The following is a 144,179-nucleotide window of genomic DNA, read 5'->3' on the forward strand; positions in this document are numbered from 1 at the left end:
CCGGGTTTAAAAGGCATGTCATGTGCAGACAGGCTAAAAGAGTTTAATCTATTCAGTCTTCAACAAAGAAGACTACGCGGCGACCTGATTCAAGCATTCAAAATTCTACAAGGTATTGATAATGTCGACCCAAGGGACTTTTTTAGTCTGAAAAAAGAAAAAAAGACCAGGGGGTCACAAATGGAGAATAGACAAAGGGACATTCAGAACAGAAAATAAGAGGCACTTTTTTGCACAGAGAATTGTAAGGGTCTGAAGCCAATTCCTCGGTAATGTTGAAGCTGACACCCTGGGATCCTTCAAGAAGCTGCTTGATGAGATTCTGGGATCAATAAGCTACTAACAACCAAATGAGCAAGATGGGCCGAATGGCCTCCTCTCCTTTGTAAACTTTCTGTTTTCTTATGATCTCATTTTACGCATGTGCAATGTTTCAAAGTCAAGCAGGCACGTGCACGAGCAAAAGAAGAATCATCAATGCCTTTGGGACGATCTCATTTTACGCATGTGCAATGCACCAGGGGATACAGGTTTCTGAGAGGGTACTGAATTGGTTACACCTGGTTTGCAGCCGCCCTCCACCTGTGTGTGGATTGACTCGCCCTGTGTGATGCTCCTGCCTGCATGAACTGAGGTTTGTTACAATATGAATGCGTGTGGTGCATTTATAATAATGATTCAAATGTAAACGTATGGAATTCAGGGAAAAAAGTGATATTTTGCACAGTAAATACCCCATATACAGTGCCTTGCAAAAGTATTCAGACCCCCGTCCAATCCTCTCATATTACTGAATTACAAATGGTACATTAAAATTTCGTTCTGTTTGATATTTGATTTTTAAACACTGAAACTCAGAATCAATTATTGTAAGGTGACATTGGTTTTATGTTGGGAAATATTTTTAAGAAAAATAAAAAACTGAATATTTCTTGCTTGCATAAGTATTCAACCCCTGTGCTGTGGAAGCTCCCAGTTTGCACCGATGAAAGAAATTGCCCAACGAGGACACAATGACCTTACCATTGGCCTCCACCTGTGAACCATTAAAGTTGCTGTTACATTTTCTGTATAAAAACTCCACTGTTGAAGGATCATTGGTAAGGCCGTGAATCTGAAGGAAAATGAAGACCAAAGAGCATCCTACAGAAGTTAGAGATAAAGTAATACAAATGCATAGATTAGGGAAAGGGTACAAAATAATATCCAAGTGTTTGGATAGTCCAGTGAGCACAGTTGGATCAATAATCAGGAAGTGGAAGCTGCATCACACCACCCAGGCACTGCCAAGAAAAGGTCGTCCCTCAAAACTCAGCGCTCAAACAAGGAGGCTTGTGAGAGAAGCCACACAGAGGCCAACAATCACTTTGAAGGAGCTACAGAGTTCAATGGCTGGGAATGGAGTAATGGTGCACCAGTCAACCATATCAAGAGCTCTGCATAACACTGGCCTCTATGGGAGGGTGGCAAGAAAGAAGCCATTACTCAAGAAGTACCATCTGAAAGCACATCTGGAGTTTGCCAGAAAGCATGAGAGTGACCCAGCTGTGATGTGGGAAAAGGTTTTGTGGTCAGATGAGACCATGATAGAGCTCAAAGCTCAAAAACTCAAAGCGCTATGTGTGACGCAAACCTAACACTGCCCATGCCTCAAGACACACCATCCCTACAGTGAAGCATGGTGGTGGCAGCATCATGCTGTGGGGATGCTTCTCATCAGCAGGGACTGGGCATCTTGTTACAACTGAAGGAAGAATGGATGGAGCAAAATACAGGAAAATACTGCAAGAGAATCTGCTGAATCAGTCCGCTAAAAAACTGAAGCTTGGGAGGAAATTCACCTTTCAGCAGGACAATGATCCCAAGCACAAGGCCAAAACAACATTGAGTGGCTCAAGAACAAAAAGGTGAATGTCCTACAGTGGCCCAGTCAAAGTCCTGATCTCAATCCCATTGAGAATCTGTGGCACTATTTGAAAATTGCGGTCCACAAGCATCATCCAACCAACCTGAACAACCTGGAGGAAGTCTGCCAAGAAGAATGGGCCAAAATCACTCCGACACTGTGTGCAAAGCTGGTACATACTTACCCCAAAAGACTTAAAGCTGTTATTGCAGCGAAAGGTGGCTCTACCAAATATTAATGTGTGGGGGTTGAATACTTATGCAAGCAAGATATTTCGCAACATAAAACCAATGTCACCTTACAATAATTGATTTTGAGTTTCAGTGTTTTAAAATAAAATATCGAACAGAATGAAATTGCAATGTACCATTTGTAATTCAGTAATATGAGAGAATTGGTCAGGGGTTTGAATACTTTTGCAAGGCACTGTAGCTGTTGTGATGGTTTGTGTAATGTTTTATATCATGGTACGCGCTTAACAGAGATGCATGAAATGCTTCAAAATGTTTGAAAGTACTTAGCATGAGTTCAGTTATCTGAGCATGAGGTGAAGTAAACAGTATTTTTCTAAAACATTATAAATAGAATCAATTTATAATTACTTTTCCATCTATGATTCTTTATATTCATGCAAAACAGACAGACACAGACTTTATGTTGCTTATTCACCAGAGATGTAGCAATCGTGCCAACAAAGGCTGAGTGAAAAGCCTTCAAAAGTCTTAGTCTCTGGGAAGGAAAAAAAGACCTTTGACAGTAAGTTTAATCACTTCTTTTCTTTTTTTTTTTTTTGGTTTGGTTAATAAAGCGACCATGTTAGAAATGTTTATAGTAAGTCTATGTTTAATGTATTTCTTTCTATCCACGGAAAAGAAACAGTTTTCTGAAGAATTCAATGATGATCTGTATAAAAAGTTTCCAGTTCTTAAGGATTCTCAGGGTTTTGAGCTGCAGTGTGTTACAGGAGCCTAGTTTGGGCTGATTCCTTGTCAAACTGAGGGCTACAACATAAGTTATCTGAGTTCAGCTGATGTTGCAGTTCTGTAATACAGTATATTAGACCCCCTGCAAAGGGACATAAACCCAATGGATGCTAAGGTTAGGAAAATCAAGTGGTATCAAATGCTGTTGTCCATCCACCCATTTTATTTAGTGCAGAAAATAATACTTTTATATTAGTTGCTTAATCCTGTTATTTACCTTTTTATAACTATACACTGCAAGTTAGTAAACATGGGTGTACAGTATTAAATGTGTGTAAACAGGAATACATGTTAGATTTTGACCCACCTAAAGGGCATTTTAGTTACTGTTTATCATTAGCTGTTGACTGTGAAGTGAGAGCGAGTGGAAGCGACAGCGAGTGGGAGAAGTACAGGGGTGGAAAAGTACAGAGCAGTTTAGAAGCAGGAAGGAGAAATTGCATCTTGAATTGCTTTAATCAGAAAACAGAGGACATTGGGGAAACACAGCAGCAGCTCAAAGTCAGACAGCCACGTGTGTTTTTCTGATAACAAACAAGCTGAAACTCGGAGCAGCTGATTCCAATTCAGCGCCGTTCTGAGACACGGGCGAGGGGAGGAGCCAACAGCACAGCAGAACAACGCAGTTAAACGAGGCAGTCTTCCCAGCGACAGCGAGTGGGAAAAGTACAGAGCAGTTTAGAAGCAGGCTGACGGCTGCAGAAGAAACTAAACTTCAAAAGAAAAACCCTCAACATGGTCTTCAAGACAGTAATCTGTGACACCTGCTTGATGTGGGAAATCCGAGAAAACCCAGCGGAGCTAAACCAAGTGTGCGTAAAGTGCCGCGCGATCCAGGATTTGCATAAACTAGTAAATATGCTAGAAATGGAGCTGGAAGAAGTGAGACAGCAACAGGATCTTGAGGAACTGGCACACCCACAATTCATGGAAGTCTGCATCACCCCTAACAGACTGAAAGCCACCAAGGAGATAGGTCAGAACAGCTGGGTTCAGGTAGGCAGAAGCAGGGAAAAAAAGAAACTTCGTCAAACGCAACCACCAGAAATCAAAACAACCAACAAATTTGAGTCGCTTCAGAATTTTGATGAGCAGAACCAACAACAAAACAATGAAAGGAACAACATCCAGGACCCCATTGACAGTGGTGACCAGACAGCAAAAAGAAGGGAGGTCATGATTGTTGGGGACTCCATATTGAGAAACACAGCAAGTTCAATTCGCAGTTTGGACCCCCTTACTACAACAGTGTGCTGCCTTCCGGGAGCCTCGGTCAAGCACATCACTGAAAACGTGGACAGGCTCCTAGAACGAACAGGAGACGACCCGGTAGTAGTCGTCCACATCGGTACAAACAACATTGGAAGAGACAGACCAAAATCCCTGCAAAACAAATTCAGAGAGCTAGGAAGGAAATTAAAAAAGAAAACCAAAACTGTGGTATTTTCTGGTATACTACCGGCACCTTGCAAAGGACCATATGGACAGCTGGAAATAATTAATCAAAACGCATGGCTGAAGACGTGGTGCACACGGGAAGGCTTCACCTATCTTGATCATTGGACCACATTCTACAACGAGGACTATCTGTATAGATGGGATGGACTGCACTTAAATAAAAAGGGAACCAGTCTACTTGGAGAAAAGATCCTCAAGCAGGTTCAGAAGCATTTAAACTAGAAAGGAAGGGGGGAGAAATCAACAAAAAAACAGAAGGGAGACCGCATCAAAACAAGAACAACAACTCAGGTAAGACAACCATTAAATGTATTTATCTAAATGCTAGAAGTATCAGAAACAAAATTCTAGAACTTGAAGCTACTGCACTAACAGGTAACTATGATGTGATAGGTGTTACAGAAACGTGGTTGTCTGAGAGTGATGGGGACGAATATAATATTTGTGGGTATACACTGTATAGGAAAGACAGGCAGGACAGAAGAGGAGGAGGGGTAGCGCTATACATAAGAAACAGTCTTGAAGCCCAGGTGTTAAACCTGGAAAAAGAAAAAAAAACCGAATCAATATGGGTCAGAATAATGGACAAAAATTTAAAGGGCATAATAATAGGAGCATGCTATAGACCGCCAGTTTCAGACAGTGAGCAAAATAATCTGTTATACAATGACATTAGAAATGCGTGTAGCAAAGGAGAAGCCATACTAATGGGGGATTTCAACTTCCCCCAAATAAAATGGGAAAACCCGGTGGGTAGCGCGAAGGATGAAATAGAAATGGTGGAAATGACAAATGACTGCTTCCTAACACAATTTGTCAAGGCACCAACTAGAGGGGAGGCATGCCTTGATTTAGTCTTTTCAAATAACGAAGATAGAATAACTAAAACAGAGGTCAGAGAACCACTGGCAAACTCAGACCACAACATGGTCTCATTTGAAGTGTTTTTTAAAACCCCAAAAGTAATGACTAAAGCTAAGGTTTACAATTTTAGAAAAGCAAACTATGAAGGTATGAAACAGAGACTAACAGAAGTAGATTGGAGTAAAATAGAGAAAAAACACACACAGAAGAAGGATGGTTGTTCTTCAAAAATGTAGTACTAGAGGTGCAAAACAATTACATCCCTAAAGTAGACAAATCTAAATGTAAAACTAAATTGCCAAAATGGTTTAATAGATCAATTAAAAAAAATATTCTGCGAAAAAAGGCACTTTACAGAGCATTAAAAAAGGACCAAAAAGAAAGTACGCAGAAAGAGTACACAGAACTGCAAACGCAAGTCAAAAAGGAAGTTAGAAAGGCCAAGAGAGAAATAAAAATGAACATTGCTAAGGGAGCTAAAACCAATTCCAAAATGTTTTTCCAATATTACAAAAGCAAGAGAACATTCAAAGAGGAGATTAAAATGTTTAAGAGATACAAATGGCAAAATCATAGATGAAGGGAAAAAAATAGCAAATATATTAAATTATTACTTTTCAAAAGTTTTTACAAAGGAAGATACTGACAACATGCCCCACATGTCATCCAGTTCCTATCCAGTTTTAAATAACTTTAGCATAACAGAGGCAGAAGTGTTAAAGGGACTAGGAGCTCTTAAAATAAACAAATCTCCTGGGCCGGATGAGATCCTCCCAGTAGTACTCAAAGAAATGAAAGAAGTAATTTACAAACCGCTAACCACGATCATGCAGCAGTCTCTTGACACATGGGTGGTACCGACAGACTGGAAAATTGCAAACGTAATACCGATCCACAAAAAGGGAAACAAAACTGAACCAGGTAACTACAGACCAGTAAGCCTGACTTCTACTATATGCAAACTTATGGAAACTATAATGAGATCCAAAATGGAAAATTACCTATATGGTAACAGGGTCCTGGGAGACAGTCAACATGGTTTTAGGAAAGGGAGATCGTGTCTAACTAACTTGTTTGATTTTTTTGAGGATGCAACATCGATAATGGATAATTGCAAAGCATATGACATGGTTTATTTAGATTTCCAGAAAGCTTTTGACAAAGTCCCGCACAAAAGATTAATTCTCAAACTGAACGCAGTTGGAATTCAAGGAAACACATGTACATGGATTAGGGAGTGGTTAACATGTAGAAAACAGAAAGTACTGATTAGAGGAAAAACCTCAGAATGGAGTGTGGTAACCAGCGGTGTACCACAGGGATCAGTATTAGGTCCTCTGCTATTCCTAATCTACATTAATGATTTAGATTCTGGTATAGTAGGCAAACTTGTTAAATTTGCAGATGACACAAAAGTAGGAGTGGCAAACACTGTTGCAGCAGCAAAGGTCATTCAAAATGATCTAGACAAGATTCAGAACTGGGCAGACACATGGCAAATGACATTTAATAGAGAAAAGTGTACATAAGAACATAAGAACATAAGAAAGTTTATAAACGAGAGGAGGCCATTCGGACCATCTTGCTCGTTTGGTTGTTAGTAGCTTATTGATCCCAGAATCTCATCAAGCAGCTTCTTGAAGGATCCCAGGGTGTCAGCTTCAACAACATTACTGGGGAGTTGATTCCAGACCCTCACAATTCACTGTGTAAAAAAGTGACGTTTCTCATTAGTCAGTTTCCCACATTACTCTACTCTGGTTTATGGTGCAGCACTAACATGAAACGGAGAAAAAACCAACCAATTACACATTTCTTTCTGAAGAAGCTAACTCTTTGTAAGAATCAATGTTAAGTGAATTTATCATTTATATTGTTGCTTTTCCCCTGCTCAATGTGATGTTTAGCTGCAATACGTTTTGATAAATCTTTTTTTTTCATGTTTTGACGCCAGCACAGCAAAAATCCAAGGCGCTGTTTTTAAGATGACATTAAATGTGTAGCTAAACCGGGATAGCTGGCTGTACGTGTTTTTTTTTTTTCTCGTCACTTTAACTGGACAGTCAGCTCGTCCAAGTATCACCCTACCTGCCATAGCATAGCGTTTTATTATAGCATAGTGGCTGTGTATTTGCATCTATAGCAACCTGGCCTGTGCGCTAGGCAGCACCAGGACCTCTGCGACCGGTTTCCCCGCCTGAAGTACTGTACTGCTTCCTTTTGTCGATTTATATGACAAAAGAATATTAGAATTGAGTGAGAAACTGTCTGCTAAACTTGTTCAATGCACGAGTCAGTGTCAGCACCAGTCCCAGCAGTATCAGCACCAGTCTTACCAGTCAGCAGCAGTTACCAGTCCCAGCAGTGTAAGGCAACTTAACTTGCAGTGAACCAAATGCAAGTCAATAAAGGTATGAACCCATCTACTTATAAATATTGATGTTATATTCTTGTCCTTTTAAAATCACATATTTCTGACAGTGTTAATGTGGTCATTGTAGATTGCTATGGTTTTGCAATATTACAATCAAAATGCATGAATTCAAACTTTGACCAGGAGACAGAGTTATGCTGCTGCTTCCCCCCTCAGAATCGAAACTATGTGCTAAATGGTAGGGACCATATGAAGTGATTCAGGCTATAAGAAAGGTGAATTATGAAATTAGGCAGCCCAATCACTGTAATGAAAGAGAAATTTATTAAAGCCCTGGCAGGCAAGGGAGACTTTATTTAGCCCCACGCAAAGTGGAGGATGATTTAGGCCCCGGTCTAGAGACCTCTAGAATAAAAGACATTTCGATGGGGTAACAGTCACTTCCTGATCAGCAATGTGAGCTGTGTAAGTTAATTGAGGATTTCAATGATGTTTTGCCTGGTAGAACTACCTTGTTAAATATACCATTATCTCTCCCCCAGGTGTCACGGTGCGAGAGAGACCTTATCAAATCCCAGAAAGTCGACGAAGTGGCATTTACAAAGATGTATGGGCGATGCTCAAACTTAGGGTGATTGAGCTTTCCTGGAGTGGTGCAGTCCAGTTGTGATAGTGGCCAAAATTTCTGTAAGGTAAATGCTAAGTTCAATGTGTACCCCATTGTGGCAAAGTGCCTGCCCCTGTGTGTATTTTGTGTTGTGTGTTAATGTTGGTGTATAGTCATTATATCCCATGTACCAAACAGGTCTTTTAACACAAGTGTTAAAAATGTATATTTGTATTTAGGCACAAGGATTGCACAGCACTTCACATGCAAGTAAAAAGTAATAATATGTGAGCACGGGGAATTGCACTTTATTAATTCACGTGCAGTTGTACCGCAAATTCAATTGAATGATTGATTAGCAATCTTGTCACGGTACAGCTGCATAAAAGCTGCATATTTTCACCCACTCAGGGTTGTGTGTTCGGTGAGTGGAGAACGGAATTGGAGACAGAGGTAAAGAGAATAAAACTAATAATAACATAAAGTAAAAGAAGCTCACCGTGTTTTGTCTGTATAGTCTGTTTTGTTTGTCTGTTTATTTTGGCTACCAGTGCAGTGTCCTGTGTTTTTGTTTGTCTTGCAACCGTTTATTTTCTGTCTGTTCTGTTCACTCATTAAATGCTGAGCGAGACCATTCGCTCAGCTCCACCAAACTCCACCTCTCGCTGTTGTTTATTTCCTGTTTCTGGTCTGATGTCACCCACTCTGGCCATCTTTGTGACACCCATGCTTCAAGTTGACGAGCTTCTAGATAGACTAGGTACTGCTAAGTGTGAGTACTATTGTAGGCTATTAATATATTCTTAAGATTAATAAATTAAAGGACCTTCAAAAAAGCTGTGTCTTATTATAATGTACAAACCCATTTTTAATATCGCTCTCTGAAAACAATGGCGGATTTACATGTTACAACAAGCCGAAAATAGACCACATTCCAGACTGTTCAAAGTTCATAAATCATGTTTGTTCAACATGAGCAAATGATTCAGTACTGGGAATCTCTTCTTAGAAAGATGGTATTTATTAAGCATGCAACCAAAATAAGTTTGAAAATCACACAAAACAGTTACACAATTAAAATGTCACATTAAAAGTATTACAATGAGAACTAAGGTTTAAAACAACAATTTACCAAAGAAATGCTAGTACATACTGACACAACAAGGAGTCACACAATACCTGAATAGATATTTAAGAGTATTGTTACTTAGCCTGAAAAGCAGTCACTTTCAGCGTTCTGTTACCTTGTGTTTCTCTGAGTGTAAGGGTTCCCAACCTTGATGGATAAATACTTAGAGCTGAGGGCTACAGGTGCAGTCTTTAGTTTCTTAGAGTCTTAGCAGATAGCAGAGGCGGCTATCACAGGTCTGGAGTGGCTATCAAATGTCTGGGGCGGCTATCAAAGGTCTGGGGCAGCTTCTTAGGTCTGGGGCAGCAAGGAGCTGGGGCTAAAGCAGGGGTTTTATACTTTTCAAATAAAGAGATTATTCGAATTTCCCGCTGCATGCTCAGATTGGCTATTTTGTAGGGCATGGGCTTGCAATCTTCCTTCCTCTGTTCGATTTATCATACTCTGGAAAGGGGAAACTTTAAAACGTGCATAACTTTTGCTAAATTATTCAGATTTTATTCTGAATTCCTGTTATTTTTACCATAAGAAATTACATTTCTTTAGACACCAAACATGTTTAGTTAGACATTTCAAAAAGTTTAATTCTCTTAGGGGTTTATTACCTGGGTTATTCTATACTTGTTAGGCAATTTAAGAATAAAAATGCTTGTATCTTGTACTCATAGTGGTATTAAATCAATATGATGTGAAATTTGTCTTAAATCTTTTAAGCTATTTTCTCTCTTTTTCAGACTCCTATGCTAAACCACCTCTCTCTCACTAGACGGGTTAATAAAATCACAGAGACTGGTTTGATTAGCCTTTTGTTTCCTGAGTGCCTGGTGCCTTGAAGGTGTTAGGTTGATTGTTATCTCTAGGCAAAGCTAGACAAATTAGATTAAAGTTCATTCAATGTAGATTCCTGATAATATAACATCATAAGAACATAACATAAGAAAGTCCATGACATTTGCAATATATTTGTGATGACAATGTCTATAGAACCTACGTAAGTTTGTCTGCACTCTGGACCTGACAAAGGATACGGCAGATCCCATTAACCTGCAGTTCTAGAGAGAAAACTACCTTTTCAATACCACAGGGGCTGTTTCATTTCACAACCATGCCGTTTGGGCTTCATGGTGCGCCCGCTGTCTGTCAGAGACTGGTGGACCAGGTTTTACATCCACATTGTGAATATGTGGCAGCGTATAACAGTGTGGTTATTTACAGCTCCACCTGGCAAGAGCATTTGGCTAGGATCGTGGCTGTTGTGGCAGGCTGCTGAGTGGTGACGTCAGGCCAGAGTGCAAGAAAGAAACAAGGACAAGGTATTGCAGGCAAAAGACGCGCTGTGTTTTTCCAACACAAAAATAAAATAAAAGGTTGAACAAAAAAAACACTTGCTCACATAGCCAAATAAAAGAGATAAACAAAAACAAATCTTGAATACAAAAATAATAAGAGAACCCAGGTCAGTGATCCTTTGAGTTGCTTTTTGATTATTTTAGTTTTGTTTTTAAATCACCTCGGTCTCGCTCTCCTCCCGTTCCTCCTATAAACACCCACCCGGAGTGCAGAGAGCTGCAGGTTTAAATGCAGGTGACCATCTCCTGATTTAGCAATAAATTAATCACTTAATTCGGGAGATGGCCACCTTCTGCACGAGGCTTTTTTAAAATTATTCTTGGCAGAGAACAAGCTGCTACCTTGCCTCTGCCAGAACACACTCAAACAAAAACAACAACAAAACAATGCTGAGCTTTGCCGTCAAATATAAATACATAAATAATTGATAATAAACAAATACAAAATAACACAGGGGCGGAGGGGGAGACCCCGTTCTAAAAATACACAAACAAATAAATGTACAGGGCTCCTTGCCCTGTGACAGCCATCCTTCAGTCTCTAAGGGTAGCCCGACTGACAGCTAACTTAAGAAAATGTGCATTTGCCAAAACAGAGATGCAATATTTGGTATTTATAATGTGGAATGGAATGGTGAAACCCGTTGTCACCAAGGTCCAGGCTTTGGTAGATGCGGCAATCCCCAAAACCAAGGCTCAGGTGAGGTCTCTACTGGGGTTAGCTGGTTATTACTGAAGATTTATCCCCAAGAATGCCACAGTGGTCAATCCCTTAGTTTACCTCACCAGAAAGAGGGCACCAAATTTAATTAAGTGGTCAGTAGAATGTCATGGGGCGTTTGATATTCTTAAGCAGAGACTCTGCCAGGCCCATGCTTTCATCACTCCAGACCACTAAGAGATTCGTCCTCCACACCAATGCGTCAGATGTTGATTTGGTTGCAGTCTTGTCCTAGTCTGTCTGTTTCTTCTGCACTGCTGTATTACCTTCACCTACACACACTTACTCATTTTGCCACAGTATATTTTGCTTTTTGGAATTTAAATGCAGATGGATTTGCACTGTTTCTTGTGCCGTGAGATCATACTAACTTTAACATACCATCTTCTAACACATGAAAAATTACAGATTTGTAGTCTTCGGTCTCCACACTTATTGGTAAAGACAACAAGGACTTAAGGACATTTTCTGACCATCAGGAACTTTAATATTGTACTATGTTATGGGCTCTATTAAATCATTTATGCACAATTAAGTCTGTATTATTAATACGTGGATTATGAAATTCCTTGGTCCATTACATGAAGTAATAAATATTTTTTCAGGTAATTGAACACAAGTAGAATGCTATTGATCAGTTTAAAAAGGGACTATCTGAGGTAGGGCTGTTAACAATGTTTGAGAAAAGACAAGATACAGCATAGGTGGTTTTCCCCAGGATGCAAATGGCAGAAATTGATAGGCAGACAATTGTACACACACAGCTACAGTACATGTCTAGCATGAGACTGCGGTTGACAGAGGCTGGAAAGCACGCAGCGCATTTTTTATATATAGATATATATATATATATATATATATATATAATATATATTGTTTGTATAAACAAACGTCACACACATAGAGCATTGTGGACTGTAATGAGACATAAGTAGTATAAGTACTATAGTTTGTCAAAAAGTTTGTTGATGATCTTTGACCTTTTGGGGGAGGGGGGAGGTGTACATATATATATATATTTGCATATCTGATGGGCAAGTTTTTCAAAAAAACATTGTATATAGATTTCAAACCAACCTATATATTTGTTTATATAAGATATATTATTGAAATATATATTGCATATATATCTATATATATCTATATATATTATATATATATATATATATATATATATATATATATATATTGTAAACGATCCTCGCACTCACGGAGTTCGTTGCCCCTTTCAAAGTAGACCCAGGACACAGAAACGGAATTGCTTTAGCGCTGACGCGCACTTTTAATAAACATAAAACAAAACAGAACAAAACAGAAATAAACACCTAACTCCGTTTTGGAGCTCTCACTATACACCAGCCGATCCCTGACTCACACACAGGACGGCTAAGCCGTTTACCTGACAAACACCAAAACACAAACGGGCTTCTCTCAACACTCTCTTCAATACGACTGGACACACACGCAGTCGGGCTCTTCACTCAGCACTTCACCTTCAATACGACTGGACACACACGCAGTCGGGCTCTTCACTCAGCAGCCCCGATCAGTCTGGCTGCCTCTTTTAAATACCCTGCACCTGTCTCTAATTTATAATTACGATCAGGTGCCGAGGATTAACTAAATCATTAAAACAATTACACAATTAAACCCCATAACACCCAAATGTGCATTCTCACAAGGTTTTTAGCAGGGAAGGATTTTAACCCCCTCCCTGGTACCTTACAATATATATATATATATATATATATATATTATATATATATATATATATAATATATATATAAGTATATATCATTGTCCTTTTGATATAACAAAAAATCATTATATGACTCATGAAACAAAAAAAAATGTATATGCTTCTGTAACAATCATGCTTAGGGTAAATATATATTGAACATCAAACATATACAAGGGATATAATTATAAAATGACTTATTCTGTTTAAAATCTCTTTTTAAAAACAAGGTAAAATCATTTCAGAGATAAAGGTCTGAGAATCATCAAAATAAAATAAAACACACTATCCTTTCACAATAAAACACAGATAATGAAAAGGAGAAATGCTGAATAAAAACAAAGTTTTAAAGTGATATGTAGAGAAGTAACAAAAGCCCAAAACACTACTTATTCTGATAATAATCTCTGTTTTTAAGGAGTTAAGCAGAGAGAGAGAGAAAGCCGTCTCACACAGAAATAACATTAGTATTTGCTTTAAATGAAACTAAAAAACGTAGAAAAAATGTCTTACCGTCTCACAAAAACTCGAGCTGTACTGTGCAGGGGGCAAAACAAACTCAGGGGTCAGAAACAGCTCCTGAAATAGGGGGTGGTTCCTTGCCTCACAAGCCCACGGGGGCAAGAAGCGTACTGATTGCTGGTGTGGGATGACTCACCAAAGTCACTTAGTTTTTACAGATTAAATATATAAACATTGAAGAAAAATGAAACTAATCATCTGTTTAAAAATTTTTGCAATTTTTGTTATATTAACATCAAAATGTTAATATACATTTTTTATAAATTATAAATATAAATATTAAGATACGAAAAAACGTATAAAAATGTAAAAAGTTTATCAAAATATTCTGCCATTTACATGTTTGTATTCTTAGTTAAATTCCATAAGAAAGGAGTGTTGATGTGGTACCTTTTGACCTGTAATAAATATTTCAGAACACTTTTATACAAAAAACATACACTTTAATGTATATCTAATTGTACAGGCTAATTGGTTCGAATGTACTCAATTCATAGTAATTGAGGGGAGGGGATATTTAACTGTCCGTGTCTGCCTAGTAACTAGGAAAAGAACGACTGAATATCGTGAGGAGAGCTTCATGCGTTGCCATGGAGATTTAAAAAAATTAGCAAGAGAAAAAAATTAACTTGTTGTTGCGCACATTCCGAATTATCAAACATTTCTTGTTTGTGTCTCATTACCTTTCCAACACATACACGTAAAAGTACAGTACTGTGCAAAAGTTTTAGGCAGGTATGAAAAAATGCTGTAAAGTAAGAATGCTTTAAAAAATAGACATGTTAATAGATTATATTCATCAATTAACTAAAGGCAAAGTGAGTGAACAGAAGAAAAATCTAAATCAAATCCATATTTGGTAGGACCACCCTTTGCCTTCAAAACAGCATCAATTCTTCTAGGTAAACTTGCACAAAATCAGGGATTTTGTAGGCATATAGTCAGGTGTATGATTAAACAATTATACCAGACAGGTGCTAATGATCATCAATTCAATATGTAGGTTGAAACACAATCATTAACTGAAACAGAAACAGTTGTGTAGGAGGAATAAAACTGGGTGAAACAGCAAAACTCAGCTAACAAGGTGAGGTTGCTGAAGACAGTTTACTGTCAAAAGTCATACACCATGGCAAGACTGAGCACAGCAACAAGACACAAGGTAGTTTATACTGCATCAGCAAGGTCTCTCCCAGGCAGAAATTTCAAGGCAGACAGGGGTTTCCAGATGTGCTGTCCAAGCTCTTTTGAAGAAACACAAAGAAACAGGCAACGTTGAGGACCGTAGACGCAGTGGTCGCCAAGGAAACTTACTGCAGCAGATGAAAGACACATCATGCTTACTTCCCTTCGCAATCGGAAGATGTCCAGCAGTGCCATCAGCTCAGAATTGGCAGAAAACAGTGGGACCCTGGTACACCCATCTACTGTCCGGAGAAGTCTGGTCAGAAGTGGCCTTCATGGCAGACTTGAGGCCAAAAAAAGCCATACCTCCGATGTGAAAACAAGGCCAAACGACTCAACTATGCACAAAAACACAGGAACTGGGGTGCAGAAAAATGGCAGCAGGTGCTCTGGACTGATGAGTCAAAATTTGAAATATTTGGCTGTAGCAGAAGGCAGTTTGTTCGCTGAAGGGCTGGAGAGTGGTACACGAATGAGTGTAGCATGGTAGAGTTCCTTGCAAGTTTGGGGCTGCATTTCTGCAAATGGAGTAGGGGATTTGGTCAGAATTAATGGTCTCCTCAATGCTGAGAAGTACAGGCAGATACTTATCCATCATGCAATACCACCAGGGAGGCATCTGATTGGCCCCAAATTTATTCTGCAGCATGACAACGACCCCAAACATACAGTGAAAGTCATTAAGAACTATCTTCAGCGTAAAGAAGAACAAGGAGTCCTGGAAGTGATGGTATGGCCCCCACAGAGCCCTGATCTCAACATCATCGAGTCTGTCTGGGATTACATGAAGAGAGAGAAGCAACTGAGGCTGCCTAAATCCACAGAAGAACTGTGGTTAGTTCTCCAAGACGTTTGGGCCAACCTACCTGCCGAGTTCCTTCAAAAACTGTATGCAAGTGTGCCTAGAAGAATTGATGCTGTTTTGAAGGCAAAGGGTGGTCACACCAAATATTGATTTGATGTAGATTTTTCTTCTGTTCACTCACTTTGCATTTAGTTAATTAATAAATATAATCTATTAACATGTCTATTTTTGAAAGCATTCTTACTTTACAGCATTTTTTCACACCTGCCTAAAACTTTTGCACAGTACTGTATATACCTCTACTAAGTATAAGTTTTACTACTTAAAAATAGATATGAGTAACATCTAAAAGTTTTATTTAATTAAAAGTAGTCCAGGGGTCGGCAACCCCTGGCACGCGGGGTGGTTATCCTTGGGAGGCGGAATGAAATATTTGCACAATTGTAAAAAAAACAAAACAAAAAAAAACAAAAACAAACAAACAAAAAAAACTTTCCAGCTTGAATAGATGCACGATCGAGCTCCAAGCTCTCAATCCCAATTAGCATCACAAAGTTCAACCTCACGCACTCATCATTTCCCATTTTCCCACGGTAATTTTTCCCAGATGTGATTAGCTATCAATGCAGTCGTTTTTGTTTTATCTATAACGGACCATAGATGTACGTTCATTCAACCCCTCTTGGACAAACGAGTTAGGATTTATTTTACAAAAGGACCGCGCTGTCTGTGCTTTCTGCTGTGAGAGCGTTGTTGACAGAACATCAAGTGTACACCGACATTTCGAAACGAGGCATGAGAAAAACCTCAAGGATGAAGCAGACAAGGCAGAGTCTATTAAGGGGGCAGTGGCTAGTGTAGTGACTTTGGTATACAATTTATTTATATATAAATTAGTCTGTAGGCGCATTGTTTAAGAAAGTCCAAATGTTAGTAACAGAGATAACATAATAGTTTGGTGATATAATGTAGAACTAGATTTTCTTGGCAACAATTGACATCCGCACAGCGTGTCAGAAATATAAAACAATCATTTATTTAAAGGAAAAAGGAGTGCACAACTAATCTAATATTATAAAGGAACCAAGAGTCCAATTATGTCCCTTGGGTGGGCTGTTATGGTGGGTGGTGGTGGGCGGTTGGGAGCCCTCAAGCCTTCTTTGGTTGAGGGGAGCCCTCAAGCCTTCTTTGGTTGAGGGGGCCCCAGATCTCCAAGGTAGTACGACGACGGCGGCCCGGCTCCCTCTGGTGGCGGAGGCGGCGACGGCAGCCCGGCTCCCTCTGGTGGCGGAGGCGGCGACGGCAGCAGACCCTCGGCAACCCTAGAAAACCAAAAGGAGACACGAGCAGTCCCAAGCGATGCGGAGCAGCAGGCAACCCCAGGCGATGCAAATGAGTCATCCCTGAGCGGAGCGGGCGAGGAATCCCTGGGTGGTGCAAGGCAGGCATCCTTGGGCCATAGCTCCTCCCTCTCTGGCTCTGGGGACAGCAGCTCCTCCTCCCTCTCTGGCTCTGGGAGCGGCGGCTCCTCCCTCTCTGGCTCTCGGGACGACGGCGGCTCCTCCCCCCTCTCTGGCTCTGGGAGCGACGGCGGCTCCTCCCCCCTCTCTGGCTCTGGGGACGAAGGCGGCTCCTCCCCCCTCTCTGGCTCTGGGGACGACGGCGGCTCCTCCCCCCTCTCTGGCTCTGGGGACGACGGCGGCTCCTCCCCCCTCTCTGGCTCTGGGGACGACGGCGGCTCCTCCTCCCTCTCTGGCTCTGGGAGCGACGGCAGCTCACCCCTCTCTGGCTCTCGGGAAGGTCGGCTCACCCCTCTCTGGCTCTCGGGAAGGCGGCTCACCCCTCTTTATTGGAGTGACTGAGGCATCTCCCATGTCTACCACCAGGTAATTAACCACCATGAGGGCAACCTCTGGGAAGGACGCCGGGTGGTGGTGTTCCTCCCACTGTTCCCACCTCTCCCCATCTCGACGCCACAGCGTGTTGATAACTATGGGGAGATCATGGACAAGGTCTGCCTCAGGGTGCATCAATCCAGATCTCCTGGGACGGTGGTGAAGGTGGTGGTGCTGGAGGTAGTGGAGTGGCCCCTGATGCCCGGGGTGAACACTGCACATCTTCTTTCCCATAATCCCCAAAAAATAAATAAATAATAATAATTCTCCCAGAAATTCCAATAAAAAATACTGCTCTGAGCCTCTAGGTGGCGCTATCCCACTTCTGACACCAAGTGTGGCAGGCTGGCGAGTGGATCAAGGCCCAGAGACAGTCTGTAGTTCAAAAAAATAATTATTTTAATATAAATACACAAAAATAAAAGGGCACAAGGGCCAAAACAAAGCAATTTAAACACAAAAAGAAAGACAAAAAGCAAAAATAACAATTTCCAGGCTGGGCAATGCCTTCACTGGATTTATCAAAATTCAAAAACCACCAACCTGCTTCCTCAGCTCCCTCCTCCTTAGTGGGAGGCTGAGGCCTCCTTTTATGCCAGGTGGCTGGGCACTGATTGATCGTTAATTAACCTAATCAACTAATCAACCCCAGCCACCTGAACATAATAAACCCAGGCAGGTAGGGGAAATTAACCCCATCCCTGACAATTTAAAAAGGGCAGAGCTTTGCTCTACCACAGACCTATATGAGACATGGAAGGCATTTGTTGCTAAACTATCCATCTATTCAAGGGACATTGCTAATGTCGCTTTCTGCTACTTCAAGCACCTTATTTGGCAGCGATGTCCAACAGGTTAGAATGGAGGCTCTGTGATCCCTCTCAGTCATTTCCAGCAGCCTCCATGCTCTGTGAACATGGACACCATTAATGATGAGTTCTTTAACTCAATCAGCTGCATTTCAAAGTCAAAGTCCTCAACACCCAGCCACTGAAACAGCGCTACTGACATTGGAATATACATGCAGGGGCTGGAGGCAGAGTTCTCTCACAGATTTCAAGATTTCCAGTGATATGGACCTATGTTTTCTTTTTTGATCAAACCCGACAGCTATGACGAGAGTAAGTTGGATTTATCTGTGTTTCAGTGGCTGGGTGTTGAGGACTTTGAAATGCAGCTGATTGAGTTAAAGAACTCATCATTAATGGTGTCCATGTTCACAGAGCATGGAGGCTGCTGGAAATGACTGAGAGGGATCACAGAGCCTCCATTCTAACCTGTTGGACATTGCTGCCAAATAAGTTCATCTGCCTGAAGAACACTGCATTTGCTTTGATGACACTTCTGTCACTGTGAGCAGATATTTTCCCACAAGAAGTCAGTGCTCAGCCCCTCTTGCAGCCGTTTAACAACGGACCACTCTGAGGCATGTGTGATGCTCAAGGTGATGAAATACAGGCCACAGATTGTGCAGCTCTGCAGAGAGAAGCAGGGACAGGTATCACATTAATCCAGTAAATATGCGATAAACATGATAAAATGGCAATATAAATTGATAAAAATACATACAAGGTTCCCAGGGGCGTGTCCACCCCAGCTGGCAAGCTAGATTTGTAAAATATTTACCTGCGGACTGACTGACCGGAATCGCCTCTCCCCCCACACATCCACATCCATGCAGTTGTCATAGAACTTGAAGAGAAACAATCTTTGTGTCTTTATTTTGTTTAAATAAAAATGGCCCATATGGTCCAATCAGATGATGTGTGGAGGACGGGAGGGGCGGGTTTCAGTGGTACCGATAGTTTGACACATAGCTCACAGCGACTGTGAAGTTGAGTTTCTAATTATCCAGGCAAACGGAGGCGGAGCAGAAGAACCCTAACCCTAGCCCTAGCCCTAACCCTAACTCAGGAAAGAACAGGAATGCAGAGTCATTATCAGCCTGAGACAAGATGTCGGTGTGGTTCCCTTTCAATTTGAAGATGGCAACATCATTATGGGATACACTTCTGCCTGTTGGTAGGTGTCACTGAGCTTCTATACCAGTGATGTCCTCGGTCCCGCCTCCCGAGGGTACTTAACCGTCACGCAGGGGAAGAACCACCCTCTTTCGCGTCTCACATTGGTAAAGTAAAACCTACTGCTTGTTCCCCTGTACTTTGTGCTGAAAGCTGGCATCGCCGCTTTCCTGGAAATTAGTGGTTTAAAAAAAAAAATTCAGTGGTTGCTTTCGCTGGGCATGGCTATATACTCCTCACCGAGGCTTCCCTCATTGTTGGGTTGAGACATAAATGGGCTGTGAGGGCCTTCACCTTGGTGTAGGTCGCTCAAATCAATAGATGGCGTGCTCTTCTCCATCTGTCCTGTAATATTGAACTGTTTTTTGTATTTTAAAAACAGTTTTTATTACTGTGTGTGTAAGTCAGTCACCTGACACAGCTTCTGTCCTGCCTGTTGTACGCTATGCGCTGCTCAGGCGTGTGACCACGCAGTCAGGGTAGACACCGCGTACAGCTGTCCCGTGTTTTTTAAAACTGTGGTGCGTAAGACTCTGCCTGTGCTACTTCGGTACCATTGTGCTTACGGTGCACATTGTCTCGCTGTACCGATACAGGCTAGCACGCAGTTGCTGCACGGTGCTCGGTGCTTCTGTGCACGCAGTACTCTGTGCATGAGGTGCTCGGTACACATTATACCCGGTGCTCGGTGCACGCAGTGAGCACGGTACATGTTGCACGGTGCACAGTACTCTGCGCACAGCGCTCAGGTCTCACAGTGCACATAGTGCAAACAGTTCTTGACCACATCTTCAGACCTAGCGCAACAGTGCCTCATTGCCTCTATCTGTAGACAGTGCTCCACTCCACTGCAGGCTACGCGCTGCCCCAGTCGTGTGATTGAACATAGCCCAGGCTAGACACCCTTGTCCAGCCACTATGCTGTATTACTCTTTTTCTGTGTAACAGCCTGCATCGCTTTGCGATTGCAGTCTACTTAAACCTCACAGCGCTCACTGTTTGATGTCTCCTCTGCTATTGCAGTTTAAAAGAAACGCGTGATCCTCCATCAGACCCCGGCTCTGCCATGCTCCGCTGTAGAATTGACTCTGCTGGACTGCCTCAGCCACCTACTCGGCGTGCTATTTCTAATTGGGTGTGTATATATGTGTTTTCTTTACTGACTTGCAGTTTAAAGAGAAAATATTGTATGGTTTCTACCGGGATTCAGCTCTGCTGCGTCTGTAGTTGTGTTGCATACGCCGGCTTGGTCAGCCCACCTGTATGTATGTGTATTTGTTTCTTACTGCCATGCAGTTAGAAATAAGTATTAATAAAAGGGATTGCTGTGTCCCGCTGTTGAACTGAATCCGCCAGCTTGTGTCAGCCTGCTGTAGTGACTGTGATTTTACACTCACAATTACTGTTGTGTATATATTCTTTTCTTTACTGCCTTGCAGTTGAAAAGAAAAGGTAGCGGTGTGACTCCTCTACCGGGACCCAGCTCTGCTATGTTCCCGTTGTTGAGTTGAATCAGCCAACCCTTTCAGCCCGCCTACTCGGTGTGCTGTTTACATAACAAACAGAACGTAAGGTTATTACCATAACCCTGGTTACCAAATGAGAAAGAGCCCTCTCTGACTGTCAATCACTGAGCATATATAAAAAAGCTGCCCTATTTGGGCCCTGCTGTGAGGGGGAAGTCAGCTCCCATCACCTGCTGAAGAGGGATGTCCTCACAGTAACATATTGCCATTTTCTTTCTAAATCAGAGGTCAGCTGGAGACACAACCTCGAAGGGTAATGGTTATCATTCTCTTTCAGGGAAGGGTTATGGTAATAACCTAATGTTCCCTTTCAATGGAATGACAACCATTACTGAATGGGAAAGCTGTACCAAAGCTGTCGTTGCTCCAGATTACTGACAGTACAGCCTCACGGCGATAGCCACAGAGCCCATGCTGCCTGCAACACACTAGAGCCCAGAGAGGGTCTCGCTCGGTTTACCACATCAAGGCGGTAAAAACGTGCAAATGTCTGACCATGAAGGAGAGCCCAGGAAGTTGCCTGGCCCCTGGTAGAATGGTCTGTAATGCCCCCCGGTAAGGGGGAGTCTGTCTGTTCATACATCAAGTGTATAGCATTTGCCACCCAGTGCGCTAGACGTTGCTTCGATAGGGCCTGACCTCTAGAACAGGACCCATAGCAGACAAACAGCTGGTTGGACTGTCTCCAGAACACCGTCCTATATACAGGTAACAGCGCAAAGCCCGAACTGGGCAGAGCGTGTGCTGTCTACGGTCCTCCTCTGACTCATGCGGGGGAGGTCTGAAAGTTTCCAAAAACACTGGCTGGTTAATATGGAATGAAGATACCACTTTTGGCAAAAAGGCTGGATTTCTTCTTAATGTTACCTGCAAGTCATTTCCTGTGAAAGCCATACATGTGTCTTCGATGGACAGCGCATGAAGCTCACTTACTCGTCTGGCAGACGTAATGGCTATTAAAAACGCCACCTTCAAGGAACAGGGCGCAGTTCTGCTGAAGCCATGGGCTCGAATGGGGGACCCATAAGTGCCCACAGTACCAGTTCTAGATCCCACTTGGGGACCATACTTTTCATGGGAGGACAAAGCCTGTGAGCCCCTTTAAGAAATTGCGCTGCCAGGAAATGTGTCAAACAGGTGTTGTAAGCCTCAATAGGGCAGGTCACAGGAGCGTGACCTTCGGCAATGCACCAGTCCTGGAAAACTTTCAATTTGTATGAGCACTGGGCTCTAGTGCTCGGCACTCTAGCAGACTGTAGTGTTTCCACTACTGCATCTGGCAAACCTCGTCTGAATAGACGGCTCCGTTCAATGGCCAGACCCAGAGTTGGATCTGGGCTTTGTTTGGGCGCCACAGTATCCCCTCCGCTTGGCTCAAGAGGTCCTTGCGCAGCAGGAGCTGCCACGGCTGACCCGACAACATGTCGGAGAGGAGAGCAAACCAGCGGCGTCTCGGCCATCTGGGTGCAACCAGCAGAACCTGTGCTCTTTCTAGGTTAAACTTCCTCTGTTTGAGGAACAAGTTGAGGACCCTGAGGTCCAGAATTGATCTGAAACTGCTGTCCCTCTTTGGCACCAGGAAGTACCTGGAGTAAAAGCCGCTGAGGGCATCGCTTGGATTTACCAAGTGCATAGCGTTCTTCTGTTGAAGAGTGGCAATCTCCTGTTGAAGGATTATCACTCTCTCTGGTTCGACGGCGGTGAGGAGCACACCCTTGAAGGGTGGCGGAGCTAAGCGGAATTGTAGAGCATATCCGTGTCTCATTGTTGACAGCACCCAAGAGTCCTGGGTGCAGCCTTGCCATGGGTCATTGCGTTTGGTCAGTCCGGTTGTGAGGGGGGTTGGTGGCAGCTGGGGCCCCTCAGGGGTGGTCTCCCTTGGGCTTGGAAGGGGACGGGACTTTCTTAGTCCCTGGCCTCAGTCTCAAGCCAGAGAACAGCTTACCCCTTGCCGGCTAGTCCCTTGCCGCTGGCTCTTCCTCTGCCTGCTTGTCTGTTCTGGGGTGGGGGGTGGTGTTCAGGCCCTTTTGCCCCAGCAGGCTGTGAATGCCACTTTGGGCACTGATGGTAAGCCGCAACCTGTCAAGGCTCACATCAATGGTTGCCCTGGTGTAATTGTGTAATCCAGCAATGCCACTCTCTCGGTCTCCACGACCTTGGCTTGTGTCAGCCACAAGTGCCGGTGAGCGTCCACCATTACCACCAGTGACCTCCCTGATGCCTGGTCTAACTCCCCCATTAGGTGAGTCATTGCCCTTGCTACCGTCTGGAGCTCCCCTACGTCTGCATCCGTGGATCTTTCCTGGAGCCTCTCTGCTAACTGGGTCTGGTAGAGCACCAGTGTAGCCATGTTCGGTGCTCTGACTGATAGTGCTGCCGATTCGTGCGCCTTTTTTAGCATAGCATCCATTGTCCTGCAAGGCTTAGATGGGCAGGTTGGGTCCTTATTCCCATTGGTGAAGGTGGAACCTTGCACCAATACCGTGACCGTGTCCCCAGTAGTGGGGAATGTGCCTAGGCCTGCTTCTTGGGCTCCTGCAGTGTGCAGCAGAGACTCTGCTGTTCTCGAGGCAGATGGTGCAGACGCTGGGTTGCTCCAGGAGGAGTGCACCAATTCCAGGAAGTTCTGGCACAAAGGGAGGGCTTGCTGTGGGTGCTCTTTTTGTTGGAGGAAGCGGTTCCCCTTTTCCTGCTGTTTTGTCAGCCAGAAAACGTCATGGCTGCAGCTACATGCTGCATTAGTGCCCGGAACTCTCCACTCTGCGACACTGCGATGCAGAGTCAATCGGGGCCAGGCAGGCGCTGTCCCAAAGCCTGAAGTTGGTGGGAAGAGCTGTGTTCGATACCGGGCTATGTAGCCGATTCAGTCGCCGTGGTTGCCGAAGGCAAGCTCAGCCGTGCTGGGTGAGCCAGAGGCTTGAGAGTTGCGCTAAGCCCAAGCTGTTTTTTTGTTTTTTTGCAGTGGCCAATTAAATCTGCGTAGAGGACGATACTGTGAGCCTGCAGACTCCTTACAGCACCAAAACAGCTCCCAACACTGTATTTCAAAGTACATGAGCTCTCGTGTAGTGGAAAAGAGTAATTGCCGCTCGCCAATCTTGCAAGATGGGTCGAAACCAGATCTAGTCAGTAAACTGACGGGAGAATCAGGCAAGAGCACACTTAATAACGCTCGAAAGTGTAATTTTTATCGTGGATATTAATAAATTTGAAGGTCGAAACCAACAAATCAGCCAACTTCGTAGAAGAAAGCATGAAGCAATCTGTGACCTGTGTCAGTGAAGTGAGAGAGAAAATGGTGAAAGGGCAGCTTTTTATATAGGCTCAGTGATTGATAGTCAGAGAGGGCTCTTTCCCATTCGGTAATGGTTGCCCTTCCATTGAAGTGGAACAGTCACACGCGCTGCAGTGATGACCTGTTATTTTACATTCACATTTGTTGTTTTGTATATGTGTTTTTCTAACTGCCTTGCAATTGGAAAGAAAAAGTAGCAGCGTGACTCTTCTACCGGGACCCAGCTCTGCTGTGTTCCCGTTGTTGAGTTGAATCCGCCAGCTTGTTCAAGCTCGCCCACTCGGGGCGTTACCGTGGTTACTGTTATTTTACCCTCACAATTGCTATTGTATGTATCTTTGTGTGGTTTTCTTTACTGCCTTGCAGTTTGAAAAGAAAAAGTAGTAGCAGTGTAACTGCTCTGCAGGGTCCCGATGTTGACTTGAATCAGCAGGTTTATTAGCCCACCTATTGGCATGCTTGGTCACCCGCCTGGCATGGGGAATGTGTCACTTTGTTCCTGCATAACACGCCGCAGCTCCTTGAGCCTGTGCTCCACTCTGGCATGCGCTGCCACATGGTATGATTGCACGCGGTCCAGGATCAGGTTATCACCACCCTGCACCATGGTGCAGCACCGTGCGCTCCCCTGTACTGCTCTCCTGATTGCATACTGTAGTCTATCGAGCTATGTATCCACCCCAGTGTCTGCTGTGCGCTACCCTGGGTTGTGTTGACTTCACGCCCATGTCTTGGTGCTTTGTGTCACAGCATGTTAATAACACTGTGTCCCTGATGCTCGGTGCACCAGTAGTGTATTCTACCTCACTCAGTGCCCTCGGTGCATCTAAGTGCTTCAATACAAGACTGAGCCATATGTTGGCTCGCCAGGCTGTTGGCTCCTTACCCCCGCACATTTCAAGTGCATGGATGCCACCCTCGCTCCCTTGCGGCGGCAATTGATCAGGGTGATGGATTGCCTGTATGACTGATTGAGATTTTGGGATCAATAAGCTACTAACAACCAAACGAGCAAGATGGGCCGAATGGCCTCCTCTCGTTTGTAAACTTTCTTATGTTCTTATGTTCTTATGATTGATATGCCCAGTCACAGGAAGGAGCGGTGGCCCACACAATTATTTGTGATGAAGCATCTGGTTGAAACTGGGTCTCCCCTTAACAATGCTAGAGCCGATTAATAGTAAGCTCACCTGTAGGACGACAGAGTAGCAGCTCTCCAGCACCAACTCTCCCTGTTTCGATATGGATTGAGGGTGCCCCTTGTCTTGTGCCATAGAAATATCAGGATGGGTCTACTGTGCATGCGCCCGCTGCAAGCGTGGCTTGATGAGTTCCATCTGTATCCCAAGTGCGACAAACACAGTCGGTGCGGGACAGGCATTTGCTGATCCGCACAGACAATACATTAGCGGTGGCATATGTCAACCACCACGGTGGCCTTTAGTCCCCGTGGTTGCACCGCCTAGCCTACAGGCTGCTGATTTGGGCCCAATAGAACTTGCTGTCCCTTCGGGAGACGCATGTTCCAGGCATGGAGAATCGAGCGACGGACCTCTCGAGGGAGGGTCCACACCCCTCATAGTGGTGAATCATATTTGGGAACGTTTCAGGAAGAGACACAGGTTGATCTCTTCGCCTCGGCAGAGAAGACACACTGCCCCTTATGGTACTCCCTCCACTGCTGCAGCGGTACACTCGGCGTCGAAGCCCTAGCCCACGTATGGCCCAGAGATCTCCTTTGCGCATTACCGCCTCTGTCATTGCTCCCGGCCTTTCTTGAGAAGGTCCGGTCGGCGTCAGTTCTCCGCTTGGTCCCCAGGTGGCCCAGGAGAGTCTGGTTTTCATCCCTGTGCTAGCTATTGAACGGCCCGTCCTGGGAAATCCCGATTCGCCGGGATCTTCTCAGTCAGACGAGAGGCACACTTTGGCACCCGGAGCCGGGCAGGCTCCAGCTATGGGTCTGACCCCTGAAAGGGACCGCGGTCAGCCTTAGAGCTTTCAGACGCAGTCGTGGGTATGCTGCAGAATGCTAGGGCGCATTCCACTAGGTCACTGTATGCCTGTAAGTGGAAACGGTTTCTAGATTGGTGCCGTTCTAGCCAATCTTGCCAATCTCCTGTCCCATGCCCGCTATCTTGCAGTTTCTGCAAGATCTGCTTGAGGTGGATAGATCACCTTCCCCCCTGAAGGTTTACCTAGTGGCTATTTCTGCTTGTCATGCCCCCGTTGACTCTGTATCCCCGGGCGCGCATTTTTTGGCTATCCAATTTCTCCGAGGTGCTCGGCAATTGCGCCCTACTAGGAGGGTCACTCTCCCTGAATGGACACTTGAGATTGTCTCTCACGCAGGCCTCGTTTGAGCCTATATACTCCATCGAGTTGAAGCACCTGTCCATGAAGACAACTTTCCTCTTGGCTATCGTCTCCGCAAAGCAGGTTAGTGAGTTGCAGGCGTTATCTGTGCATAGCTCCTGTATGTGTATTTGGGATGATGGTAGAAGAGCGTGCAAACACTGCTTTTTTTCCCAAGGTGGTTACAGCCTTCCACATGAATCAGTCTGTGGAACTGTAGTCCTTTCATCCTCCTCCGTTTGCGACGGACAAGGACAGAAAGTTGAACCTTCTCTGCCCAGTTCAGGCGTTGAGATGTTATGAGGATATGACAAGAGCGCTGCGTCAGTCTGACTAGCACTTCGTCTGCCATGGAACACGGACCATGGGACAGCCCCCCTCCAAGCAGTGACTGTCGCATTGGACTACCCGCACCTTGCAAAGGACCCTACCCGCACCTTGCAAAGGACCATATGGACAGCTGGAAATAATTAATCAAAACGCATGGCTGAAGACGTGGTGCACACGGGAAGGCTTCACCTATCTTGATCATTGGACCACATTCTACAACGAGGACTATCTGTATAGACGGGATGGACTGCATTTAAATAACAAGGGAACTAGTCTACTCGGAGAAAAGATCCTCGAGCAGGTTCGAAAGCATTTAAACTAGAAAGGGAGGGGGGAGAAATCAACAAAAAAACAGAAGGGAGACCGCATCAAAACAAGAACAACAACTCAGGTAAGACAACCATTAAATGTATTTATCTAAATGCTAGAAGTATCAGAAACAAAATTCTAGAACTTGAAGCTACTGCACTAACAGGTAACTATGTTGTGATAGGTGTTACAGAAACGTGGTTGTCTGAGAGTGATGGGGACGAATATAATATTTGTGGGTATACACTGTATAGGAAAGACAGGCAGGACAGAAGAGGAGGAGGGGTAGCGCTCTACATAAGAAACAGTCTTGAAGCCCAGGTGTTAAACCTGGACAAAAAAAATAAAACCGAATCAATATGGGTCAGAATAACAGACAAAAATTCAAAAGGCATAATAATAGGAGCATGCTATAGACCGCCAGATTCAGACGGTGAGCACAATAATCTGTTATACAATGACATTAGAAATGTGTGTAGCAAAGGAGAAGCCATACTAATGGGGGATTTCAACTTCCCCCAAATAAAATGGGAAAACCCGGTGGGTAGCGCGAAGGATGAAATAGAAATGGTGGAAATGACAAATGACTGCTTCCTAACACAATTTGTGAAGGCACCCACTAGAGGGGAGGCATGCCTTGATTTAGTCTTTTCAAATAACGAAGATAGAATAACTAAAACAGAGGTCAGAGAACCACTGGCAAACTCAGACCACAACATGGTCTCATTTGAAGTGTTTTTTAAATCCCCAAAAGTAAAGACTAAAGCTAAGGCTTACAATTTTAGAAAAGCAAACTATGAAGGTATGAAACAGAGACTAACAGAAGTAGATTGGAGTAAAATAGAGAAAACACCCACAAAAGAAGGATGGTTGTTCTTCAAAAATGTAGTACTAGAGGCGCAAAACAATTATATCCCTAAAGTAGACAAATCTAAATGTAAAACTAAATTGCCAAAATGGTTTAATAGATCAATTAAAAAAAATATTCAGCGAAAAAAGGCACTTTACAGAGCATTAAAAAAGGACCAAAAAGAAAGTACGCAGAAAGAGTACAGAACTGCAAACGCAAGTCAAAAAGAAAGTTAGAATGGCGAGGAGAGATATAGAAATGATCATTGCTAAGGGGGCTAAAACCAATTCCAAAATGTTTTTCCAATATTACAACAGCAAGAGAATGTTCAAAGAGGAGGTTAAATGTCTAAGAGATACAAATGGCAAAATCGTAGAGGAAGAAAAAATATAAACAAATATGTTAAATGATTACTTTTCACAAGTTTTTACAAAGGAAGATACTGACAACATGCCCCACATGTCATCCAGTTCCTATCCAGTTTTAAATAACTTTAGCATAACTGAGGCAGAAGTGTTAAAGGGACTAGGAGCTCTTAAAATAAACAAATCCCCTGGGCCGGATGAGATCCTCCCAATAGTACTCAAAGAAATGAAAGAAGTAATTTACAAACTGCTAACCAAGATCATGCAGCAGTCTCTTGACACAGGGGTGGTACTGACAGACTGGAAAATTGCAAACGTAATACCGATCCACAAAAAGGGAAACAAAACTGAACCAGGTAACTACAGACCAGTAAGCCTGACTTCTACTATATGCAAACTTATGGAAACTATAATGAGATCCAAAATGGAAAATTACCTATATGGTAACAAGGTCCTGGGAGACAGTCAACATGATTTTAGGAAAGGGAGATCGTGCCTAACTAACTTGTTTGATTTTTTTGAGGATGCAACATCGATAATGGATAATTGCAAAGCATATGACATGGTTTATTTAGATTTCCAGAAAGCTTTTGACAAAGTCCCGCACAAAAGATTAATTCTCAAACTGAACGCAGTTGGGATTCAAGGAAACACATGTACATGGATTAGGGAGTGGTTAACATGTAGAAAACAGAAAGTACTGATTAGAGGAAAAACCTCAGAATGGAGTGTGGTAACCAGCGGTGTACCACAGGGATCAGTATTAGGTCCTCTGCTATTCCTAATCTACATTAATGATTTAGATTCTGGTATAGTAAGCAAACTTATTAAATTTGCAGGCGACACAAAAGTAGAAGGAGTGGCAAACACTGTTGCAGCAGCAAAGGTCATTCAAAATGATCTAGACAAGATTCAGAATTGGGCACACACATGGCAAATGACATTTAATAGAGAAAAGTGTAAGGTACTGCATGCAGGAAATAAAAATGTGCATTATAAATATCATATGGGAGATACTGAAATTGGAGAAGGAATCTATGAAAAAGACCTAGGAGTTTTTGTTGACTCAGAAATGTCTTCACTAGACAATGTGGGGAAGCTATAAAAAAGGCTAACAAGATGCTCCGATCATTGTGAAAAGTGTTGAATTTAAATCAAGGGAAGTAATGTTAAAACTGTACAATGCACTAGTAAGACCTCATCTTGAATATTGTGTTCAGTTTTGGTCACCTCGCTATAAAAAAGATATTGCTGCTCTAGAAAGAGTGCAAAGAAGAGCAACCAGAATTATTCTGGGCTTAAAAGGCATGTCATATGCAGACAGGCTAAAATAATTGAATCTGTTCAGTCTTGAACAAAGAACACTACACGGCGACCTAATTCAAGCATTCAAAATTCTAAAAGGCATTGACAATGTCGACCCAAAGGACTTTTTCGACCTGAGAAAAGAAACAAGGACCAGGGGTCACAAATGGAGTTTAGAAAAAGGGGTATTCAGAACATAAAATAGGAGGCACTTTTTTACACAGAGACTCGTGAGGGTTTGGAACTAACTCCCCAGTAATGTTGTTGAAACTGACACCCTGGGATCCTTCAAGAAGCTGCTTGATGAGATTTTGGGATCAATAAGCTACTAACAACCAAACGAGCAAGATGGGCCGAATGGCCTCCTCTCGTTTGTAAACTTTCTTATGTTCTTATGTTCTTATGTTCACTGTCGCTGTACAGTATGTTACAGATAGAAGTACTGTAAAAAAAGATTAAAACAGGGGGATTCAAGACTCGAACCAAGTCCGCTGGTACCCTATTTGAACCATAGTACTGACTCAGGGCCGACGTCAGGGGATGCTAGGGACACAACTGCACCCCGGCCCAGCCCAGAGTCCATTTCTTTTTTTTCTGTTGAATTGGAGGCTTCTCTCCGCCTCATTCCAGTTTGACAGGGAGTGGCAGCTCCATTTGCTATGCCCAGTGCGGGCCTTGGCATGCTATTTTGACAGGACAAAAAGTTGGAGGCAATCCGGATGATGTGTTCCCTGCTCTGGGACGGTCCCATTATCAAACCCTTTCTAGGAGAAGGCTGTCCAAATTGATAGCGGACAAATGCAGGACTGCCTATGAGCTGGCCAACTTGCCCCTTCCAGAAAGCTCACTGTCCTTCAGGGGCTTTATTCCAGGGTGCATCTGTCAATGACATTTGCAGTGTGGGCTATTCCCAATGCACTAGGTTAAACAGACTTAGGTCGTATATCCACAAACCCTGGCTTTGGAATTAGTGTTAAGGGTGACTTCCAGATCAATCCTTACAAACTGAGGCGAGTTTTACTTGTTAGCCCCAGCTACTTGTACTGGGATTCCTCATGGTAACGTGCAAGGTGACGGCCGAGCTATGTGGCACTCCAGCTGGTCTGCAATATTGCCTAGAGACAGCTTGGTATTCATACCCATGAGGTAATGATTATATTTCGTACTTGAATTCTAAGTTATTGTCATAACCCTGGTTACCTGAAATAGAAATCTAACCATTAACCTTCAAGGTCGCTGCATTCATTATTGCAGCAAACTTGAAGGAAAAACGCTTTGATATATCTAGTCAGGTTATTAGGGTCTTAATAAATACCCATGAGATAATGATTACATTTTATCTTTCAGGGAACCAGGGTTGTGATAATAACCTAACGTTCTCCATAACAGGAGCAGGGGATCCGCTAGAGATAGATGCCTTGGCACACAAGTGGCCAAGGCACTTGCTGTATGCCTTTCCGCCACTCACCATGCTCCCGCTGTTTCTGGAGAAAATCAGACTGGACTGGGCCAATGTTCTCCTACTAGCCCCTTATTGGCCCTGGAGACTCTAGTTTTCAGCCCTGATGCAGCTCCTGAATGGTCAGTCATGGAGACTGCCCAAGCGCCATGGCAGTTTATTTATTTATTTATATTTTATACTTATTGCATTTATATACCATTTTTTATACAAAAGTATCACAAAGCACTGTACAGTACATAACAGAAAAAAAGAACAAACTACAATACATTTGTAGAGTATGTCACACATGCAACTGCCACAATCAGACCATTTAAAAAACAATATACACATAATAATACAAAAGCAGCAATTTTAAAGTTACATTAAAACCCACTAAGATAAGAAAGCCATTTTACAAAAGTGCATTTTTAGTCTTGACTTGAAAACTGTAATGGTCCCAGCTTCCCTGATAGTAATTCAGGAGCACTACAAGAAAAAGCCCTTCCTCTCGTGTTGCTCTTAAGAACATAAGAACATAAGAACATAAGAAAGTTTACAAACGAGAGGAGGCCATTCGGCCCATCTTGCTCGTTTGGTTGTTAGTAGCTTATTGATCCCAAAATCTCATCAAGCAGCTTCTTGAAGGATCCCAGGGTTTCAGCTTCAACAACATTACTGGGGAGTTGATTCCAGACCCTCACAATTCTCTGTGTAAAAAAGTGTCTCCTATTTTCTGTTCTGAATGCCCCTTTTTCTAAACTCCATTTGTGACCCCCTGGTCCTTGTTTCTTTTTTCAGGCTGAAAAAGTCCCTTGGGTCGACACTGTCAATACCTTTTAGAATTTTGAATGCTTGAATTAGGTCGCCACGTAGTCTTCTTTGTTCAAGACTGAACAGATTCAATTTTTTTAGCCTGTCTGCATACGACATGCCTTTTAAGCCCGGAATAATTCTGGTCGCTCTTCTTTGCACTCTTTCTAGAGCAGCAATATCTTTTTTATAGCGAGGTGACGCAAGCAGGATACCACACATTTTGGGACACAAGAAAAACATGCTTTACAATAATCAATTCTAGATGAAACAAAGACATGCATCAGATACAGAAATAATTGGTCTAAGTTTTGGCTATATTTCTCAAATGGTAAAAAGATACTTTAGTAACTTCCTAATTTCTAGTTTAAGTTGAATGAGAGACTGCAATGGTCAAGCTCATGTAATCCCACATTTCATAAGAACATAAGGAAGTTTACAAACGAGAGGAGGCCATTCGGCCCATCTTGCTCGTTTGGTTGTTAGTAGCTTATTGATCCCAGAATCGCATCAAGCAGCTTCTTGAAGGATCCCAGGGTGTCAGCTTCAACAACATTACTGGGGAGTTAGTTCCAAACCCTCACGAGTCTCTGTGTAAAAAAGTGTCTCCTATTTTCTGTTCTGAATACCCCTTTGTCTAATCTCCATTTGTGATCCCTGGTCCTTGTTTCTTTTTTCAGGTTGTAAAAGGCTCGGTCGACATTTTCAATACCTTTTAGAATTTTGAATGTTTGAATCAGGTCGCCGCGTAGTCTTCTTTTGTTCAAGACTGAATAGATTCAATTCTTTTAGCCTGTCTGCATATGACATGTCTTTTACACCCGGAATAATTCTGGTCCCTCTTCTTTGCACTCTTTCTAGAGCAGCAATATCCTTTTTGTAGTGAGGGGACCAGAACTGAACACAATATTCAAGATGAGGTCTTACTAATGCATTGTACAGTTTTAACATTACTTCCCTTGATTAAATTCAACACTTTTCACACTATATCCAAGCATCTTGTTGGCCTTTTTTATAGCTTCCTCACATCGTCTAGATGCAGACATTTCTGTGAACCCACTAGCATAACCTCTGGTTTATCTGAAATCAACATTAGAAAATTCTGTGACATCCAATGCTTGATGTCTGTAAGACAAATAGCTAATAACACCCCTGCAGAAGAAATTCCTGGCTTTAGGGACAAATATAGTTGCATATCATCAGCATAGCAATGGAAGTTCACTCTATATCTGCAGATAATGTCACCTAACGGTAGCATATATAATGAAAACAACAAGGGACCTACACCACAGACAACTTTCCCAATAGAGACGAACTGAAACCTATCAGAAAGAGAAGATTTGAACCAGGACAGGACAAGGCCAGACAGTCCTACTGTGCTTTCAGTACGATTCAGTAGGCTAGAATGGGTTCCCAGCCTTTTTAAATGTAGGGACCCCCTTGTTTGGATTTTTCCCATGGACCACATGCCATGCATTTTTTCACAACAGCCTTTTAAAACTAATGTGTATATGTATAAGTACTGTAGAAAGTAAAGTATTTATAAACATACATAACAAGATCCCTGCGCTTGAATCTTCACTACCAGTTCAGCAAGAAATACTCATTTTGTATATTGAAGCTGCTGAAAGCAAAGTTCGCGTTTCTTTTGTTTAAAAAAGAAAGTATGTATTTTTTTAACATTCTGAGTGCTTTGCAGATAAACGCATCTCAATTTTGCAAGTTTAAGTTTAGGTTGACAAACCTGACAGATAATGCACTGGGGCTTTGGGTTGTCCTCGGATCCAGTAAATGTAAATACCAGTGCTGGTGCCGCAACATTTCTAACAGAACTTACTGCCCTCACTGAGTCGCCAACTTCCCTCGATGTGCATATAAAACACACCGAATACGAAGACGAGGTGGGTGGGAAGCATTTAGAAAAATGTAATTATTGGAGAGTGTGTCCAGAAGTAGTGTTAACAGAATTGGCATAGAGTCTTGTGAGGTATTAAGCCTGGCTGAATAAACCCATATCCATGGAGCTGAAATCGATCAGTACAGTTCACAAGTCAAGCTACAAATATAGCCTCTTCGTTTCACATTAACTTCTATTACTATATGCAACTAACCTCTCTAAACACGTATAATATGGAAATAGGGATATTCCTATCCCTGGCAACACTGTAGCACAATTTATAATATTGACTTTCAATTATTTTGTTGAAAATTACCCACCTAAACGGGCGGGCGGGCGGGCGGGCGGGCGGGGGGTTGTTGTTGTTTTTTGCAGACCACATGGAGTTTACTTGCTGATCACAGGTTGGGAACCATTGGTCTACAGTATCAAAGGCAGCACCTAGATCTAGAAGAGTTAATACTAGTTAGACTGTAATTTTTGTAGGACGTGTGACAAGGGGTTTATCTGACAGCCATTTTCAGCGAGAACATTTTTGAAAGGGGATCAGCAGCTTCACCCACCTCTGAAGAACATTGTTCCTCACTAGAGGCTTAATGTGGTGCTTCAGGCACTCAAAGCTTCCATTTGAGCTCCTGCATTCAGCTAAGCTGATTTTATTTCCGCTTAAAGCGGCTTTCTTGCTTGCTGTCACCTGCAAAACGGTCGAGTGAGATGCAGGCATTCTTCACTGCAAAAGCCTGCTTCATTTTTTGAGAGGTCAGGACAAATGTCACACTCCATAATAATCCTGCCTTTTTGCTGAAGATGATCTCAGCATTCCATATCAACCAGTCTGTGGAATTGAAAGCTTTCCATCCACCTCCTTTCTACTCTGACAGAGAGTGGCAGCTCCATACACTTTACTCAGTGCGGGCCCTGGCGTATTAAGTTGACAAAAAGTTGGAGGCAGTCCAAAACTATTTTTAACATAGCTGGATCACAGAAACTGTCAGGACTGCCTGAGCGAGCCAACCTGCCCCCTCCAGAGAAGCTCACTGCCCATTCTGGCAACTTGGTGGGCTTTGTTCCAGGATGTATCTGTCAAGGACATATGCAATGCAGCAGTGTGGGCTACTCCCCATACCTTCACTAGGTTCTACAGACAATGTCATGGATACTCAAAACCCTGACTTTAGAACTAGTGTGACGGGTGGCTTCCCAGTTCCTTAATTATTTTATTCTTGCTACTTGTTACTGGGGTTCTGTATGATAATTCACAAGGCAGCCTTTCTGCGTAGCCTTATAGCATTCCAGCAATATTGCAGTCGTAATGGCTTTGGTACCAATAATTGAAATGTAACCATTAACCTTCAAAGTTGCTGCGTTACTATTGCAGCAATCTTGAAGGAAAGAGAACACTGAGATCTGCGAGTACAGTCTTGTGCCCTCGGGGAGGGGGGAAGCAGCTTTGGTAGGCCTTATTGGAGGTCTCTACCAGTTAAATACACACATTCCTACTTCAGGGAACATTAGTTATGACTTTTGGTAGGCAATATAATACATTTGGACCAATTGTGTGTTTATTTACTGTTCAGCAGATGTTGACTACACTAATAAAGAAAGTCAAAATGAAAGATGCAGTATGTGCAGATTGGGTTTCAATTTGTACATTAACTGCTAGAGCTCAAAACTGAATTCAAAAATAAATTCCTTTCTGCCGTTATCACATTATTCCATAGTAATAAGCAGGCATGGTTTGATTAGTGTTCCAGTTTCAGGGAGTCTGTTAGGAAAGGGGGGGGGACTTGTGCCAACAGCTGCATCTCCCCACTACACAGTGGATCAATGAATTCAGCCAACACAGGCAGTGGTGTGGAATCCTTATCTAATGGCAAGGATCATACTATTAGCTCTTATTTAGAGGGGGTGTAAATGTTGGGACAGCTATTAAAAGGGGGTGCATGTTGGGGACCACTAATAAACAGACACAGAAACAGTTATGGTTCTAGGTTTGTTTATTGGCTAGATTGAACAGAGCAGGCATGTGACAATTCAGGTAACCAGAGGCTTGGCATCACTCCTATATTGGTGGGGAAAAAAAAAAAAAAAAAACACAACCACAGTGCGGTTTCACCGAGGGGAAACCTACAGTAAATACAAACAGTACGCCTGTCTAACTGAACTTAACAGCTGAACAGTTACAAGAAACCAAGAACACAGGAGAAACACATTTCTATTTTGAAGTGAAGATTTGAAACAGGAAACTACATCAATCATGGTGTCTTCCATCTTGCGCCAGACAGGAATCTGCATGCATATTAGAAGCTTACTGGCGTGCGTTGATTATGTCAATGAACTCTGGTTTGAGTGATGCCCCACCCACGAGGAAGCCGTCAACATCTGGCTTGGAGGCGAGTTCCTTACAGGTAGCCCCTGTCACAGAGCCTGAGAGAGAGACAGACGTACACTTGGTCTCCATTCAACTACAGCAGCCCCAGCCTCTCGCCCCTTGCAAAGAGGCGAACAGTCCTGGTTGGAGCAGATCAGACTCTGTGCATCCTGGCCCCCACCCCACTGAGGAGCTCATGTCAACACTCAGACTAGAGATGACTGCAACACAAGGTCTGGATCACTCAGACCCCTCACAAAAGAATACTGTGTTATCCCCAAATAGAAACCAGTCTCCTGCACTCAGATTCATTACAGAGGTGCCTTTCACCCATTCTGAGAATGGAACCCCGCCCACACTCACCCCCATAGATAATGCGAACGGCTCCGCCCACCTCCTCCGACACATGGGTCTTCAGCCACTGCCGCAACTTCTCATGCACCTCCTGAGCCTGGACAAGTAGAGGCATTAGACAGCAGCAATACACAGACCCCCCTCCATACATGGGGGGGGGGGGGGGGGGGGGTCAGAGCCTCAATACACCGACTTCTCTTCTCCACCACCCCCCCCCTTTGTACATCTCTATAGGGAGCTGCACTCACCTGCTGGGGGCTGGCGGTCTTGCCGGTTCCGATGGCCCACACCGGCTCATAAGCCAGAACCACCTTGCTCCAGTCTTTCACATTGTCTGAGGAGAAGGGGAGGTTAGAGTGAAAGAACAAGCAGGCACAGGCGCCACCCCCACTCCCTGGAGTAGCACCTTGTCAGAAGCTCCCCTCACCCCTGGAGCAGCACCTTGTCAGAGATGCACCCCTCCCCTCTCACCTGCGATAGCCTTGGTCTGTTCAAACACCACCTTCTCCGTGATGCCAGCCTCCCTCTCGTCCAGCTTCTCCCCAATGCAGGCTATGACCCCCAGGCCCTCCTGCAGGGCATGCGCCACCTTCTGGCCAATCAGCTGAGATGGGAGGGGGAATCAAAATGACATCCGAGCACAACACAGCAATGTTATTGATACAGACATATTAGCAGATAAGAATGGGTACCTTACATTCCCCACTCACCTCGTCAGACTCCCCAAATATGTGACGCCTCTCCGAGTGACCCAGAATGACCCAGGTTACCCCACAGTCCTTGATCATCGCTGGGCTGAGAGGAAAGAAATTAAATCAGTTACTTGCAAAATTTTTTTTTTTTTTTTTTAAGAAACAATGGACAAAACCAAACTACCACCACCGGGATCCAATTCCACCCTCAAAGCTCCAGTCAGGAAACATTCCTGACCTGGAGCTCTGCTGCTGTGCGAGTCACTCTGGGGACACTTAGGACAGTGGGCAGCACCATGGAGAATCACTCACCTGACCTCCCCAGTGAATGCTCCTTTTGCCACCTTGTAGCAGTTCTGAGCCGCCACGCCCATCTTAGAGTCAAGCTTGGTGCGCACGAAGTCCAGGTAGATGGTGGGAGCTCCACACACCACATCTGAAACAGAGAAGTGAGCAACAAAACAACTTCCGGCTAGTATTGTGTTTCCCAGAGAGGTTGGCCGACGGTGGCTCAGTATACAAGCTCCACACACAATGTTAAAAATGGGAGGCGAGGAAGAGTTTATTGAAAGAACACAGGGCAACCTGGATTTGCAAATACTGAGGCTTTGGAAAGTCAGTAGCTTTATCCAGGAATGTGACAGCACCTCTACATTGTGCATGTTATACACAGGAACAAGATTTCCCATGGAATAGTGATAAAAGTAAATACCTGCATCCTCAGTGGGTCCAAACTACAGCTGTTTGCATCACCCTATAGCTGGAACTCCTGTAGCTTTTTAACATTGAATGTTACATGAACCTATTGAATTACACACCGCTGTGCCGTATCACTGTACTGAAATTTAAAACTGACTTTTCTAACATGAATACTGTATTACAATTAAGGCTGCCAGACTTATCAATATAGGGTTTTTTTGTAAATAGTGTCTCAATCCAAAATTCTAGGCGATGCAAAACTTACCGTTCCTGCGGCCAATAAAATTTGCTTTATGATCCCGAGCAAAACTACACAGCATCCGACACTTGCCCTTTCTGTTATCAGTTTAGAGCCCTGTGTGTACGCTTGCTGCTGAAGTACAGAATTTGATGTGCACAATAGAAACTGTTCTACACAACGCATCTGAAGATGGCAGGATGACCCGATGAATCATTGCTGGCAGACATACTGGCGTTTTCTGATCAGCGACTATTACAAATTCAACAATATTGAATACCTTCTATATGTGTAGTTCCAAAGGGTGTTATTAATTTAAAAAAAGAGCCTAAATTCATAACATCACTCCTGTAAAGAATGTCTTAGCTTTTGACCAGATTTAAAAGTCTTAGCCCATCACCAGCAAATATTTAGGGTCTGGTAACTTGAACCACACTTTTGCCTAACAGAATAAAATGGCTGTGTACATTTCTCTATGAAAACCCAACATCTACTGAATTGTACAAATAAGAAACATTTTTGAAAATACACCCACCCCTCATATCAGCCCTCGCTATACTGCAGATTGGGATATATCGTGATCCTGGACTTGGCTCCCCATTTTTACTGTATAACTGTATGCCTTAGCTGCAATATAGATAGGCACTTAGAATTGTTTGTAGTACAAAATAAAACAGCAATACACAAAACAATTAAAGCATTAATATTGTATTGTTAATCAGACATGTATTGCAAAATAAAGCAAATTAAATATTTACTGGCTGAAGCGGTTTTTATTTTAGCCAACAAGGTGTGTGGCAGCAATGCATAAGCAACAAGCCTCCTCTGTTGGAAATGAAGTATTTCAAATACAGCGGGTTTGGAAACTGGAGACGGAAGCTGAGAAGAAATTACCCTCCACTGTACGAATTAACGGTGTGCAGCTTTTAATTTTTAATTTTATTTATTTTTACACAAAAATTGTTTGTGTATAGGATTTATACTGGACCCTGAAACCCAATAAAACGAGGGAGTGGTTGTACAGTATATCTGTTAGCTCGTTTGTTTTTCTATGGCTACATTGCAGCCCTCAATATATATAGCGAATTTACATTGGACCCCAACATCTGGGCTATCAAGTGGGTGAGGTGTATATGGGGGGGTTCTGGTTTCTGAAGTCCTTTAGAATGTTCCACAGAGTTATGAATAAAATGACAACATGCTATTGCAAAATAAACATTTGTGAATTTATAGGAAGAGTCAAATGCAGCCAAAAAAAACCATGCTTGGGCGACACACATCTCACTGACAAAACACTTGGTCCTTAAAAGTCTGTGTGACCCAGGAATATTGTCTGGGGGGGGGGGGGGATTTATAATGTGAATAAAAGATAAGCAGCAAGAAATCTGAAACATGGTTAGCACATTTAAGAAGGTGGGGGGGGGGGGGGGGGGGGGCACTGTCGTTAATAAAACCAAATCAGAGGAGTGGGTTGTAAAGGACGCCCTGTCAGCACCCTATTGAATTCCACAGCTGACCTTTACCCAGCTCTGGCAGTCCAATAAGTTCACCGACAACATTTAAGCGCTCTCTTTCCCTATTTCTAGTCTCTCCTGGGAGACTGAAGTTCAAGTCAGATTCAATTACACAGCATTCTAAAACAAAGGTTAGAGGCAATTCTGAAAGGTTACAGTGCAGTCCGGATTCCAACATAGCTATGTCTGTACTGAAGAATGCCTGACCAACACGGACGGATGGTCTCAGCTCAGACTCCTGAAGGAGGGAGCAAGCAACAGCAGGGCCAGGCATCAAAATGCAGTGGTTTGTACAATTGCCATTTCTTGTTATCTTACCAGACTTCGCCTAACAGATGGGCAGGTTCTGATGAGTGAAACATGCCATTTTTTGATTTTGGCCTCACCACAAGAGCCAGCATTAAATCATATTACATATCAACTATCCACCAGAAAACAGCAGACAAGCCAGCATCTACAAAACTAATTAACTATCCTAAGGTAAACTTTCTAAAAGAAAAATAAAGTGCCAAAAGATAATATTGAAAAACTAATTACGTTCGGTAATACTGGGAAGAACATCTTCATGATTCACAATAGTGATGATGGAAGTCTGTCAAAGCACACAAACGAGAGAGGGACAGAGAGAGAGAGAGAGAGAGAGAATGGGTTGTACACAAGATGGAGGGGTGATCGGTTTGCATTGGAGTTGTTGAATTGTTTCAGCAAAACTTTGGATTTGGTAATGCCAATAAAACTTCTTTGGAATTGGAGACAGACAAAAACACACGCCGCGCCCCAGCCATCAGCTACGTGAACTCTCACACATTCCTCTGACTTGCAGCTGCTAGTGGACTTATTGACTGCAGGGTTATAAATACACACACAGAATAATCGATTAGCGGGCAAGGTTACCAGAGGACGCATATTACTCAGTTTGGGGAACTCGATCGCAAGAAGCTGATGCACATTAAAACACACTAGGAATCCGGGACAGTATGAAGCAGCTCGCTGTACGTCACATCCGGACACGGATGCAATACACACCGCACGGAATTAACGCGCTGACAAAACAATGCTAATACACAACTCGAATGCGTTTAAAGGTCTTAAAATCCCAATTACAAATAATTTCTCCAATAATTTCTCCATTGCCTTTCATCATATAAATGTTGAATCTTATTGGACCGATTGCAACACTCAGATTTCACAATGCAAACACATGATGCGCACCACAGAACTGCCCCACAATGTGAATAACCGCAGTTTCTAGAGCACAACTGCACAGTACTAACAGACTCGCTACTCTTAACAGAAGTGCTTTTTATTTTATTCATGAACGATGCAGGACTCCGCTCGCGGTACGTGAGCTTTCAATTATACCAACATGAGGAGCTCCATTAGCAAACAGAAAAGAGCCTCCCGTTAAATGTCTTTGTGAAAAGAAAGTCTGTTTCAATCAAGTACCCAGAATGTAACAGTCACAGCATTTACTTTTTACATAGCTAATAATATTAATAAATATCACAATGCAGCGGTATAGCTCACCCGTGTCAGCATTGATTTCCCCGGTGTTCAGGGTGTGTATCAGCTCCCCCAGGGTCTTCTTATCACCGTTCAGTTTCCAGTTTCCACCCACGAAGAATTTCCTTGTAGGAGCCATTGAGCTGAATTCGTGCGAGAAATTGCGTTACTGCAGCAAGCGTAACCTTGAAATCAGCACTAGAATCCGGGTGCTGAGTATTTAAGACACTGCAGTCAAATACTTATACCTCACTGGCCCGCCCTCTCCGCCTTTGATTGGAGGTCCGCTATGAGATGGGTTCTCGTTTGAGTATCCTGCATAAACCCCGCCTGAATCTCCTTATTAGGAGACAGGTGGCAGTTTGGAATATATTTCACGACTCTGATTGGAGGGTATAGAGTGGCGCTTTCCTTACACAGAAAGTGGCGAGGCTTCGTTGATACCGGTCATTTTTTTCACCAAGCGACGTCACGGATTTGTATGTAACGTTGTTGTATTTACGCATGAGTTTAAAGGAAACAAATATATATCAACATATTTTTAATGTAGCTGAGGGATATGTGACTATTCCTCAATGATAAACGCCAGCCCCGAATTCCTACAGGAGTGAAGCTGCGTTGCTTTGCGTTGCACTGGTTGGGCTGAACTGGGTTGGGTTGTATTGTGCCATATTGTGCTGTACTGAGCTGTATTGTGCTATGTTAGAAATCTGACAAGTATGATCTCAGAATCAGTTACACCCTGGAAAGGTTTTACTATGTGTGCATGTGTTTTTATATTTCTGTCCAAAGGTATATAACGAATATTAAGACATTAATATTATTTCCAGACTTCAGTATTTTCACCTGTTAAGTGACTTAAATGAATATGCAACCACTACTAATTAGATGGAAATTCAAGTTTAAACACATTATTGTATTGGACTTTGCGCAGAACAGATTCCAGGTCATTTTCATGTTTTCGTGGGTTACATGCTTTGCTTTAAATCCCAAATGTCTGCCTCCTGCTTCACGTATTTCGCTCTTTCTACACTAAAACCATGAGATTTGTCCAGCCCCACCCACATTATGCACCTCACTACTGTCAAAGATATTGTACATGATACTCAACTCCAATATGACATAAAAATAGGCCTTTGTAGTCCAAAGATAATATAATATAATTGTGTTGGTGAGTCAGTTACCTCATGACGATGGACAACTGTGAAATGATTCAACATCACTATTACTGCAGATGTGTTTGCTGTAGTCTTTGATGCAACTCAGAGGAACTCCTTTAGCTCGAGGAAATTCTTTTTAATACAGGCTTTTTTAAACTTTCAAACATATATTTAAGTGATGTACAACTACCACATCATCAATGTGACAAAAAGCACATGTAGTGGTGCTGCAATTCCTTCTGCAAGTTCTATTGGAGCCCAGTATTTAGTTATCTAGATTGGAGGAGGGTTTGGAAAAACCACAATATGTATTGTCTCACCAATGACAGAAGTATCTTATACAATTGTTCATAGGATATACCCTACAAAACGTGTCTTGGCTAGGGTTCAAATTGACATTGATTCTAATTGTGTATTCTGTAATGCTGAGAGAGAAGCTATGTTTCATCTATGTGTTATACCACTTTTTTTGGACTGATATGAGGCATTATTTACTGACAATGTTGGGTAAACAAGTCAGATTTGATGGTACTGAGATAGTTTTATTTTTTCAATGGCGCATGACACGAAACAGGAGATTACATATGTGATTCACCTTTTGACGATTTGGGGGAAATACCATATTCATTAAAAATTAGATGTTTAAAATATAAACCAAACTTTGCCTTGGAATGGACAATTACATCAACACCATCAAGATGCTTAAAAAAAAAAAACACCCACAAGATATGTTTAGTTTACTTGATTTATTTTCCAATTAGTAATGGTACCCCTGGCATTGCCTTTGGATTTTAGTTCATAGATATTGCCAAATGAAATGGAGTGGCTCCATTGACTCTCAATAGAAACACTTCTCTGATCTCTCTTTACATCCCGTAACACTCTGCGCGCAGCGTGACAGGCGAAAAGGCGATGCTGAGTACCTTGGAATCTGTGTACAAGGTCTGTGTCAATCCCACAATGCACTGTTATCTGAATTCACATGAGAACCCAGGGGACTGAATCATTGCTGGTGTCACTGGTGTATAATATGGACAACTATTGATATTGAAACTCAGGGGAGCTATCTGAATCATTGCTGGTGTCACTGCTGTATAATATAGAAAACTATGCAGATTGAAACTGCAGAATATATATTCTTTCTGGTGGACTCAGCCTGGTCAGAAATAAGTAAAGCCCACAATCACTAGATAGGAGGCAGGAGTGTGCTGTGTACTGTCCTCCAGTCCATTGTTAATGCTTCCTGTGATCTGGGTGGCAGTACAGGTTCACCCTGCCCTGCCCTGCTTGCGCTCGAACCTGTGCTTTCTCCAGTTCTTCCTTTCTTTCCAGCGATAGTTTTCTGCAGTCCAGGGAGTGTGCACTGAGTCCCTGCAGTCCAGGGAGTATTCACAGAGCCCCTGCAGTTGGTTCAAATAGTTGCACAGCACTCTTACAGCTTATATAGGGCTAGAGGATGATCATATATACTGAGTATCAAAAGAAACGTATCGCTTATATTTGGATAAAATTCACTAGATGTGATCGAAAGATGACACTCTGTTTTAGAGCAGGTGCAGTGACTTATTGTGCTGATTAACAACTGACATCACGAAGATGCTGCAAAATAATCTGTGGATCTTGAGCAGGTGTTGTGACTCTTGATCTCCTAGTTACTGGCCTGTTATTGACAAGTGTGTGTCTGGTTATACCATCTCGCCAGGTTTGAAATTGCTGGCTGTGAACACCCAAGATGGCGAGCCACAGTACGCTGCCCTAGTCAAGCCTCGAACGTGTCGACTGCACGAAGGCGCTGCTCTCTTGACAGACATGGAATATTGTTTTGTTTTTTTTTCTGTCATTTTCTTTGTTGCTTTAATTCAAGCTTGCAATTCAACAGCTGAAATCACTCTGTATCCAGTGTCCAATCAACTGTCTCACTATAGGCGATTAAGTGCATATGCTTCAGTCATAGTCACTCAAGCGTGTCATGGTCATGGATTGAGTGATAAAGAGAAACCAAAACGTCAACGTCTATCATTTATATACCTTATAAATGTGTTCTAATACTGATAAGTTTCTTTTGAGGCTCGGTATACATCACACAGTCGAAAGCATTATCCCAGCAGGCTGTACTCTCTTGATATTATTCTGTTAATACAAGCACAGGGAGAGCAGTTGCAGTGTAAACAGCAACGTTTATTTCAGAAGAAAGTTCAATTTTTTTCTCTTGTTTTTAGACTTTAAATCTCATTACTTATTTCTAGACATACCAAAACAAAAAGCAAAGGAAAAAACCCACAGGAACGTTCTGATTGGCTGGCCAAGAGATGACATCACAGCTGCAGCAGCAATTAGGAGGAGGTCACAAGGGATTTTGGTAAAGGAGAGGGGGAGAGTGATTGAGAGAACACAGACCATAATATCTGAATAAAGTTATCTATAGCAACACTCTCCCTTCCCCACACAATGATCCATTCAAACATTATCATGGTCAGTTTTATAAATGTTTTAGATACATCCTTCAATTGACCTATAACACCCTACAGAGGCAGAACCCCCCACACACACACATACAGGCAGACAGACAGACACACAGGATACACACACTATGTAAGGTTTTACAAATGTTTTAGATATACTTTAATTGACCACCAACACCCTGCAGATACACACACACACACGCGTTTCATCCCAATCGGGCGAGCGGTTAGAGACATTCACAGAACTCCACAGTGTTTGAAGACATCGAGAAACCTGCATGGACATGCACCCACTGCCTTGTAGTGTTTCTGTGTCCCTCCTTCTCCCCTCTCTCCTCTCTCCTCTCTCCCCTCTAGCTGCTCGATCGCTGGTAGAAGTAGATGTAGCCCAGGTCTTTTGGAGGTTTCTCAGAGGCACAAACCTTTTGGTCATTATAAATCACCCATCTAAAAAGAGGGAGGAGAGAGATAAAAAGCAATGGTTAGCACTCCTTTAAAGGGGTTCAGTGATAATGTTAAGATGATGATTTTAAAGCCCCAGCCAGCCACCCTGCTTGAATAGAGTCAGTGCGAGAGGGAGAGGGGGATAGTGTGAAAGAGGGAGAGAGAGGACTCACCTGCCCTCCTTCTTGATGTGACACACATAGTGCCCACACATGGTAGAGGTGCCCATGTGACTGATGAAGGCAAACAGCTCGTACTCTGAAAGAAAGAGAGACACTGAGAGCCTGACAACTAGTGACACACACACTGCTAGACACAGTGCTACACACACACACACACACACACACGGTTCTGTACTCACTTCCTTCTCCGTCCCTCACTCTGGGTCCAGCAGGGACGGACTCCGAGACAGACTCTGCTGCAGAGCGTCCCTCTGAAATGTCCATCGCATCCAGATCGTCGATGTGGCTGAAGATCCAGTCCACTGCTCTCTCCAGCGAGTTACTCTGAGAGAGGACAGCAGAACCTCAAACTACATCTCCCACAACCCGCTGCTACATAGTATTGTAGTGTAGTGTAGAGCAGTATAGTGCAGTGTAGAGCCGTGCAGTGTATTGTAGAGCAATGTTCAGCACTGTAGAGCAATGTAGTGTAGTGTAGAGGAGTGTAGTGTAGAGCAGTACAGTTTACAGCACTGCAATGTAGTGTGTAGAGTACTGCTTAGCATAATAAATTAATTTTAAAAAAGACGTCAAAACATTTATATGAATTTAGTTACAGTGCACTCCGTTTATAAGAATCACTGATGTATGAATCAACTGCATATAGTGATCAAAACCACTGGGACAAAATCATTGCTATACTAACCATGTTAAAATACTCAGCTTGTAAGAATCAAGCAATCCACTTATAAGAATCGTTTTGGATCAAACTGACTGCATGTAATATGGTACTTGATCAAGTGCAATGACATGTACAGCCAATACAGCAGTTTTTTAATTTGATCACATCTCACGTGATTAGGCACGTACGCAGCGTTGATGGTGCAATGGTGCAGGAAACAATGCATTGTTTGTAATCAAGCTGCTTGATGAGATTCTGGGATCAATAAGCTGCTAACAAGCAAATGAGCAAGATGGGCGGAATGGCCTCCTCTTTTTTGTAAACTTTCTTATGTTCTAAGTAAATAATACTTTGTGTGGTCCCTGTGCATACATGTGGAAACTCATGACATCTAGTGGTCAACCCATTACACTACAGGAACAAAGCTTTCATTCTCAAACTAACATACAAGACTGTGCAGCACTTCATCACAGTAATCATATCAGATGCTTTTAAAAATCATCTGCTTAATCAAATCACCCAGGACAGATGTGATTCTTATAAATGTAGTGCACTGTAAATATAACTGTGCATGTTACTGTCTGGAAAAAAAAGTTTTTAAATAGAGTTTCGTAAACATCCACGTTTAAATAAACCCTCACTTAGTTAAAGAATATAGAGAGCTGCCCAAATAACAGGTGAGAATGTAAAGCCTGATGGAGAAAACTGGGTGACAGATCTGCGAAGAGCAATAACACCGTGAAGGATGGACTGGAGCTGGAAGCTCATGGCCACACCGCTGGGCATTGCCAGTTGCTATGTGCAGTGTGACTGCAAGTCTTTCTGCAGGTGTCACTGGCATCGCATGTGTATTTCTGCATTGAAGCAATGCTCCCAATTTGTTAAATAAATCTCCATACCATTCACCTGCCATTCTAAAATAATTCTTTCTGACAACAGCAAGTCTGTTACAGCTTTGCCTGCAGGCGCACTACTACTCATCATGTTAATGTCTTACTTCCGCCTCACCAGATTCTTTGCAGAGAGAATAAAACAACATGTCAGTAATTGTGTGCTGTGCACTGCAGTGTGGGTAGTGCATTTCATTGCAGTGATGTGGGGGTAGTGTAGTTCAGTGCAAAGTGGGTAGCGTAGTTCTGTGCAGTGCACTGTGGGTAGTGCAATTTTGTGTAGTGCAGTGTGGGTATAGTGCAGTTCTGTGCAGTGCAGTTCTCCAGTTCTCTGTGTTACTCACTGTGGCTTTCAGCGCCCTACTGGCCTGGTCTCTGGAGAAGCCCATGGAGATGATGGTTGCTAGGTGTTCCTCGGAAGGGGGCGGGTCTGGAGTGCCCTGTGGAGTGGGCATGTCAGTGGGGGCAGGGCTAAAACCCGGTAGCACCAAGGGGGCGGAGAAATCTGGAGTTCATTAAAATAAAAAAATAAAATATGAGACATGAATCCCAATTGTACCAATCCAGTCAATGGGCTATTCTGGGGCCCAGCCTCCAACACATGGACTGGTTTACCTGGGTCATCCATGTGAGTCATCACCCAGTTCATGGCAGCCTCGACCCCAGTGTTCCCAGTATAGAAGACGGCTTTGCGGCAGGCCTCCACTGGGAATCCCATCTCAGCCAGCTGAGTGATCACAGACTCATCCAGGACAGGAGCTGAGAGCAGAGAGGAGAGAAACACAACCCCCCCCTCCCCCCCCCCCCCCCCCCCCCACCCCCCCCTCCAGCCCCCCCACCCCCCCCCCCCCCCCCCCCCACCCTGACGGCTCCCACAACCCCCCCCCCCAGACCCCTCCCCCCACGACAACACCCCCCCACCCTCCCCACGACGGTACCCCTGCTCTCACCACATCCCCAACCCCGCAAACAGGACCCCAGCTCCCACAAGGCCCCCCCGACGGGACCCTGCCCTGGGGCTATAGTGTTTAATCCCCCCCCTCCGGGTTCCAACCCCGCAACTTAGGAGGGGAGCCCAGCTCCAATAACTCCTGCCCATGACGGGACCCCCAGCTCTTAAAACACCAATAGAGGAGACAGGGTCAGACAGAGTCAAATACAGGAGACAGAGGGACATACAGACAGAGAGACTAACAGTTTGGAGTGGAAAGCAGTGGTGAGCAGAGTGAATCGTCTTCCTCTGTGTTGCTAAGGAAACCACCCAGGCTACCTTTGACCTCGACGTCTGGTGTAATGAGAGAGGGCGGGGCCAGGTCTGGGAGCTCCTCCTCCCCTGGCTGTAGCCCCGCCCCTCGGAGGGAGGAAACATCCAGGGAGTCCGGCATCTCAATCGACACATCTGAAACAACCAAACACAGTGAAACCAGCGCCATGGCGGCTCCACCACGGGGGAGAGTCCTGTACAAACTACATGCAAGCCAGAGCAAAGATGGCCAACACAGGCCTGCAGTTGTATTAGTTAAACCGATGAAGGCACTAGAGCCCAAATGTGTGTCTGCTCGTCAACATGAAGGTCCATGCTATAATGTTTTGTGTGACAGACAGGGGGACCCCCTCACCCAGTTTTTTGGGGACCCAGTCGAGTCCAAAGGTGAACTTCTTGATCTGAATGACCAGGTAGTCTGGGAAGGAGGCGAAGCGTGTGGTCCTGCAGAGAACAAACACAGTCAGTATTGATCATTGCTTATTACAGGACAGTCAGTATTGATCACTGATTATTACATGATACAGTCACTACTGATCACTGGTTATTATAGGACAGGCTATTCACCCTGATCACAGCACCATGTAGTATTACTCACTGTGGAGTATTCATCTCACTTGCTGGGCATGGTCTTGTCCTGCAGCTGAGAGTCACACACAGGGTTGTATTGATTATTGATAGATTATTGATAATTGATCTCACTTGCTGGCCATGCTCTTCGCCTGCAGGGCCGAGCTCCAGAATTCCTCCAGGGTCTCAGGCTCACTGAGCGCGCTCAGACAGGCAGCGAATGGGATGTGAGCGCGCACCAGCTCAGGGGGAGGGGCCTTGGCAAGCTCGGCCTCCTTTTTCTTCTGCTCGTACTCACTCAGCTCCTCTGAGAGGAAACAAAATAATAACAATAACAATACTACTACTACTACTACTACTACTACTACTACTAATAATAATAATATGGTAGTCTCCGTGTATACGAACATCTCCTAAGAGAAGACTTCGCCTAAGGGAACACCCTTGCGGTATAACAGATTTTTCCCATTGTAAATGCTCCGGCTAAAGGAACAGGAACTTCGCTTAAAGAACACCTTTTTGGCACTGCTAGCGATTCATTCAAAGGATACAGTACTGTTTTGTACCCTGATAACTAGGGCCACTGAAAATTCACAGTTCTTTTTCAAGAAATGCACGAATGACAATAAAAAAAAAAACAATACATTTCCCGGACTGTCACGGAAGTGCCATTTTATTAGAAAAAAAAAAAAAAAAAGTTTATTGTAAGTTGCCTAAAATGAATAACGCATCAAAGAAAATCCCCAAGGCTGAAACATCTTGACAATTGATGAAGCTACTGAGTCAATATTTACATTGTAACGTTTAAAACAATATTTTAAAATGTAACAAACAAGGGTCATTTATGTGTTGGCTGAAAAAAGTAGCCAGACAGCATTTTCATAAATAGCAACACATGTAATGTACAATAAAATGAACATTTTATTTGTGTCATTGGTGTCAAGGTGGCACAGCTGAGAGAATTTTTTTCCTGCCATCCCATCTGGTGCTGTCAGTGTCAGTTTCTCAGCACACAGTACAGTAGTCGCTCAGTAACGAGGTGACTGACCAATCTAGAGCTTTTACGAAGGTGCTTTTAAAATTCAAAAAAAAAAAAAATCAATTTATAACTTTGTTTTTAGCAAAATAAAATCTAAGCCTATTTTTAGGGACCCCAAATGTTGTTGATTCCAACTCTCCCCTATCGTGACTGGCCTTGGCATATTGTGACCAGAGTCAGCTTGGGCTGATTGAAAACTTTGCTTGCTTCCCGACGGGTGTTGTCTTAGCTGGAGACAACTGTAATACACACATACACATTCACATAGACTCAAACACAGACAGAAATATCCATTAATGCAGACAGTCAGTGTCAATCAACTAAGCTCCTCTGAAGAAACAAGAGAGACACACATACACTGTACATACATATATATTAGTAAAGATCATTACTGCTCCAGGGGCACAGGCAGCTGCAGCATGGCAGCTACTTGCTGGGTGTATTTCACCTCCCCCCTCCCTTCACCCTTGTTGGTGGCATTCTCCAGGGGGAACAGGCAGCTGCACAGGGACTTTACTCGCTGGGTGTATTTCACCACCCCTCTCCCCTCTCCCCTCTCCCCTCTCCCCTCTCCCCTCTCCCCTCACCCTTGTTGGTGGCGTGTTCCAGGGGAACAGGCAGCTGCAGCAGGGACTCTGCTCGCTGGGTGTATTTCACTTTGTCAGACTGCAGGCAGTGGATCCGCTCCTCAACCAGGAACCGGAACGACTCCGAGGGACAATCAGAGGAACGGCAATACCGCTGAGGGGAGAGAGAGAGAAGATAGGGGAAAGAGAGAGAAAGAGAAGAGGGGGAGGAGAGGGAAGAGAGAAGAGAGGGCGGAGAGAAGAGTGGGAGAGAGGGGGAGGGGAGAGAAGAGATGGAGAGGTGAGAAGAGATGGAGAGGGAGGACAGAGGAGGAGGAGAGAAAAGTGGGAGGGAGAGAGATTGGGAGAGAGATTGTGAGCAGTAGCATGACGCTTTAATTTAAATTTTACTGGAAACAGTTTTAGATAAATAATTACACAACTATACAAATGAGTCACTGAACATTCTAACTCAGAGAACAATGTGAACACCAATCTAAGTTAAGATCTTAAATACCACCACAAATAAATAAGCTGTCAAAAAATGGAGGGAACTCTCGACAGACAGGCTACCATCCGCTCACTACAGAAAATTTCAGAGAACGGCTTTGAGATTATGCAGCCGATTGATTTAAAAACAGACATTAAAAAAAAAAAAAAAAGCCTTTAAAAACCAGATACCGAGAGAGAATCCGGAGATACTAAAAATCACTGACTTTTCTGAGACTGATAACGAGAGAGTGAAGACCAATCTCGTAATGTAACGTTACACGCCGTACAATGAGCATTGGAAAACAGGCCAGGGCTCATAAAATGTATCATATAAAATGTATAATATAGAATGTACTAATATTTAGCAACCAGGCATTTTTCTCCATGATAAAAAATAAAACATCCACCTTTCATGCTAGACTGCAAAAAAAAAAGAAAAAACTGCATATTGAAAGTTGAACATCCCTCTTACACAGAAAGCAAATAGTTTTGACTGACTACAACTGCCAAAAGATACCAAAATACATGATGCTGGGAGCTGCATTAGTGGTACAACAAAAGCCGAGATGGAAATATGATTCTTATTGCATAGCAGTTTCTCCCATTCCAGTTTTTACTATAAGCTTGATTCGCCACACTGTATAGGTAACAAGCACAGGTGATTCAATGGAGTCTTATTTCCATCCCTGAAAAGTGTAACACATTTAAAGAATAAGAAATATTTAAAATTAGCTATAACTTCTATTATTTCACCAGGCTTTGTAAATTACAAGTTACTAAACAATTAAAAAAAAAAACTGGACTGGGACAAGATGAAAACAGCAAATAAATATCATGAGCATCACAGAGCACTCTCCATACGCACAATCGGCAGATGCGTGCTTCGCCCATATATCATAGTGGAAATCACGCATACGGTGGAAAATGTGGACATAATAGATTCTGTGTTTTGTTCTTTATTTTTCATTAGCGGTTAACTTTGATCTGCTAAACAAAGATAAAATAAGTATACATTGTGGTTTAGAGAATATATAATACTGTTAAACTTCAAGATCATTATTATCTCTTACTTTAATTTTTATGTGTTCATTTGTGAGTCGTCCTGCGTACCCCCTATGACCCTTAGAAGTACCCCCGGTTGAAAACCCCTGACGTAGCAAACGCACAATCAAAGCATTTTTAATATTAAGCATAGGTAGTTATAAAAAACATAAACTTAAGCATCAGTCTTGAAACCTGGTGTAGGCAGGGCTCTAGCTAACTTTTTTTTTTTTTTTAAGCACAAGTAAAAAATGTAGGCACGCACTGAAATATTTAAAAGGCACAAAAAAAAAAAAACATTGCTCACATTTATTATTTAATATCTACAAATCTTTCCCCTTCCTTTCACTACACTTGTGCAGTTCAATACATCACATAATGTATTTTATAAAATGGACAACACTCCCCCCCCCCCCCCCCCCGCAGGCCCTGCCAACCCCCCCGTTAAAACCTCATTGTTGGAGGGGACAATTTTAGACCGAACAGTAGTCAATGGTTTCGTAGGACACTGTTTTTTGTTAAAAATCTTGTCTGTCATCAGTTCCCCAGCATCCTGACAAAACGTGCACAACATGGATTTATTTTAACACTGTCAAACTTAAGCCATGGGAAATCTTTTAGCCACTGTTGGTTGAACTTCTATGTTCTTTTGCTACTTACTGGAACACGTTGTAACTAACAGCCCCTCTCAAAGTTCCCTGTTCGCGTTCATCTTCTGACATATCTTCTCATTTCTTGTAAAGCCTCACCAATCGCATCAAAATAGTTATTTTCCTCATCTTGGTTTGACAAGCTTTCAAACTGTCTGGAAATGAGTAGGCATCGCACTGATAAATCAGTGAAATTGGCGGGTGTAGGATTTGTAGTTTATAATGGGCGATTAACAGAGGACACCAACAAAATGCATACCTAGGAGTACATTACGATTGAGCTTTGAGAGTTTAGATTAGACCGAGGTGTTTGTTTTTTTTTTTCCATCTGGGGAGGAAAAAAAAAAAAACACACACATTTTGTTAGTCAACCTTTAGGGATTTCTAGTCGCACGCGTGCGCCTAAATTAAAATGTACATTCGCACAAGCATTTTTTTTGTCTCATGCAGAAACTGCTGGGTTATTTCCATCTGTGCTACCGTACGACACAGCAGGCTCCCCAATCACCCATAGCAAAAACTGTTGTATGCTTCTATGTTATTGCTTTGTAGCGAGATCCACGGATCTAGACTTTTTTTAAACGTAGTTTACCTCCGATCTTTTCTCCAGTGCACATGAACAGGTTATCTAAACTTTCAGTGCATTGCCTTTTTGGATTTGTTTATTCACGATGATACAATCACACTCAATAAATAAATAAATAAATCATGAAAATCCATTTCGCAAGTTCTATTTTACATCCCTCTGCCCTCGTCACATGCCGTGTATGCCTTGTATTTCTGGCAGCTAACAATCAATACGTTTGACAAACGTTTTCGGAAAACAAAATCAGATAACTGACTTTAAAACGTCACTTTTATGTGTTTACATGACTAACGATAGAAAATCAAATTAGAATTCAACTGTATACATTGTTTGCCACTCCTCCTATTTTTGTGTCATCTGCGAATTTAACAAATTGCTTACTATAACAGAATCTAAATCATTAATGTAGATTAGGAATAGCAGAGGACCTAAAAACAACATTGGAAGAGACAGACCAAAATCCCTGCAAAACAAATTCAGAGAGCTAGGAAGGAAATTAAAAAAGAAAACCAAAACTGTGGTATTTTCTGGTATACTACCGGCACCTTGCAAAGGACCATATGGACAGCTGGAAATAATTAATCAAAACCCATGGCTGAAGACGTGGTGCACACGGGAAGGCTTCACCTATCTTGATCATTGGACCACATTCTACAACGAGGACTATCTGTATAAACGGGACGGACTGCACTTACATAACAAGGGAACCAGTCTACTTGGAGAAAAGATCCTGGAGCAGGTTCAGAAGCATTTAAACTAGAAAGGAAGGGGGGAGAAATCAACAAAAAAAACAGAAGGGAGACCGCATCAAAACAAGAACAACAACTCAGGTAAGACAACCATTAAATGTATTTATCTAAATGCTAGAAGTATCAGAAACAAAATTATAGACACTATTATAAGCCACTGCACTAACAAGTAACTATGATGTAATAGGTGTTACTGAAACTTGGTTGTCTGAGAGTGATGGGGACAAATATAATATTTGTGGGTATACACTGTATAGGAAAGACAGGCAGGACAGAAGAGGAGGAGGGGTAGCGCTATACATAAGAAACAGTCTTGAAGCCTAGGGGTTAAACCTGGACAAAGAAAACAAACCCGAATCAATATGGGTCAGAAAAACGGACAAAAATTCAAAGGGCATAATAATAGGAGCATGCTATAGACCGCCAGATTCAGACGGTGAGCAAAATAATCTGTTATACAATGACATTAGAAATGCGTGTAGCAAAGGAGAAGCCATACTAATGGGGGATTTCAACTTCCCCCATATAAAATGGGAAAACCCGGTGGGTAGCGCAAAGGATGAAATAGAAATGGTGGAAATGACAAATGACTGCTTCCTAACACAATTTGTCAAGACACCGACTAGAGGGGAGGCATGCCTTGATTTAGTCTTTTCAAATAACTCAGACAGAATAACTAAAACAGAGGTCAGAGAACCACTGGCAAACTCAGACCACAACATGGTGTTTTTTAAAACCCCAAAAGGTTTACAATTTTAGAAAAGCAAACTATAAAGGTATGAAACAGAGACTAACAGAAGTAGATTGGAGTAAAATAGAGAAAACACCCACAGAAAAAGCATGGTTGTTCTTCAAAAATGTAGTACTACAGGCGCAAAACAATTACATCCCTAAAGTAGACAAATCAAAATTGTCAAAATGGTTTAATAGATCAATTAAAAAAAATATTCAGCGAAAAAAGGCACTTTACAGAGCATTAAAAAAGGACCAAAAAGAAAGTACACAGAAAGAGTACACGGAACTGCAAACGCAAGTCAAAAAGGAAGTTAGAAAGGCCAACAAAGAAATAGAAATGAACATTGCTAAGAGGGCTAAAACCAATTCCAAAATGTTTTTCCAATATTACAACAGCAAGAGAACATTCAAAGAGGAGGTTAAATGTCTAAGAGATACAAATGGCAAAATAGTAGATGAAGAAAAAAAAATAGCAAATATATTAAATGACTACTTTTCACAAGTTTTTACAAAGGAAGATACTGACAACATGCCCCACATGTCATCCAGTTCCTATCCAGTTTTAAATAATTTTAGCATAACTGAGGCAGAAGTGTTAAAGGGACTAGGAGCTCTTAAAATAAACAAATCCCCTGGGCCAGATGAGATCCTCCCAATAGTACTCAAAGAAATGAAAGAAGTAATTTACAAACCGCTAACCAAGATCATGTAGCAATCTCTTGACACAGGGGTGGTACCGACAGACTGGAAAATTGCAAACGTAATACCGATCCACAAAAAGGGAAACAAAACTGAACCAGGTAACTACAGACCAGTAAGCCTGACTTCTATTATATGCAAACTTATGGAAACTATAATAAGATCCAAAATGGAAAATTACCTATACGGTAACAGGGTCCTGGGAGGCAGTCAGCATGGTTTTAGGAAAGGGAGATCATGTCTAACTAACTTGCCTGATTTTTTTGAAGATGCAACATCGATAATGGATAATTGCAAAGCATATGACATGGTTTATTTAGATTTCCAGAAAGCTTTTGACATAGTCCCGCACAAAAGATTAATTCTCAAACTGAACGCAGTTGAGATTCAAGGAAACGCATGTACATGGATTAGGGAGTGGTTAACATGTAGAAAACAGAAAGTACTGATTAGAGGAGAAACCTCAGAATGGAGTGAGGTAACCAGTGGTGTACCACAGGGATCAATATTAGGTCCTCTGCTATTCCTAATCTACATTAATGATTTAGACTCTGGTATAGTAAGCAAACTTGTTAAATTTGCAGACGACACAAAATAGGAGGAGTGGCAAACACTGTTGCAGCAGCAAAGGTCATTCAAAATGATCTAGACAAGATTCAAAACTGGCCAGACACATGGCATATGACATTTAATAGAGAAAAGTGTAAGGTACTGCACGCAGGAAATAAAAATATATATTATAAATATCATATAGGAGATACTGAAATTGGAGAAGGAATCTATGAAAAAGACCTAGGAGTTTATGTTGACTTAGAAATGTCTTCATCTAGACAATGTGGGGAAGCTACAAAAAAGGCTAACAAGATGCTCAGATACATTGTGAAAAGTGTTGAATTTAAATCAAGGGAAGTAATGTTAAAACTGTACAATGCACTAGTAAGACCTCATCTTGAATATTGTGTTCAGTTCTGGTCACCTCGCTATAAAAAAGACACTGCTGCTCTAGAAAGAGTGCAAAGAAGAGCGACCAGAATTATTCCGGGCTTAAAAGGCATGTCATATGCAAGCAGGCTAAAAGAATTGAATCTGTTCAGTCAAACAAAGAAGACTACGCGGCGACCTAATTCAAGCAATAACAATTCATAAAGGTATTGACAATGTCGACCCAAGGGACTTTTTTGACAAGAAAAAAGAAACAAGGACCAGGGGTCACAAATGGAGATTAGACAAAGGGGCATTCAGAACTGAAAATAGGAGGCACTTTTTTACACAGAGAATTGTGAGTCTGGAATCAACTCCCCAGTAATGTTGTTGAAGCTGACACCCTGGGATCCTTCAAGAAGCTGCTTGATGAGATTCTGGGATCAATAAGCTACTAACAACCAAACGACTGTCTCCCAGGACCCGGTTACCATATAGGTACTTTTCCATTTTGGATCTTATTATAGTTTCCATAAGTTTGCATATAATAGAAGTCAGGCTTATTGGTCTGTAGTTACCTGGTTCAGTTTTGTTTCCTTCTTGTGGATCAGTATTACGTTTGCAATTTTCCTGTCTGTCAGTACAACCCCTGTGTCAAGAGACTGTTGCATGATATTGGTTAGCAGTTTGTAAATAACTTCTTTCATTTATTTGAGTACTACTGGGAGGATCTCATCCGGCCCAGGGGATTTGTTTATTTTAAGAGCTCCTAGTTCCTTTAACACTTCTGCCTTGGTTATGCTAAAGTTATTTAAAACTGGATAGGAACTGGTTGACATGTGGGACATGTTGTCCGTATTCTCCTTTGTAAAAATTTATGAAAAATAATCATTTAATATATTTGCTATTTTTTTTGCTATCTATGATTTTGCCATTTGTATCTTAGACATTTAACCTCCTCTTTGAATGTTCTCTTGCTGTTGTAATATTGGAAAAACATTTTGGAATTGGTTTTAGCCTCCTTAGCAATGTTCATTTCTATTTCTCTCTTGGCCTTTCTAACTTCCTTTTGACTTGCATGTGCAGTTCTATGTACTCTTTCTGCGTACTTTCTTTTTGGTCCCTTTTTAACACTCTGTAAAGTGCCTTTTTTCGCTGAATATTTTTTTAAATTGATCTATTAAACCATTTTGGCAATTTAGTTTTACATTTAGATTTGTCTACTTTGGGGATGTAATTGTTTTGCGCCTGTAGTACTACATTTTTGAAGAACAGCCATCCTTTTTCTGTGGATGTTTTCTCTGTTTTACTCAAATCTACTTCAGTTAGTCTCTGTTTCATAAATTGTAAACCTTAGCTTTAGTCATTACTTTTGGGGTTTTAATAAGCACTTCAAATGAGACCATGTTGTGGTCTGAGTTTGCTAGTGGTTCTCTGACCTCTGTTTTAGTTATTCTGTCTTCGTTATTTGAAAAGATTAAATCATGGCATGCCTCCCCTCTAGTCCGTGCCTTGACAAATTGTGTTAGGAAGCAGTCATTTGTCATTTCCACCATTTCTATGTCGTCCATTGCGCTACCCACCGGGTTTTCCCATTCTATATGGGGGAAGTTGAAATCCCCCATTAGTTTGGCTTCTCCTTTGCTACACGCATTTCTAATGTCATTGTATAACAGATTATTTTGCTCACCGTCTGAATCTGGCGGTCTATAGCATGCTCCTATTATTATGCCCTTTGAATTTTTGTCTTATTCTGACCCATATTGATTCGGCTTTGTTTTCTTTGTCCAGGTTTAACCTCTGGGCTTCAACACTGTTTCTTATGTATAGCGCTACCCCTCCTCCTCTTCTGTCCTGCCTGTCTTTCCTATACAGTGTATACCCACAAATATTATATTCGTCCCCATCTCACTCAGACAACCATGTTTTTGTAACACCTATGACATCATAGTTACTTGTCAGTGCAATAGCTTTAAGTTCTAAAATTTTGCTTCCGATACTTATATACTAGCAGTTAGATAAATACATTTAATGGTTGTCTTACCTGAGTTGTTGTTCTTGTTTTGATGTGGTTTCCCTTCTGTTTTTTTGTTGATTTCTAAACCCTTTCCTTTCTAATTTAATTGCTTCTGAACCTGCTCGAGGATCTTCTCTCCAAGTAGATTGGTTCCCTTTTTATTTAAGTGCAGTCCGTCCCGTCTATAATGGGCTACTTAAGTTGTATTGTGTACAGAGCAAAATCTTACGCTGAAGTTTAAGTGCACTGATCTGTGTTAGATACAGTTGGGGAGCTAAAGGTCAATTTGTGGGTTTTGAACCTTTGCAGAGGTCAAAGGTTATGGGTGATGACATTTTTTTTATAGTGCACGTATGACTTCCTATACATGTTCAATATAAATGATTGCTGTATCTGCGCTCCTGAATGTTTTTTGTTTTTTTTTACCAGAAATGTTCATTTTTGACCCTTGGCAGAGGTCAAAGGTCATGGGTAATGACTTTTTTATAGCACCTATTTGACTTCCTTCATCTCCCCCATCTACAAGAGTGAAGACGCCCTCAATCCACACAACTACAGAGGTATCTGTGTGGGGAGTAACCTCAGCAAACCGTAGTATTTTAAACCAAAGAATACCCAATATCTGATAACACAAAACACCGTAAACAAGATTGTATTCCTTCCCAAACACAGCACCACTGACCATATATTTACTTTACAGACTCAAACAAACACATAAACACCACCAACAAAGGCAAAATATTTGCTTGCTTCATTGATTTAAAAAAAGCATTTGACTGTTTGGCACTCTGGAATGTACCTCAGACTGCTACAAGCAGGAATTAGTGGAAAGGTTTCACACACAATTAAATCCATGTATTCTGAGACACAGTGCAAATTAAAAATAGACAACAAAAAAACAGGTTCCTTTAGGGGAGTGCGACAGAGCTGCAGCCTCAGCCTCACTCTCTTCAACATTTACGTCAATGATCTGCCTGGTCTGTTAGAGCAAGCACCCACCTCAGCCCTGTTCCTGGGCCACACCACAGTGAAGAGTCTGCTTTACGCAGATGACTTAGTCATCACATCTCCCACACAAGAGGGTCTACAGCACAGCCTGGCACTGCTGGAGACATACTGCAACAAGTGCCCTGAACAAAACCAAAATCACGATTTTCCAAAAAAAGCAACAAAAAAGACAGAAAAAAAATAAATTCTTCTTAAAATAACAAAAGAAAGACCACAGCCTCTTGTACAACTACCTTGGACTCACACTAAGTGCATCAGGCAGCTTTAAACTGGCAATGAAAACACTAAAAGAGTGTACTACACTATTGAAAAACAATTGGCCACATTTAAACCCCCAACCAAATTATTACAGAAGCTGTTTGACATCATACATCCAACTCTGCTCTATGGGAGTGAAGTCTGAGCCCAACCCTGAGTACAGCGTACACACAGTGGGACAAAACGCCCACAGAAACCACACACCTGCGCGTCTGTAAAGAGCTCCTTCACTTACACAGAGAAGCCCCCAAAAACTACTGCAGAGCAGAACTAGGAAGAGTGCCTCTGCTGATCCCCATCCAGAAAAGAATCACCCAGTTCTGGCTCCATCTGAGAAACAGCAGCCCAAACTCCCTCCACTTCCAAGCCCTTGAATCCTCCCTGGGCAGTACAGCTAAACCCTCGCTCCAGTCCTACATCACATCCCTGGCCACACACACCAGCATCAACATCCACAATAGTCCTACCCATGAGCCCAGCAGCCAGAGGGCACTGAGAAAAGCTGTAGAATCTGCCCTGATAGAGAAATACACCCTCTACTGGAGATTAAAAGCCAAAATAAACTCCACCTCTACAGCTCCCTCAACAGACAATACACCCTGGCCAAATATCTAAACCTTGTAAAAAAAAAAAAAAAAAAAACAACAAAACACCTGTTGTCAAAATAAAGGATTAGTGACCACAAACTAGCCATTGAAACAGACAGGTATAGAGCACAGTGGAAACCTAGGGAAGCCAGAATCTGTTCCCAGTGCAACAGTGGAGAGATTGAAACTGAGACCTACTTTATCCTCTACTGTGAGAGATACAGAGAGCTGAGAGAGAGATACTGCCTCAGACTGGCAGATTCATAGAGGGTTTCCTGCTCCAGAGCCAGGAGGAGAAACTACAGGCTCTTCTGGGAGAAGAGGGAGCAATAATTGCTGCAGAATTTGTAGAATCCTGCCGCCAGAGTCCTGCTGTAAGATGTGCTCAATATAACCGTGTGGTATCTGTTCTATTGCATCTTTGTGTATTGTGTTGTAGCTTTGGCAATACTTGTTCTGCTTGTCATGCCAATAAAGCATTTGAACTTGAACTTGAGAGAGAAGATGGTAGAGGGCAGGAGAAGGGAGAGGGGAAGGATCGAGGGGAGGAGAGAGGAGGAAAGTGGGAGGCGGGGTGGGGGAGGGAAAGAGTGGAGAGGAGGAGGGGAGAGAGGGAGGGAGGAGATTTTATATAGTGATTCTTGTCTCCGCTAAGGCAGTTCAAAACTCAACACACTGACACAGAGGCTCACACACAAAACATACAGACTCACCTCAACCATGTTGACAAAGTGCAGCAGGAATTCCTGGGCATCTTGCTGCCGATTTGTGGAGAATTCCGGATGCCCCTTCCCAACCAGAGCCTTGAACATTCGGGGGGCTATGCCCTCCTGATCCCCCTATCACAGTGAGAGAAAAGCTGTTTACACGGGGTCATTTATTAAGGCGTCGCTCAATAGAGTTCAGCTCCAGCTCACCTTGGGCTCTGTGCTGGGGCCCCCCTCGCTCCACCCCTCGGCCGGCCTGCAGTACTCCCCTGAGAGCAGCCCGTGACCCAGCTTTGCCCTGCAACACACAATCAACACATCAGCTTCAGCACAGGAGTCTTCAGAAACATCTAAAACTGAATGGAGACCTGCAGCCCCATCTGCAATACTGCAGACAACAACCCCGCTGTGATTGTGCCCACCCCACTATGACCGTGCCCACACCCCCCGTTGTGACCCCCCCTCTCCACACACACTGTGACCCCACCCCATGCTGACAGTCTCTTACACTTGTGTTCTGAAATCCTGAGTTGGGTCTGTCGGGGCGTCTTGGTAAATTTTCTCCAAATTCGCAACATACCTGAAAACAACAAGATATTCCATCAAAACAGACACACTGCACTGTACTGCACTGCACTGCACTGTACTGCACTCCCCCCTCCCCTAGAAAGGAAGGGGGGAGAAATCAACAAAAAAGCAGAAGGGAGATTGCATCAAAACAAGAACAACAACTCAGGTAAGACAACCATTAAATATATTTATCTAAATGCTAGAAGTATCAGAAACAAAATTCTAGAACTTGAAGCTACTGCACTAACAGGTAACTATGATGTGATAGGTGTTACAGAAGCGTGGTTGTCTGATAGAGATGGGGACGAATATAATATTTGTGGGTATACACTGTATAGGAAAGACAGGCAGGACAGAAGAGGAAGAGGGGTAGCGCTATACATAAGAAACAGTCTTGAAGCCCAGGTGTTAAACCTGGACAAAGAAAATAAAACCGAATCAATATGGGTCAGAATAACGGACAAAAATTCAAACGGCATAATAATAGGAGCATGCTATAGACCGCCAGATTCAGACGGTGAGCACAATAATCTGTTATACAATGACATTAGAAATGCGTGTAGCAAAGGAGAAGCCATACTAATGGGGGATTTCAACTTCCCCCAAATAAAATGGGAAAACCCGGTGGGTACTGCGAAGGATGAAATAGAAATGGTGGAAATGACAAATGACTGCTTTCTAACACAATTTGTCAAGGCACCAACTAGAGGGGAGGCATGCCTTGATTTAGTCTTTTCAAATAACGAAGATAGAATAACTAAAATAGAGGTCAGAGAACCACTGGCAAACTCAGACCACAACATGGTCTCATTTGAAGTGTTTTTTAAATCCCCAAAAGTAAAGACTAAAGTTAAGGTTTACAATTTTAGAAAAGCAAACTATGAAGGTATGAAACAGAGACTAACAGAAGTAGATTGGAGTAAAATAGAGAAAACACCCACAGAAAAAGCATGGTTGTTCTTCAAAAATGTAGTACTAGAGGCGCAAAACAATTACATCCCTAAAGTAGACAAATCTAAATGTAAAACTAAATTGCCAAAATGGTTTAATAGATCAATTAAAAAAAATATTCAGCGAAAAAAGGCACTTTACAGAGCATTAAAAAAGGACCAAAAAGAAAGTACGCAGAAAGAGTACACAGAACTGCAAACGCAAGTCAAAAAGGAAGTTAGAAAGGCCAAGAGAGAAATAGAAATGAACATTGCTAAGGGAGCTAAAACCAATTCCAAAATGTTTTTCCAATATTACAACAGCAAGAGAACATTCAAAGAGGAGATTAAATGTTTAAGAGATACAAATGGCAAAATAGTAGATGAAGAAAAAAAAAATAGCAAATATATTAAATGATTACTTTTCACAAGTTTTTACAAAGGAAGATACTGACAACATGCCCCACATGTCATCCAGTTCCTATCCAGTTTTAAATAACTTTAGCATAACTGAGGCAGAAGTGTTAAAGGGACTAGGAGCTCTTAAAATAAACAAATCCCCTGGGCCAGATGAGATCCTCCCAATAGTACTCAAAGAAATGAAAGAAGTAATTTACAAACCGCTAACCAAGATCATGCAGCAGTCTCTTGACACAGGGGTGGTACCGACAGACTGGAAAATTGCAAACGTAATACCGATCCACAAAAAGGGAAACAAAACTGAACCAGGTAACTACAGACCAATAAGCCTGACTTCTATTATATGCAAACTTATGGAAACTATAATAAGATCCAAAATGGAAAATTACCTATATGGTAACAGTATCCTGGGAGACAGTCAGCATGGTTTTAGGAAAGGGAGATCGTGTCTAACTAACTTGCTTGATTTTTTTGAGGATGCAACATCCATAATGGATAATTGCAAAGCATATGACATGTTTTTTATTTAGATTTCCAGAAAGCTTTTGACAAAGTCCCGCACAAAAGATTAATTCTCAAACTGAACGCAGTTGGGATTCAAGGAAACACATGTACATGGATTAGGGAGTGGTTAACATGTAGAAAACAGAAAGTACTGATTAGAGGAAAAATCTCAGAATGGAGTGTGGTAACCAGCGGTGTACCACAGGGATCAGTATTAGGTCCTCTGCTATTCCTAATCTACATTAATGATTTAGATTCTGGTATAGTAAGCAAACTTGTTAAATTTGCAGACGACACAAAAGTAGGAGGAGTGGCAAACACTGTTGCAGCAGCAAAGGTCATTCAAAATGATCTAGACAAGATTCAGAACTGGGCAGACACATGGCAAATGACATTTAATAGAGAAAAGTGTAAGGTACTGCACGCAGGAAATACAAATGTGCATTATAAATATCATATGGGAGATACTGAAATTGGAGAAGGAATCTATGAAAAAGACCTAGGAGTTTTTGTTGACTCAGAAATGTCTTCATCTAGACAATGTGGGGAAGCTATAAAAAAGGCTAACAAGATGCTTGGATACATTGTGAAAAGTGTTGAATTTAAATCAAGGGAAGTAATGTTAAAACTGTACAATGCACTAGTAAGACCTCATCTTGAATATTGTGTGCAGTTCTGGTCACCTCGCTATAAAAAAGATATTGCTGCTCTAGAAAGAGTGCAAAGAAGAGCGACCAGAATTATTCTGGGCTTAAAAGGCATGTCATATGCAGACAGGCTAAAAGAATTGAATCTGTTCAGTCTTGAACAAAGAAGACTACGTGGCGACCTAATTCAAGCATTCAAAATTCTAAAAGGTATTGACAGTGTTGACCCAAGGGACTTTTTCAGCCTGAAAAAAGAAACAAGGACCAGGGGTCACAAATGGAGTTTAGACAAAGGGGCATTCAGAACAGAAAATAGGAGACACTTTTTTACACAGAGAATTGTGAGGGTCTGGAATCAACTCCCCAGTAATGTTGTTGAAGCTGACACCCTGGGATCCTTCAAGAAGCTGCTTGATGAGATTTTGGGATCAATAAGCTACTAACAACCAAATGAGCAAGATGGGCCGAATGGCCTCCTCTCGTTTGTAAACTTTCTTATGTTCTTAGGGGACCCCTCGGGGAGGGGAGGGGAGGTCCTCCCCTCCACCCATACCCCTCACCCCTCACACACCAAACCCCCCCCCCCCTCTCACTCACGTGCTCTGGAAGTCCGGCACACTGAACAGCACCTGCATCACAGAGTTCAGGTAGCAGCTGTTGCCCAGGTTCTTCATGCCAGTGTACCCCGGGCCACAGAGAGGCTGCAGCGCACCCCCCGACTCCTGGATCACCTCCCACTCCCCAATGCGCTGGTTCATATCAATCTCCAGCTCCGTCATTGTCTTGTCAGTCTGAGAGGAGAAATCCATCAATACAGAACACAGACTGGTCCATATATAGGAAAAGTCACTGCATATACAGGAATTCAGACAAGACATGCTCCACACAGACCCATACAGAATCAGTCACTATATCATACAAGGTTTTCAAAGTAAGCAGGCGACCGGCACCATCCACCACCTAATATTAGATTTGCCCAACTACTTCATTAAAAAATATTACAATTATTCAGTCCATTTATCATTGTATTATCATACTGTAAGACGAGACATATATACACTGGAGGTTCATGTATAGGGGGCTGTACGCCTTTAAGAAGAAAGACATGATGACATATCCTCTGAAACCTTGTCAGCTGGCAAACAAATGCTTTATTGAAGAGAGGTGCTGTATATTATCAACACCAGCAGAAATGGGAACCCCAGTTTCATGCAACAGGTGTGATGGTGACCAAATGTGTGCGAGTATGGTTGTGTAAAAAAAATTAGAACAAGAACATCGAAAAATAAAAATAAAAAACACACTTAAAGTCTGTTTGTTGCACACATGCCATTAACAAAATGCCCTGAAAACTTGAAAATCATTGAAGGGCTGTAATGCAGCAAAAAGCTCAATAATTAAACAAAACAGGAAGTGAAAAGGCTATCATACCGAACTCAAAAGGGGGGTTTTGTGAACTCCAATAAACCAGCGTTATCTTTCACCAGTTTAATTGTACAGTACCTAAATCAAATCCCATGAGAATGTTTCTCGTCTGCATCCTCTATAGCAGCCGTAACACTGTGTACCATCAGGAGTTTAAGGATGATTTAATTGCACCACAGATTCCCTAGTTAGATGATGAGCCGATATCTCTTCAGTCAAAGCAGCAAGACCAGTAATTGAAGATGTTACCATAATAAAAAACCTTAATGCAGTGTGGGTTTTGTAAAGCAAGGTCAGCTGTTGCAGAGCAAACCAAGTTTATTTCTCAAACTGACCAGAAAGGTGAAAACAGAGCACATACAAATACTAGGGACTGTAATTAGGAAGTATACTGGTAAGGAAAAAAGTAAAATATTTAGAGAGTTAAAAATTAAATGTACTGCAGCTTACTTAATGCAGTAAAATAAACTGACATTCACTAAATTTAGCTCTCAGGATTGTCATATTTTAGATATTTTCATTAGCACAATGAGCTTGCTGTGGTGTATTTAATATCAAAAACACCAGAACAAAAAAGATGCAATTTAAACTTGTTTTTACTGAAAAATAACCAGTAACATGTAATCATACGAGCTTTCTGTGTATCATGCTGTCAGATTAGGAGCTGACTAATATTGTGCATGTGAGCTGCAGCATGCTGTTTCCATATTAGTGGACATAGTTAAAGGTGCGGTCACCAACTACACATTTGCAGCCAGTCTTGTATTGCAGGAGCCTTGCTGCTTCAAGTTAATTGTTGTTCATGTTGCTCTTGCCTTGCTGTGAGCAGTGTTGAAATAAAGCTCCTTCACTGCACGGAATACTTTGTAGACTACAAGCAGACCACTACTAGTCTAGCACATCCTTAAACCACCCAAAGTTGCAGCATTAGAATGCCTTTTTTTTTTTTTTTTTTTTTTTTTTTTTTTTTAAATAGAAGGGGGTACCCCGTCCCACACTCTCCCCATGGGCTCCACACACCAGGATGAGATCGGTGCCCCTACTTGCTTGTAAGGAATTGAAAACCCAGCAGACCGACCCTATTAGAGGAATGGATCATTACACACAGGGTTGCAATCAACACTATTGTGGTACAGCAGAGTCTGTAACCCTGATACACGTGGAGAGTGGTCCGTACAGAGGGAAGCAGTCGGTATCTGTTTGGGGAGGGGCGGTACCTTCTGCATTTGCATCATGTCGATGCCGAAGTGGGCGAGATGTGAAGGGAGCCCAGGATCCAAAACCATGTCATCCTCATCATAGGAGTACACGTCTGAGAGGAGTGGAACACAATGCAAAATCAGTAAGAGGACACATCTGAGAGGAGGGGAACACAATGCAAAATCAATAATAGGAGGACAGGTCTGAGGGGGGAACAATACAAAATCAACAGGACAGGTCTGAGGGGGGAACAATGCCAAATCAATAGGAGGACAGGCCTGAGAGGAAGGGAACAATGCAAAATCAATAGGAGGACACGTCCGAGAGGAGGGGAACACAATGCAAAATCAATAGGAGGGACACGTCTGAGAGGTGAACAATGCAAAACCAATAGGAGGGACACGCTGATAGGAGGGGAACACAATTCAAACTCAATAGTAGGACATGTCTGAGAGCGGTATTGAGGGTATGGAGAGTATTGAGGGGTGTGACAGAGCGACTGATTCTTGGTATTAGATCTCCCTCCCGACCTGTGAGGGCACTGTGTAAAGGGAACAGAGTACCTTGGACTAAATGGCATGACAATTAATTCCCATCGTTAGGTGGAAATCGGCCATCTAGAAAAGGGGCAGAACTACGGTACCCAGACCCAATGACCTGGATGTGAAACGACGTGGCATCCGCGGATTGGAGGAGGGGATGCGCTCGTTAACCAAGGGGTCATGAGGGAGGGTATAAATAGGGGTCATAGTGCAAGTAATCTGTTCATTTGGTAAACCGTTAGAAACAAACCTAAAAGGAGAACCAGTGATTATACATGAGTGTTGTGTTTTGTTGTTTGTCTAAGTAAACTGTATGTTTGTTTGTTTTCTAAGACTACTAACACAATCTGGAGCTGTAGCCGCAGGCCAGCATCAAACCCAGACACCAGCAGTTCCCTTTTCACCACGAGCATTAATTCACTCACTGTAGGACCCATGTATGTGTTTTGTGTTATGTGTCGGTGTAAAAGAACAGGACTTTTGGTTGTGGGTCAAACCCGGGGATTATAAATAAAGTAATATACACCGTTGTATCACTGTACAACATTTATTATTTACAGTTGTTTGCCATCAGGCTCTGAACATTGTTAACTCAATAAACACCCTTGCACCTGTATATCATTGTCTGGCTGTTCCTTCTGCACTGCCTTCACCTGCACTCACTTACCCGCTCTGCCACAAGGGCTATGAAGGGATATGGAGGGGTATGGGGGTATTGAGAGTATCGAGGGGTATGTAGAGTATCGAGGGGTATTGGGGGAGCGCAGTGCTTACCTGCTCCGGCCGGGGTGATGGTGCCCAGTTTGACGGCCAGCGGGAAGCCTGTCTCGCGGTAGTGCTGCATGGCATGGTTGTTCCCGCCGCTCCCGTCGAAGTAGCGCCGGCCACACAGAATCGCCCCGTCAGTGAGGTTCATCCAGAGATTCTCATCGAGGTCACAGACCTGACAGCGCCAGCCACTGTGGGACAGGGACAGTGAGGACACACACAAACAAAGACTACAGGACAGGGACAGGAAGGTGGGACAGGGACACTGAAGATACACACCAGGACAGGGACACCGAGGACACAAAAACACAAACTTTGGGACAGGCACACTGAGGACACTGCGGGACAGGAACAGTGAGAAGACACACAGACTGCAGGACAGGGACAGACACACAAACTGCAGGCCAGGGACAGTGAGGACACTGGCACCATTGTGACTCGAGCACACAGCCGCACTCGGCACACACTGCCGGGGGCAAAGCCAAGATGTCCGCCCCAGACTGCAGTGTCAGTGGGGAGCACTAGCCGTGCAGATAGGAGCTCCGCACACTGAATGGAAATGCGAGAGACAGGGCTTGTGTAACGCACTTTAAAGAGGAAACAATCCAATCTGTTGAATGTAGATTTACAGCCCTGAAGAAGGGGTCCTGTATAGGAACATGCCTTATCCTAGATGCCAATGGCAGGGGTGCAGGGGTGGAAATAAGATTCATATTGCACAGCAGTTTCACCCAGTCCAGGTTTTACTATCAGCTTGATTAGACACAGCGTAGAGGTAACAAGCTCACATTTGTCTCACTAAACTCATAGCAAAACCAGGACTGGAGTATCTTATTTCCATCCCTGGAGTGACATTTAACAGAATGTGAAGAAGCAGTGCCCCTGTGTCGGGCATCTTGGCTCCAGCCCCTCTGTGGGTGCACAGGGTCGGCTCTGCTCGAAAGCCAGAATGGCGGTGGTTTCCTGCTCTCACCTGGGGGGGATGCGCAGCCCAGAGTCGAGCTGCTGTAGTCCTGCGGCGTGCTTGGAGACAAGCCGTACCTCCCCGTCCCACTGCTGAACCTCATCCTGGTGAGAGGCAGAGTCCGAGGAGAGAATACCGGAGAGAGAGAGAGACACCTAGAGAGAGTGGCGGGGTGAGAGAGAGAGAAATATGTAATGATGTTTTTTCACATGGGACTAAGTTTGGCATTTATTAAATGGGAATCAGAGTTATAGTGCAATTTAAATATACTATTTGTGTGTATTGTAAATGGTAGGGTCTGGCATTTAAATATCTATGTGTTTTCAAATAAAATAAGTCTATATTGCCTTGCTGAAACAGTATGTTTCTAACTTCTCTGTAGTATTGTTAAGTGGTTAATGTTTTTCCAGTGTGGCTAAAAAATGTTAAGTTATTTTAGCCACAGTGGATAACTAAATGAAAGTCTTACAGGGAACGTATATATGGTATAATAACAATAAAGATCTGCAATGGTGTTGGTTGTTACAGAGCTGTATATCAGGGACGCACCCACAACCTAGTCTCATCTGTCAACAGGGGGGAATGTGCTATAAAGTTTAGTGAAGGTCAATCTTATCTCCGTGTCACATACGCACCAAACTAAAGAACATGCTGTCACAACCAACACATTGAATTGTATTGAGAGCTGAAACAAGTATTTTAAGCAAACCAATTTCTCACAAAGGAATAAATCAACAATGTTTCACAGGATTATTATTATATTTTGGCCATCACGCAAACTGAAAACACAGCGTAGTGGCCTCATTACAGCGTCATTTTTCCAGGTAGCAACGTAATGGCCCATTACACTCAACAGCGCTGGCGAGAATCCTGTAAGCTACTAACATCCAAAAGTGCAAGATGGGCCGAATGGCATCCTCTCGTTTGTAAACTCTTATGGTTTTATGTTCTTATCCATAAATTATATATTTGAAAACAGCGACAAATTCAAAACTCAGGAAAACAAACAGAAAAAAACTAAAATTACAAAATAAACCAAATGAAAATGGTTTGACACTGAGTGTAAAACAACTAGAGAACTATCCAACGAAAAACAGATCCTAACAATCCAACCAAAAACACACAGCCCAACAATCCAACCAAAAAGAGAGCCCAACAATCCAACCAAAAAGAGAGCCCAACAATCCAACCAAAAAGAGAGCCCAACAATCCAACCAAAAACAGAGCCCAACAATCCAACCAAAAACAGAACCCAACAATCCAACCAGAAACACAGTGAACCCAACAATCCAACTAAAAACAGAGAACCCAACCAAAAACAGAGACAGCCCAACAATCCAACCATCCAACCAAAAACACAGAGAACCCACCCAAAAACACAGAGAGCCCAACAATCCAACCATCCAACCAAAAACACAGAGAGCCCAACAATCCAACCAAAAACAGAGAACCCAACAATACAGAATCACACCTCAGCTACTGCAAGACACTGAAACACTTTCTCAATAAGAAAAAGAAGACTGTGTCTAAACAATTAAGCCAAAGCGAGGAACCCACTGACCGAAACACTTAAACAGACAATGAATTGCAATCAGAAATGGTAATAATTGGAAAATTACTTTGATAAACAAAAATGAGATAAAAGTAAACTGAATCCGGACCAAAATTCAATCTTAAAAAAAAAAAAATAAAACAATTGGAAATAATAAGACAACCAGAATGCACTTGATTTCCCAAGAACTGTACTGGAGTGAGAGAGGAGAGGAGGGGGAGACCTGAGACACACACAGATACACAGACCCAACAGACAGGCAGAATGCATTTATAATCTCTCCTCCTTCACTCACCCTCTCTCTCACAACATCAGGCATGCTGCTCAAGTCCTCTGATGTCACTTCCAGTCTCTCTGGGAGAATCACCAGCTTCACTTCCTCTTCAAACTGAGCATGCTCAGAGGAGACTTCAAATCCTCCCTCCACTCCTAGAGAGAGGGGGGGGGGGGGGGGGGGGGGGGGGGGGGGGGAAAATAAAAATCCTGGATCACCAGAGAAAGTAGATGTGGATTCACCTTGAACTGGGAGAGATTGAGGGAGGGGGGGGGGCAGGATGAACTAGATATCGTCCCTGATCTCTATACAGAGCAGGGGGGGGATCTCTATACAGAGCGCGGGGGGGTGGGGGGGGATCTCTATATAGAGCGCGCGGGGGGTATCTCTATACAGAGCGTGGGGGGGGGGGATCTCTATACAGAGAGGGGGTGGGGGGGGGGGGGGAATCTCTATACAGAGCAGGGAGTGATGATCTCTATACCCACTGATATCTCAGTGTCCCCCCCTCTCACCGATCGCCAGCCGGGTGGGTTTCTTCCTTGGAGGGTCCCCTGATCCTGACCCCCCCTCCTCTTCCTTCTGAAACAACATTTTCAACATGGTTTATTCATTGCATTTCAGTCTAAAGAGGTATTTGAAGATATTTCACAATAAACTATATTTAATAAAGCACACAAACATAGTGTGGTCACATTCTAAATGGATAATTTTCTCTAGTTATTACACAACAGATATTCCCAAATATGTTAATCGTAGAATATTTCAATTTTTATGTCCACCTTTCACTCCACAGCATTTTCACCATCAGTAAACTATAAACAAATCTAAAAAAAAAAAAAAAAACAGACATGTGAAATGTCCCCTTCTTGTACTGGACAGAATGATCTTTAATCAGAGATATTTCTGAGCTTTGATAAAGCTGGTGTCTTTATCAGAGATATTTCTTACCTTGGCTAGTCTTTTTTGTAAACTGTAATGAACCGACCACATGAATCTTGGTTGGTAAATCTCGTCCTGACCTGACAGTTGTCTAAGTAGCGTTCACAGAGGTTACCCTTTGACATATTTCTTTCCCAAGGTAGCGACAGAAATACAATGAATCTTGGTTGTAAATCTCCCTCCTGACCTGTCAGTTCTCGCTAAGTAGCGAGAACAGAGTTCTTTGGACGGGCTAGCCTGACAGTTCTTTCCCAGGGTCGGGAAGACTGTCAGTCTGGAAGAAGGCGAGACTCAGTTGCAAGAACGTATTGACCCAGACGGGAAATGACGTAGCAGCTGAAGATTGTAGACAGCTGCACTTGTTTACCAAGGGTCATGCGTAACAGCATAAAAGGGGATGGAGAATCACAATTTGTTCCTTCGTTTGGTTTTGTTACTAGAAACTAGAAGGACTGTGAGAGGCCCCAGTGAAAACTGAAATTGCATTTGTGAATGTTTTGTTTGTTTGTATTGTTAGTAATTGTTTTGTTTCTGAACCACCAGACAGCTAACACGTATCCGGAGCTGTCGCCTTGGGCCAGCACAAACCCAGAACAACACTGCACCACAGTCACAAAAATAACCTGTTATCACCCATCACAAGCACTACTGCACGCACCCAAGACTGGTGACCATGTTCAGTATTATTGTGGGGCAGATAAAGTGTGTTTATTGTTTGGGCTGCAACCCGTTATTATTACCTCCATGCACTACATATTGCTGTGTACTGCCGGGGTTTATTGTTTGGTCACCAGACCTGGATTAAAAATAAATAAAGTCCCCTTTCCAAACCGGATTACAGTTTCTGTCCATTTCATTCCTGCACTGCATCACCTCTGTACCTGTATCCACTCAGCAACCTTGTCACGAAGACATTTTAGAGAAATCGGACAGCTCCATACATTTACCAGATGCAAAGTAAACCGGATGCGAGGTTACTAAATGCAGTGCAACAGTAACAGGTAGTGCATTAGTAAGGCAAACTCTTTATTTTTAAATTACAGATAAAAATGATATTTACACTATTTTTAGAAATGGGAATTTTCAGAGTGGCAATGGGTGCATTTCACAGAAATTGTGAAATCCATGATAACAGTGAAAAACAGCCCTGAGGTTAGGGTCTGAAGCATTTACTATTGAGAGCAGTGGGGATGTCTGGTTCAGTAGAATGGTTGGTTGTGTTTAATATTGAGAGCAGTGGGGATGCCTGGTTCAGTAGAATGGTTCATTGTGTTTAATACTGAGAGAAGTGGGGATGTCTGGTTCAGTAGAATAGGTGTGTTTAATGTTGAGAGCAGTTGATCTATATGGAATTCTGCTTTTGTTGGTACTATTGCTAAGCCTTTTTGTTCTTTTAAACAGAAAAAAAAATGTTTGTGGCTTTCCGTGTTTGTTTCTATTATTAAAATAATTGTCAAAACTGTAATAAATGAATAAAAAAAAGGATGTGTACCAGAACATTCAGACTTTGTACTTCACTGGGATCCCCTACATCTCCTTGTGGGATACAGACATTTCAGAGACGCTGGATAGTTTAAAAAAAAAAAAAAAATGCTAGGTTACATAGACAGCTAGTATGAAGGCAATTTTGTTTCAATATTAAGTGAAACAGCCATGATGGCAGGAAAGCTTTAGTGAGCCCTATATTATGACAATTTGAAAGGAGACTGCAGTCTACGCTGCATTTTTAAGAAGGTGACACCTTTGGATAAACATTCTGTTCACACAGTTAGAACGTCAAAGGAAAACAGAGAAAAGAACTTAACGCACAACTACAAAAAGCTCCTGAAAGAATTATAATCTTCAAAGGACAGATGAGTTACAATCAGCGTCCAGGAGGGGATGAAGGGGGGGGGGGGGGGGGGGGGGGGGGGGGGTCTGATTGCTATGTTCAAAGTATACAAGCTTTGGAGAATTCATGTATCTTGAAACACTGATCATGTGCTTGTGAGAAGTGTCTCCTGCAAAATGTAATAAAAATGACCGATGGACTTGAAGTTCCTTTATTTTACCATCTACTTTATTTTAACTCACTGTGATAAAGAGAGAAAGTATCGATGTTGTAAATCTCCCTCCTGATCAGAAAGGGCACTGTGTAAAGACGGTGGTACGCTGCCTCCTAGATGGACCGTCTTGATGGTAGGTGGAAACTGGAAGGTGACTATATTAGGGGGAGCACGTAGTTGCAAGTACCCGGAACGACTTCATTGCAAGCAGCTGCGGGACGGCCCTCTATTAGAGAAACCATGGCGACGGGTTGATTGCAGGGAGGAGGTCATGGGTACAAAGGGAAAGCAGCTACGTCAGTACGGTGCTTTGTGCTGAACAAACGTAACCTGATGGCTGGAGCCTGTAGTTTGTTGTTTTTTGTTACATGTTGGGTTTTTTTGTGTTGCGGAGGAGAACCGAGTGCCCGAGCTGATGCTACCAAGCCAGCAATCACCCAGAGCCCTTCACTGCACAGCACCACGTCTTCTTGCACCACGGTCCCCGGAACGGAGCACGCACTATTTCGTGCACGGAGGACACGGGACCGAGCAAGTACATCAGACTATTGTTTTTATAATTATTATTTTATTATTTTTTATGCTGGTAAAGGGGTGGATTACTTTTATTATTATTAAAAATACACTGTTTTGGGGAGAAATACTGTCTGAACATTACTTTTATTTACTGCACCACTTACATCTGATGACACTCACATTACTTGAACAAGTTTTTATAATAATACATAACTACAATCCTCTGGGACTTTCGTTTTTTTTTTTTTTTAGTTGAGTCCCTCAATGGGGAAAAAGGTTTGGAGGGCCCCGTCTCCCTTCCCTTCCCTCCCCTTCCCTCCCCTCCTCTCGTCTCCTCTCCTCACCGGTTTGCGGGTCCTCTTGATGTGCAGGTAGGCTCTCTGGCCGCTCTTCCTGTAGTGTCTCTCCACAAACTGCTTCCCGAAGCCCAGGAACGTGCTCATGCAGACGTACAGTCCTCCCTCAGACTCCTACAGAAATGGGGCAGACATTAGTACCTGTAAAGACTTCTCAACCCTAAAGCTGCACTCAGGGAAGTGATCACAAGATGTCATTTCGGTTCTTCCTAGGGTTGCCACCTTTTCCACAGACCAAATCCGGACATGTTCTCAGCCAGCATTGGTCTATCAAAACTGCAGTATACTGCAATACAGCTTAACATAATACTACCAGATTTCTGTTCAGTTTTCAAGTAGCATAAAATTGCATGGATTACATGTGGATTAATGCACTTTTCATTGTTATAAACTGATGGTTCTGTGATTTCAAATCAATATTTCTGAAAAATCGGTTAGATAATTAAGCATGTTACACAAAACAATAATAACCATTTTTCAGAAATATTTATACAGTTAAAACAGAGATTACACTTCAGCGGGTTGGTGATTCCCAGTCCTTGCATAAAATATTACTTTTACAGTTAACAGAATGCATTCTGGCGCATTAATTATTTTACCGAACTTCAATAAGAAATCATGGAACCATCATCATTTATGACATGTTTAAATGCACAATAATGCAAATTGCATTCATCTACATGTAATTTTAGGCTACTTAAACTGAACAGAAATCATTAGTTGTCACTGTGAAGTTTAATTTGAAGGAAATTTACAGATTCTAGTTAGTGACGCTTCTAGAACAAAGATTTTTGTTTATCACCATATAAAGTTATGATGCTCTTCTATGCCAGATATATCATATACATTGTTTTAACTGCAGCCTATTTAACAAAAGATGTTAAATGTTTATATACAGACATACTGTATATAATTCATGTTAGTACTATATTTTGAAACAAACCATTGAAAATCTATACTTTAATTGGTAACATGAAGCTAAGTTTTCTTAAAAGTAAAAAAGAAACTTAGTCAAATCACATCAAAGTGTGCTCACTCACCGGGGATGCACAGTAAGGCTCACAAATTCCAAGTATCACTTATTATATTTGTCTGATTCCTGTGACTGTAGGTGAATGCGTGTGCTCTGTGGTTGCACATACATTAAATTTTGCTGTGGAAGCACCGTTTTTGCATTAGCCGTCATCGGGTGAATTTATTGCAGATGACAACTAATTATTTTATTTTTATACTGTCATCTAGTCAAAGCACGTTAAATGTGAAAAAAGCCAGATTTAAAAAAAAACATATCAGCTATTACCATTTAAACATATGGTATACACAAATAATCCATAAGATTATTTTATTTTTGAATGGCGCTAACACACAACCTAATACCTCAGCCAACAGACTCTAAACAATGTATAGACAACATAAACGTCCCCCATGGAATCTGTCAATGTGAACTGTGGACAAAAATACTGTAAATTGCGAAGTAATAAAAGTCCTACCAAATACCATTAATTTAGGAACTTTTCAACCTTTAAATTAATTATTCAAATTATAAAGCAAAAAATAAGTTGAGGCGTTTTTTTTTTTTTTTTTAGTGGTCGGCAATTGTTTTTATAATTTTTTCTCCCAGTTTGGAATAGCCAATTATTTTTAAGCTCAGCTCCCTGCTATCATCACTGCGCTGACTCGGGAGTGGTGAAGATGAACACATGCTGTCCTCCGAAGAGCGTGCCTTCAGCTTCTTTTCACACTGCACGCCCACCATGCAGCCACCTCAGAGCTACAAGCCCGCAGGCGCCCCGCAAGACTACAGGGGTGCGTGGCGAGGCAAGTACACTCTAGCCGACATAACGTTTGAACAATTCTAGTACTAGTTGCCATATTTAATGTCACCAAACTGTTATTTTAATCCAGTCACTGGTGGATGTACTTCCGGCTCACCAATACGGTGAATAAACAATGTGCCCAGTTTTATACTTATTATTGGGCCACTTAAAATTGTATCCGGGCCAGTAAAAACACTACCTCAGTGGCCCAAAGGTCCAGTAGTAAAAAATCTAAATGTAGAGCCCTGCACTACTACCACTAATAACAACAATAGCAATGAGATTGTGAATAAAAGTAAAATTACAAGTACAGTACCTATTACTGGCATGCTGCACCCAGTATTCTGGCTATATCCTATTCTTCGAAGAACTGGATATAACCTCCCCCACCCCCCCCAAAAAAAAAAAAAAAAAAGCGCATTGACAAAGTTTCAGTTTTGTTTCAATTGCAAATGTTAATTTAAATCTTGGTTCCTTATTTAAAAAAAAAAAAAACACATCAATGTTGCTTTTCTGTGCTGGTTGCACAGAGCTGTACGAGCCAACATCAGCAGCACTGTGTTTTTTTTTTTTTTTTTTTAAATCAGTATTTAATGGTATAATGAAGGACATATATTGGATTGCTTTTGTTCTTATGTAAATAGTATAATTAGACTCTGCTGACGGTTTGGACCCGAGACTGTTGCTGCACTCGGTACTGTAAGTTACAAGCAAGCACCATACAATTAAAATAAAATTACCGGTACATTTTATTAATCAGATTAAAGAAATTAAAAAAGCGATGTCAACATGCTACGTTTATACACACCATAGGGGCTATCCGAGTCAGTTATAACTATTAGAAAACGACAGAGAGCGAACAGCTTCCAACTCTAGCGGGCTTCTATTTTGCATAGATGGGAACATTGAAGTGCTTAACAATTTAATTTTAAATCAATCTGCCCATAAATACCGACTTTGTCCCTTAACATTCTAATCTACAACTAATCTGATAACATACAAAGCTACTTAAACATATTTGATGCTGGTCTAGAGACAAGCAAAATCATGTCTGTGACAGTACACCATAAGGCAGGCTCAATTCAGAGCTACTGGATAGCAAAAGCAAATCAACAAGAAAGACATAATTCTGTCATCAGCTTGATCCAAACAACACCCTCCCTCAAAATCAGCCAGTCAAATTCCCAACCGTTTCAGTTCTTTCCGCACCAGCCAATCCACTCCCTGCCTGCTTGCATGACACCCCGCCTCCAACAACAAGTTTCAAGTCAATACTGCACGGATTATTCAACAACTGTACTAAGATAAATTATGTCCAGACAAATCATACTAACAAAGAGTAAGACCCCAATAAATAAATATGTTAGCCAAATAATTTTAATAATAACGTTTTCTCTACGTGTATGTCGTTTTTATATTCTAATTATGTTAGGAACAATTTTAGCGCAGGTTACTCGGCGAAATCAGAAGTTCATGGTACACACAGGTTTTAAAGTTGTTTTTAAAGAGAAAATAAAGAAATAAATAGTTTTCTAATAGCGATAAAGCCCTCTCGATGCGGGCTCTACCGTGTGGTAGATGACCTTGACTTTCTTTAGCACCCTCGTCTTCACGGGAAGACGTCTTCCAGTCGTGGTCATCTACCACACAATAGACCCCGCATCGACGGGCTCTACCACTTATTTGTATTCGATTTTTTTTTTCCTGGGTTGGGAAATAACGTTAACGATTTAATAAAGGTAAGAACAAGATAACAAGATGTGAATCATGGTGAGCACAGAGTACAGTAGTTTGTAATTCCAGTTTGTAACTGTATAAAAAAAAAATCATAGCCTTCAATATAAATTTATATATTTCAGCTCATAGTGTCCATTTTACCCTTCATTTCACTGGAGCATATAGACTCATGTGACATATACCAGTGAGCTGATTGGATAGGATTGCTTGAAAAGGCCTGTGGAGAACCCTGTTGAGTTGCTTGAGTTGTATACGTGCTTTTTGAGTTGTAGATGCACTGCGTGAGTCAAACACACTGCTTGAGTTATAAACACTGCATGCATTATAGGCAGTCAAGTTAGAAAGAGAGACAGAGATGAGTTCCCTTTCAAAGGAATGACAACCATTACCGAATGGGAAAGAGCCCTCTCTGACCGTCAATCACTGAGCATATATAAAAAAGCTGCCCTATCAGGGCCCTGCTGTGAGGGGGAAGTCCCTCCCACCTCCTACTGAAGAGGGACGTCCTCACAGTAACATATCACCATTTTCTCTCTCACTTCACTGAGATAGGTCACAGATTACTTCGTGCTTTCTTGTCCAAATTTGGCTGATTTGTTGGTTTTTCGACCTTCAAATTTAATAAGCTCCACAGAAAAAAAATCACTCTTTCGAGCATTACTGAGAGTGCTCTTGCCTGATTCTCCTATAAGTTTACTGACTAGAGCAGGTTTCAACCACTATTGTGAGATTGGCGAGCGGCCATTACTGTTTTTCACTACACAAGGCCTTGTGTAGTTTGATCTACCGTGTTGGGAGCTGTTGTGGTGCTGTAAGGAGACCCCGCAGGCTTGCAGAGTCGTCCTCTACACCGATTTAATCGGCCACAGCAACCAGAGAAAAAATAAATAAATAGCTCGGGCCTAGCGCACCTCTCAAGCCTCAGGCTCTCATAGCGCGGCTGTGCTTGCCCTCAGCGACCACGCTGACTGAATCGGCTGCATAGCCTGGCATCGAAAGCGGTTCTTCCCACCGATTAGAGGTTTTGAGACAGCGCCTACCCAGCCCAGATTGATTGCACCAGTGTAACCATCTTCGGCGCCACCTACAGCCCGGCACTAATTGACTCTGCACCAGTGACAGCCCGGGACCGACCGCACCACCGACATCGAATCCTTCCACTACGGCTGCTGAGAATGCGCCTTCTTCAAGCCTGGGTAAATACGCTCAAGATGCACCCAGTCCGAGATCGGTACCAGCTGGTGTAAGTGTCCAGACAATGCTGGAAGACACTGGAGTGGTGGCTCCGTCCTAGCAATCTCCGCCTCAGATCCCCTCACAGAAGGGAAGTGGTCACTACAGACGCCTCCAGCCTGGGCTGGGGAGAGGTCTGAAATGGGACAGGAATAAGAGGTCAGTAGAAAGGGCACTGGTAGCAAGCTCACATAAATGCCCAAGAGCTGCAAGCAGTGAACCTGGCGTTATCTCATTTTCGCCAGCAGTTAGTGCACAAAACTGGTCTGGTGCTGGTCCGGATGGACAATACTACAGTGGTAGCCTACATAAACCACCAAGCAGCCTATGCTCACCGGGCCTTCACCGCACAGCGTCCAGACTCCTGTCCTGGACGCACAGAAACTTGCCTTCCATCAGGGCGATTCACCTCCCCGGTGTGGACAAGAAGGTAGCAAACTTCCTGTCCAGAAGAGCTCCAGACAGCTCGGAATGGAGACTGCATCCTCAAGTGGTGAAACAGATTTGGGAGAGGTTTCGTACTCCACGAGTTGACCTCTTTGCCACAGCCAAGTCCACTCATTGCCCCCTATGGTTCTCCATGGAGAGAGACAAGGGCCCCCTGGGAGTAGACACGCTAGCTCACCCCTGGCGACAGGAGCTCTCGTATGCAATCCCTCTGCTACCATTTCTACCCCTGACACTAGAGAGGATCAGGATGGAGAGAGCACAGGTTCTGCTGGTTGCACCAAGATGGCCGAGGCGCCCCTGGTTTGCTCTCCTCATGTTGTCGCGTCAGCCGTGGCAGGTCCCGCTGCGCAAGGACCTCTGAGTCAAGCGGCAGGGCTATTATGGCATCCGAACCCAGCCCAGCTCCAACTCTGGGTCTGGCCGTTGAACGGAGCTGTCTATTCAGACGAGCTTAGCCACATGCAGTAATATAAACACTACAGTCTGCTAGGGCGCCAAGCACTAGAGCCCAGTACTCCTACAAATGGAAAGTTTTCCAGGACTGGTGCATTGCCGAAAGTCATACGCCTGTGACCTGCCCTATTGAGATGATATTAACCTTCTTACGCACCTATCTGACACAGGAAAATCAGCATCCACTTTTAAGGTATACCTGGCAGCAATATCAGTGTGCCACGACAAAACTGACTCTGTGTCCCCTGGGGCACATTTCCTGGCAGTGCAATTTTTTAAAGGGGCTCGGAGGCTTCATCCTCCCATGAAAAGTATGGTCGCCAAATGCGATCTAGAACTGGTACTGTGGGTCCTTATGGGTCCCCCATTCGAGCCCATGGCGTCAGCAAAACTGTGCCCTGTTTCCTCGAAGGTGGCATTTCTAATATCCATTACATCTGCCAGACGAGTAAGTGAGCTTCATGCACTGTCCACCTCCCTCGCACGAGTCAGACTGCCCAGTTCAGGCTCTGCGCTGTTACCTGGATAGGACGGCGTCCTGGAGACAGTCCAACCAGCTGTTTGTCTGCTATGGGTCCCGCTCTAGAGGTCAGACCCTATCGAAGGAACATCTAGTGCACTGGGCGGCAGATGCTATACGCTTGGCATATGAACAGACGGATTCCCCCTTGCTGGGGGACATTACGGCCCATTCTACCAGGGGCCAGGCTTCGTGGGCTTTCCTTCATGGCGTCTCCTTAGATGAACTATGCAATGCTGCTACATGGACAGGTAGTCAGACATTTGCACGTTTCTACCGCCTTGATGAGCGAGACCCTCTCTGGGCTCTAGGGTGTTGCAGGCTGCATGCCCTTAGGCGTCATGTGGGCTCTGTGGCTATCGCCGTGAGGCTGTACTGTCGGTAATCTGGAGCCACGACAGCTTGTACAGCTTCCCATTCCGTAATGGTTGTCACTCCATTGAAAGGGGGCTTTAGGTTATTACCATAACCCTGGTTCCATGAAAAAGAATGACAACCATTACCCTTCGAGGTCATGTCCCCAGCTGACCTCTGATTTCGAAATAAAACGGCAATGGCTCGGTCGGTGCCGGACTGTAGACGGCACCAAATGTGTTCACTGGTGCAGAGTCAATTGGTGCCGGGCTGTAGGTGGAGCCGAAGATGGTTACGCTGGTGCTGAGTCAATCGGGGCCAGGTAGGCGACGTCTCAAAACCTCTAGTCGGCGGAAGAACCGCGGTCGATGCCGGACTATGTAGCCGATTCAATCGCGTGGTCGCTGAGAGCAAGCGCAGCCGCACTATAAGAGCCCGAGGCTTGAGAGGGACGCTGGGCCCAAGCTTTTTTTTTCTTTTTCCTCTGGTCGCTGTGGCCAATTAAATCGGCATAGAGATCAACGCCGCGAGCCCACGGGGTCTCCTACAGCACCACAAAAGCTCCCAACCCGGTATATCAAACTACACGAGGCCTTGCGTAGTGAAAGAGAGTAATGGCCGCTCACCAATCTCGCAAGAGGGGTCGAAACCAGCTCTAGTCAGTAAACTTTTGAGAGAATCAGGCAAGAGCACTCTCAATGCTCGAAAGTGTAATTTTACTATGGATGTTATTAAATTTGACGGTCGAAACCAACAAATCAGCCAAATTTGGACAAGAAAGCACGAAGCAATCTGTGACCTGTCTCAGTGAAGTGAGAGAGAAAATGGCGATATGTTACTGCGAGGATGTCCCTCTTCAGCAAGAGGCGGGAGGGGGATTTCCCCCTCACAGCAGGGCCCTGATAGGGCAGCTTTTTTATACATACTCAGTGATTGACGGTCAGAGAAGACTCTTTACCATTCGGTAATGGTTGTCATTCTCTTTCAGGGAACCAGGGTTATGGTAATAACCTAACGTTAGGCAGGGAGACAGACAGGCGAGTTTGACAGGGAGATGGACAGACAGGCGAGTACCTAGGTGCAGATTAGCGGTACCATGCCATGCCTGTGTCCTGGGCTTTAGACAGTCTAGTTCAGTTGTGCACAACTCGGTCCTGGAGGGCCGGTGTCCCTGCAGGTTTTTATTCCAACTGCACCCTGAAGTACTTTATTGAACCTTATTAAAGGCTTAATTGGCTCAATTAACTAATTTAGGGTATGGATAGAGCAAAAACCAGGAGGGACACCAGCCCTCCATGGCCTGAATTGTGCACCACTGGTCTAGTTAGACAGACAGACACACGGGTTGATGTATACCAGTGGTGCTGGTTTTTGTTCTAACCATACCCTAAATTAGTAATCCAATAAAGTATTTCAGGGTGCTGTTGGAATAAAAACCTCCAGGACCGAGTTGTCCACCACTGATGTACAGGCAGTGTAGACAATATTTTGACAGGTATTCCTGCAGACAGACTGACATGCGCATAATACCACCAAAAATAATAAATAAAAACATTTTAATAATTTAGAGATTCCAGTGGTATAAACTTTTGATGCGTGTACATATGCGACCCCCCTCCCTAATTGCCGGTCTTTCTAAACAGCTCCACATACATGCGTTATTGCGCTTTATTTGTTACCGGCAATAACGCAATGTACTGCAACTATCAACATCGCTGAATCACAAAGCTTTTTATATTGCATAGTAATCATACGTCGCTAGCGGATATGTAACAATGTCAAGGCCATAGGCAGTTATGAGACACGGGCCTCGGTTAAAACCATACTAATAATGATGTATTTACCTTCTCTACAAGTTGCTTAGCCGCAGTGTGGGCCAGTGCCTCGGTGCTGCCCTGAACATGACTCAATGACCAGGTATTGTTAGAATGAATACAGAAAGCCTACCACAATATATAACCTATGCTATACAACCGCACTGGTATTTATAGCGTCAGATTTGAAACGCAGCCAGCCTGCCCGCCCGCGCTGCATTACAATTACCGCGTCAGTACCAAATTAAGTGGTTTGTAAATAAAGTTGTGAATAACTGCGTCTCGTTGTCGCCGGTCGAGCGGGCGGGTAGGCGGTATTCATATGGATTGTTAATTAACAATAAGTGTGTTCGGTAATTTTCTTTTTTGCACGAGGTGCGGTACACTTACCGGGCTGTCAAACGAGAAAGCGCATTCGTCTTTGTGAACCCGGTCTCCGGGTTTGGGTACCCGGATAGTCGACAGGACTGACAACAAAACCTCGTTCAGATCCGCCATGTTAACAAGACCCTCAATCAGTCTGCAGGCGCGGCCACGACAACACCGCCCAATTCACAACAGCGGCACAGCGCCGTGGGCGTGCACGACTAGGTGGGGCGCGCACGTGTGGCTGTCTACATCGGGAAATAACCTATTGACCACTCAGTTTGATTACATTCTCCCGAAGGAAGCTGATTTCAAGAGGGGGTTCCTAATAGCTGATACACTGGTCCAGTGTGGTGCTGGTTGGACACTACACAGCCATGGAAAGTGAAAATAAGCAAGTGTGGAAATCAACGGCTAGGAAAAAGTAATTTACAAAAAATTAATATGGCCGAGAGAGTGGATGCGTCATTGTGCAAAATTGCATTGCACGGCGCCATCTAGAGGTCAGAAAAGCATCATATTATCGTTAGAGTAATAAAGGTGCGTGGTTTACCACTAGAACTCAGTTTCGACCTATCAAGGCGCCACATATCTCCTATTTCGAATCTGCTGATGGTGGGATGTCGGTGATTGGGGGGTTTGAAAGTTGCACGTTTGTGTGAATGGAACACAGGTCGAGGCAGGGCAGAGCGATTCAAACTTTTACAGCCGAGAAGAGAAGAAAAAAGAAAGATAGTTTATTATAGTAATAATAATAATAATAATACTAGTGTTAGTATTATTATCAGCTGCATACACTGAGTGATACACACGCGGGAGAGGAACTCGTTTAATAACAGCAACCCGAACGCAGAGGTGAGTTCCGTGCTTCTGGTGACAGTAAAGTGCTGCTGACACCCTGGGATCCTTCAAGAAGCTGCTTGATGAGATTCTGGCATCAGTAAACTACAAACGAGCAAGATGGGCCGAATGGCCTCCTCTCGTTTGTAACCTTTCTTATGTTCTTATTACTGCGATACTTGTGACAGTAAAGTAGTGGTAGTGATGTTGATGTTATTTCTGCGGTACGTGTGCTTCACATTCGTGCGTTAAGTTAGGTGTACTAACTACTAGATCACGAACAAAGAAGACTACGTGGCGACCTAATTCAAGCATTCAAAATTCTAAAAGGTATTGACAGTGTCGACGCAAGGGACTTTTTCAGCCTGAAAAAAGAAACAAGGACCAGGGGTCACAAATGGAGTTTAGAAAAAGGGACATTCAGAACAGAAAATAGGAGACACTTTTTTACACAGAGAATTGTGAGGGTCTGGAATCAACTCCCCAGTAATGTTGTTGAAGCTGACACCCTGGGATCCTTCAAGAAGCTGCTTGATGAGATTTTGGGATCAATAAGCTACTAACAACCAAACGAGCAAGATGGGCCGAATGGCCTCCTCTCGTTTGTAAACTTTCTTATGTTCTTATGTTCTTACGAGACAACAAGCAAAATGAAAAGTAAATTGAACAGAATGTTTTCTTTAATTACTATATTATACTTAAATGTATGTTTTCGAATCTAAATTAATATTTGTATTAATTTTTTACCAGTTTCAAAATGCTTGAGGTGGTGACATCTGAAAACGTCGTTTTTAAAGGGGAAATAAAGACAAGATATACTTAAGTATGTGTATTTTGATTCATATTTAATTTGAAAGGAGTGTTTAAGATTATAAAAAATGCAGACAGTTTGTGCTTTAGTGATTCGTATTCAGTTTTATAGCGAGTTGAAAACTGCAAAGTTGAGGAGTAACACTTAGTGCTCTGAGAGCTCTCCAATAGTAGCAGACTGGTGAGAGCAGAGCGCCGCCCACCCAATGTGTAGCGAAAAGTTGGTTACCTTGCGTTTTTAATATCCATTTGATTCTGTAGACAATCAATATTTATTTGTACGGTCTCTCACTCGTGAGGTGAGTTTGTATGGGCCTCTGTCCGCTAACACTGAAACCCTTCCAATGCGTGCAGGTAGACAGCATTTCATTCTAAAATTTCATGTGCTGGAGGTGCCTGGTTTAATCTGCCTGTGCAATGCATTTTCATTTTTTTCTATATTTTAAATATATTGTATTCAATGTTTAGACTACATACAACACCAGCCAAGTTTGTCGGTGCCTGGGGGGTCTCATTTTGATTTAAAAAAAAAAAAAACGCAAGGGGCAAGTCATGTTGTGTGTAAATATACCCTTTCAATAAATCAAAATAATTAAGATGTTTGGATTTAGTAAAAAAAAAAAAAAAAAAAAAAACCTTTACGAAAAACCACACTTTTCAAATATAATTTGTACCAATCGCTCAGGTTTAGAACCGCGGCCCTCTTCAGTTCCTGTTTGGAAGCACACCAAAACAAACCACAATCCTAGTACCGTACTAAACTGGGTATCAGCTAGTCCCCAACTTTGTTCCGCTTCTTGGTATTAAGTTAGTACACAGCTGGGGATGATCCCGAGATAGTACCGTAGAAGTTGGTATGCAACTTAGTACGCAGCTCCGTACTATGCAGGTTTGTTGCAATTGACCTCGCAGGTAACAAGCTGGATACATTGGCTGTCAGATGCTGCAAAAATGGTGCTGCTGCGTCCCTGCAATTGGCGCCCTGACGCATTTTGTGACAAAACCTTTCGAAGTCTTTTTATTGGGAACCGGTGAAGTGATTGATATCATACATGGCATATGTCATTAACATCCAAACCCACTTCATTTGCGAAGCAGACGTTTCTGCGATAAATGTTAATGTCGAAATGGCTGCCACAAACTTTAGAGAAACGGGTACTTAACAGCAAACTGTTTCAATTTCAAAACCGGTGGTGTGTGTGTGTGTGTGCGTGCAAGGGCTGCATGGTGGTGTGTGTGTGTGCAAGGGCTGCATGGTGGTGTGTGTGCGTGCAAGGGCTGCATGGTGGTGTGTGTGCGTGCAAGGGCTGCATGGTGGTGTGTGTGTGTGCGTGCAGGGGCTGCATGGTGGTGTGTGTGCATGCAAGGGCTGCATGGTGGTGTGTGTGTGTGCAAGGCCTGCATGGTGGTGTGTGTGCGTGCAAGGGCTGCATGGTGGTGTGTGTGCGTGCAAGGGCTGCATGGTGGTGTGTGTGCGTGCAAGGGTTGCGTGTTTATGTGTGGGGGGGGGGTGCAGCTTTGGTGCAAAAGAGGAGGCAGGAAGCGAGGGCATATAAGGGGGTGCAGGGAAAAGATAGGAAGGGTACGGTAAAAAGAAAAACTACTACAAACATTTATTGTCACTTTTGACTCCCAGTCCCCTTTTCTCACTATATGATTTTATTTTGTGATTATTTAATTAGTGTCAAAATAAACAGCCTTAAGAACATAAGAAAGTTTACAAACGAGAGGAGGCCATTTGGCTCATCTTGCTCGATTGGTTGTTAGTAGCTTATTGATCCCAGAATCTCATCAAGCAGCTTCTTGAAGGATCCCAGGGTGTCAGCTTCAACAACATTACTGGGGAGTTAGTTCCAAACCCTCACGAGTCTCTGTGTAAAAAAGTGCCTCCTATTTTCTGTTCTGAATGCCCCTTTGTCTAATCTCCATTTGTGACCCCTGGTCCTTGTTTCTTTTTCTTCAGGCTGAAAAAGTCCCTTGGGTCGACACTGTCAATACCTTTTAGAATTTCGAATGCTTGAATTAGGTCGCCACGTAGTCTTCTTTGTTCAAGACTGAACAGATTCAATTATTTTAGCCTGTCTGCATATGACATGCCTTTTAAGCCCGGAATAATTCTGGTCGCTCTTCTTTGCACTCTTTCTAGAGCAGCGATATCTTTTTTATAGCGAGGTGACCAGAACTGCACACAATATTCAAGATGAGGTCTTACTAGTGCATTGTACAGTTTTAACATTACTTCTCTTGATTTAAATTCAACACTTTTCACAATGTATCCGAGCATCTTGTTAGCCTTTTTTATAGCTTCCCCACATTGTCTAGATGAAGACATTTCTGAGTCAACAAAAACTCCTAGGTCTTTTTCATAGATTCCTTCTCCAATTTCAGTATCTCCCATATGATATTTATAATGTACATTTGTATTTCCTGCGTGCAGTACCTTACACTTTTTCTCTGTTAAATGTCATTTGCCATGTGTCTGCCCAGTTCTGAATCTTGTCTAGATCATTTTGAATGACCTTTGCTGCTGCAACAGTGTTTGCCACGCCTCCTACTTTTGTGTCGTCTGCAAATTTAACAAGTTTGCTTACTATACCAGAATCTAAATCATTAATGTAGATTAGGAATAGCAGAGGACCTAATACTGATCCCTGTGGTACACCACTGGTTACCTCAAATCAGTACTTTCTGTTTTCTACATGTTAACCACTCCCTAATCCATGTACATGTGTTTCCTTGAATCCCAACTGCATTCAGTTTGAGAATTAATCTTTTGTGCGGGACTTTGTCAAAAGCTTTCTGGAAATCTAAATAAACCATGTCATATGCTTTGCAATTATCCATTATCGATGTTGCATCCTCAAAAAAATCAAGCAGGTTAGTTAGACACGATCTCCCTTTCCTAAAACCATGTTGACTGTCTCCCAGGATACTGTTACCATATAGGTAATTTTCCATTTTGGATCTTATTATAGTTTCCATAAGTTTGCATATAATAGAAGTCAGGCTTACTGGTCTGTAGTTACTGGTTCAGTTTTGTTTCCCTTTTTGTGGATCGGTATTATGTTTGCAATTTTCCAGTCTGTCGGTACCACCCCTGTGTCAAGAGACTGCTGCATGATCTTGGTTAGTGGTTTGTAAATTACTTCTTTCATTTCTTTGAGTACTACTGGGAGGATCTCATCTGGCCCAGGGGATTTGTTTATTTTAAGAGCTCCTAGTCCCTTTAACACTTCTGCCTCAGTATGCTAAAGTTATTTAAAACTGGATAGGAACTGGATGACATGTGGGGCATGTTGTCAGTATCTTCCTTTGTAAAAACTTGTGAAAAGTAATCATTTAATATATTTGCTATTTTTTTTCTTCATCTACGATTTGCCATTTGTATCTCTTAAAACATTTAATCTCCTTGTGGCAGAGCAAAGCTCTGCCCTTTTTAAATTGGCAGGGATGGGGTTAACTTCCCCTACCTGCCTGGGTTTATTATGTTCAGGTGGCTGGGGTTGATTAGGTTAATTAACGATCAATCAGCACCCAGCCACCTGATATAAAAGGAGGCCTCTGCTTCTCATTTGGAGAGAGGGAGCTGAGGAAGCAGGTTGGTTTTTTTTTTTTGGTTGTTTGGAAAGTTTGAATCCGGTGAAGGCATTGCCCAGCCTGGAAATTGTTATTTTTGTAAATTTTGCTTTTTATCTTTCTTTGTGTTTAAATTGTTTTGTTTTGGCCCTTGTGCCCTTTCATTTTTGTGTTTATTTATACTAAAATAGTTATTTTTTTGAACTGCAGTCTGTCTCTGGGCCTCTTTCCACTCGCCAGCCGGCCACATTTGGTAATAGAAGTGGGATAGCGCTACCTAGAGGCTCAGAGCAGTATTTTTGCTTTGTTTTGTGGAATTTTTGGGATAATTTTTTTTTTTTTTTTGAAAAAAAAAAAAAAAAAAAAAAAAAAAAAAATGGGAAAGAGCAGACAGCGGCAAAAGCAGGAAAAGCAGCAGCAGCTGAAGAAATGTAAGCTGCTGCAGCCACCGCTGGAGGACCCGGCCAGCCTCTTCCCCTGGTTTTCCTGGTGCGGGAAGGAGGACCATCGTTGGCGGTCCTGCCCAGACGTGCCACCGGCAAACTGGTGTGGCCGGTGTGAGGAGGACGGCCACAACTGGGCAGGATGCCCCTACAACCAGGCCCAGGAAGAGGTGCAGTGTTCACCCCGGGCATCAGGGGCCACCCCACTACCTCCAGCACCACCACCTTCACCACCGTCCCAGGAGATCTGGGACTGGTTGATGCACCCTGAGGCAGACCTCGTCCACGATCTCCCCATAGTTATCAACACGCTGTGGCGTCGAGATGGGGAGAGGTGGGAACAGTGGGAGGAACAACACCACCCGGCCTCCTTCCCAGAGGTTGCCCTCATGGTGGTTAATTACCTGGCGGTAGACATGGGAGATGCCCCGGTCACTCCAATAAAGAGGGGTGAGCCGCCTTCCCGAGAGCCAGAGAGGGGTGAGGAGCCGCCGTCGCTCCCAGAGCCAGAGAGGGGTGAGGAGCCGCCGTCGCTCCCAGAGCCAGAGAGGGGTGAGGAGCCGCCGTCGCTCCCAGAGCCAGAGAGGGGTGAGGAGCCGCCGTCGTCCCCAGAGCCAGAGAGGGGTGAGGAGCCGCCGTCGCTCCCAGAGCCAGAGAGGGGTGAGGAGCCGCCGTCGCTCCCAGAGCCAGAGAGGGAGGAGGAGCCGCCGTCGCTCCCAGAGCCAGAGAGGGGTGAGGAGCCGCCGTCGCTCCCAGAGCCAGAGAGGGGTGAGGAGCCGCCGTCGCTCCCAGAGCCAGAGAGGGGTGAGGAGCCGCCGTCGCTCCCAGAGCCAGAGAGGGGTGAGGAGCCGCCGTCGCTCCCAGAGCCAGAAAGGGGTGAGGAGCCGCCGTCGCTCCCAGAGCCAGAGATGGAGGAGGAGCCGCCGTCGCTCCCAGAGCCAGAGAGGGAGGAGGAGCCGCCGTCGCTCCCAGAGCCAGAGAGGGAGGAGGAGCCGCCGTCGCTCCCAGAGCCAGAGAGGGGTGAGGAGCCGCCGTCGCTCCCAGAGCCAGAAAGGGGTGAGGAGCCTCCGTCGCTCCCAGAGCCAGAGAGGGAGGAGGATCTGCTGTCGTCCCCAGAGCCAGAGAGGGGTGAGGAGCCTCCGTCGCTCTCGGAGCCCAGAGGGGAGGAGCTATGGCCCAAGGATGCCTGCCTTGCACCGCTCAGGGATGGCACATTTGGATCGCCTGGGGTTGCCTGCTGCTCCGCATCGCTTGGGACTGCTGGTGTCTCCTTTTTGTTTTCTAGGGTTGCCGAGGGAGCCGGGCCGCCCCCGCCACTAGAGGGAGCCGGGCCGCCCCCGCCACTAGAGGGAGCCGGGCCGCCCCCGCCACTAGAGGGAGCCGGGCCGCAGTCGTTGTACATGGGGGGAGGTGTGTGGCAGAGCAAAGCTCTGCCCTTTTAAATTGGCAGGGATGGGGTTAACTTCCCTTACCTGCCTGGGTTTATTATGTTCAGGTGGCTGGGGTTGATTAGGTTAATTAACGATCAATCAGCACCCAGCCACCTGATATAAAAGGAGGCCTCTGCTTCTCATTTGGAGAGAGGGAGCTGAGGAAGCAGGTTGGTTTTTTTTGGTTGTTTGGAAAGTTTGAATCCGGTGAAGGCATTGCCCAGCCTGGAAATTGTTATTTTTGTAAATTTTGCTTTTTGTCTTTCTTTGTGTTTAAATTGTTTTGTTTTGGCCCTTGTGCCCTTTCATTTTTGTGTTTATTTATACTAAAATAGTTATTTTTTTGAACTGCAGTCTGTCTCTGGGCCTCTATCCACTCGCCAGCCTGCCACACTCCTCTTTGAATGTTCGCTTGCTGTTGTAATATTGGAAAAACATTTTGGAATTGGTTTTAGCTCCCTTAGCAATGTTCATTTCTATTTCTCTCTTGGCCTTTCTAACTTCCTTTTTGACTTGCGTTTGCAGTTCTGTGTACTCTTTCTGCGTACTTTCTTTTTGGTCCTTTTTTAATGCTCTGTAAAGTGCCTTTTTTCGCTGAATATTTTTTTTAATTGATCTATTAAACCATTTTGGCAATTTAGTTTTACATTTAGATTTGTCTACTTTAGGGATGTAATTGTTTTGCGCCTCTAGTACTACATTTTTGAAGAACAACCATCCTTCTTCTGTGGGTGTTTTCTCTATTTTACTCCAATCTACTTCTGTTAGTCTCTGTTTCATACCTTCATAGTTTGCTTTTCTAAAATTGTAAACCTTAGCTTTAGTCATTACTTTTGGGGTTTTAAAAAACACTTCAAATGAGACCATGTTGTGGTCTGAGTTTGCCAGTGGTTCTCTGACCTCTGTTTTAGTTATTCTATCTTCGTTATTTGAAAAGACCAAATCAAGGCATGCCTCCCCTCTAGTGGGTGCCTTCACAAATTGTGTTAGGAAGCAGTCATTTGTCATTTCCACCATTTCTATTTCATCCTTTGTGCTACCCATCGGGTTTTCCCATTTTATTTGGGGGAAGTAGAAATCCCCCATTAGTATGGCTTCTCCTTTGCTACACGCATTTCTAATGTCATTGTATAACAGATTATTGTGCTCACCGTCTGAATCTGGTGGTCTATAGCATGCTCCTATTATTATGCCCTTTGAATTTTTGTCTGTTATTCTGACCCATATTGATTCTGTTTTATTTTCTTTGTCCAGGTTTAACACCTGGGCTTCAAGACTGTTTCTTATGTATAGTGCTATCCCTCCTCCTCTTCTGTCCTGCCTGTCTTTCCTATACAGTGTATACCCACAAATATTATATTCGTCCCCATCACTCTCAGATAACCACGTTTCTGTAACACCTATCACATCATAGTTACCTGTTAGTGCAGTAGCTTCAAGTTCTAGAATTTTGTTTCTGATACTTCTAGCATTTAGATAAAAACATTTAATGGTTGTCTTACCTGAGTTGTTGTTCTCATGTGTATACATTATCGTATGCACATGATTAAAAAAAGCCACCACATCACATCAGCCTTTTTTGGGGGGGGGGGGGGCTGTAAAGGTGGAACAATCACAATACCTGGAACAATGAACAGCAAACTACTGGAGAAAGAAAAAACATGTAAGCTCGCTGCGGGTCTGTGACATCCTGAAGAAGAGAAAAGGGTATGGTGAATATCATCAGGAGCTCTGGTTGTTTTAAGGCAGATTTCAAAACTACTTAATGTGTATTATAGAACTGGAAAATCAGAAACCAGAATCACAATCTTTTCCTTCATTGTACCCCCCCCCCCCCCCCACCGCTAGAGCCTCCTATTTTCCCCGGATTGGTTATTGATAATTTACGTCACAGCACGGCGCTGCGCAATTATGAAATATTTTATGTCCTGGGTGCCGCTTTCCTCTGCAGCTGTGGCAGTGCTGCACCACATCTGGTGTGAACGGCCCTTTATGGTAAAGGCATGAAAACACACCTGCTCTCCCACACAGTGGCGCCGCGCTTCACCGTGTTGAAACAGCATCCTGGGCAAGAGTTCACGCTCGTTCATTCAGTCTCGAGTGTGACACTCCGGCGATTGTTTCGTTGACATGTAGTGGCGTTCAGATAAATCAGTTATTTTAGCCGACTGTGAAAACGAGAAACGAGGGTTTGTTAAAGTTTTTTTAAAGCGGTGAACAGACAGATTTATATTCGGTTGTAAATTATAACTACCTCGGAAAATGGACAAGGCCGTGAAATGTGATTTTATTTTATGAAACATAATATCATTCGATGTAAACACCGCGCCTATTTGATTAAGTGAAATTTATATTGTGGGTAATAACCCATTTGAATTACTTAGTTCAGCATAGAGTATTTTTTCATTCCGTCTGCCAGACTTAAGAGTCCAGCTTTATCATGAGTGGAATCTGGAGCGCCGTTAGTTGTCTGAATTGCGCCAACGCGTGGCACAAAAAGGGTGTGCGTTCGCACTGTCAGTGTGTGTGCGGGGTGTTCATGTTCTTTGCTTGGATTTGCAATGTGTGCGTACCTAAATTCAACGGTACTGTTGAACATTGACTCAACAAAAACGTCACAACACTTCTGGGTATTTAGGAACGCTTTCTTGCATTCCTAAACTAAACTAAAATTTAAAATGAGCGATTCTGCATATCAGCCTTCATTTTCAAAATCTAAAATGAATATTACAAAATCTTAAATACAAGTTTTTATTAAATATGCAGCAGTACTTATATATAATGTGTGTATATAAATATTTTCAAACACAGGGTGCCTCGTCTTGGGATATGTACATATAAATCTCCTTCAAAGTAAAAACAAATGCAGGAGAACTTTCAACATCAACTCCCGTCTCATGAATCCACAGTCAATAGAGTTACTATTAAAAAAAAAAAAAAAACTTTTGTTATAAATGCATATTTTAAAAGACGGTAGCAAAACCATTAACACGTTTCGACCAACAGGTCTTCATCAGAGCTCAAACTGTGGATTCATGAGATGGGAGGTGCTGTTGAAAGTTCTGCATTTGTTTTTACTTTGGAGGAGATTTATATGTGTGTGTGTGTATATATATATATGTGTGTGTGTGTGTGTGTTTATTAACAATTAGTGTTTTAAAGGTGGATTGCAGTATCAGTATCTACATTTAAATCCCATTCATAATTTTTATATAGAAGCTTGATCGCGGTTGTGGGTATCGCCATCTTTCTGTTGAGGTTCAGGTTCTTTGCTTGGATTTTCAATGTCAGTGTGTGTGTGTGTGTGGAGAGTGTTCAGGTTATTTGCTTGGATTATTTTGGGGGCAGGTGGGGGTGTGTGATTGCTGACACAGTGGAAAGCTCCAGGAAGTTGTGTGTGTGTAACCCTGTGGGTCCCTGTGGTTTCAGAGACTGTCGTGTGTTAGTTTTTCAGGCTATGCTCCGCTGGCCCGCTCTGACGAATCGGAAGACTGCTTGCTGGTCTTGGGTCAGTCAGTTCCAGGTGAAAGGTTACAGGATGGGCTCAGCTGAGAGGAAGGTGCTGGCAGACACTCCCCCCTTCTCCCTGCGCAACAGACACCTGGAGAGTGTGGAGGACCCGTGATCACCCAGCACAGGCATCGCCAGGACACCTATACAGGTACACACAAAAACACCTTGGTTTAAATGAAGTGGCCACTTTCAGCTCTGTGTGACAGATGAATAACCTCTTTTCCCTCTCTCTCTCCCCCTCTCCAGTTGAAAGATGTCTCCACCCCCTCCCCCTCTCTGGGTGCTGCTCTCTGTGTGGACCCCCAGGAATCTTTCGACCCCCGCTCCCAGTGTGGGAATCACACGCACCCCTGTGAAGACTGTCATGGCACGTGACCAATCAGAACGGAATGGGCTTAGTCACAAGACTGCATTCTAGTTTCGTAGCACTGTTGAAGGCACTGGAGCCCCAATACTGGTCTGCTTTGCTCGGTCTCTTATAGTTTCAGTAGCGCTGATGAAGGCACTAGAGCCCAATGCTGGTCCGCTTACTCACTCTGTTTGCAGTGCGTTGGATCGGATGTGACGTGTTTCTTTCTTTTTCTCTGCAGAAACAATGACCCTGCTGGTGCATCAGCTGAGTGAGCTGGAGGTGGGAAACCAGGGACTCTGGGGGGAGCCTACCCCGTCTCGCTGTCTCCTCTCGGCAGTGATGAGGACACCCTCCCCCTGACCATGGAGGAGGCGAAGTCAGAGAGCCCCCTTAATGGGGTGACCCCATTGCTGGACACCACACAGCTCCTTTCCCCAGAGGAGCAGCCCAGCGAAGCCGGTGCTCTTATAGGCCTCGACACAACAAAGCTTTCTGGGAGTCACGTGATGGGGTGCCTAGGCCAGGCTGGTGTTGCGATGACGAGGTCGCCACAGGGCAAAGGTGAGCATGGCGGTTGTGTGGTGTTTTAAGATCCAGTGTAATGCAATGTGTTTATTCTGATTGAGTTCCATCCCCATCGCAGTGAGAGACTCCCAGCAGACTCGTCCCCGCAGGAGCAAGGCATCTGTGCTGAGCAGCAGTGAGGAGGGGAACCGTTCCCCCCTGCAGATACTTCAGCACCCGGACTTGAACTTCCCCTGCGGTCTACAGCACAGCCAGGTAACCCCCCCGCAGCACAGCGGGGTATCCCTCCCCTTACACCCTACCCCAGCAGCACAGCCAGGTAAGCCTCCCCCTCTGTGTCTCTGCTCTTTCCCTACTCTGTCTGTCTGTCTTTCTGCTCTTTGCTCAGCATGCCTGTCTCTCTCTGCTCTTTGCTCAGCCTCTGTCTGTCTGTTTGTCTCTCTGCTCTTTGCTCAGCCTCTCTGTCTGTTTCTCTGTTCTTTGCTCAGCCTGTCTCTCCCTGCCTGTTTTCAGATGAAGAAAAGGCTCTTTCTGCTGGACCAGGATGGTGGTGTGCTGAAGCCTACACTAAGCCGAGGGCTGAACCATAACAAGGAAAATCTGGAGAGCTGGGGAAGCTAGACTCAGTTCCTGTGCAGAGGAGCCCTCTCACTGGAATCTGAGCAAAGTCTTTCGCACTTCCCATTTAAAGCCTTGTTCATCCTATATTTTGTTGTATTTATGTATACTGTCTGTGCAGCTGCAGTTTTTCTGATTTTTGGAAGTTTGTGTGTATATATTTCTGTCCTGTCTGATTTTTATTTTTGTTGTATGTAAAATAAAAAGCTGTATTTTAATGGTGTTATCAACCATCGTGTGTATGTGAATCCAGACTGTGTCTCTGGTGGTCTCTGTACAGTTGTGAATCCAGGCTGGGTCTCTGGTGGTCTCTCTACGGTTTAAAAGTTTAATTTGGGAGTGTTTCTCAACGTGGAGCTCGAGTCAAAAGGCGTGTTATTGACTTAATTCAGTTTCTTTCAGTATTTCTTAGTTCTGAACATTTCAAGGATAAGTTATTCATCAAATGAGTTTGCTTGTTAGCAGTGTGTTCTGAGGACACTGCTGTTGAAATAGCCAGCACACTGCTAGATGTGACTGTTTCGTGCCTGGGTCTACGGACCCCACTAACACACCCTTAATAAAACACCATAGACATCTGCATTAACATTGTGAAACTGGGTTCCTATTCAGAGGAACCTTCGAAACACAACTCTGCAAAATCTAATACAGAGCACCCATTTCCCTTTGTGGAGGTCTGGAGTTAGCAGCTGTGCCACAGGACTGGATAACAAACCCACACGTAGGCGACATGCAGCCAACTAGTCTTTAATAAGTATTGCTTTACATCACTTATAATCATGATTGTGCTGTTTTGAAATTATGGATACATTAAATAACTAGTTAAATTAGTGGTTACCCAGAAATGCGCTGTTTTATTAACAAGCTGTTTAATAATTTCCCTGAAAACAAGACAGTGACATCATCAATTGTGAGTATAAGAAAATAAACATTGCCTAACTATGTGTATTTATTTATAATAATAATATTCAACAACAAACGTTATTTACCTTAAATAGTGAAACACAAATTAAAATTCCCAGATTTACATTTTTCCCAATTTTACATTCCCGTCCTTTTAATCCCAGTTGCATTGTAGAGACGGGGAGAGACTCATCTACACTGGTGAGGAGACACTATCAAGACTGGACAGTGCCCAATAAACCAAAGACTACATTTCCAACAATCCATGTCTGTAGACAAGCAGATAATGATTGCCTTTACTGGTGAAAAGAACTGTGGGAAATGTAGTCTTCTCAGCTGACTGAAGTTGTTCTTATCTTTCCCTTGATCCCTTCTCCCCTCTCCTCCTCTCCCATTTCTTCTAGTTCCAGATTTTCAGGAAACTATCCCATGATCCTGTAGCAGCTGCCATCCCGTCTTCATTGACACCAATACAGCTGACCCGGTTGTCATGACCCGCAAGCACCCCTGAGAGGAGGAGGGGGGGGAGAGAACAGTCAGTCCACACCTGGAACAGTAAGATTGATAAGGGTTCCATTATCAGGTCTGAGTGACCGGGCTCTGAGCTGCACTCACCAATCCGCTCGGCCTTCAGCGTGTCCCAGATGTTGCAGTTGAAGTCATCGTAGCCGGCGAGGATCATGCGGCCGCTGCGGGACATGGAGATGGAGGTTATCCCACAGATTATACTCTCCTGGGAGTACGAGGTGAGCTCCTGGTCCGAGCGCAGGTCATACAGCTTGCAGGTGGCATCGTCCGAGCCAGTGCAGATTGCATTACCACTGGGGAAGAACTGAGAGGGAGAGTCAGGACAGTTAATGCTGTCATTGGGGCACTGCCACATACGCTCTTTCACTCACAACTCTTACTCTCACTTTCTCTCTACCAACTCTTACTCACTCTTTCTCACACTCCCTCTCTCACTCTCAGACTCACACAGATGGCGTTAATGTCAGACTCGTGTCCGATGAAGGTCTGTCTGCAGTTCCCGTCTCTCAAGTCCCACAGCTTGGCAGACCAGTCGCAGGCCCCTGAGATGAAAAGGTTGAGGTCGGGGGACACAGCCAGGCTCATGCAGTCCCCTGTGTGCCCCATGAACACTGTCTTCTGAGTGCCAGTCTCGATGTCCCAGACAGCACTGCACAGGGAGACAAGCAGGCAGACACGCATGCATGCAGACAAACAGGCAAGCAGACACGCATGCAGACAGGCAGATACTGTTAGGAGGGTGCAGAGGAATTACATGTAATCATTAAATAACAACTGTATCTATTTTATGCCAGTGCAGTACTTTACATGTTCTAATAATAATAATAACATTACTAATAATAATCCATATCACAAGCAGGTGAGCGCAATTGTTATTTGCTGGTTTTTATATTGTGTATATTCATGTTATAGGGGAGTGGTGGTAGAGCCATCACTCCAAAGGAGCTCCCTGTCATCCAATCATAGCACTTGGTATTCACCAGGTGGTGTCTCCTGAGCTGGTGATGATTTCATTGTCGTTCAGGAAGCGGCAGCAGGACAGGTACCCTGGAACACAGACAGACAGACAGACAGACAGACATTGATTTTATAAGTTGCAGACAGACGGGACAGGTGCGTGCCATGGAACACAGACAGAAAGACATTGATTTTATAAGCTGCAGACAGAGAGGCAGGACAGGTGCAGTGGAACACAGGCAGATGGAAAGACTGATTTTATAAGCTGCAGCAAAGCATAATGCAGCAGTATTAATGGCGAGCGTGTGTGTGACTCACCGGAGTGTGCAGTGAGCTCGCGGCTCACCTTGACGTTCCCATCACGGGTTTTCAGGTTGTAGATGGAGCACATGTTGTCCAGACCACCGCACGCAACAAAGTTACCAGAGGGAGCGTAAGCACAGGTCATCACCCAGGAGGAGCGCAGGGGAATAGCATTGACCTGAGAGGAAGAGGGGAAGAGAGGGCAAGGGGGAAGGTAAGAGGGAGGGGGTGAATTAGTTGTCTAATTTCATTAGTAGTTTCTTTTCAATTTTTTCAGATTGGTTTGTTTTATACCTTGTTGGTTGTGTAGGTGTCCCAGACAATGAGCTTTCCATCCTGAGAGGCACTGACCATCAACCTGAGGAGAGGGGGAAGAGAGGGGGGGGAGTTATTGGATGTTTTGTTACAGCAGATCTGTAAAGTAGTGCATGGTGTAGATAGGGTTGATTAGTTAGTTGGTTTGTTAGTTAGCTGGTTATTGAATTTACCATGAGGTAGTTGACCAGTGCAAGGTGTAGTTATCTAGCTAGCTATTTGGTTAGTTACATGGTTAATAATCTAGTTAATAGCTAATTAGTTACCGGGAGTCAGTTGACCAGTGCAAGGCGTAGATCTTGGCTAGGTGTCCTCTTAGAGTCCTCCTGGTTTTCATCTGGACCCTCCCCACCACCTCGATCCCGCTCGTTAACTCAGCCAGAGTGGTGTCTGCCACACCCTTACGTGCCTCCTGAACACACACACACACACACAAAATACAGACACAATCAACTCCGTGAGGCATGAACCACACACAGAGAATACACCATCAACAGAGAGGAGACCGGAACAACACACACAGCAGGGTCTGCACAGAGAAGAGCAGCAGGGTCTGCACGGAGAGGAGCAGCAGGGTCCGCACGGAGAGGAGCAGCAGGGTCCGCACGGAGAGGAGCAGCAGGGTCCGCACGGAGAGAAGCAGTAGGGTCTGCAAGGAGAGGTCTCTATCTCCCAGTCCTCCAGGACAGACTGGCACCTTCCCAGTCCCTCTCACCTCAATTTGCTTCTTCAGCAATTCTGCTTCCTGGCGAAGCTGCTCAAGTTCTCCCATGGCAACGGTTGCTAGGGGTGGTTACTGAGGGCAATGGCAGAAAAAAAACAGGCGGGAAGTGACTTCACCGAAAGAACCTGGAAAAGGAATAAGGAAGTTGAGAATGTCTGTCGGTCACACTTCAGGTCTTCCATGGTCCTATAGTGGCTGTAGGTGAAATGTGATGTACTTGGTACTGATGTATTTACAGACAAACAGACAGACACAGACACACAGTACAATTCCTCCTTAAGTCCAGTTTGTTTCCATTCCCCTCACAGTATAGTAACCCCCCTTGCATGTCACTGTCAAGAGCGATTGGTGACAATTCTGAATATAAATGTCAGTTGATATTTGAGAATATGCCCTTCACAGAATATAATCGTCGGAGGTTGTCTTTAAATCTCAGCTCAAAGACAGCCTGCCCGCCCCCATAGACCCCAATCTTAAAGCAGACTGTTTCCCTCCCAAATACCCCAATGTTAAAGCCAGGCTGCCCTGTAGCCAGGTTTCAGGTACAAGACTTTAGGAAGAAGCGGCACAGCAAGCAGCAGAATTAATTTATTTTCTACGACAGTGATGTTGTCAGCAATCAATTAACACAAAGATGTATACACTTGTCAGATGAGTCTTGTGGATGCTCCCTCTCCCTGCCAATCCTTTGTCTTGTGCTCGAACCCGTCTCCTGTGCTCCTTCTCTCCTGTATCTTTTGTTTAAACCCGTCTTGTACTCCCTCTCTCCTGGGTCTTGTGTTTGAACCCGTCTTCTGTCCTCCCTCTCTATCCTGTGTCTTGTGTTTGAACCTGTCTCCTGCTCTCCCTCCCTCTCTCCAGTGTCTTGTGTTTGAACCCATCTCCTTTGCTCCTGCGTCACTCACTGGTTTCCATGTGTTTTGCATACGCAATGTAAATACAATTCCTTGCTGTTTACAGCAATTGACACGAACCGGCCGCATTTCCATAACCTCACAAAACATGCAAATCAAATAGACAACCAGCACAAAAACAACCACTTAAAACATGAACCCGTGCAGCACCGAGGAACTGCACAGGAGCACAGGCTGGATGAGTAATGATACAATACAAATGGGCATAGATATTACAGAGCGTATGCTTATAGTTTACAGCTCTGCAGTGTTGAGTGGTGTTCTTTTTCCTATAGACATCTATACAGCTCTACAGTGTTGAGTTCTCTTTCCTATAGACCTCTATAGAGCTCTGCAGTGTTGAGTGGAGCTCTTTCCTATAAAGCTGTATGTATCCGTGGTTTATAACAGCACTTTATCCATAGAAACTCAATAGCTGCACATTTAGAATTACCAAACAAAAATAAACTGTTCGTTTTCGAGTGTAGTTGGTAAATATTCTCACCGCTAGGAAATTCTTTCTTTTATTCAGTTTCTTTTTCTTCTTTTCCTCTCATCCACTAATCCCACAAAACACCTGTCAACATTATATTTGACTACATTTGCTTGAGAGAGAGAATGACTAGGGGCATGTCTTATCCCACTGTAGCTGCCTATACTAGTGCTCAATGTTCCCTCATGCTCAGTGATTTTTAGATATTGAGAAACTTGCCATTTTGACTGAGAAAGGGTACATTATCAGTGAGAAACCTTTGGCCATGCATTAATCCTTTTAATACGTTTTTGTTGCATTATACAATTTTGAAACAATATTCCAACACAAGTATCTCAACAATTTTACAATTTATTTTAAATTTAAACAAGACATTTACTGTGGCTCTGCCTCTGATTTTGTATCATCTGCTGATCCTATGCAGCCCTGTCAGGTAGTTAAAAATAAGTACATTTAATAAATATTACCACAATTTTTTTTTTCAATCGCTCTTGTTGCTGTAATAGTAAGTAAAGCATCTGAAGACACCTCAAACCTTTCATTATGGTTATAGACATCACTTGGCTCATTGCTGGCATTACAATAAGCAGAAAAACCTAAGAATTATATAACAACATTTCAGAAAACCAAATGTCCAGCACAGTTGTGAGAATCACATTTACAGTCTTCCACGAACACAGAAGTTAATTTTCTACGTGTTTATGATTGGCATTATATTTAATTATATTGACTCGTACATGATCACGTGAATTACAGCAAAACTTTAAGAATACTATCGTACCATCCTCTTTTATATATATATATATATATATATATATATATATATATATATATATATATATATATATAATCAGATTTCTTTTAGCTCTGTCTTACTGAAACATTGCTTTTTTTTTTTCTTCGTTGGTGCAGCCGCCATGTTGAGTTTCAGCAGAGACATAGAGTGAAGTCAAATAAAGTCGAAAAAGAAATATTCATTGTATGTCTTGTTCAATTACTATACACTTAAATGTGTATTTTCAACTAATGTGCTTTTACATTTTTACCAGTTTCAAAACTTTGAGATGATTTCTGAAATGGTTGTTTTTTAAAAGGGAAATAAAACAAAAACCATCAAAGTGTGAGTATTGTGATTTTTACTTATGTTTACCAGCGTATACTTTTAAACAATGCAGGAAGATTGTGCTTCACTGATTTTAGTATTCAATTATATGACAAGTTAGAAACGTTAGGTTACCTACCGTACATTATGTATGGGATATTCCTGCCCTTCGGGTAGGTATTGCTGAACTCTATACCAGAGCTGCCGAAAGGCCCCTTCCTGGGACTCGCAGGAAGAGCCTTTTTTCCATCAAACCCGTGAGGGCAACTGAAGCGACCTCGTGGGTGGTGGTGGTCATCTTCTCTTTCAGGGAACCAGGGTTATACGGTAAGTAACCTAAAACGTTTCCTTTCAATTCGAAGATGGCCACTACATTAGGTATGGGATAATGTTTACCTGCCTAACCCTGAGGTTAGCAGTGAGAACTTACACCCTCAAGGACCCATGTGCCTACAGAAGGTAAGGCAGGGTCTACCATGTTAATACGGTAGAACCTGGAAAAAGTATGCATCGTAGCCCAGCTAGCCACAATACAAATGTCAGACTTTGAGGCACCTTTGAAAAGGGTCTAAGATGTAGCCAACCCTCTAGTGGGAGTGTGCGGCTACCCTACCTGCTGGGGGCAAGGCAGCACCATTATACGCAGTCAAGACTGTGTCCACAATCTTAGAGGGGATGTCCTAGGGTCCGTGTCCCATGACAGACAAAGAACTGGTCAGATTGACATGGAGCTCTTGTCCTATGCACGTAGCATCTCAATACCCCCACTGGGCAGAAGAAATTCAATCTTCCTCTGCTGAAGCAAACAGGTGGAAGGAAGGACTCCTATTCCACAGACAAATGTGGAAGGCTGTGATCACCTTTGGGAGGAAAGCAGGGTTGGTGCACAGAAACACCCTGCTGCCATCCTCCCAAATGCGCATGCAGGAAGGCCGAAAACCATACTCCCCTGGGCCACTTGGGGGCCACTATGAGAACGGACGCTTTTCTAACCTCACTTTTTCGAGAAAAGCTGGGAGCAGCAGTATAAGCAGGAAAGCATACAAAAATGCTTTGGGCCACTCATGGGCTGCTTTCAGCTCCACAAATTTATGGGCAGGGATGTCCAGCGATCTGACCAGAATTCGCGAACTCCTCTACCTACCCAGACCGCACCCCCAACCAGAGTTGGGTGCGTCTGTCATCACCAATTGATGGTTGTGTATCACTCTTATCCTTGCGCCTTCGCTCAGGTGAGAGGCTTGCCTCCACGGACAGCTGATGGTGTTCTGTCACACTTGGGGTACAGCTGAAGGCACTGAGCCACACTTAGATTGGGAGCTTGTGGAGTAACCCTAGTTAGGTGGGTGGTGAAGACATGGCCATCAGACCCAATAGTTTTTAACACAACACCAATTGTACTGTGAACCCTTGTTGAACAGGGCCAGACAGTTGCGAATGGCAGCTACTCTGTTGTCTGACAGGTAGGCTTGCATCGAAGGGAATCCAGCCGGAGACTCAAGTATATTGTACTTCACACCTGTACTAATTGGTTCTGGCATCTTTGAGGGTGAGACCCAACCTCAAACAGATGCTTCATCACAAATCACTATGTGGGCCACTGCTCCTTCCTGTGACTGGCCAGATCAACCAGTGGTCCAGGTAATTCATCAACCTGATCACTTGCAGCAGCAGGGAGCTAGGATGGCATCCATGAAATTTGAAAACATGCGGGGGGCTAAGGAGAGGCCAAATCACAGCACAGAAAACTTAGGACGCTCCCCTGTAAGGCGAAGCGGAGATACTTCCTGTGCGCTGGATGCATAGGAACTGGAATCTGCATTCTTTTGGTCCAGTGTGATAAACCATTTGCCTGGCCGGACAGCCTGGCAAATACAGCGGACACCAGCATCTTGTTCTTTGCCTGCCGAGGCGCCTTGCGTTCTCGGTTTGGGTGTTGCAGTAATTCCTCAACAGCTGTGTCAAAGTAATGGTCAGGGGAGGTTGGGGCTGCTTTTGAAGGAAAGAGCCACTTTACCATGAGGCCGCAACATAATTGCATCATGGTCTTCCTCAGCAAAGCTGAAATCTGGTTCTGTAACATCTGGGGCGACCACCAGTACAGGCGGGGTCAGCTCCGGGACATTATCGGCTGAGCTGGGGCCACAGCGAGGGCTTGAGCCTGCTGCCTGGCCAGGGGCTCCCAATGCTGCGTACGTCTCAGCCATATATTGAAGCACTCAGGCACAAAGGGTGCTGAAGCACTGAGGAAACTGAGTGAGGTAGAATACACTGCTGGTGCATCGAAGCATCGGGGGCACAGAGTGCAGGTGCTATTGACATGCTGTGGCGCTAAGCAATGAGGCATGTCAATAGCACAGAGGGTGCCGAAGCACTGAGAGGTGTCCAGCCTTAACCTCGTGAATTCAATACAACCCGGAGTAGTGCATAACATATACCGGGGTGGATACACAGGCTCAAGTGGCTGCGGTAAGCAATCAGGAGAGCAGTACAGGGGAGCGCATGGTGCTGCACCATGGTCCGCGTGCAGTCACACGCACACAACAGCAAGCTGTGAGGGTAATACAACAGACACTAAGGCAACTCGGGTGAACTGAAATTTTTAAGCGCACCGAGGGGAGCTGAGGCAGTCCAGCAGAGCCAACTCCACAGCAGGGCACGGAAGAGCCAGGGTCCAGTGGAGGATCACGCGTCTCTTTTTCTTTTTAAACTGCAATAGCAGAGGAAAACACAAAATAGAGAGCGCTGTAAGGTTTTAAGCAGACTGCAATCTCAAAGTGATGTAGGCTGTTACCCAGAAAAAGAGTAAACACAGTGTAGTAACGTTAGTTTACTTAGCATAAACCTGGTTCCCTGAAAGAAAAGATGGCCACCAAACATCGTTTATGGGATATATGCCTGCCTATTGGTAGGTGTTTACTTAAAAAGGTAGGTTATTACTTAAAAGCACTGCGTTGAGCTTGCTGCTCGTTCCCTTGCACTTCGTGCTGAAAGCTGGCTTGCCACTTTCACAGAATCAGTAGCTCCTAAATCGTAGCCCTTTTTTCTCTTTCTAATACTGTACCTTCAGCACCTGCTTGCTTGGGTTGCAGGCTGCCTTGTTTTTACTGTCTGTCGTCTGTGAGTCGACTGCCTGTGCAGTATTGGTTTTAAAGGAGTAAGCGTGTGTCTTTCACCCTTTTTTACTTGGGAGAGCACTGTTACTCCACCAGGGCTGGGCTTGCCTTGTCCCCGTTATTGAGTTAGCCCACCAGCCACCTTCTGCCCACCGGTCAGGGCCTTGTTGTTTTGATTGTGCTGCGCATCCTTGCGCTGGGTTGCGCAGAGGACTAGCTGCAGAGCGACTGCTTACAGCTACTGACAGCTTTCAGCACAAAGTGCAAGGGAACTAGCAGCAAGCTCAACACAGCGCTCTAATAAAATAAAGTAATAAAAAGGGCTCAATGCAGCACAGATGGTCTTACCTTACCAACTTGAGAAGCGAAAAGAGGTTGATCCTTCCCTGCATGATGATTTTATTCCCTTGGTAGGCGGGACCAAGGAGGTCATCGAGGGAAGGGGGGGCCTATCGGCAGTTTTGATAGTAAGAGCAGAGTGACACGTACCAATAGGCAGGCATATATCCCATAAACGATGTCTGATGACCATCTTTGAATTGAAAGGGAACTGAACAGTGGTGTCTAGCTTAGACTACATGCAGTCACACAACCGGGGCAGCACGTAGCCTATAGCGAAGTGGAGCACCGTCTACAGGCAAAGGGCAATGAGGCACCTCATGCGCAGAGCACCCGAGGGCGCTATACACACTCACGTACTAGTCACCTGCCTACCAAGCACTGTGTAAACAGTACCATAAACACTACTTGAAGACCGTACAGGGATGGGACCCAGACATAGGCCTGGCTTTATGCATTAGAACTGAAGCACTGCTTACTCTGCGTTGAACACTGTGTTAACGTAGTGTGTACCCCCACTAGTGTTGCAGCAAGGGTGCAGGACCTTATGAGCACTAGTGTAGTACCTGTTTACGTGTGCACTGTGCACTGTTGTACACTGCATGCACCATATATGCTGAGCCCCGTGCACACCGAGTATCCTGTTTTACATTGAGTACTGTGCAGCACTGTGAGCTATACGCTAGGTTGAGTAGTGCCTATGCAACTAGTGCAATGTGCACTGCTTGCACCTTACATCCCAAGTGCCGTGCGCACCAGGTACCGTGCACTGCGTAACGTGCTTTACCACACTAGCGTGATAGAGGTATCAGCACGTGTGCACACATGCACTAAGTACTGAGGGCACTGTCGCTGAGGTGCTGGGCACCTGTGCCCCGAGATAATATATATTATGGGCTATGCATGCGCCATGGTACCGCAGCACCAGGGGGCTGCTACGCAATGTGCCTACCCTAACCACATGGTCAACACACACACCTGGTCAGCGCATAACGTATACCGGGGGGGGCGCAGGGCCGAAGCCGCAGTGGGCAAGTTTAAGCAGACAATAAAACACTGTAGAAAGATAGTAAAGAGAGAGAGAGTACAGGAAGAAAAGACAATCATTCTCAGAGGACTGCACAGGCAATCACTCACATATGACAGATAGATATAAAGAGAGCTGCCTACTACGCAAACGGGGAGGCCACTGACAGTAAGGCAAAAAGCACTTTTTAAGTCATCAATTCCAGGAAAGCAGCAAGCTGGCTTTCAGCACGAATGCAAGGGAAATACAACCGACTCGAATCAACTCGCAAAGCTCTTTTCTATCAACACGCTCAGCTCAACACAGAGGTCTTAACTTACCATCTTGAGAGGGAAAAAGAGGAGGATCTGCCTGTGAGTGATGGTTTTATTCCCTCGGTAGGCGGGACTGAGTGCATCATTCCAGGAAGGGGCCTTTCGGCAGCTCTGGTATAGAGAGCTCAGCAATACTTATCCGAAGGTCAGGAATATCCTATACTTAATATAGTAGTGATCGTCTTCGAATTGAAAGGGAACTGTAAAGTTCATGAGCAGCACTCTATAGGCATAATCGCTAGAAGCCTGCATCGCCCACCCTATATACAGTAGATTTGCTGATGCCTGAGTGAGCTCTGCACTAATGTGACGTGCATTTTTACAGAGGAAAATCAGAGAATCAGCTGCAAGACAGACACAAATATGCTTATGTTAATGCTTTGCACAAATGGTCTCAAAATAATAGGTTTACCTCGAGAGGCTGGAGTCTCGATTGAGGTTGATATTTATGATAATAACTTGCAAAAGTTAGTAAACTGAGTGCGAAGGTTGTTGCCAGTTACTGCGAAAAATGCGTGCATGTTTGCCTTAGAGGGAACGCTGTCTGTGCTACCATTACCCCATAGTATGTTACAAAACCATCTGTGTGTCTGCTTTGCCATTGCTGTGCACTGTCTATGTGGCTTGCCACTGAAGATATAAATTACACAAAACAATAATGTATTTGTATAAATTCTTTGTAATTGGCTTTCTTCTTGATGTTTTTAACAGTTTCCCCACACCCTCACTGCCCGCTAACCTGCAAAAAAAACCTCTTAGGCCCAAATTTATAAGGGGGAAAAACCAACTGCAAAAAGCCACATAATGTGTGTGTTCAGTACGGCCGCACTCAGCGCCAAAATAATGACCTATTTTATAAGACTAATTAGATGAAGAAAAATGTGCATATAAATATCATATGGGAGATACTGAAATTGGAGAAGGAATCTATGAAAAAGACCTAGGAGTTTTTGTTGACTCAGAAATGTCTTCATCTAGACAATGTGGGAAAGCTATAAAAAAGGCCAATAAGATGCTTGGATACATTGTGAAAAGTGTTGAATTTAAATCAAGAGAAGTAATGTTAAAACTGTACAATGCATTAGTAAGATCTCATCTTGAATATTGTGTTCAGTTCTGGTCACCTCGATATAAAAAAGATACTGCTGCTCTAGAAAGAGTGCAAAGAAGAGCGACCAGAATTATTCCAGGTTTAAAAGGCATGTCACATGCAGACAGGCTAAAATAATTGAATCTGTTCAGTCTTGAACAAAGAAGACTACGTGGCGACCTAATTCAAGCATTCAAAATTCTAAAAGGTGTTGACAATGTCGACCCAAAGGACTTTTTCGACCTGAGAAAAGAAACAAGGACCAGGGGACACAAATGGAGATTAGACAAAGGGGCATTCAGAACAGAAAATAGGAGGCACTTTTTTACACAGAGAATCGTGAGGGTCTGGAATCAACTCCCCAGTAATGTTGTTGAAGCTGACACCCTGGGATCCTTCAAGAAGCTGCTTGATGAGATTCTGGGATCAATAAGCTGCTAACAACCAAATGAGCAAGATGGGCTGAATGGCGTCATCTCGTTTGTAAACTTTCTTATGTTCTTATGTTCTTAACAACAATAACTCCATACACCTTCATATGAGTCTTCAGTTTAACTACGACATATCTTCTTAAATTCTTATGCAGTTACAACTCTCCTATTTCTTATGTATGTCTGTATTTCTGACTTTATGCGTGATTTTATAGCATATCTGTATGGTCTATAATATAGCTACATTATTCAGATGTGCCTACAACCAGCTGTACTGTATGTGCTCTAGCTACAAACTAACTGTCATCTGTCCCTCTGTCCATTTTTCACCATTTTCTTTCAAACTCAAATTTAACAATACTGCCTGAATCAGTATTGTTAAATACCAGAATGCCATATTAACAAAACATACATTCTGTAAACATTACTAAACTGTGGAGGAGGAACCCTCATTGTATTACATGTATAATAAGACTTTCTCTTTCCTGCCCCTCCAAATATCGTTCCATCTTTTCTTCATCTCCCCCACCGTCTTCTTATAATAATATCTACACTCTAGTAGTAAAGGCTCTCGTTGGAACCTTGCCTTATCACTGTGGGGAGACATTTTTTTTTACATGGATTCTATATTCTCTATTTGCAGACTTTTTTTGTTTTTTGTCATGTAACTTATGAAACATATATTGAAAATTGGAGTTTGCAAAACAATAAGGTATTATAAACCACAATTTACAAACTGAGATCACACAATTTTAGCGGTTTCGTTCAAAAACACCCCAGAATTACACATGCATATATAGAATTGCATATGCATCAAGGACTAAAGTGCACAGAGACATTGCCCCCACAAATCACGTTTTAATTGTGTGTTTATGCCATTGCTTGTCCAAGAATTCATAACCTTCAGCACCCGTTTTACAGTCGTGAAACATGCGCAATCCTTTTGTAAATCTAGGCTTTAGTGTTAATCAGATTACAACCTTTTTTCGAACAGATTTTCCCTGAAAGACACCGAGTAGTTAATCTGAGTTGAACCCGCGAGCCTAATCCATTAGCAGATTTTCAGAAGGCGCATTTTCAGAGAGAAAATAGAGGTCACCCTGAATTTACAGTGCAAGTTGTTTTTTTATTTGTTTTTGTTTTTTTGCCAACAAATAATATCTTGATTTTCAACGGTGGCAAGTCAATTTATACGCGCAACGCCCTTTGCGACTCCTGCTTATGACTCATTTAATTTAAACGACAATTGATTTGCAGGTTTATTAACAAGCCAATTAGTCACATTTCAATAGTCTGGACGTCCATTTAACTGGAAAGCATCGCGCACATGTAGTAGCAACAATTGAAAAAAAGAAAAGAAAAATACATTCTTAGCCACCCAAGTTGCGCATTTGCTCGATGATATTTTAACAAATAAAACTGTTATTTTCGGCAAAAAATTCCAGAGCCACTGCTAAATTTAAAATACGGAAGGATATAACCGAAAAAAACGTAACATTTTCCATAAAAAGGTCAAATAATAAGTCTAAAAAAGATTCTGGGATAAAGTTGTGATGCACCCCCTAGTCTCTGTAAGTGCTTTGGATAAAGGCGTCTGCTAAATAATAATAATAATAATAATAATAATAATAATAATATATAATAATAATAATAATAATAATAATAATAATACAGCGTGCCTATAGAAAAAAACAATCCTTAATGTATTTCAATATCACAATATATTCTCTGATGCAATATTAATATTCATATTCTTTACATGCAATATCTGAATATGTATGTATGTTTGTAAAAAATCATAATAAAAATGTTAAACATTAATATGCGTTTGTTACATACGTTTTCGAATGGTCATATGTTAATTATTTGTTTAAAATATTCTAAAATTAGCCAGCCTCTACTTATAAGATCCTGTTCGAATTTTCTGAGCAATGCACTATTCTCCTTCTAAACTAATCTTGGCATGAGCCAGGGTACTTCGCAACTACACCCGTGACAATACATTGAGAATCACGTGAAACTTGCACAGTTAAAGAATGATGATGTTTTCATTCCTTGAATCTGGGTATATTGTAACATGTGTATTACACCGAGCACGTCTGGGAAGCCAGGCAACTGATAATATTTGTGTTGGTTCTATTTTGTTCCACATCCCCAACTGGAAGTAAATAATACCTTTGCCCTATGGAAAAGTGCATCTTTGTCATCAGTCAAGACATAGAAGACTGACACATGCCTGATCTGTCCCCAGCTGTTGTCTGGATGGCACCCGTTGCGTGGCTGCTGTAAGCTTTACAGGTACAGGTATAGAGTGACTGCTCTGTTACAGCGCCTGTATCTGATCTGTATCTACACAGAACTTGTTTTATAGTTAGATCTGAAAGTGTCCGACGGGGATGAAATATCCTGGGTATAGGTAGTGTAGAGTCGTTTTTTCCTCATCCCTTCTCTCTCGTGCTGCAGCCGAGGAATTTTTCATTGTAAATTACAGCTCAGTAGTCCTGTCAGCGGTCGCAGTTTATATAATACGAGGGGGGCATGTCTTAATTAGCGAGTGTATTTTGGTGTTTTGCGTATTTTGAAAATAAGGCATTATGTGCAAAATATAAACAATTATGTATTTCAATTGCTCAACAAACTGTAATGCGAGTGTATTTTCAAAAAAGCGCAAGCCTACAGTTCCATGCGCCACTGACTTATACTTTTGAAAATACATTTCGCAACTTATTTGGATCTGCCAAGATCTTTTGCAACCTGTTTTCTCGTCTCCTTTTGAAAATCAGCCTGTTTCAAAACGTTTAAATTTGAATAAAAAGTTTTTGTGGACTATTGCAGTGAGCGCGAGGTATTGCAGATCAGCAACAACACAACACAACCCGATCCGAACAGCGAGAGTGAGTTCAAAGGCAGCGATGCAAAAAAAACAAAAGCGGCTCTGCATGAGAGGTTAGGGTAAAACTACTCGAAGCCGTTTAAACGTTCTGAGCCGACAGGCAGAGCAGCTTTATTAGTTCTCTCTTTCAAGCTGTCAAATTAATAAACTGCAGGAAACGTCGCCACTCACCTGAATACAAACAACGCAGTCCCCTCTCGCCTTCACACTCCTTTATTCAACTCTGTAGCTGTCAGATCCTTCTCTCTCTCTCTCTCTCTCTCTCTCTCTCTCTCTCTCTCTCTCTCTCTCTCTCTCTCTCTCTCTCTCTCTCTCTCTCTCTCTCTCTCTCTCTCTCTCTCCGCATAATCCCTGGCGCTAGAGAGTGGAGTTTTACATGCAGACAGGCGCAAACACGACTAAAATCATAAGACTTTCGGGTCTCTCCATGTACCCTAGTATCAAAGTAAGATTCTGTAAATTAATGTCCTCAATAAACTCTTACATTGTGAGTTCTATTATTATATATTTTAACAAAACAACAATTCAAAACTGTCAAGAAACTCTTAATACTAGAACCGTGACAAGCAGGAGAGAGAACTAGAATTAAAAACAGATGAGTTTGACTGGGATAAAGATATAGATCAGCGCACACTCACTGAGACACACACACACTCACTGGGACCCACTCTCTCGCTGAGACACACACACTGAGACATACATGCACTCACTGAGACACACAAACTCGCTGAAACACACACTCATTGAGACTCACACAAGCTGAGACATTGACATTCTGAATGAAAGGGTGACATTCTGAATGAGGGTTAACCCCCTGAGAGGATTACAATCTCCCTGGGTCTGTGTGTGTGCGTGTTTGTGAGTGTGAGTGTGTGTTTGTGTGTCATTGTGTGTGTGTATGTGTCTATGTGCATGAGTGTGTGTGTGTGTCAGTCTGTCTGTCTATGGACCTGTGTATGTATATAACCCTCTGCCTCTCGCTGCTCTCTCTGCCCCCCCCCCCCCCCCCCCCATTCTCTGGCCAGATGAACGAGAAATTAGATCAGCTGAGCCAGTGGATAAAGGGGTAAGAGATAAAGCCGTTTAGCCAAAAGGATCAGGTAATGGGGTCAAAAGGCTTGACTTGCCAAAACCCTGATCCCGTCTCTTTATTACTTCCACTCTGAGTCTCCCTGATAAGATCCCATCTCTCTGCACTCTCTGCACACAATGCGAGGAGCTTGCTGACAGTCCAGTCTGTTTTCATTCCCCTCAGAGGGATGGGTTTCAGTTGTAGAGACACAAGCTTCCTCCCTCCTTGAAACCGACATATGAGTCATTGTGTGAGTAGAGATACAGTGCCTATAGACCATTGACACCCCCTTGAACTTTTTTCACATTTTGTTGTGTCAGTGCCTCAGAGTTTCATACATTTAAATAAGGATTTTTTTCCCACTTATCTACACACCATACTCCACACTGTTAATCTACATTAATGATTTAGATTCTGGTATAGTAAGCAAACTTGTTAAATTTGCAGACAACACAAAAATAGGAGGAGTGGCAAACACTGTTGCAGCAGCAGAGGTCATTCAAAATGATCTAGACAAGATTCAGAACTGGGCAGACACATGGCAAATGACATTTAATAGAGAAAAGTGTAAGGTACTGCATGCAGGAAATACAAATATACATTATAAATATCATATGGGAGATACTGAAATTGGAGAAGGAATCTATGAAAAAGACCTAGGAGTTTTTGTTGACTCGGAAATGTCTTCATCTAGACAATGTGGGGAAGCTATAAAAAAGGCTAACAAGATGCTCGGATACATTGTGAAAAGTGTTGAATTTAAATCAAGGGAAGTAATGTTAAAACTGTACAATGCACTAGTAAGACGTCATCTTGAATATTGTGTGCAGTTCTGGTCACCTCGCTATAAAAAAGATATTGCTGCTCTAGAAAGAGTGCAAAGAAGAGCAACCAGAATTATTCCGGGCTTAAAAGGCATGTCATATGCAGACAGGCTAAAAGAATTGAATCTGTTCAGTCTTGAACAAAGAAGACTACGTGGCGACCTAATTCAAGCATTCAAAATTCTAAAAGGTATTGATAGTGTCAACCCAAGGGACTTTTTCAGTCTGAAAAAAGAAACAAGGACCAGGGGTCACAAATGGAGGTTAGACAAAGGGGCATTCAGAACAGAAAATAGGAGGCACTTTTTTACACAGAGAATCATGAGGGTCTGGAATCAACTCCCCAGTAATGTTGTTGAAGCTGACACCCTGGGATCCTTCAAGAAGCTGCTTGATGAGATTCTGGGATCAATAAGCTACTAACAACCAAACGAGCAAGATGGGCCGAATGGCCTCCTCTCGTTTGTAAACTTTCTTATTTTCTTAAGGGAAAGAAGTTTTATTGAGAAAAAAATGATATATTAAAAATACAAAACTGAAAGGTCATAATTGGATAAGTCTCCACCCCCTTGGTGGAAGCAAGAAATTACAGCTGTGATTCTGTTGGGATAGGTCTCTAAGAACTTTGCACACCTAGATTTGGCAATATTGACCATTCTTTTTAACAAAACTGTTCAAACTCTTTCAAGTGCTTTGGGGAGCATTGAGGGGCTCTGACTGGGCCACTCAAGGACATTTACCTTTTTGTTCCTTGGCCACTCCAGTGTAGCTTTGGCTGTGTGCTTTGGGTCGTTGTTATGCTGAAAGGTAAACTTCTGTCCCAGTTTCATCTTTCTTGCAGAGGGCAGCAAGTTTTCCTCAAGGACTTCTGTACTTTGCTCCATTCATTTTCCCTTCTATCCTGACAAGTGCCCCAGTCCCTGCCGATGAGAAACATCCTCATAACATGATGCTGCCACCACCATGCTTCACAGTAGGGATGGTGTTCTTTGGGTGGTTGCACCAAACATAATTATAGAATCTCCTGAGTGTTTTTTTTTTTTTTTTGCATACTTCAAACGGGATTCAAGGTGGGCTTTCTTGAGTAATGGCTTCCTTCTTGTCACCCTACCATACAGGCCAGATTTGTGGAGTGCTTGGGATATTGTTGTCACATGCACACTTTGACCAGTCTTGGCCATAAAAGCCTGTAGCTCTTGCAAAGTTGCCATTGGCCTCTTTGTTGCCTCTCTGATCAGTCTTCTTCTTGCTCGGTCATCCAGTTTGGAGGGACGGTCTGATCTAGGCAGGGTCTTGGTGGTGCCATACACCTTCCACTTCTTAATAATCGTCTTGACCGTGCTCCAAGGGATATTCAAGGCCTTTGATATTTTTGTCTACCCATCCCCTGATTTGTGCCTTTCAATAACTTTGTTCCAGAGTTCTTTTGAAAGTGCCAACCCTGTTTCAGTTTTTTCCACAACAGCCAATCCACTGCCTGCCTGCTTGAATGACGCCCCGCCTCCAACAACAAGTTTTGAGTCTGACTCAATACAACACGGTCTATGTCCAGATAAATTATAATAAGAAAGAGTAAGATCCCAATAAATAAATATGTTAGCAATAATGCTTAAATGATGCATTTTAATTCCAGGCTAAAAGGCAACAAAAGGTGAACATTTTGAAAGGGGTGGGTAGACTTTCTATAGGCACTGTGGCAAGTGGTGCTGTGTCTGTCTGTTTGTTTGCCTGCCTGCCTGCCTGCCTGTCTGTCTGTCTTGTCTGCCTACCTGTCTCTGTCTGTTTGTTTGTCTGCTTGTGTGTCTGAAGTTTTAAAATCAAATCTCTCCTCTTAATTCAATTCAAAGGTACTTTAGGGACAGAGTGTGGAAACACTACTAACAAGAGAGACAAGACAGAGACAGGCAGTGGTACACACTACTTCATCTCTGTGACTTATTATAATTTATGGACCGAAAGAAGGGACCCTTCCAGCTGGAGTATTGTTGCCTCGCTCCGCTCTCTGTCTCCAACTCAGGGTTAATGGATTAACCAATATGCCAGTAACACCATTCGCCATAATATGCATATTATGTCCCCAAAACATGGGTTAGTGTAGGGCTCCCACGTCATTTAACCAGACCTGACCTGTAGAATAGTTTTTGTAATTTCCAGGTGTAGATTCAATTGGGCTTTTGTCCCATTTTTTGTAGTCTATGTTTATGAGTGGTCCCCACACTTCACTGCCATAGAGAAGAATCACTTCAATAATGCTGTCAAGAGTTTTAAGTCACATTTTTACTGGTGGTTTAATCTTGTAGAGTCGATTCTTTATGGCGTAGAAAGCCCTGCCTGCCTGTCTTATAATTTTTTTTATAGCCAGGTTAAAGCTCCCTGATGCACTGATGGTCAGACCCAGGTATGTAGAGCTGGTGCTGCTGTGTTTCCTCATCTTAGTGCTGGTGCTGTCGGGTCCATAGACTCTCCTGGGCTTGAGCGCCTTGTCCTTCACTTTTTGTGATTGGAGTGTCTGGGGTGTCTGATTGTCTTTGATTGTTCTTTCCAAATCTTTCGATTTTTTAAGCGTTGATTTTTTTTCCGAATTTAATTTGCTTTTATTTTTATTTTTTTAAAGATTTTTTAAGTAGTTTTTCCAAATATTTCCATTTTGGATTACTGGTTCTCTGTCATTTTCAAAAGGAATTGGTTTGTTCCGTAATTCCAAAAAGGAGTTTTGCTCAGTTGCTTCCTTGATTTGGGTTAGTTTCTTGGACACAGTCTTTCTATTTCTTTCTCAGCAGCTGTTTGTATTGCCTTAATGTCGGCAGTAGCTGAGGTGCAATTCAGTGTGGTTGGGTTCTCTGTGTTTCTGGTTGCTCAGCAGGTGTAATTCAATGTGGTTGGGTGCTGTGTGTTCCTGGTTGCTCAGCAGGTGTAATTCAGTGTGGTTGGTTTCTCTGTGTTCCTGGTTGCACAGCAGGTGTAATTCAGTGTGGTTGGGTTCTCTGTGTTCCTGGTTGCTCAGCAAGTGCAGGAGTGATGAAGTGCATGAATAAAAAAGACAGAGATTTATAATCCGGTTTGGAAAGGTTTTATTTATATTTTCCAGGTCTGGAGACCAAACAATAACACCGTGTAACACATTTCTTGTGTTCCTGGGTAGTAAGTGTTATTTCCTAATTGCTTATGCCTCAAAAGTATAGAAAATGGCTATTATTCCCCACAAACTTTGCTTTTGTGACCAGGACAGTGATATTTCAAAATATCACTATTTCCAATGGGAAAACAGGCAAATGTGTGTCTTTTCGTTCACATAAAGTCAGAAAAAAACAACATATGAATCCAAATTAACATGTATTTATACTAAAGTAATACAAAAATGATTACAAAAGATTTGGAAGTGAGTAGTTTTTCGAGATTTACGATTATACTGTAAATACAGCATAATTGTAAATCTCAAAAAACTACTAAAAAAGGAGTTTTTTTTTGTTTGGAAAAAATAATTGTGTGGATTACAAAATTAAAAAAAAATCGGAAAAAGCGACTGGAGGAAGCAGCAACAACATTAGCCGCAGCGCAGGGCCAGTCGCAGGTCCTGCTCTGTCTCTACCACGCTGGACGACTGCCTCACCTGCCTGAAAGGTGCGGAATGGTGCTTTGCCGTTGGCGAGGGTGGACACATAGCACCTGACCAACCCCCTCCACTGCCAGAGACAGAGGAGCCCAAATTCCCTATGCCTGAGTGGGAGGAGCCTGTGCATCCAACGCCCAGAAGGGGGGAGCCTGTGCATCCAGCGCCAAGAACGGGGGAGCCCTGTGCATCCAGCACACTCCACCAGCAGAGGGAGAATGCCTGCTGGTTTCACCTCCACCACCATCATCCGAGGGAGAGGAGCAGGAGCTGCCTCTGCGTCTTCCGAGGTGAGGATTTGGGACTGGCTGACGAAGGCTGAGAGGGATATCGAGGAGGCCCTCCCTGCTGTGATCAACCTCTTGTGGGCCTGAGATAGGGTGCGCTGGGAGGCCTGGGAACAGCAACACCACCCAGCAACCCTCCCAGATATCGCAGCCATGGTGCTCAACTACCTGGCTGCAGATATGGGAGGGGCCCTGCTACTGTCTCCAGTGCAAGAGTGAGAAGCCCCACTATCTCAGGTGCAAGAGGGAGAAGCCCCGCTATCTCCAGTGCAAGAGGGGGAAGCCCCACTATCTCCAGCATCAGAGGGAGAGGAGCCATCGCTGCTGTCTCCAGCATCAGAGGGAGAGGAGCCATTGCTGTCGTCTCCACCAGCAGTGGGAGAATGCCTGCTGGTTTTGTCTCCACAGCCGGAGAGGCAGGAGCACAAATGTCCACAGCCCAAGAGGGAGGACGCCGAGTGTCTGCAGCCAAAGAAAGGGAAGCCCCCAGGTCCACAGCCCAGGATGAGAACAGTGGAGGAAAAGTTCCTGCTGTTCCCACCTCACCAGCAGAGGATGAATTCCTGCTGGTTCCGCTTCCACCGCAATGGGAGGATTGCTTGCAGCTCCCACCTCCACCAGCAGAGGGTGAATTCTGTCTCTAATGCCCAAAGATGCCTGCCTCGCTCCGCCCAAGGATGCCTGCCTCGCTCTGCCCAAGGATGCCTGCCTTGCTCCGCCCAAGGATGCCTGCTCTGCATCACCTGGGTTGCTACCGTTTACAAGGTATGAGGGAGAGGTGGAGCTCCCACTGCCACCTCTATGGCCAGGGGCTCCCCTCCTGAGTTTGTCTCGCGAGGGTCCGTAGCTGCTGCCGTTGCCTCGCGAGGGTCCACTGCTGCTGCCGCCGTCGCCTCGAAGGGGGGATTGGTCAGGAGACCACCTTCCCCCACAGCACTTTCGTTGCAGGGAATTTGGTGGCCAGAGCCACAGAAAGGGGAGCTGCCAGCTACACAGAAGGGGGAGAAGGTCAGGAGACCACCCCCATAGACAGCCGGATGGCGGCCAGGATTGCCTTGGCTGGAGGAGCCGTCCTGTGTATCGGTCTGGCCGCTACAACTGTTGGGGTGGGAGGAGGACCTCCCACCGTGGCCGCCACTTTTGGCCCATTGCTGCCCCTGTTCCTGTGCCGAGACTATAAACCAGAACTTTGGGGACTAAGGGGTGAGGTGGCCTTTTAGGGCCATGTGTGCTGCAAACAAGGGGGGGGCATGTGTGGTGGAGTGTCCTGCCCCTTTGTTTATTATTGTTTTTATTTATGTATTAATGCGACGGCAAAAGCCGTCTGTTATTATTTGTTGTTGTTATTATGTATTGTTTGGCCGGACGAGCAATACACCGTCCGCCAGGTTATTGTTTTTATTTTTAAAATCCTTATAAGGATGCATGACTGATTAACTACTGATTATTTAACTAGCTGACAGTCATGCATACTTATTTAATCTATGGCCGGTAATAAGGTAATTTAATTAATAGCTAGGTAACCCCTTGGCCAGAATATAAAAGCCTGCAGCTGTTTGCGCTCAAGGTGGTATGTAAGAGAAGAGACGTAAATCTGTGGTAAAAAAGCAAAGAAACAATTGCTACGTATACTGGTTTCACAATCAGCATACTATTTGTTTACTATTTGTTTGTTTGTCCCTTGTGCCCTTTTGTTTTGTGTATGTTTAAATCTTTTGAGTATTATTTAATAAAACACTAGACGCCGTAGCATCTCAGTTTGCCCCGGCATTCCTCACTGTTTGGAGTCTGTGTTTCTGGTCTGACGTCACCACTGCAAGCCACCCTTTCACATTGGGTTCTCGTGCTTCTGGTTGCACAAGAGTCTTAGTTTTTTCTGACATGTTTGCATTTGCTGTCAAACCACTTTTCTATAGATTTGGTTTTTGGGTTCTGTTTTTTCCCCCATTGTTTTTTTTATGAGGTTTGAATTAGCTGCTGTGTTTTCAGAGATGTTATTTAATTCTTTAACAGCCAGGTTTATTCCTATTTGAGTTGTTGGATGTTGGTTTATTTGAAAGCTGTTTAACAGGCTTTCTATCTCAGCACTGGTGAGGGTATCTTTATAGTCCTCGGTGCTGTTTTTTGTCTATTTGTATGGTGTTTGGGGTGGAATAGTTTGGTGGGAGGTTCAGACCAGTGTTGGGCTACTCTGATCTGTTCAGGCAAAGGATATCTGATTGTGATATGAAAGGGGAATTGTTGTCTGACTATAAAAGCATCAGTAGATTCTGGGTCTATGTCTGTGATGACGTAGTCTACCACACTACTACCTAGAACTGAGCTGTATGTCTATCTGAATGTCCTGATCCTGCCATTAATAATGTACAGACACAGGCCTTCACAGAGAGGCAGTACCTGTTTCCCACCCTTATTTCCACACTGTCATGTGTGTGTGGTTGTGACAGAAATACAATGAATCTTGGTTATAAATTCCCCTCCCTTCTTTGGATGGGCTGGCCTGACAGTTCTTTCCCCAAGTCGGGAAGTCCAACTCAGTTGCAAGAAAATATTGGCCCAGAAGGGAAACGATGTGGCAGCCGCAGACTGCAGAGACAGTTGCACTCATTTATCAAGGGGTCATGCGTGACAGCATAAAAGAGAATAAGAATCATAATCTGTTCCTTTGCTTTGGTTTCTGTGTTTATTTAGACCTAAGAAGGATACTGAGAGACCCCTGTTACAGAAAGCTGAGTTTCGTGAGTATTTTGTTGTTTGTTTATCTGTGTGTAATCGTCTTGTTTGTTACACCACATTAGACGGTTAACAAGATTCCTGAGCTGTTGCCAACACTAAAGCCAGAACAGCACCACAAAAAGTCACAGCTTTAATCTGTATCATCCACCACTCACCCAAGACTGGTGACCTGGTGTCTATAATTGTGGGGTGGACACATTGTTGGATTACTGTTTTTGTTTGGGTCTGCAAAACCCAGTATTATTTGTTATTATTGTTTTGGTCGTCAGACCTGGTACAAAGTAATAAAACATTTATTTTCCAACTGGATTAAACTACTCTGTCTGTTTCTTTACCACACTACATCACCCCTGCACCTGCATCCTCTCAGCGACCTTGTCACACGTGGCATCAGCCATGGGATAACGCATTGGTGGAGCTGCTGGAGGCGCTGGACAGCAGATGGGACATAGAGGAGAGAAGGAGGGAGAAATGCTGCATTGCGCTCATTGAATAAGTAGGGCTGGCATTTTCCACAGCATCTAGGCAAGCCAGCTGGGACCCTGCCTGACAGGGGAGGCTCAGGCAGCCTACCAGGCTAAAGGCCGTTCACAAAGGACGCAGAACACATGGCGCCTCCTTGCGTGTCGCTCTGCAGTTGCTGCAGACCACTGTTCACACCGAATGCAGCGGTCTGTTACATCATGGTAACAAACGTAAATGCCAGTGGGAAGGGAAAACTGTTTTTATACAGAAGACACAAAACAATATATATATTTCACATGTTTAGACTGTTTTATATATCATCTACGATAGATAGATAGATAGATAGATAGATAGATAGATAGATAGATAGATAGATAGATAGATATACAGTATATATAATTTTTAATATTTTAAATTAAAAAAAAATTTGACTACTTCAAGTTTTAAAAACACCCCCCCCACCCCCACCCCCACCCCCACCCCCATAATCCCCCCACAATTACCAAAAATATCAGGCAATTGTGTTGTTTAAAATAAAATAAAAGCATGTTGCTTTTTAAAATAAATGTAAGATCGCTGTGGGTCCATGACATCGGCAAGAAAAGAAAAAGTTCCGGTGAATATCATCGGCTGATACAGGAGTTCCGGTTTGATGAAAGCAGATTTCAGACCTACTTAATGTTGTATTAAACAACTCTGAAAAATCAGAAACCAGAACCACAAGTTTTTCCTTTATTGTACTTTTTTTTTCTTCCTCGCAAAGGAGCCTCCTACTTTCACCTGATTGGTTGCTGGTAGTTTATGTAAGGCGTGGCACTGTGAAAGTTGATAATATTTTATCTCCTGTGTGTTGCTCTGCGGTGCCTCTTGAGTGCCGCTTCCTTCTGCCACTGTGCATGACCGCCTTCTTTGAAAACAATTGTTTTTCTGCGTGCCACTGCCACGCCATGTGTGAACGTAACTTAAGAGGATTTTGAGGAAATCCGCCTCTGCCCTGACTGGGATTCTGTCGTTTCCCCTCAGAACAGCCGAACCTTACCTCTCTCTCCTCTACCACCACCCTACCATCAGTCCCGGCACCCAGACCTCAGAGACCGCCGACCCCAATGGGCCCCCTTGCCTCCTCTTCATGGAGACCAAGGTTGGCCCCCAGCTGAGGTAGAGGTGCTGCCCCTTGTTTTAGGTGTAACCAACTGGGATATCTGGCCAGGTCATGCCCCACTGCCATGGAGTATGATGTGGCCGCATGTAATTGGGCACTTGAGATAGGTAAGCTCGGGGAAAATGGTCGAGATATGATTGATGTGGTTTTAGGGAATGTGAAAAACCATGCATTAGTGGACACAGAATGTGAGCACACCTATATTAGAACAGCTGTCTTTGGCAGTGTGTCGTGGCGGCCACGAGGTCAGGTGGCCATCTCCTGTATCCATGGAGACACGACGGCATACCCCACACTAAAAGTATATTTATTGGTAGGACCGATAAAATGTAACCTGGTAGTAGGGGTTGCAGAAAGGTTGCCACATCCAGTTATTCTGGGCCAAGACTGGCCAAAATTCAAAGAATTAATGCAAATAATGGCAGTCTCAGCCACACACGTAAAAGTGGCAGAAAAAAAGAAAAGGGAATGAATTGGTGATGCGTTTCCTTATCAAGCTGAAATGTTTTCTCCTATTTTCCATCCTAGAAAAACGAATAAATAGAGAAGGACCCCAAAATGGGATAGAGCACACTGAGACAAGGCTGGGGTCTGGTGGGAGAGCACGCAGATGGTAACAAACACCAGTCAGAACGCAACGTGACTGAGCGGGCGATGTTACTGGACCATCTAAGGCAAATGCTATTCCCGTCACTCTCAATATACCGGACATGTGGTACTCAAATGCGGACATAGTGTGGGGCCAACATAATGACCCATCACTAGTGCACGCTTGGGGGCAGGACTGATCTATTGAAGGTAAGGATATTGATGTCGCTGGGGTGCTAGTATATCCACATTTCAGAATCAAGGGGCAATTACTGTATAGGGTAAACCTAGCCGTGGACACAGAACAACCTGTAACAGAATTATTGGTTTTCCCATCTTGTCGGACCGAGGTCACGAGGCTGGCGCATGTTATTCCTTTTGTGGGGCACCTCGGAGCTGACAAGACAAGGGAATGGATATTGGCCCAGTGGTAGGTCTTCATACTGATGTGTTGAAATATGTAGCCACATGCCCAAACTGCAAGCGTAGCTCTGGGTCAAGTGCGGCCCACCCCTTTGGTTCCTCTGCCCATTATTTCCACTCCTTTTGAACGCATTGCAATGGTCATATTGGGCCCTTTGCTACCTACTAACTCGCATATATTAGTGGTGGTCGATTATGTAAAGCAATACCCGGAGGCAGTTCCATTGAGGTCCACTAATAGAGCTGCAAAGCCACAGAGTTAGTACAGATTATGGCACGAGTAGGGATCCCCAAGGAGATTTTGACTGATCATGGAACTAACTTTCTGTCTAACACGTTGCAGAAGGCATATAAAATATAAAAAATACATCCCATCTGTTTATCATCCACAGACAGACGGTTTGGTGGAGCACTTTAATCGGCCTTGAAGTTGATGCTGAGATGGTTTGTACAAGAGCAAAAACACTGGGCATCGCTTCTTCCCTACCTCATCCAAAACTGTAGTGAGGCATGTGCTCCTACTAAGAGATCGTCTGTATTTGGTTGGTCTTTTGGCCCAGGACAACCTCAAATCACTTAGCAGTGACAATAGTAGCATTACAACAAAAATGTACTAATTCAAACCTTTCATCAAGAGACAAGGTCATGCTGCTACTTCCCTCATCAGGGCTGTATGAAGTGATTCGGGCTATAGGGAAGGTGAATTATGAAATTAGACAGCCCTATTGCTGTAATGAAAGTGAAATTTACCATGTACATTTATTAAAGCCCTGGCAGGCAAGAGAGGTCTTACTTATAAGAACATAAGAACATAAGAAAGGTTACAAATGAGAGGAGGCCATTCGGCCCATCTTGCTCGTTTGGTTGTTAGTAGCTTATTGATCCCAGAATCTCATCAAGCAGCTTCTTGAAGGATCCCAGGGTGTCAGCTTCAACAACATTACTGGGGAGTTGATTCCAGACCCTCACAATTCTCTGTGTAAAAAAGTGTCTCCTATTTTCTGTTCTGAATGACCCTTTTTCTAAACTCCATTTGTGACCCCTGGTCCTTGTTTCTTTTTTCAGGCTGAAAAAGTCCCTTGGGTCGACACCTTTTAGAATTTTGAATGCTTGAATTAGGTCGCCACGTAGTCTTCTTTGTTCAAGACTGAACAGATTCAATTCTTTTAGCCTGTCTGCATATAACATGCCTTTTAAACCCGGAATAATTCTGGTCGCTCTTCTTTGCATTCTTTCTAGGGCAGCAATATCTTTTTTATAGCGAGGTGACCAGAACTGCACACAATATTCAAGATGAGGTCTTCCTAATGCATTGTACAGTTTTAACATTACTTCCCTTGATTTAAATTGGCAGTTAAACGAGGCAGTCTTCCCAGCTACAGCAAGTGGAAGCGACAGTCAGGGGGAGAAGTACAGGCGTGGAAAAGTACAGAGCAGTTTCGAAGCAGAAAGGAGAAATTGCATCTTGAATTGCTTTAATCAGAAAAGAGAGGACATTGGGGAAACACAGCAGCAGCTCAAAGTCAAACAGCCGCGTGTGTTTTTCTGATAACAAACAAGCTGAAACTCGGAGCAGCTGATTCAAATTCAGCGCCGTTTTGAGACACGCGAGGGGAGGAGCCAACAGCACAGCAGAACAACGCAGTTAAACAAGGCAGTCTTCCCAGCGACAGCGAGTGGAAGCGACAGCGAGTGGGAGAAGTACAGGCGTGGAAAAGTACAGAGCAGTTTCGAAGCAGTAAGGAAGCAGGTTGACGGCTGCAGAAGATACTAAACTTCAAAAAAAAAAAAAAAAAAAAACCTCAACATGGTCTTCAAGCCAATAATCTGTGACACCTGCTTGATGTGGGAAATCCGAGAAAACCCAGCGGAGCTAAACCAAGTGTGCGTAAAGTGCCGCGCGATCCAGGATTTGCATAAACTAGTAGGTATGCTAGAAATGGAGCTGGAAGAAGTGAGACAGCAACAGGATCTTGAGGAACTGGCACACCCACAATTCATGGAAGTCTGCATCACCCCTAACAGACTGAAAGCCACCAGGGAGATAGAAGGTCAGAACAGCTGGGTTCAGGTAGGCAGAAGCAGGGGAAAAAAAGAAACTTCGTCAAACACAACCACCAGAAATCAAAACAACCAACAGAATTGAGTCACTTCAGAATTTTGACGAGCAGAACCAACAACAAGAGAATGAAAGGAACAACATCCAGGACCCTATTGACAGTGGTGACCAGACAGCAAAAAGAAGGGAGGTCATGATTGTTGGGGACTCCATATTGAGAAACACAGCAAGTTCAATTCGCAGTTTGGACCCTGCAAAATCCCTGCAAAACAAATTCAGAGAGCTAGGAAGGAAATTAAAAGAGAAAACCAAAACTGTGGTATTTTCTGGTATACTACCCGCACCTTGCAAAGGACCATATGGACAGCTGGAAATAATTAATCAAAACGAATGGCTGAAGACGTGGTGCACACGGGAAGGCTTCACCTATCTTGATCATTGGACCACATTCTACAATGAGGACTATCTGTATAGACGGGATGGACTGCACTTAAATAACAAGGGAACCAGTCTACTCGGAGAAAAGATCCTCAAGCAGGTTCAGAAGCATTTAAACTAGAAAGGAAGGGGGGAGAAATCAACAAAAAAACAGAAGGGAGACCGCATCAAAACAAGAACAACAACTCAGGTAAGACAACCATTAAATGTATTTATCTAAATGCTAGAAGTATCAGAAACAAAATTCTAGAACTTGAAGCTACTGCACTAACAGGTAACTATGATGTGATAGGTGTTACAGAAACTTGGTTGTCTGAGAGTGATGGGGACGAATATAATATTTGTGGGTATACACTGTATAGGAAAGACAGGCAGGACAGAAGAGGAGGAGGGGTAGCGCTATACATAAGAAACAGTCTTGAAGCCCAGGTGTTAAACCTGGACAAAGAAAATAAAACCAAATCAATATGGGTCAGAATAACAGACAAAAATTCAAAAGGCATAATAATAGGAGCATGCTATAGACCGCCAGATTCAGACGGTGAGCACAATAATCTGTTATACAATGACATTAGAAATGTGTGTAGTAAAGGAGAAGCCATACTAATGGGGGATTTCAACTTCCCCCAAATAAAATGGGAAAACCCGGTGGGTAGCGCGAAGGATGAAATAGAAATGGTGGAAATGACAAATGACTGCTTCCTAACACAATTTGTGAAGGCACCCACTAGAGGGGAGGCATGCCTTGATTTAGTCTTTTCAAATAACGAAGATAGAATAACTAAAACAGAGGTCAGAGAACCACTGGCAAACTCAGACCACAACATGGTCTCATTTGAAGTGTTTTTTAAATCCTCAAAAGTAAAGACTAAAGCTAAGGTTTACAATTTTAGAAAAGCAAACTATGAAGGTATGAAACAGAGACTAACAGAAGTAGATTGGAGTAAAATAGAGAAAACACCCACAGAAGAAGGATGGTTGTTCTTCAAAAATGTAGTACTAGAGGCGCAAAACAATTATATCCCTAAAGTAGACAAATCTAAATGTAAAACTAAATTGCCAAAATGGTTTAATAGATCAATTAAAAAAAAAACTCAGCGAAAAAAGACACTTTACAGAGCATTAAAAAAGGACCAAAAAGAAAGTACGTAGAAAGAGTACACAGAACTGCAAACGCAAGTCAAAAAGGAAGTTAGAAAGGCCAAGAGAGAAATAGAAATGAACATTGCTAAGGGAGCTAAAACCAATTCCAAAATGTTTTTCCAATATTACAACAGCAAGAGAACATTCAAAGAGGAGATTAAATGTTTAAGAGATACAAATGGCAAAATAGTAGATGAAGAAAAAAAAATAGCAAATATGTTAAATGATTACTTTTCACAAGTTTTTACAAAGGAAGATACTGACAACATGCCCCACATGTCATCCAGTTCCTATCCAGTTTTAAATAACTTTAGCATAACTGAGGCAGAAGTGTTAAAGGGACTAGGAGCTCTTAAAATAAACAAATCCCCTGGGCCGGATGAGATCCTCCCAGTAGTACTCAAAGAAATGAAAGAAGTAATTTACAAACCGCTAACCAAGATCATGCAGCAGTCTCTTGACACAGGGGTGGTACCGACAGACTGGAAAATTGCAAACGTAATACCAATCCACAAAAAGGGAAACAAAACTGAACCAGGTAACTACAGACCAGGAAGCCTGACTTCTATTATATGCAAACTTATGGAAACTATAATAAGATCCAAAATGGAAAATTACCTATATGGTAAGACAGTCAACATGGTTTTAGGAAAGGGAGATCGTGCCTAACTAACTTGCTTGATTTTTTTTGAGGATGCAACATCGATAATGGATAATTGCAAAGCATATGACATGGTTTATTTAGATTTCCAGAAAGCTTTTGACAAAGTCCCGCACAAAAGATTAATTCTCAAACTGAACGCAGTTGGGATTCAAGGAAACACATGTACATGGAATAGGGAGTGGTTAACATGTAGAAAACAGAAAGTACTGATTAGAGGAAAAAACTCAGAATGGAGTGTGGTAACCAGTGGTGTACCACAGGGATCAGTATTAGGTCCTCTGCTATTCCTAATCTACATTAATGATTTAGATTCTGGTATAGTAAGCAAACTTGTTAAATTTGCAGACGACACAAAAGTAGGAGGAGTGGCAAACACTTTTGCAGCAGCAAAGGTCATTCAAAATGATCTAGACAAGATTCAGAACTGGGCAGACACATGGCAAATGACATTTAATAGAGAAAAGTGTAAGGTACTGCACGCAGGAAATAAAAATGTACATTATAAATATCATATGGGAGATATTGAAATTGGAGAAGGAATCTATGAAAAAGACCTTGGAGTTTTTGTTGACTCAGAAATGTCTTCATCTAGACAATGTGGGGAAACTATAAAAAAGGTTAACAAGATGCTCGGATACATTGTGAAAAGTGTTGAATTTAAATCAAGGGAAGTAATGTTAAAACTGTACAATGCACTAGTAAGACCTCATCTTGAATATTGTGTTCAGTTCTGGTCACCTCGCTATAAAAAAGATATTGCTGCTCTAGAAAGAGTGCAAAGAAGAGCGACCAGAATTATTCCGGGCTTAAAAGGCATGTCATATGCAGACAGGCTAAAAGAATTGAATCTGTTCAGTCTTGAACAAAGACGACTACGTGGCGACCTAATTCAAGCATTCAAAATTCTAAAAGGTGTCGACCCAAGGGACTTTTTCAGCCTGAAAAAAGAAACAAGGACCAGGGGTCACAAATGGAGTTTAGAAAAAGGGTCATTCAGAACAGAAAATAGGAGACACTTTTTTACACAGAGAATTGTGAGGGTCTGGAATCAACTCCCCAGTAATGTTGTTGAAGCTGACACCCTGGGATCCTTCAAGAAGCTGCTTGATGAGATTCTGGGATCAATAAGCTACTAACAACCAAACGAGCAAGATGGGCCAAATGGCCTCCTCTCGTTTGTAAACTTTCTTATGTTCTTATGTTCTTATGTAAATTCAACACTTTTCACAATGTATCCGAGCATCTTGTTAGCCTTTTTTATAGCTTCCCCACATTGTCTAGATGAAGATATTTCTGAGTCAACAAAAACTCCTAGGTCTTTTTCATAGATTCCTTCTCCAATTTCAGTATCTCCCATATGATATTTATAATGTACATTTTTATTTCCTGCGTGCAGTACCTTACACTTTTCTCTATTAAATGTCATTTGCCGTGTGTCTGCCCAGTTCTGAATCTTGTCTAGATCATTTTGAATGACCTTTGCTGCTGCAACAGTGTTTGCCACTACTCCTATTTTTGTGTTGTCTGCAAATTTAACAAGTTTTCTTACTATACCAGAATCTAAATCATTAATGTAGATTAGGAATAGCAGAGGACCTAAAATTGATCCCTGTGGTACACCACTGGTTGCCTCGCTCCATTCTGAGGTTTCTCCTCTAATCAGTACTTTCTGTTTTCTACAAGTTAACCACTCCCTAATCCATGTACATGTGTTTCCTTGAATCCCAACTGCGTTCAGTTTGAGAATTAATCTTTTGTGCGGGACTTTGTCAAAAGCTTTCTGGAAATCTAAATAAACCATGTCATATGCTTAGCAATTATCCATTATCAATGTTGCATCCTCAAAAAAATCAAGCAAGTTAGTTAGACACGATCTCCCTTTCCTAAAACCACGTTGACTGTCTCCCAGGTCCCTGTTACCATATAGGTAATTTTCCATTTTGGAAATTATTATAGTTTCCATAAGTTTGCATGTAATAGAAGTCAGGCTTACTGGTCTGTAGTTACCTGGTTCAGTTTTGTTTCTCTTTTTGTGGATCGGTATTACGTTTGCAATTTTCCAGTCTGTCGGTACCACCCCTGTGTCAAGAGACTGCTGCATGATCTTGGTTAGCGGTTTGTAAATGACTTCTTTCATTTCTTTGAGTACTATTGGGAGGATCTCATACGGCCCAGGGGATTTGTTTATTCTAAGAGCTCCTAGTCCCTTTAACACTTCTGCCTCAGTTATGCTAGTTATTTAAAACTGGATAGGAACTGGATGACATGTGGGGCATGTTGTCCATATCCTCCTTTGTAAAAACTTATAAAAAGTAATCATTTAATATATTTGCTATTTTTTTTTTCTTCATCTATGATTTTGCCATTTGTATCTCTTAAACATTTAATCTCCTCTTTGAATGTTCTCTTGCTGTTGTAATATTGGAAAGACATTTTGGAATTGGTTTTAGCTCCCTTAGCAATGTTCATTTCTATTTCTCTCTTGGCCTTTCTAACTTCCTTTTTGACTTGCGTTTGCAGTTCTGTGTACTCTTTCTGTGTACTTTCTTTTTGGTCCTTTTTTAATGCTCTATAAAGTGCCTTTTTTCGCTGAATATTTTTTTTAATTGATCTATTAAGCCATTTTCGCAATTTAGTTTTACATTTAGATTTGTCTACTTTAGGGATGTAATTGTTTTGTGCCTCTAGTACTACATTTTTGAAGAACAGCCATCTTTTTTTCTGTGTATGTTTTCTCTATTTTACTCCAATCTACTTATGTTAATCTCTGTTTTATACCTTCATAGTTTGCTTTTCTAAAATTGTAAACCTTAGCTTTAGTCATTACTTTTGGGGTTTTAAAAAGCACTTCAAATGAGACCATGTTGTGGTCTGAGTTTGCCAGTGGTTCTCTAACCTCTGTTTTAGTTATTCGGTCTTTGTGATTTGAAAAGACTAAATCAAGGCATGCCTCCCCTCTAGTCAGTGCCTTGACAAATTGTATTAGGAAGCAGTCATTTGTCATTTCCACCATTTCAATTTCGTCCTTCATGCTACCCACCGGGTTTTCCCATTTTATTTGGGGGAAGTTGAAATCCCCCATTAGTATTGCTTCTCCTTTGCTACACGCATTGTATAACAGATTATTTTGCTCACCATCTGAATCTGGCGGTCTATACCATGCTCTTATTATTATGCCCTTTGAATTTTTGTCTGTTATTCTGACCCATATTGATTCGGTTTTATTTTCTTTGTCCAGGTTTAACACCTGGGCTTCAAGACTGTTTCTTATGTATAGCGCTACCCCTCCTCCTCTTCTGTCCTGCCTGCCTTTACTATACAGTGTATATCCACAAATATTATATTCGTCCCCATCACTCTCAGACAACCAAGTTTCTGTAACGTCTATCACATCATAGTTACTTGTTAGTGGAATAGATTTTAAAAAGTTCTAAAAAAAATTTTCTGATACTTCTAGCATTTAGATAAATACATTTAATGGTTGTCTTACCTGAGTTGTTGTTCTTGTTTTGATGTGGTCTCCCTTCTGTTTTTTTGTTGATTTCTCCCCCCTTCCTTTCTAGTTTAAATGCTTCTGAACCTGCTCGAGGATCTTTTCTCCAAGTAGATTGGTTCCCTTTTTATTTAAGTGCATTCCGTCCCGTCTATACAGATAGTCCTCATTGTAGAATGTGGTCCAATGATCAAGAGGAGAAGCCTTCCCGTGTGCACCACGTCTTCAGCCATGTGTTTAGATTAATTATTTCCAGCTGTCCATATGGTTCTTTGCAAGGTGCCGGTAGTATACCAGAAAATACCACACTTTTGGTCTTGTCTTTTAATTTCCTTCCTAGCTCTCTGAATTTGTTTTGCAGGGATTTTGGTCTGTCTCTTCCAATGTTGTTGGTATAGCAATGTAGAGGATGATTTAGGCCCCTGTCCAGACACTCTTAGCACAAAAATATTTTCGATGGGGGAACAATTGGTTCCAGATCAGCAACGGGAACTGCGTAAGCTTATTGAGGAGTTCAGCAATGTTTGTTCTGACTTGCCAGGCAGGACTAATTTTGTTAAATAAGACATTATCTCTCCCTTAGGTGTCATAGTACGAGAGAGACCTTACCGGATCCCGTTGAACTTGGGGTGATTGAGCCTTCGAGGAGCGAGTAGTGCAGTCCAATTGTCACAGTGGCCAAAAAAGACGGCACCAATAGCTTCTGTGTGGACATCCGGAAGGTAAATGCTATTGCCAAGTTTGATGCGTACCCTATGCCTCGAGTCGACGAACTTCTAGATAGACTGAGAAAGGCAAAGTTTATCTCGACTCTGGACCTGACAAAGGGGTACTGGCAGATCCCCTTAACCCGCAGTTCTAGAGAGAAAACTACATTTTCAACACCATAAGGACTGTTTCATTTTAAAACCATGCCATTTGGGCTACATGGTGCGTCTGCTGCCTTTCAGAGACTGATGGACCAAGTTTTACGCCCACATCATGAATATGCAGTAGCGTATATTAATGATGTGGCGATTTTCAGCTCCACCTGGCTAGAGTATTTGGCCAGAATTACGTCTTTCAGTCTCTAAGGGCAGCCCGACTGACAGCTAACTTGAGAAAATCTGTGTTTGCCAAGACAGATGCAATATTTGGGATTTTTTAATGGGAAATGGAAAGGTGAGACCCGTGGTCACCAAAAGGTTTTGGTTGACGCGTCAATCAACAAAACCAAGACACAGATGAAGTCACTACTGGGATGAGTTGCTTTATCCTGAGTATGGCGCAGTGGTTAACCCTTTGTCGACCTTTCCAAAAATAGTGCTCCAAATTCTATAAAATGGTCAGCTGAGTGTCAGGGGGCGTAAAGCATAAACTTTGCCAGGTCCCCACTCTTATCACACCAGTCACCAAGAGATTCATCCTCCACACTGTTGCATCAGACATGACTTTAGGTACGGTCTTCTCCCAAAAGGTAGACAGAGGTAGAACACCTGATAAGGGTTTTGTCAAACAGCTGGCTGTTCTCCTTTGTATGATGTAGTCCATCTCTCTGCCTGTTCTGGCATTGAGATCTAATTGTAATTTTGAGACCTGTGTGGGAGTCACCTCTCTTTACTGGGGCGATGGGGTCTTTGAGTTGCTTTGGAAACTGAGTTTATGGGCTGTTCTTTGGAAATTGAGTTTTTCATACATGTCAAATCCTAAGTGTAATACCCTAAAACTCAATACCAGTGAGATTTCTACTGAAAAACATGGGATTGATGAAAAATCTTAACCTACACCACTAGATCAAGATTTTTACACATGGCTACGCATACCAGGGTCAAAGCATACGACACTAATACATGAAAAAAAAAAAAACAGAAGTGTAGCTAGTCATGAATACTGTCTGCTTTTCCTTCTTCTGTGGAGATGAAATAAAATAAATAAAACAAATAAATAGTCTGGGTACACCATACACTACAAAAAATGACATTTAACAGTGAATGTTTATGTGTAATATGTAAATCTTAAAAGAGAATACATCTACACATATTTCTTTGTAAATACTGAAAAAATTTGTTTAATATACTTTTTTTATTGATTTTTCCGTTTTAATAAAATCTTCAGTTAGTGTGTTAATGTGATTATTAGGCAACATTAAAACAAAGAAGCGTCATTTTACAGAAATTCAAAACCAGTGTGTGACGCTCCCAGGCACTTTGACAAAAATTAAGGTGAAATAAAGAGAGAGACATATAGAATGGTAATGTGCACCACTTCATGGTGACCCCCCCCACCCATGCTCAAAAAATGAAACAATACAGCTGTATTGGATTTACCTCTGCATCATGTATTAAGGGTTTTGCAGCCTCTTAAACAATAACAAGCTTATGCACAAAGTGAGAATCTATTGCACAGCTGTGAAATTTCACGGGTAACCCTTGAGACTTGACCTCCATGGTTTTTGAGCTGCTCTTTGGAAACTGAGTTTTTGAACTGCTCTTTGTACCGCACTATTATGCCCCCTGAGTCTCTTGCCACCTTTGACTTGAGCATTTTTCAGGGAGGGAGCCATTAGTTCCCTCTAGCCAATAGGACAGCAGGTAGGACAACTGCATGGGCCCATGTCTCCTGCAGAATGATTAACCCCCTCTCTCTCTCTCCCGTCTCAAATTCAAATTCGAATTTAAAGTTACTTTATTGGCATGACTAACAGCAGTGTTGCCAAAGCAGGTACAATAAAGTCGATTGAAAAATAATTACAGTAATAACAACAGCAGTAATATTAACAATAATAATAATAATAATAATAATAATAATATTTCAATATATATATATATATATATATATATATTTCAAATATATATTATATATGTATATATATATAATATCTCTCTCTCTCTCTCTCTCTCTCTCTCCCTCCCCCCCCTCTCTCTTACTCTCTCTCTCTCTGTGTGTCGCTAATGGGTTCTGACAGCAGCTTATGTCAGCTCTGTGTCTCAGGAAGGAAGTCCGCTGTTTTTTGTAGTTTGCTGAGATCTGAGATTTGGTGTCTCGATCAGATGAAAGTTATTCAGAGACACAGAGCTCTGGCCTCACTGGCAGGAACATAACTAATTAGCAGTAATCTTGTTAAACAATTTGGAATGCGCCGGATCAGCGATGGCAAGGGGACGCAGTCACCAATCCACCACACAGATGTATACATTATACATAGGGTGACCCTGCTAGTCTCCCTGTAAGCATATCAGTGTTGTGCTGTGGGCCCGCATGAGTGAAGCACTGTGAACATGCTTCCCCAGAGCCAGCCTTTTCAGAAGCATCTCTTGTTTGAATAGATAGTGTGCAATAGAGAATGAGAGAGGAGCTGTTGGGAGAGTGGAGACTATTAGCATGAAAGAGGAGCCATTAACATCTATCAATCTCTCTCCCACTCTCCACCTCTCCCTCCCTCCTCCTCCCTCTCTGAGTTCAGGTGAAGGTTGTATATTTTATGTAAAAGTATGAAAATCTTTGGAGGTATTTAAATTATGTGATGGAAAAACCCAGAGTGGAGGAAAGTAGTTTACTAATCAAATCATGAGCGAGAGAGAGCTAGAGAGAGATGGAAAGAAAGAGAGAGAGAGAGAGAGAGAGAGAGAGAGAGAGAGGAGAGAGAGAGAGAGAGAGAGAGAGAGAGAGAGAGAGAGAGAGAGAGAGAGAGGTTTTTAAGATCCTTTATTAAATCATTGCAATTAAAATGCATTCAATAACAATAATAAGGTAAAAACATAGCACAATTAAGATGCTTGCTGGCTCCGGGGATCAGCCAAAACATCCTCAGCGCATCAGCATAAAATCTTAAAAAAACATCATGTTCTCCTTTAAAAACAGATTTTTATCAAATAAAAGGATCATAAAATGTAAATAAAACACAAAAACTATATTATTAAAAAAATCTAAACAGTGTTCTCCCTGTAAAAACAGATTAATACCAAAGCAATAAAAACATTGTAAAACAATAAAACTAAATTAATAGAAGTTAAACAGCAGCTCTCCCTCCTCACTCAGTGAGCACAAGGCGTCTCCCACCTCCTAAAGCCCTCCAGGTTACTGACCATTTTAAAATAATTAAAATCCAACATTACCCAGATAACTATTGAATTATGAAATAGTCTGACAACATTTGTTAGTCCTGCCCCTAAAATCTTATTTTTCCTGGATTTTAAAACGGCCAGATTTAAAATTGTGCCTGCCCTAAAATAAAGTTAATTAAAACACTCCAATTCTTTGATTTTGAAACTATAGGGGAACCCAAAAATAAAACTCTCATTGCTAAAAGTCACCCTAAAAGCTTATAGGAGCCCCTGCAGGAGGTGAAAGAACGACCCCGCCTGACACAGTCACTGAACATGTGGAGCACTGTCTCCTCCTCCCCACAGAAACAGCACTCAGCACTAATGCTGGGGTCCACTCTGTGGAGGAACTTTCCCGTAGACACAGCACAGTACAGCTTCGGGGGAGAGAGAGCTCTTCAGCTCATTGATCATTCTCTAATATGGTGTCCATTGTAGTATTGATTACTAATGTATTAGAATAATGGTTAAAAATATTTTGTTTAATAGCGCCACCATGTGGGTTAAGGTGGTAATGGTATGGAGTGGACGTGGGGAAGGAAGCTGATAATAAAAGTTTAAAATGTTTGCATACTGCATACAGTGGTCCGTGTGAGTGATCGAGCCAGAACGATGTCTACAGATAAAACAGAGCTTTAACAGTGGCGACCAGGATAAACATGTCCAGACAGATCGAAATTCCTGCTGTGGGTCCCTTCGATGTGAAAGGAGATCAAGGAAACCTCTCTCAAAGGTGGGAGAAATAGGTTAAGCGTTTCGACTATTACATTGCTGGCAGGGATTACCATTGATAAACAAAAGAGAGCAATGCTGTTACATTACATTTACTCAGTCCCGAAGCTCAGGACATTTTTGAACATTAATAAATACAAGGGACGATTTTGATACAGCTCTCTGAGTTTAATAAATATTTCGAACTGAAGAAAAATGTTGCTTTTGAAAGAAACGTCTTCCGGCAGACAGTGCAGCAGCAAGGCGAAACGTTAGACATGTTTGTTACTTGGCTCAGACAACTGGCTAAAACCTGCGAGTACGGTAATCTTACTGACGAAATCATCAGGGACCAAATGATTGACACGTGCTTATCAAGCAGATTGTGGCGCCGGCTTTTAAGAGAATCAGATTTAACATTAGACAAAGCCCTGACGATCGCACGAGCTCAGGAAGCCTCAGAACACCAAACTAGTCACATGGAATCCAGTGTTGCTACCCGTCTGCAGAATATCTTTGTGCAGTGCATTTCAAAGAAAATGGAAAAAGTACATCTTCAAAACTAAAACACTCAGCACAGTTTTTTTCAGATGTGGGTGGCAAGGGCATGCAGCAAATACCTGCCAGATAACTAAAGGCAAACAGTGCAAAAACATTTTGCCAAAGTATGCAAATCAGGCAAGTTTAGCAAACAACCGAACAACCCCAGAAAAGCACACAAACCAGACACGATGCATTACATGAAAGTTTTGTGTTTGACTGACAAAAAAGTCTTTCCATATGGTTGTTCACAACCTTTAGAAATGCTGGGAACCTTTGAAGCTACGCTGCAGGCAGGAAAAAGCTCTGTCAAAGCAGACTTCCTAGTTGTGTCTGGATCCCATGTTGCAATAATAGGGAGACACGCCTCGTCACAACTAGGTCTATTACAGTATATAAGTATATACGCTGAGCGGCAATGTTGAGCACATATTATAGCAACATAAATACTGTTTCACTGGTATAGGGAAGCTCCAAGACTTTCAATTGCAAATTCACATTGACCCTAATGTGAAAGCAGTAGCTCAAGCAGCCAGACGTGTTCCTTTCCATATCAGGAAAAAAGTGGAGAAAAAACTCTGAATTAGAGTCCATGAATATTATAGAGGCAGTCAACGGACCAACGCCATGGGTTTCACCACTAGTTATCATTCCAAAGTGTGATGGGGACATCTGTGTGTGCGTAGACATAGACAGGCTAACGGAGCAGTCATCCGCGAAGACACCCGATTCCCACAGTAGAGGAAATACTACAGGAAATGACTGGTGCACAAGTGTTCTCCAAGATGGATTAAAATGGGGATACCATCAAATCGAGTTGGATCCTGAATCCCGAGTAATCACCACCTTTGCCACCCACAAAGACTTGTAGGACAGTCTGGTTTTCATGGGACATGTCCTTTCAGCAAAAAGCATTGGCCCAGACAGAGCCAAGGTGTTGGCTGTTGAAGACTCTAGAGCTCCCAGACAGCAGCAGAGGTCAGGAGTTTCCTAGGGTTAGTAAATTACTGTAGCAGGTTTATACCAGATTTACAACAATCTCAGAGCCCCTACGCAAGCTGACTCTGTCCCACAACACATGGTAATGGGAGAAACTCAAGAAGTACCTTTCAGAGAGTTGAAGAAACGTCTTTCCAGTACTAGTGTGCTCACGTACTACAACCCTCTGGCACACACACAACTCAAAGTAGATGCCAGCCCTGTCGGTCTCGGTGCCGTGTTGGCACAGAAACAATCTACAGGTGACTTTCAGCCAGTGGGTTACACCAGCAGATCTTTAACTGATCTGGAAAGACGGTACTCCCAAACTGAAAAAGAAGCCTTGGCTGTGGTGTGGGGTTGTGAAAGTTCTACATGTACATCTATGGCTCACCCTTTGACCTCATTACAGTCCACAAGCCCATGGAAGTGATATACTTCCCAAAACCAAAGCCACCAGCTTGCATAGAGCTCACCAGTTTAAAATACAACACTGACCTGGTCCCACAAATGTTCCAGATGCCTTATCCAGGCTGACCAAGATCACACCCAGACAAAATATCAGGAACAGTGCTGAGGGATACATAAGAACATGAGAAAGTTTACAAACGAGAGGAAGCCATTCGGCCCATCTTGCTCATTTGGTTGTTAGTAGCTTATTGATCCCAGAATCTCATCAAGCAGCTTCTTGAAGGATCCGAGGGTGTCAGCTTCAACAACATTACTGGGGAGTTGATTCCAGACCCTCACAATTCTCTGTGTAAAAAAGTGCCTCCTATTTTCTGTACTGAATGCCCCTTTGTCGAAAAAGTCCCTTGGGTCGACATTGTCAATGAATGCTTGAATTAGGTCGCCATGTAGTCTTCTTTGTTCAAGACTGAACAGATTCAATTCTTTCAGCCTGTCTTTTAAACCCGGAATAATTCTGGTCGTTCTTCTTTGCACTCTTTCTAGAGCAGCAATATCTTTTTTATAGCGAGGTGACCAGAACTGAACACAATATTCAAGATGAGGTCTTACTAGTGCATTGTACAGTTTTAACATTACTTCCCTTGATTTAAATTCAACACTTTTCACAATGATCCGAGCATCTTGTTAGCCTTTTTTATAGCTTCCCCACATTGTCTAGATGAAGACATTTCTGAGTCAACAAAAACTCCTAGATCTTTTTCATAGATTCCTTCTTCAATTTCAGTATCTCCCATATGATATTTATAATGCACATTTTTATTTCCTGCATGCAGTACCTTACAATTTTCTTTATTAAATGTCATTTGCCATGTGTCTGCCCAATTCTGAATCTTGTCTAGATCATTTTGAATGACCTTTGCTGCTGCAATAGTGTTTGCCACTCCTCCTATTTTTGTGTCGTCTGCGAATTTAACAAGTTTGCTTACTATACCAGAATCTAAATCATTAATGTAGATTAGGAATAGCAGAGGACCTAATACTGATCCCTGTGGTACTGCTCTGGTTACCACACTCCATTCTGAGGTTTCTCCTCTAATCAGTACTTTCTGTTTTCTACATGTTAACCACTCCCTAATCCATGTAGATATGTTTCCTTGAATCCCTACTGCATTCAGTTTGAGAAATAATCTTTTATGCAGGACTTTGTCAAAAGCTTTCTGGAAATCTAAATAAACCATGTCATATGCTTTGCAATTATCCATTATCGATGTTGCATCCTCAAAAAAATCAAGCAGGTTAGTTAGTCATGCTCTCCCTTTCCTAAAACCATGTTGACTCTCCCAGGACACTGTTACCATATCACGCTATGCAGGATCTATGTCCCTACTAGAAATTAGTAAAGACAGAGCTAAGAGCATTGAAGCAGTGCCTTGACACAGGTGATCAAAAGCAATGCAGCAGGGCATATGCATCAGCTTGGACTGAATTTACTACATACAGCACTGTTATTCTACGAGGAAGCAGAATTGTTATGCCTGTTAAACTAAGGAAACGTGGGTTGCATCTTGCGCATGAAGGTCATCAAGGAATCGTGCGCACCAAGCAGCAGCTTAGGGAAAAGGTTTGGTGGCCAGGGCTGGATCGCCAAGTAGAAGAGTTTGTGTCCAAGTTGTAGGCCAAGACCTGAGCCCCTACAGATGACTCCCCCTACCAGACGCACCATGCCACAGTGAATTGGCCAAGAGCAAATGGAGAAGTGTAGAAAATGAATAGAGCTATTCTGAAAGCCATTTGAACAGCACTTGCATCCGGCGCAGACTGGAAACATGAACTGCCTACATTCCTTTTAGCGTACCACACAACACGTCATGCAACTACAGGGGAAACTCCAGCTCGCCTTTTGTTCAACAGGACACTGTTATATTCTTAACCAAGCTTCCCACTGGACCTGTCACCACACCAACTCCAGACCAAGATTTGAGAGCGGGCGGGTGACCTTCAGAAGAAGTTAAAAAGAAAGCAGTATGCACACACATCAACATTTCAAATTGGACCACAAATTTTGCTTCGCCATCACCACACCCTTTCACTCCCACCCCTACAAAGTAATCAAGAAGACAGGAAACCAAGTCATTTTGGAAGACTGGAAAGGGTGTCGCATACAAAGGATCCTGCTCATGTAAAGCCATTCCGAGGAACATACATTCCTGACGATGCTGATGACCTGGATGATGAGCCACTTGAACTCCAGTGACACACACACCCAACACCACCACTGACAACACTTCACATTCGAGACATTCACCCAGATACTTGGAGGATTATGTTGCCAGATGAACCTCTGGAATACCACTGCGGGTACTTCAAATGGACATCTTTTAGTTGTCAGTCACTGTTGTTTTGTTCCAGTTAAAAAAAAAAAAAAAAGAAACGGGGGGCAGTGATAGGAATGAAAGTCAGGTAGAGATAATAATGAAGTGGGTTTTGTTTCTTTGAGAGTGTAACAGGTTATTTGTTTATAAAAATTATATAAAAGGCAAGAGTAGTATCGACTATTAGAATAATGGTTAAAGATATTCTGTTTAATAGCGCCACCATGTGGGTTAAGGTGATAATGGTATGGAGTGGATGTGGGGAAGGAAGTTGTTAATAAAAGTTCAAAAAGTTTGAATATACTGCATACAGTGGTCCGTGTGAGTGATTGAGCCAGAACAACATCTACAGATAAAAGAGAGCCATACTCTACCCTCCCCTTTTTTACGGTTTGTAGCAGGGGGAGATCTGTGCTGACTCTGTTGTCGTGTTCACAGTGCTGCAGGAGAGGGCAGCAGTTATCCAACAACCGCCTGTGAGTCATGGTAGTGACATGGGGAGGTGGGAAAGTGGGTGTATGGACTTTCCCTCTCTCTGAATGGCTGGGAGGCGGGTCTTGGGGAGATTGTTAGCCCTATAAGATAATGTTCTACTGTTTCCTCAGGTCTGCCCTTTTAGACGCGCCGAGTGTGCGGAAGCACTGGTCCAGGACCGAGAACCAGCCGGGAGAAAAGAAACTGAGAATTTAACAGTGAGACAGTGAGAGCGGGGAACCCTTGGGCAGACCCCGGAATATTGTATCAGAGCAGGCTAGTGAGTCGTAGCATAGGTCGGTGATCCGGGTCGTACGGATAGCGGCGACCGGGATATCGCTGCCAAGTGCCGCAGCTTTTCTTTGTAGTTTCATTACTGTTTTATTTTCCCTTTTTCTTTTTGCCTTCTATTCTTGAATTATTGTTTGAAGCACCTGCGAGTGTGGTTGCACCCTGAACTGTTTACCATCGTTTGGTATTCTCGTGGTTCTGTTTACCATAGCTGGTGCAGACCACTGACCAATAGCGCCCTCTGAGGGCTAAAGAAACAAACACCCTTGAAATAAAACTGGGGACCTTTGTGGTGTTGTCAAGTCCAACTGTCTGTCTCCTGTGTCAGTGAATTACCCACCACCCTTCCACATGTGGTGTCAGAGTGAGATTCACTGGCATTGCCCCAAGCAGTGCACCCACAGAAGGAGCAAACTAGCAATGGATGCCACACAGTTTGTCGCTATGATGGACCTCCTGCACCAGACTCACCGCTGCGGTGCAGGGGGCAGCTAGACCAGCAGCTCCAGACCCCCAGTTGCAACGCCCAACAAAAATTACAGTCGAGGATCGACCAGAAGCCTACTTAGAGGTGTTTGAGGCCATGGCGACCTTAGCCGGGTGGGTTCCAGCGCAGTGGGCTAGCTACCTGCTGCCTCAGCTCACAGGAGAGGCTCAAGCAGCAGAGAGGACGCTGTCCCCGGAGCGCATTATGGACTATCCTACGCTGAAGGCGGTCATCCTTAATCGCGTGGGGGCCACACCGGAGGGGTATAGAAAGAAATTCCAGGAGGAGCAGTTTGCGGCAGGGGAGCACCCACGAGCCATTGCCCACTGCCTGAAAGATTACGCCCTAGGTTGGCTGAACCCGGAGCTGAACACCAAAGCCAAGTTGGTGGAGATCATCATGGTGGAGCGCTTCTTAGAGTGTCTAGCCCCGGGACCTCGGCTGTGGGTCCAGTGACAGGCACCGGATACTCTGGACTGGGCGGTCGAATTTGCCAAGCAGTACCAGGCAGCGGAGCCAACGCCTGCGAGACTGCCTGGGAGGAGTGAGGCTACCGGATTGTCCCCTCAACTGGCCCCAGAGAGGGCAAAGGGACTGCGAGGAAGGGGTAGTCAAGGATTTGGTCAGGGGGTGTCAGCGGGAGCTCCCGGCCTGGGAACTGGAGCAGGGTGGGGCTACCCACGGGCTGCTGCAGTGTCGGACCGGGGTTTCGCGCGGACACCTTAGCGGCGAGCCCCTTTTATGGCTCCAGTGTTCCCAAAGCTTCGGGGAGAGAAACCAGCCCACCGAGGTGTTGGACGTGCAAGGAGGTGGGCCACCTCGGCCGGGACTGCCCCGTGATGGAATGTGACCTCGGCTGACCAGGTAGGCGCGTTCAATTACCTCAGTCACTTCAGCATACAGATTTTGTTATTCCTGTGACAGTGGATGGTGAAAAAACCCAGGCGCTCCTGGATTCAGGGTGTGGTCAATCTTTAGTACAGGACAGCCTACTCTCACTGGGGCACAAACATATATTGGGACGGGTGCATATTAAATATATTCATGGGACGGGACTGTGAGCAGTTTAAAAAGCATTCTCACGTTTTTAGCAGGGAGAATTTTAACCCCCTCCCTGCTATCTCACACATCCTCCCCCCCAAGTGTGCAACACTGACTAGCCGTACCAAGGCCACCCCCTCCCCTAAAACACAACCACCCACACTCAAGTCCAGAAATGTCCATTTCCACGGGCGGACTTGAGGGTGGGTCGGACCTTCCGGCACATCCAGGAAGGGACCATGAACCGGCGACAAGGGACCCCATCGGGATGACAGAGCCGACCAAAGTGACGACCAGGGAACAGGAGGATGCAGCAGTGGGCAGAGATCTTCCCCTGGGGACTGGCGCAGCGATGTCTGATCTCCCAGGGGAAGCGAAGTAGCGAAAAGGGGGAGCACCAGGGACATCTGGCAGCAGCCCAGCGATGTCTGGGTGCTCGGGAAGAGCAGAGCAAGGAACCAGAGGCAGAGCTGTGGCCAATGTTGCAGACTCCTGGGCTCCAGGTCTAGCGCAGGCAAGTCTAGGAAGACCGGCAGAGTGTCCAGGAGCAAGGGGCAAGGGACCGCAACTGGCAGTGCCGGACTGGTTCGCTGGGGTGTTGGAGGTGGGCACCTCACCTCCTCCTCCTCCTTGTTCATTGCTTCTCCCTCCCTTGTCTCTGGGAGCGGCAGCTCCTCCTCCCTGGGCTCTGGGAGCGACGGCTCCTCCTCCCTGGGCTCTGGGAGCGGCGGCTCCTCCTCCCTGGGGCTCTGGGAGCGGCAGCTCCTCCCCTCTGGGCTCTAGGAGCGGCGGGGCCTGTCCCCAGTTTTGGAGCAGCAGCTCCAACTCCGTCGGCTCCCGCTCCGGTAGTCCTAGCACTTGCCTCCACTTCTTATCCTGCTCTTTTTGAGCAGCGGTGTTTCGGATGATTCTCACGAATAATTCCTCTATGCTCTTCATTTCTTTTTCGGTCGTAGGGGTGCCCACACACGCTGCCACCATATGTGAAAGATTCTGCTACTCACATCGTTCGTTGTCCCTTTAAAAGCAGACCCAGGACACGGAAATTGATTTTTTTTTTAACGCTGAGGCGCACTTTTAATCAACACAAATCAAAACAAACAAAACAAACAAAACCTAACTCTGTTTTGGAGCCCTGACTATACATCGACAGGTCCCTGACTAACACGCAGGATGGCTAAGCCATTTACCTGATGCAAACACAAAACATACACTCAAATGGGCTTCACTCAGCACTTCACCTTGCAACGACTGCTCACACACACACAGTCGGGCTTTCCACTCAGCAGCCCTGAGCAGACTGGCTGCCTCTCAAATATTTACAATTACCACCAGGTGCAGGGGATAACTAAACAATAAAACAATTAAAACCCTTAGCCCATTCACCCAAACGTGCATTCTCACATGTTTTTAGCAGGGAGGATTTTTGACCTCCTCCCTGCTATCTCACAGTAGGCTAAAGATAATTGAAGGTCTGAAGCAACGAATTACTAAATTGATAGTAGCTAGCTACCTATAAAGTAGTATAATAAATTAGAATAAAAACATAAGATTTGGTTGTAATTAAGTAATTAAATTTACATTGACCTCATAAAAGGTAAAGTATATTCAATTTGTTTAAATTACGGAAATCTTTCACTATTGCCGTTGAGACATTGATTTTGGTACCCCATTGAATTCAATATTAGGACAAACGGTTTACAAACAGCAGCAGTTTGTTGTTAGGGGCACGTTTCGATAAGATTTGTGGCAGGCATTTTGACATTAAAATTTATCACAGCAACTTCTGCTTTGCAAACTTGATGTGGGTTTGAATGCTGATGACATATGCCAAGTTTCAGATCAATCACTTCACCAGTTCCCAAGAAGAAGATTTCAAAAGGTTGCAAGGACGCAGCAGCAAAAAATGTTCAGTATCTGACAGCCAATGTATCCAGCTTGTTACCTGCCAAGTCAGAACCTGATCAGTCACACAGCTTCGAAGCAGCAACAGTTTAAAGCTTTGGGAAGAGAAATAATAATAAAAAAAAAAATTAAAAAAAAACTTTAGCAATAACCAGCATTTGGCTTAGATGCCTAACTAGAACTGTCAGGCAGTTTTACAGCTCCCAAGCCCCAGTATCAGTACACGTCTAAGCGTTTAGTTTTCAATATGTCAAGTTTAAAAACAGCCTTTTTCTTAAAAGTCAGTTGTATTGTTACTGTGTCAAGGATGATGCTTGTGAAGTTTTGAGTTAGTCAAGTAAATTGTTTGTCAACTGAGGCAGTTTTAAATTTTGGACGTAAATGTCCATCTGGCAGCCATCTTGTTTTATAAAACAAGATGTATTACAATGTATTCCATTGTTACTGGGACAATAACTACCAAGTTTGGAGTTGGTCAAACGGTGTTCAAATACGAGCAGTTTGCTGTTAAGGGCGCATTTCGATAAGATTTGTGGCAGCCATTTTGACATAAAAATTTATCACAGCAACTTATGCTTCACAAATTTGATGCGGGTTTTGGATGGTGATGATATATGCCAAGTTTCAGATCAATTGCTTCCACGGTTCCAAGAAGATGATTTCGAAAGGTTTCAAAAAAAATGTGTCAAACGGCCATTTTTGTTTCCAGTCAACACAATTTTTTAAAAGTCAGTTGTATTGATACAGTATCAGGGAAGATGCTAGTGGGGTTTGGAGTTAGTCAAGTAAATCGTTGTCAACTGACGCAGGTTTAAATTTCAAATGTAAATGTATAAGTGGCAGCCATCTTGTTTTATAAAACATCAGCAATTTCACATATTTGTATCACACTGT

At 43.2% G+C, this 144,179-nt stretch overlaps 3 protein-coding genes across 7 annotated transcripts; all 3 read right to left on the reverse strand.

Moving 5' to 3' along the window:
- Nucleotides 1–36,019: 36,019 nt before the first annotated feature.
- On the reverse strand, nucleotides 36,020–41,637 carry tpi1b (triosephosphate isomerase 1b). The gene is made up of 7 exons (XM_041268642.1): nucleotides 41,433–41,637; nucleotides 37,767–37,890; nucleotides 37,473–37,557; nucleotides 37,234–37,366; nucleotides 37,011–37,096; nucleotides 36,772–36,859; nucleotides 36,020–36,464 (listed from the first exon to the last, which is right to left on the reverse strand). Exons 1-7 carry the CDS (start codon nucleotides 41,545–41,547, stop codon nucleotides 36,346–36,348), a joined length of 750 nt encoding a protein of 249 aa, XP_041124576.1. The 5' UTR covers nucleotides 41,548–41,637; the 3' UTR covers nucleotides 36,020–36,345.
- Nucleotides 41,638–44,725: 3,088 nt separating this feature from the next.
- On the reverse strand, nucleotides 44,726–83,657 carry usp5 (ubiquitin specific peptidase 5 (isopeptidase T)). Of its 2 annotated transcripts, none has more exons than XM_041269533.1 (20): nucleotides 83,519–83,657; nucleotides 74,739–74,864; nucleotides 71,407–71,473; nucleotides 70,913–71,046; nucleotides 69,075–69,220; nucleotides 68,108–68,292; nucleotides 66,809–66,903; nucleotides 64,764–64,957; nucleotides 61,605–61,676; nucleotides 61,307–61,394; nucleotides 61,103–61,228; nucleotides 50,668–50,821; nucleotides 49,174–49,348; nucleotides 48,827–48,915; nucleotides 48,478–48,606; nucleotides 47,823–47,966; nucleotides 47,552–47,712; nucleotides 45,836–45,980; nucleotides 45,648–45,732; nucleotides 44,726–45,477 (listed from the first exon to the last, which is right to left on the reverse strand). In XM_041269533.1, the coding sequence occupies exons 1-20, from the start codon at nucleotides 83,624–83,626 to the stop codon at nucleotides 45,384–45,386; spliced, it is 2,517 nt and encodes an 838-aa protein (XP_041125467.1). In that variant the 5' UTR covers nucleotides 83,627–83,657; the 3' UTR covers nucleotides 44,726–45,383. The 2 variants fall into 2 exon arrangements, with proteins under 2 accessions (XP_041125467.1, XP_041125466.1); XM_041269532.1 differs by having other exon boundaries at nucleotides 48,403–48,606.
- Nucleotides 83,658–96,331: 12,674 nt separating this feature from the next.
- gnb3a (guanine nucleotide binding protein (G protein), beta polypeptide 3a) lies at nucleotides 96,332–111,272 on the reverse strand. Of its 4 annotated transcripts, none has more exons than XM_041269536.1 (9): nucleotides 111,201–111,272; nucleotides 99,323–99,456; nucleotides 98,874–99,019; nucleotides 98,587–98,650; nucleotides 98,308–98,470; nucleotides 98,013–98,079; nucleotides 97,480–97,681; nucleotides 97,120–97,336; nucleotides 96,332–97,011 (listed from the first exon to the last, which is right to left on the reverse strand). In XM_041269536.1, exons 2-9 carry the CDS (start codon nucleotides 99,377–99,379, stop codon nucleotides 96,905–96,907), a joined length of 1,023 nt encoding a protein of 340 aa, XP_041125470.1. In that variant the 5' UTR covers nucleotides 99,380–99,456; nucleotides 111,201–111,272; the 3' UTR covers nucleotides 96,332–96,904. The 4 variants fall into 4 exon arrangements, with proteins under 4 accessions (XP_041125470.1, XP_041125471.1, XP_041125469.1 ...); XM_041269537.1 differs by lacking the exon at nucleotides 111,201–111,272 and adding an exon at nucleotides 99,974–100,979; XM_041269535.1 differs by lacking the exon at nucleotides 111,201–111,272 and having other exon boundaries at nucleotides 99,323–100,979.
- Between the last annotated feature and the right edge of the window lie 32,907 nt (nucleotides 111,273–144,179).

This window comes from Polyodon spathula, chromosome 13, assembly GCF_017654505.1.
Source record: "Polyodon spathula isolate WHYD16114869_AA chromosome 13, ASM1765450v1, whole genome shotgun sequence".
NCBI classification, from domain to species: Eukaryota; Metazoa; Chordata; class Actinopteri; order Acipenseriformes; family Polyodontidae; genus Polyodon; species Polyodon spathula.

Excerpts from the sequence above, each read along its gene's own strand:
- tpi1b (XM_041268642.1), bottom strand. The coding sequence starts at position 41,547 with ATGGCTCCTACAAGGAAATTCTTCGTGGGTGGAAACTGGAAACTGAAC. Across the intron at positions 37,367-37,472 it reads TATTTGGGGAGTCTGACGAG|CTGATTGGCCAGAAGGTGGC; the intron begins GTGAGTGGGGAA and ends CTCCCATCTCAG. Across the intron at positions 37,097-37,233 it reads ACAGACCAAGGCTATCGCAG|ACAATGTGAAAGACTGGAGC; the intron begins GTGAGAGGGGAG and ends CCTTCTCCTCAG.
- usp5 (XM_041269532.1), bottom strand. The coding sequence starts at position 83,626 with ATGGCGGATCTGAACGAGGTTTTGTTGTCAGTCCTGTCGACTATCCGG. Across the intron at positions 64,958-66,808 it reads ACATGATGCAAATGCAGAAG|ACTGACAAGACAATGACGGA; the intron begins GTACCGCCCCTC and ends TTCTCCTCTCAG. Across the intron at positions 45,981-47,551 it reads GTAGGGCGCTGAAAGCCACA|AGTAACTCGCTGGAGAGAGC; the intron begins GTGAGTAACACA and ends GTCCTCTCTCAG.
- gnb3a (XM_041269536.1), bottom strand. The coding sequence starts at position 99,379 with ATGGGAGAACTTGAGCAGCTTCGCCAGGAAGCAGAATTGCTGAAGAAG. Across the intron at positions 97,682-98,012 it reads AGCTCAGGAGACACCACCTG|TGCTGTCTGGGACATCGAGA; the intron begins GTGAATACCAAG and ends CTCCCTGTGCAG. Across the intron at positions 97,337-97,479 it reads CTGACATTAACGCCATCTGT|TTCTTCCCCAGTGGTAATGC; the intron begins GTGAGTCTGAGA and ends TCTCCCTCTCAG.